The 144,179-nt window shown below is 40.6% G+C and overlaps 1 protein-coding gene across 1 annotated transcript; it reads left to right on the top strand.

The window, feature by feature from the left end:
• The first annotated feature begins 25,869 nt into the window (after window positions 1–25,869).
• Window positions 25,870–143,814, top strand: MYOM1 (myomesin 1). The gene is made up of 37 exons (XM_052660544.1): window positions 25,870–26,029; window positions 30,002–30,326; window positions 47,202–47,339; window positions 50,415–50,646; window positions 51,445–51,602; window positions 60,227–60,319; window positions 62,791–62,879; window positions 62,995–63,057; window positions 64,740–64,904; window positions 66,954–67,115; window positions 74,303–74,444; window positions 77,618–77,817; window positions 80,008–80,064; window positions 82,220–82,344; window positions 87,089–87,272; window positions 87,954–88,128; window positions 91,537–91,658; window positions 95,377–95,573; window positions 96,292–96,418; window positions 99,762–99,946; window positions 104,075–104,189; window positions 113,500–113,656; window positions 115,814–115,920; window positions 116,043–116,087; window positions 124,757–124,893; window positions 125,370–125,514; window positions 126,262–126,321; window positions 126,642–126,709; window positions 128,286–128,399; window positions 129,066–129,153; window positions 130,155–130,193; window positions 130,478–130,583; window positions 135,245–135,408; window positions 137,254–137,290; window positions 137,532–137,554; window positions 139,499–139,554; window positions 142,365–143,814. The coding sequence occupies exons 2-37, from the start codon at window positions 30,025–30,027 to the stop codon at window positions 142,656–142,658; spliced, it is 4,671 nt and encodes a 1,556-aa protein (XP_052516504.1). The 5' UTR covers window positions 25,870–26,029; window positions 30,002–30,024; the 3' UTR covers window positions 142,659–143,814.
• Window positions 143,815–144,179: the final 365 nt, after the last annotated feature.

The following is a 144,179-nucleotide window of genomic DNA, read 5'->3' as shown; positions in this document are numbered from 1 at the left end:
TGCTCTCAGGTGACAATCTCCTTTTCTGTCATTAAAACTTTAAAGACTTGGGTTGTGTTTCATATCTTTCCTTCAGCCTACTGAGTAACCTCTGGAATGGGTGAATTTAACTCAGATGACCGTTATATCTACTACTGTGGGCAGGAATCCCTTAGAAGAAATGGAGTAGCCATCATGGTCAACAAAAGAGTCCGAAATGCAGTACTTGGATGCAATCTCAAAAACGACAGAATGATCTCTGTTCGTTTCCAAGGCAAACCATTCAATATCATGGTAATACAAGTCTATGCTCCTAGCAGTAATGCTGAAGAAGCTGAAGTTGAATGGTACTATGAAGACCTACAAGACGTTTTAGAACTATCACCCAAAAATGATGTCCTTTTCATTATAGGGGACTGGAATGCAAAAGTAGGAAGTCAAGAAACACCTGGAGTAACAGGCCAATTTGGCTTTGGAGTACAGAATGAAGCAGGGCAAAGGCTAATAGAGTTTTGCCAAGAGAACGCACTGGTCATAATGAACACCCTCTTCCAACAACACAAGAGAAGACTCTACACATGGACATCACCAGATGGCCAACACCAAAATCAGATTGATTATATTCTTTGCAGCCAAAGATGGAGAAGCTCTATACAGTCAGCAAAAATAAGACCAGGAGCTGACTGTGGCTCAGAACATGAACTCCTTATTGCCCAATTCAGACTTAAATTGAAGAAAGTGGGGAAAACCACTAGACCATTCAGGTATGACCTAAATCAGATCCCTTGTGATTATACAGTAGAAGTGAGAAATAGATATAAGGGACTAGATCTGATAGTCAGAGTGCCTGATGAACTATGGATGGAGTTTCGTGACATTGTACAGGAGATGGATCAATACCATTCCCAAGAAAAAGAAATACAAAAAAGCAAAACGGCTGTCTGAGGAGGCCTTATAAATACCTGTCAAAAGAAGAGAAGCAAAAAGCAAAGGAGAAAAGGAAAGATATACCCATTTGAATGCAGAGTTCCAACGAATAGCAAGGAGAGAGAAGAAAGCCTTCGTCAGTGATCAATGCAAAGAAATAGAGGAAAACAATAGAGTGGGAAAGAGTAGAGCTCTCTTCAAGAAAATTAGAGACACCAAGGGAACATTTCATGCAAAGATGGGCTCAATAAAGGATAGAAATGGTATGGAACTAACAAACAATATATTAAGAAGAGGTGGCAAGAATACACAGAAAACTATACAAAAAAGATCTTCATGACTCAGATAATCATGATGGTGTGAACACTCACCTGGAGCCAGGCATCCTGGAATGTGAAGTCAAGTGGGTCTTAGGAAGCATCACTACGAACAAAGCTAGTGGAGGTGATGGAATTCCAGTTGAGCTATTTCAAATCCTAGAAGATGATACTGTGAAAGTGTTGCACTCAATATGCCAGCATATTTGGAAAACTCAGCAGTGGCCACAGGACTGGAAAAGGTCAGTTTTCATTCTAGTCCCAAAGAAAGGCAATGCCAAAGAATCCTCAAACTACCACACAACTGCACTCATCTCACACTCTAATGCTCAAAATTCTCCAAGCCAGGTTTCAGCAATACGTGAACCGTGAACTTCCAGATGTTCAAGCTGGTTTTAGAAAAGGCAGAGGAACCAGAGATCAAATTGCCAACATCCGCTGGATTATTGTAAAAGCAAGAGAGTTCCAGAAAAAGATCTATTTCTGCTTTATTGACTATGCCAAAGCCTTTGACTGTGTGGATCACAATAAACTGGAAAATTCTGAAAGAGATGGGAATACCAGACCACCTGACCTGCCTCTTGAGAAACCTATATGCAGGTCAGGAAGCTACAGTTAGAATTGGACATGGAACAACAGACTGGTTCCAAATAGGAAAAGGAGTACATTAAGGCTGTATATTGTCACCCTGCCTATTTAACTTATATGCAGAGTATATCATGAGACGTGCTGGGCTGGATGAAGCACAAGCTGGAATCAAGATTGCCGGGAGAAATCTCAAAAACCCCAGATATGCAGATGACACCAACCTTATGGCAGGAAGTGAAGAGGAACTAAAAAGCCTCTTGATGAAAGTGAAAGAGGAGAGTGAAAAAGTTGGCTTAAAGCTCAACATTCAGAAAACGAAGATCATGGCATCCAGTCCCATCACTTCATGGGAAATAGATGGGGAAACAGTGGCTGACTTTATTTTTTGGGCTCCAAAATCACTGCAGATGGTGACTGCAGCCATGAAATTAAAAGACGCTTACTCCTTGGAAGGAAAGTTATGACCAACCTAGATACCATACTGAAAAGCAGAGACATTACTTTGCCAACAAAGGTCTGTCTAGTCAAGGCTACGGTTTTTCCAGTGTTCATGTATGGCTGTGAGAGTTGGACTATAAAGAAAGCTGAGTGCTGAAGAATTGATGGTTTTGAACTGTGGTGTTGGAGAAGACTCTTGAGAGTCCCTTGGATCCAGCCAGTCCATCCTAAGGAGATCAGTCCTGGGTGTTCACTGGAAGGATGGATGTTGAAGCTGAAAATCCAATACTTTGGCCACCTGATCCGAAGAGCTAACTCATTTGAAAATACCCTAATGCTGGGAAAGATTGAGGACAGGAGGAGAAGGGGCGACAGAGGAAGAGATGGTTGGATGTTATCACTGACTCAATGGACATGAGTTTGAGTAAACTCAGGGTTATGAACAGGGAAGCCTGGCATGCTGCTGTTCATGGAGTTGCAAAGAGTTGGACACGACTGAGCGACAACTGAACTGGGTAACCCCAAGAGCAAGTCATTCAGCTTATTTCAGGTTGTTTTCTGATTTGTAAAATAGAGGTTAATATCTGTCCTTATTTTGTAGAGTTTTCTGATTAAATTAGTTAGTTTATATGAAAGCTTTTATTAAGTATACAACAGTGGCTTTCAAATTTTTGAGCACAGCTTGCAGTAAGAAATTTGAATCAGTAAGCAATACTGCTTGACTATCTGTGATATTCTCTAAGATTTCTATTTTTTTCAATTTTATGTCATTTAACTTTTTAAAATGTTCCTTAAGGCCCAGTACATGTGAATTTACTATCCACTAATGTGAAGGTTCTCAACTAGGGGTGACTATTCCCCAAGAGAAAACTTGGCAAGGTATGGAGACATTTCATAACCAGGAAGCTGTAACTGGCATCTAGTGGTGAGAGGCCAGGGATGCTGCTAAACACCCCACAATGTACAGGACAGTGCCCACAACAGAACATTATTCTGCCAAAAATGTCAGTAGTGCCAAGGCTGAGGAAACCCATGCACTAATATTTAAGGAACTCAGAGTACATAGTATGCAATTATTTAGGAATACTGTAATTACACCAAAAGGACACTACTGCTCCTGCTTGAAGATGAGGCTCCATTTTCCCCCAAGATAAGATCCAAAGGGAGAAAGAAAAGGATCACTGTTACTATATACCTACTATATATTAGGTATTCTACATAAGCATTTTTATCATTTAATTATTAACAACCCTGTGTGGGAAAATAAAAAAGTTGCTCAGTTGTGTCCGACTATTCACGATCCCATGGACTATGGTGCCTCATGCTTGCCATGGAATTATCCAGGCAAGAATACTGGAGTGGGTTGCCATGCCCTTCTTCAGGGGATCTTCCTGACCCAGTCTCTTGCATTGCAGGCAGATTGTTTACCATCTGAGCCACCAGAGAAGCCCTGTGAGGTATTATCATCTCCATTTCACAGATTAGGAAACCAAGGCTTAAATACTTAAGTGATTTGTACATGTTATCAAAAGGCAATAAAATAACCCAGATTATAACTCATGTCTCTACCAGGGGTATGATAGAAGGAAGGACAGGAGGCCAGTATTTCTTGTTCATGAATCCCTAACTTCTAATAAGGTGCCTAATTATCCATCATGTCATTTCCTGTGTTAGTTGCTCAGTTGTGTCCGACTCTTTGCAACCCCACAAACTAGCCCGCCAGACTCCTCTGTCCATGGGATTCTCCAGCAAGAATACTGGAGTGGGTTGCCATTTCCTTCTCCAGGGGATCTTCCCAATCTAGGGATCAAACCTGGGCCTCCCTCATTGCAGGCAGATTCTTTACTATCTGAACCACAGGGGAAGCCCTAATTATCCATGGGTGCCAATAAATATTTGGTAACTGATTACTTGTTCAATTGCACATAGCTAGTAAGTGTCCCTCAGAGAAGGCATTGGCACCCCACTCCAGTACTCTTGCCTGGAAAATCCCATGGATGGAGGAGCCTGGTAGGCTGCAGTCCTTGGGGTCGCTGAGGGTTGGACATGACTGAGCGACTTCACTTTCACATTTCACTTTCATGCAAGAACCTATACCAGTGTTCTTGCCTGGAGAATCCCAGGAACGGGGGAGCCTGGTGGGCTACCGTCTATGGAGTTGCACAGAGTCGGACACGACTGAAGTGACTTCGCAGCAGCAGTAAGTGTCCCTGCAGGAGGAAATGACAAGCCACTCCAGTAGTCTTGTCTGGGAAATCCCATGGACATAGGAGCCTGGTAAGGCTACAGTCCATGTGGTCACAAGACTCGGACACAACTTAGTGAGTAAACCACAACCGCTAGTAAGTGTCCTGACCCAAAGCCCACATTTTATTTTACAATACTGATCTCTCTTCTTTGGTTCAAGGAGGGAAACTCCATACCCAAGCAACAAAGAAGCATAGCTGAATTGACCCTTGATGTTTACTACCTAAAGCAATTTCCTAATGATCACTTGGCAATTTTTGTTGCATATAAGAAACATTTGAATGTTAAGAGGCATGGCTTATGTTCTGGTTTCACCTACTTAAGTGAAATTCAGATTCTTTGTCCATGAAATAGAATGTAACAATTGCTATTAATTTAGGAAAACAGTAGGAGGAGCTCCTTTCTTTTAAATGAAGTAAAGATGTTTAATCTGTATTAAAGTTCAGTTCAGTTCAGTTGCTCAGTCGTGTCCGACTCTTTGCGACCCCATGAATCCTAGCACGCCAGGCCTCCCTGACCATCACCAACTCCTGGAATTCACCCAAACTCATGTGCATTGTTGGTGATGCCATCCAGCCATCTCATCCTCTGTCGTCCCCTTCTCCTCCTGGCCCCAATCCCTCCCAGCATCAGAGTCTTTTCCAATGAGTCAGCTCTTCGCATGAGGTGGCCGAAGTACTGGAGTTTCAGCCTCAGCATCAGTCCTTCCAAAGAACACCCGGGACTGGTCTCCTTTAGGATGGACTGGTTGGATCTCCTTGCAATCCAAGGGACTCTCAAGAGTCTTCTCCAACACCACAGTTCAAAAGCATCAATTCTTCAGTGCTCAGCCTTCTTCACAGTCCAACTCTCACATCCATACACGACCACTGGAAAAACCATAGCCTTGACTAGGCGGACCTTTGTTGGCAAAGTAATGTCTCTGCTTTTCAATATGCTATCTAGGTCATAACTTTACTTCCAAGGAGTAAGCATCTTTTAATTTCATGGCTGCAATCACCATCTGCAGTGATTTTGGAGCCCTCCAAAATAAAGTCTGACACTGTTTCCACTGTTTCCCCATCTATTTGCCATGAAGTGATGGGACCATATTCCGTGATCTTAGTTTTCTGAATGTTGAGCTATAAGCCAACTTTTTCACTCTCCTCTTTTACTTTCATCAAGAGGCTTTTTAGTTCCTCTTCACTTTCTGCCATAAGGTTGGTGTTATTTACATATCTAAGGTTTTTGAGATTTTTCCCGGCAATCTTGATTCCAGCTTCAAGTGCATGGAAAATTCTACATAAATAATTGCTTTTTAAATTTTAAAGGAAATAAATTATTTCTAAATTCAGGAATGACATGAAATAACGTGAAGTTGAACTAAGAATATTTGAGGAAAGGTCTTACTTCCATACTACTAAATATGAAAAAATAAGATAGATAAATGCTTAGAAAAATTAAAATATTAAACAAGATGTTAAAGAATATGAACAAGCCAAACCAAAGTGAAAAATAAGGATTACCTAGAAAATAAGTTACCTGGCTCTGGTAATTAATTGAAGAAATGTTGCTCCAACTGTTAAAAGACAAAGATTCCTCATACCGTAAACTATTTTGAAATACATAGCCTAACGAAGTTAATTCTAATAATAGTTTGTAAATGAATATAATGACCAGATTATATTTTCTCAATATTATGAGGCAAATTTTTAAAAATACCCCCAAATAAAACTAACACCTAAGACAAAAATTATGGTTTAGGCTTAGTTCAGTTAATTCTTTAGTTTCTTCATCTGGAAAAGAGCATAGTAATGGCATTTTATTCAACCATTGTATGGATGAGGTGAAGTAATGCATGTAAATTTCTTAGTGAGAAATCAACTATGGTTGGTTAGGGCACTGAAATTTGGAGTTCATCCAGCAGTTAATCTAACCTGACTAATTAATGTACCAATGTTTTATTTACCTGGCTGGAGGAAACAAGCTGAATTGCTACACTTTGATGACCACAGACCTCAAGTGGGCCCTTGATGCTATCTAGATGCAAATGACATCTGTCTAACATTTGTCTATTTCTTTCATACTCCTAATCTCTTCGATGTCAGTTTTATAACTTCTGTCTTCTCACACCTTCCCCCCCGCCCCCGCCCTGCATCCTTGCTCTCAGTCTGTGACATTACTTCTGAGTCACTGAGAAAAAAAAATGACTATTACAGGCTCCCACAGCAACCACATTTGCCCACCAGCCAGCATCTGTCCTTATGTTATCTTCTTCCTCCTCTTCTATTAAATAGAGAGATACCCTCATTGCTCCTAGGGCTTTCTAGGTTGCTCAGTGGTAAAGAATCTGCCTGCCAATGCAGGAACCACAGGAGATGAGGGTTTAATCCTTGGGTCAGGAAGATCCTCTGGTGTAGGAAACTGTAGTCCACTTTGGTATTCTTGCCTGGAAAATCACATGAACAGAAGGGCCTGGCAGGCTACAGTCCATGGGGTGGTAAAGAGTTCGACACGACTGAGTGACAGAGCACACAAGCACATTCCTTACTCCAAGGAGCATTTTGGTGCAAGGTAACCTCTCTCACAAGGGCTTCTCTTGTGGCTCAGCTGGGAAAGAATCCACCCGCGATGCGGGAGACCTGGGTTTAATCCCTGGGAAGGTTGGGTTCAATCCCTGGGTTCCCTTCCCTTGGGAAGATCCCCTGAGAAGGGAAATGCTACCCACTCCAGTATTCTGGCCTGGAGAATTCCATGGACTCTATAGTCCATGGGGGTCTCAAAGAGTCGGACACAACTGAGTGACTTTCACTCAACCTCTCTCAAGCCTGGATTTCTGCAATAGACTTTTAACTGGTCTCCTTACTTCCAGTCTGAGCAGATCCATCACCCCCAAGGTTTCCATAGGCCCGTTGGTGATCCATTCTTCATAACCCCTCCCACTTCTCCCTTCTCCCACAGTCAGACAACCACAAATCTGCTTTTTGTGACTTTAGTTTGCACAAATATAAGCTTTTGACCGGTGAAAGTGTTACTAATTGTAAGATTGGTGATTCTACTTTTATGAAAGTCAAAATATAATGAAGTAAAGCAAAGAAAGAATCTAAATGGAAGCATTCTGTGACAAATATGAGAAAAACTTACTATCTAGAATATTTTTAAAATTAATAAAAAGGATTTTATTTTGGCTTATATGATAATAAGGAACAGAGATATGTTCCAGTTAGCTCTAGAAAAACGGGACATTTTTTAGGGATATAATGAACTGGATCTAAGCTGGACAGTTAGTGAAAACAGGTAACCTGAAGGATTGCCTCTTGTTTTTCTCTCATGGGCCAAATGATTGTTCTCTGAGTGACCTGTTGCTTTAAGAGCATCTCCAGTGTTTTCTCTTTACCAATTGCCTTTCTCTGCTGATTTTAGTTTCTGGTCCCTCATAATTTCAGCTTGTCATGGCTTCTCTGACTCCAGGCATACCCATGGCATTTTTTGGTTCAGCCAGTTTTGACTTTTGTTCCTTCTAATAAGTGTGTTGATACTCAGTATCTCCAAAATTAAATTTGTAAGCTAGGAATGTGATTGGCCTGACTCACCTTTGGGCCCAGATCATGTAGTATAGTAAGTTGCTGGCCAGGATATACACCAGTTACCTTTGGGTCTGAAGTGACCCATCACTTGTCATACAGCAGGAATCACATGGTGCAAAATATCAACAGGTGCAGAGAGCAGGGCAGGCATTAGGTGGTTTCCTGTCCAATAAAGAGGGCTTCCTTGGTGGCTCAAGTGGTAAAGAATCCACCTACAATTCAGGAGACCTGGGTTTGATCCCTGGGTCAGGAAGATCCCTTGGAGAAGGGCATTGCAACCCACTCCAGTATTCTTTCCTGGGAAATCCCATGGACAGAAGAACCTGATGGGCTACAGTCCACAGGGTCACAAAGAATCAGACATGACTGAGCGACTAATACTTTGACTTTTTGTTCAATAAAGAGAATGGAGCATTAAAGCCAGATGGAGCTGGGTTCAAATCCCAGTTCTGCTACTTGCTATCTATGTGACCTTGGGTAGCTTTTGTAATGTTATCCTCTGGACCTTAGTTTTCTCATTTATAACTTGGGAATTTTAACCGCTTTGTAGGATTTTTGTAAGAAATAATATGTGTAAAGCACATTACAGTATCTAACACACCATAGATCTTTTGTTAATGGTAGCTATTTTATCTTATTTAAAATTATCATTTATTTTATTATTATTTAACAGATTAATGATTTAACATATCAAGAAAAATAACCAATAATGACCTCAAGAAAAATAACATATCTCTTTGATATGGCAAATATCGAAAGAGAGCTCACACAAGGGGAAAACCAAATAGTTAGCTAACTGCTGTCGACGGAATGAAACACTAACACTGCAGAGTGGTTTAAATCTTTATATTTTTAACACTTGCTTCTTACAGCTACTTTATTTTATATCCCTTGCACAACAACCTACAGGGCAAGCTGCCAAGCACCATGATTCAGAGACTATACAGTGCGCAGGCGCAGGGCGAGATAACCTTTACCTTGACTTATTTACTGCAGCTAAGACTTTGTTTTGGGGAACTTCTTTATCAACTTAGAATCCGTTTTGTCCCAGGGTCTGTTCCTTTTGAGGAATCAGAGAAACATCCTTGTGTGCAAGAAATGTTCTTTTCCCACGGGAACAAACAGGATTCTTAGCTGAACATCTCGTCTGCAAGAATGTTCAGCTCAGGTTGAGAGTCTCGTTTGCAAGCACTTCTCAACCTTCCTTATACCTAGTTCCCTACACTGGGCAGAACATCTCGTTTGCAAGAATGTTCAGCCCTGGTTGGGAGTCTCGTTTGCAAGCACTTCTCAACCTTCCTTATACCTAGTTCCCTACACTGGGCAGAACATCTCGTTTGCAAGAATGTTCAGCCCTGGTTGGGAGTCTCGTTTGCAAGCACTTCTCAACCTTCTTTAAACCTAGTTCTCTACATCTCCCCCTTTCTTTTCTTGTAGATGCTGAATAAGCGCTTGAATACGCAAAGCTTCTTCTTTTAATTGTTTTCCTTTTCGCCAGCGCCGGTAGACTATAAAAGCAATAAAACATAAAGCAACAATTAACAAAGTATTTACAAAGGATGTTGTTAACAATGTAGATACATGCCCTAAAGGATTAAGGTTATCTAATCCTTCTTGAAGACTCTTCAGTATATCAGAACCAAGAATATCAGGCAGCGTCTTACTAACAGTTGACAATATAGTTTGTTCCAATTCCATAATTTCAGCAGTTAAATTCTGGTGTCCCACTAAAGACCTTTTCACCTTTTCCCAACCCTCACTCATATTAAAGGGAACAGGGGTTACACATAGGTGAGATGAGTTCCAATCACATTTTAACACACTCTTTGTAGCTAACACAGTCACTTGATCTCCTAACCAGGAAACAGTATGTTGTAAATTCAATACATCAGTAGCCAATTGAGAGTCCAAATCATGCTGTTGTTGCCACAATAAATGAGCATCTTTATGCCATTCCCTGACAAAATTAGCAGTCTGTATGCCTTGATGCAAAGCAAGACCTGCTACAGTTGCTGTTGCTGTTACTGAAGCCACGGCGAGAACTGATGCGATGACAATGCCAAGCATTCTTCGAGATCGATGGAGAAGAGTTTGTACAGCATTCACAAGATGAGTGACAGCAAAAGAGTCCGACCAAGGTTGAGTAAGATTAACAGGCAACCAAAGTTCAGTCCGTGCTTTCACAATGACCAAAGAATAATTACTGGAATGGACCATCTTGTTTTCAACATTTTCCCACCAGGAACGATTTATACATTGAGTCAAGTTACAATCAGAACATGATATAACTCCCAAAATTTCATTCCAAATCCATTGCCCATACAGTAAAGAATAAGGAAATTTTACACATGCTATAGCAGAGTAAGATTTATTAATATGCAAATGAACTTGAAATGGCCCCTTAGGATCGTTAATATTTAAAGTAAAGTTTCCCGTCCATATAGTAAGGTCACCTGACACTGCCCATAATTTCCATATATCTCCTTGTAATTGAAGGTGCCCATCCATTTGTAATTGAGGTGGAACCAATGCAGAATGTTGCCATTTTACAGTTTCATTTCCTTGAGATAATGGTCCGGGGAGAGAAGAATGAGCTCGAATATGAGTAAAAAAGACAGGGTTAGTTCGCCTAATTAATAATTGTTGAACCTGAAAAAATAATTTATCAATATTAGTTTTTAAAGTTACCGGTAGAGTGGCTTCAGGAAGATAAATACATGAAAAGACTGCATATTTAGAATCAGAAACAATAGGAATATCCAAAAAATCCTGTAATGCCAAACAAATGGCCCAAAGTTCAGCAGGCTGCACAGAAGAAAAGGAATGTGGAACAACTTTAGAAGTAGTATCAGTCCAATAGCCAGCAGTATTTTTATTGGCATCTGTAAAAATAGTTTTTCCTTCAACTGGAATATTAGATATAGGAGATTTATAAACCACTGATGTATGTCGAAGAAAATCTATCATTTTAGATTGAGGATATTGATTAGAAAAAGTCCCTGAATAAGATGCAAGAGCTATCTGCCAATTTTCATTAAACTGTAAGCAATTAGAAATTTGGGTGGAAGTAAGTTGAGTAATAATTGTTTGAGGGTCACTTCCAATTAACTGGGTAATACGGCCTCGACCTTTCAAAATAAGGAAAGCAATTCTATCCATATAAGCAGTAAGCTTTTTTGTATAGTTATTGGGTAAAAATACCCACTCAATCAACCCTGCAGATTGAGCAATAACTCCAGTAGGAGAATAGGGAGTATGGAACACTATGAAATATATAGGTTGATCCTGTTGTAGATAAGTAAGAAACCCTTCATTTAACCGTTGCTCTACAAAGTGTAATTCCTCTTTTGCTTGAGAAGTAAGAGATCGAGGACTGTTAAAAGCAGTATCACCCTCCAAAGTAGAAAATAAATGACGCAATTGAGGTGTAGGAATCCCTAACATGGGACGTAACCAGTTAATATCACCCAAAGTCTTCTGAAAATCATTAAGAGTTTTTAAATTATCTCATCTAATTTGGACTTTTTGAGGTTTTATTCTTTGTCGTTCCAAAATAGCACCTAAATATGAAATAGGAAATTCAGTTTGAATTTTTTCAGGAGCAATATGAAGATTAAAATCACTTAAAGCTTTCTTTACATGAATAAAAAATTTATCTCGTTCCTCTTTACTAGGAGCTGCCAATAGAAGATCATCCATATAATGATAGAGAAGACAATTAGAAAATTGTTGTCTCACAGTAATAAGAGCACGATCAACAAACTCCTGACAAAGTGTAGGGCTATTAATCATTCCTTGAGGCAACACTGTCCATTGATAACGTTTTACGGGCTGCCCATGATTATACACTGGAATAGTAAAAGCAAATTTATTTCTGTCTTTTATTTGCAAAGGAATATTAAAAAAACAATCCTTCAAATCTAAAACCATCAAAGACCAATCCTGTGCAATCAAAGCAGGAGAAGGGAGACCTAACTGCAAAGCTCCCATAGGTTCTATACATTTGTTAACTTCCCTTAAATCAGTCAACATTCTCCATTTACCAGATTTTTTCTTAATGACAAAAACAGGAGAATTCCAAGGAGACGTAGAAGGTTCAATATGGCCAGATTGAAGCTGTTCTTTTACTAATTGTTCTAAAGCCTCGAGCTTCACTTTTGGAAGCGGCCACTGCTCAACCCATTTAGGGACATCAGTTAACCATTTCAATGGGAGAGCTCGAGGAATTTGAGCAGTGGCTACAAGGTTTCTGACGAGATGGTAAGCGTTGTTCCTAAAGAAAATAAAAGATCTCTTCCCCAGATATTAATAGGTATACTAACAATGTAAAAAGAAATAAATACTTTCTTTCCATTAGACAATTGGCATGACAAAGGTTGAGCGCTTCTCCACACATTTGCTATTGATCCTAAGCCTGTTAAAACAAGAGGAATTTTTTCTTTTTTCCAGTCATTAGGCCACTGCTGGAGAGAAATAACCGAAACATCTGCTCCTGTATCCACTAATCCTTCAAACTTCAATAATCGGTGACATTAAAGGACGAGAGTCATTAATGAGCATTTCCTAAAATATACTTTTTCCCATACTTCCAAAACTATTGACTCTCTCTCCCTACCTCAGCCTTGTCGGCAGCTACCAGAAATAGGGATGCGTAAGGTGGTGCAGAAGGGTTAACAGCCTTGGAAGTTTGTTTTTTATTTAATAAAACCTTTTAAAAGGCAGCAGTCATTGCTTCTACAGAATCTGAATCCTCCCCAGAACTCACATCTCTATCTGGCTCAGTGGATGAATCTGTACTATCATCCGGAGGTTTGGGTGGAGGCCGAGGTGAAGCCCCCTCCTCAAGATAACATGAGGCGGCCTCACTATTGGCAGCCATTAATTTTAAAGCCTGTGTTATAGCGTTACATAGAGTCCACAGCCTTAAAGGAATCACATTTCCTTTTTGATTCTGCCTTCTTAACTCTTTCTGCACCACTTTCCATTCCTTCAAATTCAGCTGTACTTCTGTTTGATATTGAAACCAATAACAATGCTGCCCTATAAGACAGAATAACTCACTCAAGCGGCGAGTAGACGTTTTAATTCCTATAGAATGCAGGAGCCCCTTAACCAGCTCCATATATTGTGACTTTAAAGACGGGGAATTCCCCATAGTTTTTTCTTTTTCTTTTCTCTTTTTTCTGTTCTTTTTCTCTTATTTTTCTTATTTTCTCGAAAGTCCCCCTTTCAGCGTTTCACTCCGGGGTGCTCTCCCTTTCGGATTTTTCTTCTTTTCTCTTTTTCTCGAAAGTCCCCCTTTCAGCCTTTTGCTCCGGGGTGTTCACCCTTTTGGATTTTTATTCTTTTCTCTTTTTCTCGAAAGTCCCCCTTTCAGCCTTTTGCTCCGGGGTGTTTACCCTTTCGGATTTTTATTCTTTTCTCTTTTTCTTTCTATTTCCCGAAAGTCCCCCTTTCAGCCTTTTGCCCCGGGGTGCTTACCCTTTCGGTTCCGTCGAGCCCCACGTTGGGCGCCAGATGCTGTCGACGGAATGAAACACTAACACTGCAGAGTGGTTTAAATCTTTATATTTTTAACACTTGCTTCTTACAGCTACTTTATTTTATATCCCTTGCACAACAACCTACAGGGCAAGCTGCCAAGCACTATGATTCAGAGACTATACAGTGCGCAGGCGCAGGGCGAGATAACCTTTACCTTGACTTATTTACTGCAGCTAAGACTTTGTTTTGGGGAACTTCTTTATCAACTTAGAATCCATTTTGTCCCAGGGTCTGTTCCTTTTGAGGAATCAGAGAAACATCCTTGTGTGCAAGAAATGTTCTTTTCCCACGGGAACAAACAGGATTCTTAGCTGAACATCTCGTCTGCAAGAATGTTCAGCTCAGGTTGAGAGTCTCATTTGCAAGCACTTCTCAACCTTCTTTATACCTTGTTCCCTACACTGGGCAGAACATCTCGTTTGCAAGAATGTTCAGCTCTGGTTGGGAGTCTCGTTTGCAAGCACTTCTCAACCTTCTTTAAACCTAGTTCCCTACAGCTAACATTGAAGGAAATGCTCCGCTCACCATGAATTTTAAAAATACATTTAAAAATAGCTATAAGAGGGACTTCCTTGGTGGTCCAATACTTAAAACTCCAAGCTCCCAATGCAGAGGGCCTGAGTTTGATCCTTGGTCAGTGAACTAGATCCCACATGCCACAACTCAGCCTACATGTCGCAACTAAGACCTGGTACAACCAAACAATAAATGTAAAAAATAGCTATGAGATATATTTCACATCTGTTAAACTTGCTAAAATAAAATTATACATTCCAATATTGTTGGAGCAATGAAGAAAGAGTATATTCGTATTTGGTAGGTGGTTGTATTTGGTATGTACATAATGCGTCTGCCTACAATGTGGGAGACCCGGGTTCAATCCCTGAGTTGGGAAGATCTCCTGGAGAAGGAAATGGCAACCCACTCCAGTATCCTTGCCTGGAAAATAAGATGGACAGAGAAGCCTGGTAGGCTACAGTCCATGGGGTCGCAAAGAGTCGGACACAGCTGAGCGACTTCACTTTATGCTCATTCAACATTCAGAAAACTAAGATCATGGCATCTGGTCCCATCATTTCATGGGAAATAGATGGGGAAACTGGAAACAGTGTCAGACTTTATTTTGGGGGGCTCCAAAATCACTGCAGATGGTGACTGCAGCCATGAAATTAAAAGATGCTTACTCCTTGGAAGAAAAGTTATGACCAACCTAGATAGCATATTGAAAAGCAGAGACATTACTTTGCCAACAAAGGTCTGTCTAGTCAAGGCTATGGTTTTTCCAGTGGTCATGTATGGATGTGAGAGTTGGACTGTGAAGAAAGCTGAGTGCGGAAGAATTGATGCTTTTGAACTGTGGTGTTGGAGAAGACTCTTGAGAGTCCCTTGGACTGCAAGGAGATCCAACGAGTCCATTCTAAAGGAGATCGGTCCTGGGTGTTCTTTGGAAGGAAGGATGCTAAAGCTGAAACTCTAGTACTTTGGCCACCTCATGAGAAGAGTTGACTCATTGGAAAAGACTCTGATGCTGGGAGGGATTGGGGGCAGGAGGAGAAGGGGACGACAGAGGATGAGATGGCTGGATGGCATCACTGACTCGATGGACATGAGTCTGAGTGAACTCTGGGAGTTGGTGATGGACAGGGAGGCCTGGCGTGCTGTGATTCATGGGGTCACAAAGAGTCGGACACGATGGAGCGACTGAACTGAAGTGAGTGTTTGACTCTTTGCTACCTTAGACTGTAGCCCACCAGGCTTTTCTGTCCATGGGATTCTCCAGGCAAGAACATTAGAGTGGCTTGCCTTGCCCTCTTCTAGGGGATCTTCCTGACCCAAGGATTGAACCTGAATCTCCTGTGTCTCCGCATTGTGAGTGAATTTGTAGACATCTGTAGACAAAGTAGAATGTAGTGTTTATACTTGATGAGTACTAGGTGTGATAGTGGTGTATCCGTTGCTGCCTCATTGAGAGAGTCCCAACCGGGACTGCTGATTTCCTTCTTTGGAGAGTCACGGGTCTTCCTTCATGTTCTCCCCCGACTAGGTGGTCAAGTCTCCCATCTCTGTTAAGGGGAGAGGGGTTATCAATATCCAGGACTGCTGAAGGTGGGCTGTCCATGCTGAAGAGTAACAAATCAGAAGAATCCATTTTTAAAACTTGTAGTGAAATACACCTAGCATAAAACTTAGCACCTTAACTGTTTTCAAGTGAACAGTTCAGTGGCATTAAGCACATTCACATTGTTGTGCAGCCTTCACCACCATCCAACTCCAGAACTTTTTCATCATGTTCAACTGAAACTTTCTACCCATTAAATAATAACTCCTGATTTCCCCGACTCCATCACCCAAGTCTGTCAACTACTATTTTACCTTGAATTTGATCTCAGCAACTCATATAGATAGAATCATACAACATGTGTCTGTTGTGACTGGCTTCCCTCACTTAAGGGCTTCCCTGATAGCTCAGTTGGTAAAGAATCCGCCTGCAGTGCAGGAGACCCTAGATCGATTACTGGGTCCAGAAGATCCACTGGAGAAGGGATAGGCTACACACTCCAGTGTTCTTGGGCTTCCTTTGTGGCTCAGCTGGTAAAGAATCCTCCTGCAATGTGAGAGACCTGGGTTCAATCCCTGGGTTGGGAAGATCCCTTTGAGAAGGAAAAGGCTACCCACTCCAGTATCCTGGCCTGGAGAATTTCATGGACTGTATAGTCCATGGGGTGACAAAGGGTCAGACACGATTGAGTGACTTTCACTTTCACTCACTCTTTCACTTAATGTCTCAAAGTTAAGAGTTTATTTTTAAAGAAAATTATTCCGTCTTTATGTCCACTTCCTTGCTCTTTCCAGCAAAGGTCCATTTCCTTCTGGGTTGAGGATCACCCCATCCCTTCTATTGGTCCTTGCTTTCCTGTTCTAGTGGCCACCCTGTCTTTCCCCTCTTCTTTTTCCTAGGTTCAGTCTTACCTAGTGAGCAAGACAGAAAAAGCTAGCTCTGTAAGCTTGTATTTGAAACTAAATCTGAGGTGCTGTTTTGTTTTTGCATCTTTGTTTCAGCTTCATTGTAGACTTGGGAAGGCAAGGGATTTCTTAGGATATGAAAGAAAATAAGGGAACACAGAACATAATTAATACTTGGAGACATATGCCTGCCTCAAATATAAAAGTGGTACCTAGCATATTAAAAAATTGAGGAAGTTATAGAATTTGTCAAAATTGGTTTGTTTTGATCATAAGAGACTATTGTGTGCTGGTTAACATATGAACTCTGGATCTAGATTATCTGAATTTGAATACTAGCTTTAACACATTTCAGTTGTGTGCCCAGAGAACTTACTGAACTTCTCTGTACTCCGTTTTTCCTCATCAGTGAAAAGGTATTATGATAATATTACCTGCCCTGTGGACTGTTGTCAGGAAAAAAATTAATACATATAAAGCAATTTTTAGTACCACCTTGCAAAGAAGCAGTAAGTAAGTGTTAGTTAGCAATACTTTTCGGGCAGTGTTTTGATGCTCTGTTATCTATCACAACAAATATGGTTAACTATATAAGGAAAATAGATTTTAAAATTCAAGATAACATTATTCATACTAGCTCCAAACTGGACACAATGCAAAGTTGATTTGTTAATGAACAGATAAGCAAAACATGGTGTATCTTTAAAAAAATTTATTTATTAAAAAAAATTTTTTTTGGCTGGTCTGGGTCTTTGCTGCGTGCAGGCTTTCTCTAGTAGCAAGCAGGGGCTACTGTCTAGTTGTGGTGCTCAGGCTTTCATTGTGGTGATCTCTCTTGTTGCTTAGCACGGGCTCTAGGAGGCACAGGCTTCAGTTGCAGCATGCCGGCTTGGTAGTGTGGCCCAGGCTCTAGAGCACAGGCTCAGTGACTTTGGGGCATGGGCTTAGTTGCTCCATGGTATGTGGAATCTCCCCAGACCACGGATCAAACATGTGTCCCCTGCATAGGCAGGTGGCTTCTTAACCATTGGACCACCAGGGAAGCTCAACGTGGTGTATCTTTTAACAAGGTACTTCTCAGCATAAAAAAATAGTAAGCTGCTGAATCATGCAAAAACATAGCTGAATCTCAAAAACATCTGGCTAGGTTAAAAAAAAACAGACCCAAAAGACTACAGATTATATAATTCCATTTGTATGAAATTTCTGGAAAAGGCTAAACTGTAAGGACATAAAAGGTCACTGGTTCCCTGTGTTGTGGAAGGGACCACACGCTGACTGCAAACTGACATGAAGGAACTTTTCTGATGAAGTATTTTGGTAATGGTTGCACAACTGTATAAGTTTACTAAAACTTATTGAATTTTACTCTCAAAATCAACAAATTTTATGGTATGCAAATTATACTTCCGTAAAAATGTTACAGAGAAATTCAAGATAAATTGAAACCAGAGATTCATATCTGTTGCTCTCTAGTCTGTTTCTCACTTTAAAAAAAACCTTTTTTTTTTGGTAAGAATAACATATGTTAATTGCTGCGAGACGATTCTCATGCATTAGTCATGTTTCAGCATGTTTTGCAAGCAAGCCCCTGGCTTCCCTTGGTTCCAGGCTGTCTTTTCAGGGATGTTTGAAGGTAGAGAAAGTGTCTTCCTCTGTGGCAAAGGCAGGCATAGCCCCTCTCCATGTACAGTAAAGAAAATGTCTGCCTCTGGAGCAAAGAACAGGCATGCTTACTGCTTATAAAATATTTGGGTTCCCTCAGCTCAAAGTTCCACTCTCATAATGCAACCCAGTGTGTGTGCAGGTGTCACCTGGCCCTCTCATGTTGCCCTATGAGAATAGCGGGGTGGTCAAACCAATAAAGAATGTGCTGACTCTGGCTTTTAATTGCTGTGAATGATCAGTTCAGTTCAGTTGCTCAGTTATGTCTGACTCTTTGCAACGCCATGGACTGCAGCACGCCAGGCTTCCCTGTCCATCACCAACTCCGGGAGTTCACTCAGACTCATGTCCATCGAGTTGGTGATACCATCCAACCATCTCCCCCTGTCGTCCCCTTCTCCTCCTGCCTTCAATCTTTCCCAGCATCAGGGTCTTTTCAAATGAGTCAGTTTTTCACATCAGGTGGCCAAAGTATTGGAGCCTCAGCTTCAGCATCAGTCCTTCCAGTGAACACTCAGGACTGATCTTTAGGATGGACTGGTTGGATCTCCGTGCTGTCCAAGAGACTCTCAAGAGTTTTCAACACCATAGTTCAAAAGCATCAATTCTAATAAAGTTCTCTAACTCTCACCAGGAGTCCTTTGTCTTGTTGCATCAGTGAAACTGTAGCAGGTTAGTTTGTTAGCTTACAAGCAGGGTAAAATTGCTGACCTTTCGGTTTTGTGTGTGTATGGGAAAATATACATAGCATAAAGTTTACCATTTTAACCATTTTTAAGTGTCCAGTTCAGTGACATTAAGCACATTTACATTGTTGTGCAACCATCAGCACCATCCATCTTCACAACTTTTTCATCATCCCATATTGAAACTCTGCCCATTAAACATTAACTTCTCATTCCCCTTACCCCAAGCCAGTGGTAACCACCATTCTATTTTCTGTCTCTATTTAACTACCCAGTGAACCTCACATAAATGGAGTCATACAATATTTGTCCTTTAGTGTCTGACTTATTTCACTTAGCGTGATGTCTTCAAGGTTCCTCCATGTTGTGAGCTTGAATCAGGATCTCATTCCTTTTTAGGCTGAATAATATTTATTGTATGCCTTCACAATTCTTGACACTAATTATTTAAAAAATACAGAGGAAGTGGATTTGGATAAGCAAGATGAAGGTTTTGTGATGGGGGAGGGAATTAAGGAGAGGTAACTAGGGCAACTAGTAAAGAATAGAAATTCATTTCATTTCTACAGCCACAAGTGCAGCATTCCACAGAAAACCAAGACCACTGTGGAGTTATGCGTCTGCTTCCCGTTGGCCTGGAGTCTAGTCTGGGGGACAGGAGAGTAGAGAGGGGTCTGAGCAGGAGGTGGGGATTTATCCCAGCAGCTCCTCTGCCAGTGCTTCACATCACAGGATTAATCCCTTTCAGGATCAGCTGTCAGCGCCAGCAATTCTTCCCCATCCTTAGCCTGGGTGGGAGTTCACATGGGCCCCTTACAGCCTGTGGGTCCTGAGATAAGACATTGACAGCATTGGCTTAATTTGGCTATTGCCCAGATACAAGCAAAATTAGAATTAGATCTAATTTTTAGATCTAGATCTAGTTCATCTCCTTTAGATCGAGCTCATTTCATAACTAGATGACATCTAGCTTCTGATAAGAACCCTCGGTCCCCTCCTCTAGTCCTTTTTAACCATCTCCTTTCCCCTCTATTCTCACCACTCTATTCACAAGAAAATTGAGACTCTGTCCAGTCACACAAAGACTTGATCATGTGCTGAAATGTCTTTCTGGGTCATTTTCAATATAATTGGGGTTTAAATTCATAAAATGACACTCTCAGGAGAGAGCATTTCAGATGTGAATGAACAAGTAGAAGCAGAATTCTTGGAGGCAGGAGGGTTTATTTTTATTCCCTTCAAAACTGCTTCACATAGAATGTTACTAGTCAGCTACAAAGCGGGCAAAAAAAAAAAGAACAACTACTTTTTGGATGGATAGAAACACCTTAGAGTTTATTTGGTTTGGTCTAGGAAATACCTTAGAGATATTCTGGTTCAACTCTTTATTTTATAGGCAAGAAAATAGAGCTTCAGAGAGGGGAAATGTCTTTTCAAAGTCACTCAGTGAACAAAGGACTAGATGCCAAATGTCTATATATCAGTTCAGTCAGTTCAGTCACTCAGCCGTGTCCGACTCTTTGCGACCCCATGAATTGCAGCACGCCAGGCCTCCCTGTCCATCACCAACTCCCAGAGTTCACTCAGACTCATGTCCATCGAGTCCGTGATGCCATCCAGCCATCTCATCTTCTGTCGTCCCCTTCTCCTCCTGCCCCCAATCCCTCCCAGCATCAGAGTCTTTTCCAATGAGTCAACTCTTCGCATGAGGTGGCCAAAGTACTGGAGTTTCAGCTTTAGCATCATTCCTTCCAAAGAAATCCCAGAGCTGATCTCCTTCAGAATGGACTGGTTGGATCTCCTTGCAGTCCAAGGGACTCTCAAGAGTCTTGTCCAACACCACAGTTCAAAAGCATCAATTCTTCGGCGCTCTGCCTTCTTCACAGTCCAACTCTCACATCCATACATGACCACTGGAAAAACCATAGCCTTGACTAGACGGATCTTAGTTGGCAAAGTAATGTCTCTGCTTTTGAATATACTATCTAGGTTGGTCATAACTTTTCTTCCAAGGAGTAAGCGTCTTTTAATTTCATGGCTGCAATCACGATCTGCAGTGATTTTGGAGCCCCCAAAAATAAAGTCTGACACCGTTTCCACTGTTTCCCCATCTATTTCCCATGAAGTGATGGAGCCAGATGCCATGATCTTCGTTTTCTGAATGTTGAGCTTTAAGCCAACTTTTTCGCTCTCCTCTTTCACTTTCATCAAGAGGCTTTTTAGTTCCTCTTCACTTTCTGCCATAAGGGTGGTGTCATCTGCATATCTGAGGTTATTGATATTTCTATATGATTTTTAATTAGGCAACTCTGAAATAGGAAGGATACAATTAGTTTATAGCTTAAAAGAGCTCACTGAATAATCTAGCTAAGCTTTGCCTTCTGTTAAAAGCATTTGTATTGAAGAAATTGCTTAGTATTTAGAAATTCTCGACCACAGGGCCCATGTCAGTCATTTTGCTTCCCTGTACCTCATATGTGCTTTGCATAATAGGTGAGCAATGAGTGATACGTTATATTTTCTCCTTTAATTCCTATCTTTTATTTTTTAAAAGATATTTATTTATTTGGCTGTGCCAGGTTTTAGTTGCAGCATGAGGTATCTTTAGTTGAGGAACGAGGGATCTATTAATAGTTTCCTGACCAGGGATCAAACCTGGGCTCCCTGCATTGGCAGCATGGAGCCTTAGCCACGGGACTACCAGGGAAGTCCCTGATTCCTATCTTTTAAAGGAGAAGAATTCTTTTGGTTTGGTTTTGTACAGATATAACAACCATTCACATTTTCCTTATATGCTGTGTTCATCATTTCATCTATCACATGGTACTATAGTTATTTGTAAGTAATCTTTATCCACCCACCTACACAGTGGCTACTTTGGAAACGTGAGTTAGTCACCTCTGAACCATAGCACAGTGTGTGATACATTATTGGGTTTTCAATAAATGCTTTATGAATCACACTGAATAAATATGTCTTTCCTTTCCCATACTATTGAATCATGGGTTTTATTTGTTAACTAAGATCCCCAGCAACTTAAATAAACTTTCTTGATTTCAGCTGGAATTTAGTTTTTGTTTGTTTTGGTTTACATTATTTCCAAAGAATATTTTTCGTATTCCCTCATGTATAGAATAATAATTTGCTGCTGTTTCCTCTTCTACTGTAAAACAAAATTTCTAGGTGCCTAAATATAATGTGTACATTTATTTTGGCTTTCAGGGTACACTGCAGTTGGTTAAACTCATCGCTTCACACATAAAAATATTAACACCCTGGTAGCTCAGTGGTAAAGAATCTGCCTACTAATGCAGGAGATGTAGGTTTGATCTGTGACTTGGGAAGATCCCCTGTAGGAGGAAATGGCAACCCACTCCAGTATTCTTGCCTGGAAAATCCCATAGACAGAGAAGCCTGGTGGGCTACAGTCCATAGTGCTACAAAAGAGTTGGACACGACTGAGTGACTAAACCACAAAATAACCCTTACAGTTAGCTTGAAGAGAGGATGTATCTACTTTAAAACTGCTTTCTTAAAAAACGAATTGTAATTCTGGAAACAAATATTTTTTAAATCTTCAGACTTGTATAGTAATATGCTTTTTTAAAAGTCTTTTGCATTAGATGTTTTTCTGGGAAATTTGAAATTAACAATAGATTAACATTCCATTAAGTTTTCAAAATAATCACACATCTGAAAGGGCATCATGATTAAGTCAGATTAATGCAGGATACCACCTGCAGTACAGGAGAGTCTGGTTCTATCCCTAAATTGGGATGATCCCCTGGAGAAGAAAATGGCAACCCACTCCAGTATTCTTGCCTGGAAAAATCCCATGTCAGAGAAGCCTGGTGGGCTACAAAATCCATGGGGTCGCAAGAGTCAGACACGACTTAGCAACTCAACCGCCACTACCATCTTTAAGGAAATTTGATTAAATCACAATTATTGATTTGTCAAAGCACCACTAATTTTTTGTCTTTAGTTTTATTATGCAGTACACCACAGTAGGTATTTCATTATCTGGATATTTATATTTGGATAAATATGTTGTTATGCTTCCAATGCATATGCATGCGTGCATGTTCAGTCATGTCTGACTCTGTGACTCCATGGACTGTAGTCTGCCAGGCTCCTCTGGAATTCTTCAGGCAAAAATACTAGAGTAGGTTGGCATTCCCTTCTCCAGGGGATCTTCCCAACCCAGGGATTGAACCCAGGTCTCCTGCATTGCAGGCAGATTCTTTACTGTCTGAGCCACAAGGGAAACCCAAAATATGTTGTTAGAAAAGGCTGAATCCATATGGTGCTACAGCAGAAACTCCACTACTCCAGAGACTTGCTTGGCTCTAGCTTATACTTCTTTTGCCAAATCTTGTTGTACATTTGTTTAAAATTGACTATTTGATTTTCACTTGGATCCTTAGTATCAATGAATAAATGACATTTTAGTTTTTCCACAAGCATGTGTGAACTTCTGTCATTTTGCCTTCTTAACAGGGATTAAAGTTCAGTAAATGTTTTAATGTGTTGATATATGTAGCCAGCAAATCTTGACCTCATAGTTGTGTGTCATATGGGAACTATAAGACTCTGGTAAAAGTTCTTACTTCTAATGGACATTATTGGCATACTCTATCTACATATCTATACACACACACACACACACAGAGTTAAATGGTTGAAAGACAGTATGGTATGACATATATAGGAGACTGGAGTCTATGTAGAACAGACCTGGGTTTGAATTTCTGTCACATTCTAGTTGTGTTACTTCAAGAATGTTAATCTCTCTAAATCATAATCCATGAAGTGTTTTTATGTGTTATGATTACATGAAACATTATAAAGCAGTTAATGTTAATACTTGGCATAGAGCAAATGCTTATTAAATAAATATTAGCTGGTATTTTGGATATTCATCTCTTATTTTTGCTTGCTTTTTCTATTTCAAGGAGATTTGAAGTAACTTACCATGTTCCCTAGAGAAATGACTCACTAGGAACCATTACAATGGCTGGTGGGTAAAACTTGGAAGAATCAATGTGATTGTGTATTGGATGTTTAGAGAACAAGTGGATACTTGGAAAACATAAAGCTTGGAAAATTTTCCTATGGATTCCAGACAGCAAAAATGTTCTTATGCATAATAGCTAGAGGTGTATTTAGTTAAACAAATGCTGGATTTAATTTGATCAGGACTAAGTGAAACATTTTCTTTCATATACATTGATTGGGTAGCCTACAAGCTGACCCTCAGTTATGAATGGAGACCTGTATTGCTCTTGAAAGACCATTCGAAAATACCTAGTTTCTTATAGACAGAATGTCATTGGAAAGAGGCTAAAGCAATCCTTGACAAAATGTGCATGACCTTTGGAATCCAAATATCTCTGAATGCAGGGCATTTATGTCATTTACTAACTGTGTGCTCATTGGTAAATGACTTTACCTCTCAAAGCCTCAATTTCCTTAGCTATGGGAGATATGATACCTACCTCACAGGATAATATGAGAATTAAATGAGATCATGTATGTACAGTGCCTATCAGAGTGTCTGGCACTTGGTAGGTTCTCAACAGTGTTAACTGTAGTTATCATCAAGAAAGGAATTATAAAGCAGGCTACAATAGTGGGTCTGTTCAATATTTTGATAGATACAAGCTATCTGTGTTAAGTTGATATAATATCACATGAATCACATCTAATATCACACAGAATATATGCTCAGTACATATATTCCGAACAATGAGCTTTCAAATTATTACTACCAGTAACGGTAGTTGACATTTACTAAGTCTTCATTTGACGCAATAACTAGGTTAAGCATTTTCTCTGCATTATTGATCTCCATAGGAGTCCCATAATTTGGATGCTATTATTCCCATTTTATGACTTCGCTGGTGGCTCAAATGGTAAAGTATCTGCCTACAATGCGGGAGACTCAGGTTCAATCCCTGGGTCAGGAAGATCCCCTGGAGAAGGAAACGGCAACCCACTCCAGTATTCTTGCCTGGAGAATCCCATGGACAAAGGAGCCTGGTGGGCTACAGTCCATGGGGTCGCAAAGAGTTGGACACGACCAAGCGACTTCACACACATTCCCATTTTATAGAGAAAGAAAATGAAGCTTAAGGAGAAATAAACTGCTTAAAGTTGCATGGCTATTAAGTGCCATCGACGGCCTAGAACCAAGATCTGGTCTGATACCAAAGTGCAGGTTCTCGACACCAGGTAACATCACCTCTGAATTTGTGAAATCGTCTAAAATCAAAGAAAGAGAATCTCTTGTTAGATAGAGTGACCATACTCTGACTTTAGGTAAGATAAAACATGCAGCTTCTTAAAGGCTTCAGTTAATGAATAGGGAATCAAAGATTCCAACTTGAAGCTGTAATATGACCTACTTGGTAAATTTTCCTGAAATGAGAGAAATGGTGACTGGGTATCATCAAGGCAAAGTTTCCACCACATGTAACCCATGTCTTCCCTGCTTGCCTCTAGTCAGCCCCCTGTTCTTTCTTCACGTTGTGTCTCCTAAATGTATTGCTCATGGATTATGAACAGCACATTCAGAACCATATCTTGGTATTAAAATTCCATGAAGTTCATTTTGGGAATCAGATTACTAACCTATTTTTAGCTCTCAACACAAACCACTCTTTCTATTACACTTTTATTGTTATTATTATTTCTATTACACTTTTAAATATTCTATGGTAAAATAATGTTGAAAATAGCTCATATAGCCAAATAAAAGCCCTACATTTAGCTTAATCAGACCAGACCTACCGACTGGCATGCATGTCAATATATTACTCTGGCAGCTACCTGCCAGGGCCTTCCTCTTCCTTTCCGTTCAGGACTGCAATCCCCATTTGCTGCTATATTTATCTACTCTGTTAGCCATAAAAGGCTGGCTGGGTGGCTCTGACATTCTACTGCCTGACCACATGCATTATTTTTGAACTGGCCCCCAGGGTCCTGTCTTTTTAGCCCTGACTCTTAACTTTTTCTTGGATTAGACCTACGTGGGCTTTTCACTGTCTCATCCAGCACTCACAGTCACATCGGAACATTTCTACCACCATCAATCCTTTGCAAACTGGTAAGTGTGACCTTGAGGCAGAAGAGTGCACTTGATATTTTATGTGCTCAACAGCACTGCGGTGTGTGTGGTTTCTGTCTTCTGAGCTCAGCAGTTTTCTCCAAGAGATGTCAGAATAGTAGAGAAATAGGAAAGTGGAGCTCCAGGGAAGGAATGCGAGCAGCAGGGTGCCAGTTTGTGCTGGCACAGCCCTTCTCTCAGATCAGTGGATTCTTTTAAAATTAAGCTACTGTTCCTGGAGCTATAAAAAACAGTAGCTGTCTCAGATAGAACTGTAAGCGTGAGTCAAGTACTCTTTCCAAGTTACAGTTCGGCAGTTTGGTTGAAATCTGGAGTGGGTGTGGAAATAGGAAATCATGTGTTTTCCATCCTCCATAAGCCTACAGTACTGCCTGATTACAAATTTGATCAAAAAGAGTAGGTTAACTCTGAAGTCTCAAGTTTCTAATTCAGTGATTTTTGCCCCAACAATGCCATGTGGATAAATGTTAGGGTGCATTGGGGGTATTTCTAATCGGAAAATGGCTAAGCAGTATTTCAGAGGCAACGCAGATCCCTGCATCATGACCCTAAAGTTCACACTTTCTGTGAAGAATTTTTATAGCTTTCAGCCTCTAACTCCTGTACAAAAGTATTGTGTCACAATACAACTATGGAGTTAGTGTTTCTTCCTAAATTCCCCAATTATTTTCAGGGGAAACAAACAAACAAACACAGGTCTTAAAGGAATGGAAGACAACCAAACCATCTTTCCTCCCAAAGCGCTCTAGCTGTCATGTGTTGGGGGATAATCCTTACTTTCTTAATAAAGAGAAGGTAGCTGTACCTTCGTTCCAGAGGTCAGAGCTGTGACAACCAGCTCTGTTGACATAATGTCAAAACCTGTTTACTTGCATATATTATCTTTGTGCTTGGAATATTCAGTACTATTAAGAATATATTGGGGGGAAAATAGAAATAAAGAGAATGGAAAATAGAATTGAGGCAAGACATTTAAAGATTTTATTTTGTGAAAATTAACAGCATTTCAAGTTATTTGGGTTCTGAATTAAGCTTATAATACACAAGAAGGTCATTCATTGTTTATTTGGACATCATTCAAATAACATTTTCTGTGTTGCAGTATACTATGTATCATTATGCAAATTTACCAAATAGCTTTATAAATGCCTACTATCATATACTTCTATATTAATATAGTCTACCCTTTTTTCTATAAAAATTTATCTAATAATTATTCCTTATACCTGATCATTATTGTGTATATTTTAAAATAGAAAATAGCAGTCTATTTAAGGGTTGAAGCAAAAGTTGTTTGCTAGTAGCTATTTTTTTCCTCCTGGGAAATGCCATGTAGACTGATATCTTCCATGAGCCTTAACATAAATATTTCTGGAGTGAAGTTTGCTGGATTTTCTTCTCTAGGGAATACATGCCTACTTTTCACTTCAAATAAAAAGATTTTAAGCTTGACCAAAAAAAAATGTAGCAAGTTTAGAAGGATTTAGTCCTTATTTAGAATTTTTTTAAAAGATTTGAAAAATTGATTACAACTGATTTTACATGTAAAAAATTTAGGATGTGCACAAAAGCATTAATGATGGAAGGGGTGGCTTTCAAAAAACTATTACTTCATCCAGGGTTATTAGTATGGCTGATAGACTCCAGTCAGTGGACAGATTTCTAAAGAAAGATAATGCAATCTGAAGTCTCCCCTCTCTATGCTAAGCAAACCCATCTTTGATTTTCAGTAGGACTGTTAGCTCAAAAAACAATGTAAACTGCTACACTGCTGACCGACTTTCTTCTTTAACACAGGAAGACTAGGAGGCTTTATATTCTTAATGGAATTTTTCTGGTTTGACACCGTATCTTTTTGAACCATTTGAAGATTTGAGAGGGCTTGTTATATGGCAATATAAGCATCCTCCAGATCAGTCCTAGGACTTTCATTCTCATCTCTCTCTCTCTCTCTTTTTCTTTTTTTGGCATTGTATACCATCTATATGCTGGTGAGTCCCAAATGTAGGTCTCCATCCTGGACCTTTACCCTGTATTCCTGAGTCACATGTCCAACATCCCACCTTATCTCTCCACTTGGGTGTCTAGCAGGTATCTCAAATGTAGAATGTCTCAAACCAGGTTCCTGCTTCCATCCCAAACTGCTGTTTTCTTACAATCCTGCTCATCTCAGTTCACAGCAGCTTTAATCTTCCAGTTACTCAGGCAAAGTCCTTGGAGCTGTCACTCACTTCTCTCTCTCTTTCATACCCTATTCCAGAACTTTCAGCAAATACTTTTGATTCTACCTACAAAATATGCAGAGTTGGATCCCTTCTCACACTTCACTGCTACCACTATAATCTTTAGCCTGGACTATCGCAGTGGCCTTTGTATTAATTTGCTAGGGCTGCCGTAACAAAGCACTAGAGACCAGGTGGTTTAAACAACAGAAACTTATCTTCTCACAGTTCCAGAGGTTAGAAATCTGAGATCAAAGAGTCAGCTAGGTTGGTCTTTTCTGAGGCCTCTCTCCCTGGCTTGCAGATAGTCCATCTTCTCGCATCTTCCCTCTGCATATGTACATATCTGTGTCCTGATTTCCTCTTCTTATAACGATGGCAATCATGTCTTATTGGATTAGAACCTATCCTAAGAACCTCAATTTAACTTCATTTTTTCTGTAAAGATCCTATCTCTAAATCCAGTCACGAGGTTAGGACTTCAAATACAGATTTGGGGAGATACAACTCAGTCCATGGCAGCCTTCTCACTGGCCTCCTGGCTTTCACTCTTGTCCCTCAACAATTTATTCTCAGACTCAGTAAGAGTGTTTCACAGCTCAGAACCTTCCAGTGATTCCTTACTCCTTTCAGAATAAAAGCTGAAGTCCTTACACTACCGGTGGGACACTACCCTCCTGCCGCCCCACTCCCTGACATCATCTTCTGTACCTCTTCCTGCACCCGTTCACTCCTCACAGCCTCCCTGACCTACTTGCCTTTCCCGGAGTACAGTGCAACAGGCAGGCTCACAGCCCCCCGGTGCCTGTGCAGTGGTCTTCCATCCAGAATGCTTCTCCCATCCCAGATAGTCTCAGGCTCAGGTGTCACCTTCATGCTCAGTCATCACCATTATCCCTGATGACACTTTTTAAATGGCATCCCATTCCACGTTCCTGTTTTATTTTTCTCTATAGCATTAAGCAGGTTCTAATATACTTTACACTTTATTTTCTCTATTTGCCTATCACTTGCAATAGAATATAAGATTCTATATAGGGTTATCGGAGCAGGAATTTTGTTGTTTTGTTCATCTATCTCCTGGGCAGGAATAGTACCAGGCTCAATGTAGGTGTTCAGTAATTATTTGCTGAATAAAAACCACATTGGCTAGACACAGACTCTCCGCTATTACACAATCTCTCAGGTAAAGTCCCCATCAGAAGGAAATGCCAGAAAATTTGAAATATATATTATTAAAGCGGGCTTCCAGGTGGTACAGTGATAAAGAATCTGCCTGCCAGTGTAGGAGAAGCAGGAAACTCGGGTTTGATCCCTGGGTCGGGAAGATCCCCTGGAGAAGAAAATGACAACCCACTCCAGTGTTCTTGCCTGGGAAATCTTATGGACAGAGGAGCTTGGTGGGCTACAGTTCAAGGGGTTGCAGAGAGTTGGACATGACAGCACATTTACGTGTATCCACATATATCTATTGAAATAGCACAAGAGGGAAAGTTTGTAAAGATCTCCAGGTATTTAAAAAGAAGGCAGCACAGTGATAGAAGGGGGTGCATCAGGGCTGTGAAGCAGGGAGTTAACTGAGTAAACGGCTAAACTAACCTTCACATCATTTTCCACTTACTTTTTGGAAGAAATAAAAGGGTAGTAATTTTCACCTACTGATTTAGATGCCTTGTTCTGGAGAATTAGTTCCTTCAGAGTTCACCTCAAACCTGTTGCTTTCTCACAGCTTGCCTGGATCCCTGGGGGCACATGATGTCTCTGCCGTTTTATCAGAAACTTCACCAGCACTATGACCGCAGCTACCGCAACAGGGACCTCAGCACCACCATGAGCCAGTACCAGCAAGAGAAGAAAAGCTCAGCCATCTACACCCATGGCTCCACCGCCTACAGCAGCCGCTCATCCGCGGCCCACCGTCAGGAGTCAGCGGCCGTCAGCCAGGCGTCCGCCGCATCCTACCAGCATCAGGCCTCCCGGGCCTCCGAGTTTGCCCTCTCGTCTGCAGTCAGTCACAAGGCGGCGTCAGCCTATGACTATGGCTACTCCCACGGGTATGTGAAAGCAGCCTTACAAACATGGGGCAAAGCCGTGCTCTCTGAATACCCCGCCCGCACCTTACGCCCCAGGTTACATTTTCATTTCTTCGTGGGTCTGGCAGCCCTACCTTTAAACCAGGTGTGGAGCAAGGTCAAACCATGTGTTTGGAAGGCCTGGGATTTATGTCTTGGATTCCCCTTTCCCTTGCTTGTCTGAGTTTCACAAAGAGCTTCGCAGTTGCCCTGGGGTGTCTTGCTTGAACTGCCAACTGCGATATTGCTAGAAGCAGAGAAGTTTTGCCACAGGTTGTGCTCAACATTCAGCAGCAGCAAAGTTGAGAAATCACATTTCCGACCCTCACAGCAGGTTTCCTGGCCCTCACAGCTTTCAGTTTAGATGAGAACAGGATTTAAAATTCACAGACCACAGGAACCCAAACTGCAGCAGAGATGTGTTCTATTCTTTCTGTATCTGAAAGCCAGCATCAAAATTCCAAGTTGTTATTCAAGCAGCAAATATTTTCTTTAGCCAGAGCATTTTATAAAAACATTGCCCTATCTCAGTCAGCTTAACAATACCAGGAACAAACCTATATTCTGACAGAATTAGATTTATCAACCCGTTGCCATGAGGGAGACCCCACACCAGAGGAAATGAGAGACTTTCACAGACTCACAGGCTTCGAAAATAAGCTTATGGTTCCCCAGGGGGAGAATAGGGGGAAGAGACAGGGAATTTGGGATGGACATGTACACATTGCTATATTTAAAACAGAAAACCAACAAGCTTCTACTGTATAACACATGGAACTCGACTCAATGTTATGCGGCAGCCTGGGTGGGAAGGAGGTTAGGGGGAGAATAAATACATGTATATGTATGGCTGAGTCCCTTCGCTGTTCACACAAAACTCTCACAACAATGTTAATCAGCTATACCCCAAAACAAATTTAAAAGTTTAAAAAAAGAAAAGAAAAAGAGGATTTCAGTAGTATTCTAGGACGAGTGGAATTTAGATGCAGGTCTGGTCTAAAAAGTGAATCAGTGTCCTGTTGCTTTGGAAACAGTCGAGTTGAGATAAATGAGGACTGTTGTATCTAGAAATCTCTTAGGAGCCCAGCACATGGGCTGAGAACTGAATCTGCTTCTGAGGTCTTCCATGCAAAGAAGCAATAGCTCATTCTTCCTAAAAAAATTTCAAACGACAAATCTGCTTATAATCTTTGACATTGGAGAAGAAAGTTGCTTGGTGAGTCTGTGGTCATGCAGAGGAGGGGCAGAACCCTCTACTGCAGCAGTGTCACCAGGAGAAGTGTTTCCTATGAACCCCGAGGTTGGCTTCTCTGTGTCTTGTTCCAGCCTGATGAATGCTGGCTGGATCCGTACTTTCTCAGTCCAAGCCAGTTTTTATTTCCTTAGTATCCCGAGCAAAATGTGTCATGGAGATTAAAAAACACTTGCAAGATTCATGTGATTTTATTAAATGTCTATAGTCCACAGAAAGGATTGTTGAACTTCCAAACGAACGAATTCCTAGGCTGTGTGGTCAGTTACCAGCTGCTGCCTCAGATCTCGTCTGTCTGGCATATATTGCATTATTTGTTATAAACAGATATTATTTTAAGTCTTATATAATTTATGTCCACAAAATATCTGTCAGGGTAGCTGGGAGAGGTGTTTACTTCTAGGAGTTAGAAAAGTGATTGAAGAAATAATACAGTGGTTTGTATGAACAGCAGTAAGGACTGGTTCTGAAGGCAGAAACTCCTGTATCCCTGTGGGTTAATCAGCACCTGATGTACAGCTGTGCTTTTGTGGGTGCGGTGCCGACCTCCTGGGAGCTTCTGCAAGTCTGGTACCAAGGTCTCTAGAGTTTACCTGGAATGTGTGACAGCAATATTCTGAAATTCCACTTAAAATGGAGTAGGATCATTTTCCAATCCCACTTTCATGGGTTATGTGCGCCATGGGATATTCATAAGGACCTCGAATTGGCTGCAAATATGGAAATATTGTCAGGGAGGAGGTGAATTCATTTCTTTTGGCCATTGTTTCAAATGACCTGCTTTCCAAATGAAACAGGAATGGGCACCGTGCTATGTGATAGTACCACATGCTCTTCTGAAGAATGTTACATACATATGTTTAAGGATCTCACTTAGGAAAGCAGCTGTCTTGTAATAGAGAGGATTATGTTTTAAATATCCATTTTCCTGGTCCATCTGTGCTGAATCTATAGAAAATGTAGAAAATGGGTGTTTTCATTACTGTACAATTGTGAACTAACTCATGTATACTTATTTCATTCCCCCAATGCTGTAGAGTCTATAGAGTTTTATGAATTTGTTAAAGAGAGTTTTATTTCTTAAATTCTATGCCTAAATTCTTCTTTTAACCATATATGCACCATTCATATTTATTTACAATCTGATAAATTGTATCAAACATTAGTAATTGAACCTTTGAGCATCTTTGTATTTTATCCAGAAAACATTTGCTCTATTTTGTCTTTGGAACACTTAGCCATTTTAGTTATAAACAACCTCAGATAATAAACTTTCTGTAGGAAGTGGAACTGTAATTATTTCTATGGTCAACCTCACATCTTGTTCCTTCTTGCTATTTAAGTATTTATGTAGGTAGATAGGTATTTATTAATGGCTTGGTATGTTTGAACAACTCCACTTATTAGTAGAAATGTGGACCTAAAAAGAAGAAAGGGAAGATGCCAATATTTTTTCCTTTGTGTAATGCAATGTAAAAGAAAAGAAAGAGAACCTAATCCTGGGGGTATTTTAGTTTTTCTTTTTTTAGACCTAGAGCTAACAGGTGCAGATAATATTCTTTGAGCATTTCAAAATCTTTATAATTCTTTCAGGTTGTATTTTTTATTTTTCAAAATGGAGCAACTTTTCCATGCTAAATGAAATCTTTCTCTTGGGGCTGTGAAGAATGTTGTTGATTAAAGCTGGTGTGGAGTTGGAAATGCAGCTCTGTGGAATGTATTTGAACACTGGGCCTGATCCATTTTTAGCCTCTGCTTTGTAGTTAGATGTCCTGGTAGTAAAGTGGAAACTATGGAGATTTATATGTGCCCACAGCTTGGCTGACCTCAGTTAAATCTTAAGAACAATGGCTTGTTCAGTGTCACTGTGGTTTTAGCTCAGATCGGTTACCAACTGCATTCTGAGCCAAGAGTTGTAAAATAAATTCTGGAAGGCTTATTCTGAATGCCTTTGTTCTTAGTCACAGTGAGGAAAAAACTAAATTAAAGAAAGTGATTCAGGAAAACAAAAATAATACAAGACTATTGTTTTATGTTAATAATTCACAAATACTATTAGAGATTAAAGGAGAAATGGTACTCATGACCACTTTGCAACCATTATGCAAGGGTTCTTAGCCTCTGTCTGTGAATAGGTTTCAACAGAGTTTTGGATGATCTGAAATTATATGTAAAATTAGGTCCAGATGAGATTTTTTTTTTTTGCCGAGAGTGACCCTAGCTTTCATCATATTGTCAGAGAACTCTGTGTCTCAACAAAGGTCACCACCACTGCACTAGAAAATCTACATATAAATATCAGCCCAGTGTGTGAGCTGACGATCCCTTCGTAGGGCCAATATTATAGGGAATTAGGATGAAATAAGGCAGGTGTTTACAGGGAATGTGGTATATGGAAACCAGGGTTTTCAAAATCCTCTCTTTTGAATAAGATGGGAAGAAAAAAGAACTATTTTGTTATGCTTGATAAGTAAGAATGAATAACTTTCAGAGGACAACACAGCATATTTCTTGGATGATGAGTCTCTCAACCCTCTGAGGTTATGGTAGACACTATTGTCTGATTCTAAGCAGATTAAAATCCAGCCCTTACAGTGCTTCCCTGTTGGCTCAGTCAGAAAAGAATCTGCCTGCAATGCAGGAGACCAGGGTTCAATCCCTGGGTTGGGAAGATCCCCTGGAGAAGGAAATGGTAACCCGCTTCAGTATTCTTGACTGAGAAATTTCATGGACAGAGAAACCTGGTAGGCTACAGCCCATGGGATCGCAAAGAGTCAGACACAACTTAGCAACTAAATCAAGAGATATTAAAATATAGCCTCTTCTCTAAAGAAAGATCTAACTATCATATATAAGAAAAAGGCACCATAGTTCCTGGGTAGAAAATGTAGCATTCTGGGATTTGTCTTCCAGAATTTAAGTACCAAGAAAATGATGAACCATATTACTTCCTATATGGTAGGAGAAGGTCTGGGGAAAATCCAAGGAAAACAGAAAGCCAGTTATTCTTTTATCCGCCTAGAAATGGGCCGGTTTGTTGTCAGTCTTACTTCTTTAAAAGGCAACTGGTTTGTCTTCTGAATCCCTCAAACAAACCCTGAGTCCAAAGAGGGTAGCATTCAGTGTGCACCAATTTTCTGCTCCCACTGCTGTAAATCTGTGGCTTGTTTGCGAATAGAGAACTAGACGTAGCGCTCCTGGCAATGCCAGTTTTTCATACAATTGGCAGGTTGTCGTAGCTCCACAGAACTGTGGGGTGCTAAAGCAGGAAGAGACCGAAAGCTCACCAATTCAGGCCCTTCCTTCCACAGATAACGAGGCCCAGAAAGACAGGCTTCGACTCTCTGCCTCTTTTGTTTTGTTCTAAATTGAAAACACTACCCATCAGTCTCTTTTGCAGGCTAAAAACGAGTTTAGAGGATATAGATACCCCAAAATGGCATTAATCTTTTGTAGGCAGGTGAATCAGGCTGTGAGAAGGAAGACATGTCCCCTTAAGGAGTAGGAATAGAGTGAGTAGCCAAAGGTGGAGGAAGGGCCGTGCAGTCACCTCCCAGCGCCCAGAGGTGAAACAGTACCTCTGTTCACTGCTGGCTGAGCAGTGGGTGTAACTGAGCCTCCCCGAGGAGATCCCCCAGCTCTGAGAGCCCAAGGGAACCAGTGGTGCAGACTTGACCTTTTCCACACCAGCCTTTCTGGGTGAAACAGGAGCAAGCAAGAGCACCTCAGATGAGGACCCAGTTAATAGTTGATAAGTGCTCAGTGCTCAGTTCCTCAGTCATATCTGAGTCTTTGCGACTCCATGGACTGTCCAGGCTCCTCGGTCCATGGGATTTTCCAGGCAGGAATACTGGGTTGTCTTGCCCTCCAGGGAATCTTCCCAACCCAAGGATCTAACCCAGATCTCTCTCATTGCAGGTGAGTTCTTTACCGTCTGAGCCATCAGGGAAGCCCATATACCACAGTGCCAAGTTGTAAATATATAGAGAGACGCAGTTTTACAGGAAAAATGGTAGAATAATAAAAAATGAGTTCAGCCCTATTGTGGCCACTCAGTAAAGTCTAGTGGCAATGTATAGATAAGTCAGAAATGAAAATGGAGCTTCTGTTTTCAAGCTTTTACAAACACCTCTGTGTCATGCTGGGATGACCTACCCATCTTTCAATGTCCAGCTCTTCCACAAAGGCTTCCCTGATAGACCCAGACAGAAATTGTCTCCAAGCTTGTAAATTCAAGTTTTGTTTGCTCTGCTCTTTCTGCTTATCTGCCTGCCTGCCTTCTGTCCTTCCATCCTTTTTCCTTTGATTGACGTAATACAATGCATCAGGCTGGTAGCATTTGCAGCCCTACTAGACAGTAAAGGTCTCAGAAAACAAGTCTTTAATTTAATATGTAATCTTCATATCCCCCTCCCACACCAGCATCAACCATAGAATTGTGCACCCAGAGGATAAAAAGTAAGTTTTCTGTTGAATAAATGAAATTATTATGGAAAGTTAAGGCTTTCTGTTTGAAATCTACCTTCTTTTGCACCTTTTAAAATGTCAGCTTGTCTGTGTACTAAGTTTATGTTTAACGTTACGAGAAAAAACTTAACTCTTTTCCAAAGCAATTATATCATTTTACATTCCCATACCAAGGTACAGGGATTCCAGCTTATCCACATTAGTTATTTTCTATTTCTTGGAAGGAAAGTTATGACCAACCTAGATAGCATATTCAAAAGCAGAGACATTACTTTGCCAACAAAGGTCCGTCTAGTCAAGGCTATGGTTTTTCCAGTAGTCATGTATGGATGTGAGAGTTGGACTGTGAAGAAAGCTGGGCACCAAAGAACTGATGCTTTTGAACTGTGGTGTTGGAGAAGACTCTTGAGAGTCCCTTGGACTGCAAGGAGATCCAATCAGTCCATTCTAAAGGAGATCGGTCCTGGGTATTCTTTGGAAGGACTGATGCTAAAGCTGAAACTCCAATACTTTGGCCACCTCATGCGAAGAGTTGACTCATTGGAAAAGACCCTGATGCTGGGAGGGATTGGGGGCAGGAGGAGAAGGGGACGACAGAGGATGAGATGGCTGGATGGCATCACCGACTCGATGGACGTGAGTTTGAGTGAACTCCAGGAGATGGTGATGGACAGGGAGGCCTGGTGTGCTGCAGTTCATGGGGTCACAAAGAGTTGGACATGACTGAGTGACTGAACTGATCATTTTTTACAGACTGTCTTTTAGGTATGTGGTGGAGTATCACTGTGGTTTTAGCTTGCACTTACTTAATAGCTAATGAAGTTGACCATCTTTTTAATGTGTTTGGTAGCCATTTGTGTACTTCTTTGGTGAAATGCTTGTTCAAATCTTTTGCCCGTTTTTAAATTGGATTTTTTTCTGCTTATTATTGAGTTGTCAGAGTTATTTAAATATTTTGTATATAATTCCTTTCTTAGATGTATGTTTGGAAATATTTTCTCTCATTCTGTGCCTTGTCTTTTCATTCTTTTAACAGTGTCCTTCAGATACCAGAACGTTTTGATGAAGTTTGATTTGTCACTTTTTTCCTTTTTTAGTCATGCTATTGGTAGTATATCTAAGCATAATTTGGCTTATTCAACATCATTTTTGTTGTTGTTGAGTCGCTAAGTCATATTTGACTCTTCGTGACCCCTGGACTACAGGACATCAGACTTCCCTGTCCTTCACGATCTCCTGGAGTTTGCTCAAACTCAAGTCCTTTGAGTCGATGATGCCATCCAACTGTCTCATCCTCTGTCGCCCCCTTCACCTCCCGCCCTCAATCTTTCCCAGCATCAAAGTCTTTTCCAATCAGTCAGCTCTTTGCATCAGGTAGCCAGAGTATTGGAGCTTCATAGAGTTTCTCATATCTTTTTTTCTAAGAGTTTTATAATTTTAGCTTTACATTTAGAAATATCCATTTTGAATTATTTTTTTTGTATGTGATGTGAAGTTCTAAATTCATCCCTTCACATATACATAGACTGTTGTCACAGCACCATTTGTGGAAAAAACTATCCTTTCCCCCTTAAATCATTTAGCTCCTTTATCAAAAATATATTGACCATGTATGGCTGAGTCCCCTCACTGTTCACCTGAAACTATCACATTGTTAATCGACTATATCTCAATACAAAATAAAAAGTTTTAAAATAATAATAAAGAAAAAGAGCTTTGGAAAGAAAAAAACTCAATTGACTGTAAATAAAAAGGTTTATTTACAGATCCTCAATTCTGTTGCATTGATCTGCGTGCCTGTCCTTAGGCCAGTACCACACTTTCTTAACTACTGTCGCTTTATAAAAAGTTTTGAAATTGGTGGATGTAAGTTCTCAAACTGAGTTCATCTTTCACAAAAAAATTTTTGCCTGTGTAGTTCCTTCATATTCCCATATAAATTTTAAGATCACCTTGTCAATTTCTACAAAGAGAAAAGTCTTCTGGCAATTTAATAAAAATTATGTAGAAAGCATAAATCAATTTAGAAAAATATGCCATTTTAACAGTGCTGACTCTTTCAATCCATGAACATGGATATTTATTTATTTAGATCTTTGTTTTACTTATCATATAATGTTTTGTAATCTGCAGTGTAAAGTCTTGTACTTCTATGTTAAAATTTTTCCTAAATATTTTATTCTTTTTGATAGAATTGTGAGTGGAGTTGTCTTAATTTTATTTTTTTCATTGTTCACTGCTAGTAAACAGAGGTGTAATTGATTTTTGTGCTTTGATTCTGTATCATGTGACCTTGCTGAACTCATTTATTAGCATTAGCATGTGTGTGTGTGTGTGTGTATTCCTTAGCATTTTCTATATACACAGTTATAACATCTGTAACTAAAGTTAGACTTGCTTTCCAATTTTTCAGTTTAACTAATTGCCTCGACTATTCTTCACTGTGCTGTAAACGTCAGTACAATATTGAATAGAAGTGGCAACGGCAAGTATCATAACCTTGTTCCCCATCTTAGGAAGAAAGCATTTAGTTTTTTTTACTATTAGATATGCTACTAGTTATAGATTTTTCATAGATGGCCTTTATCAGATTGAGGAAGTTCCCTTCTATTCTTATTTAGTTGAGAATTTTTTAACATGCAAGAAAGCTGAATTTTGTCAAAATTTTTTTGCACCTCTTGAGATAATAATGTGGTTTTTGTTCTTTATTCTCTTAATATGGTATATTATACTAATTGGTGTTCAGATATTAAATCAACCTTGCATCCCTAGACTAAATTCTGCTTGGTTTTATATATTGCTGGATTCAGTTTACTGATATTTTGTGAAGGATTTTTGTGCCTATGTGTATGAGGGATATTGGTTTGTAGTTTTTTTTAAAAATTATAATGTCTTTGGCTTTGATATCAGGTAATCCTGGCCTTATAGAAAAAGTTGGGAAGTATTTCCTTCTCTTCTGTATTTTTAAAAATATGGAAATGATTGGTTTGTTTCTTCCTTAAATAGGTCATGTAATTCGTCAATGAAAGCATTTAGGCCTGGGCTATCCATTGTGCATGGATTTTTTAAAATATTTATTTATTTATTTATTTGGCTGTGTTGGGTCTTAGTTGTGGTACATGGGCTCTCTAGTATATGGGATTAGCTGCTCCACAGCATGTGGGATCTTAGTTCCCTGACCAGGGATGGAATCTGGGCCCCTTGCATTGCAAGGCAGATTCTTAACCTGTGGACCATCAGGGAAGTCCTTGTGCATAGATAAATTACTAATTCAATTTCCTTATTTGTTATTGATCTGTTATGATTTTTAATTTCTTCTTGAGTTAGTTTTGGTTATTTAAATCTTTATGGGAATTTTTCCGTTTCATTTAAGTCATCTAATTTTTTGGCATAAATGCATTTATCATGTTTCCTTGTGATATATGAAAGATTTGCTTTAACATTTCTTGTAAGGCAGGTCTGCTAGCAATGAATTGTCTCTTTGTCAATGTCTTTACTTTGTTTTCAGTTTTGAGCAGTAGTTTTGCTGGATATAAAACTTGATTTAGTTTTTCCCCCAGCACTTAAATATGTCATATGAATGTCTTCTGGGATGTATAGTTTCTGATGTGAAATCAGTCATTAATATCTTGTTCCCTTGTATGTGATGAATCATTTTACTCTTGCTATTTTCTAGTTTTCTCTCTGGATTTGGCTTTCAACAGTTTGACTATGATATGTCTACATGTGTATCTCTTTGGGAGTATCATACTTGGGTTTGTTGAGCATCTTGGATTCACAGAGTACTATTTTTACACAAATTTGGGGAATTTTAAGGAAGCAACAGTTAGAACTGGACATGGAACAACAGACTGGTTCCAAATAGGAAAAGGAGTACGTCAAGGCTGTATATTGTCACCCTGCTTATTTAACTTATATGCAGAGTACATCATGAGAAACACTGGGCTGGAAGAAACACAAGCTGGAATCAAGATTGCCGGGAGAAATATCAATAACCTCAGATATGCAGATGACACCACCCTTATGGCAGAAAGTGAAGAGGAACTAAAAAGCCTCTTGATGAAAGTGAAAGAGGGGAGTGAAAAAATTGGCTGAAAGCTCAACATTCAGAAAACGAAGATCATGGCATCTGGTCCCATCACTTCATGGGAAATAGATGGGGAAACAGTAGAAACAGTGTCAGACTTTATTTTTTGGGGTTCCAAAATCACTGCAGATGGTGATTGCTGCCATGAAATTAAAAGATGCTTACTCCTTGGAAGAAAAGTTATGACCAACCTAGATAGTATATTGAAAAGCAGAGACATTACTTTGCCAACAAAGGTCCGTCTAGTCAAGGCTATGGTTTTTCCAGTAGTCATGTATGGATGTGAGAGTTCGACTGTGAAGAAAGCTGAGTGCGGAAGAATTGATGCTTTTGAACTGTGGTGTTGGAGAAGACTCTTGAGAGTCCCTTGGACTGCAAGGAGATCCAACCAGTCCATTCTAAAGGAGATCGGTCCTGGGTGTTCTTTGGAAGGAATGATGCTAAAGCTGAAACTCCAATACTTTGGCCACCTCATGCGAAGAGTTGACTCATTGGAAAAGACTCTGATGCTGGGAGGGATTGGGGGCAGGAGGAGAAGGGGATGACAGAGGATGAGATGGCTGGATGGCATCACCGAGTCGATGGACAGGAGTTTGGGTGAACTCCGGGAGTTGGTGATGGACAGGGAGGCCCGGCGTGCTGCAATTCATGGAGTCGCAAAGAGTCGGACACAACTGAGCGACTGAACTGAACTGAAGCCATTATTTCTTCAAATATCTTTTCCTGCCCTTTCTCTCTTCCTCCTCTTTCTGGTACTAACAGTACTCACATAGTGGTATATTTGATGTTGTCTGACAACCTATTTTTTCTTCATTCTTTTTCTGTTTGTTTTTTTTCTTTAGATTATATAGCTTCTATCTTCAGCTTACCTGATTATTTTATTCCTTTATATAAAATCTTTTGGGTCCCTTTAATAACTTTTTCATATAAGTTATTGTACTTTTAAACTCCAGAATATCCATTTGACCTTATTTTACAATTCCTATCTTTTTGTTGACATTCTTTCTTTTTGAGTCATTATTATACTTCCCTTTAATTATTTAAACATGGTTTCCTTAATTAGCCTTTGAATATAGTTCCTTATTTTTGAACGTATTTCTAATTACTGTTTTGAAGTCTTTGCTAAATCCAATATCAGGGTGCACTTAGAGACAATTTTTATTTACTGCTTTTTTTCTTCTAGCGTGCATCACCTTCTCCTATTTCTTCTCATGTCTCAATTATTTTGTTGTTGAAAATAGCACATAATAGATAACATACTGTAATAATTCTGGATTCTGAATTTTCCCCAAATGTGTTGCTGCTGTGTTTTGTTTAATTACTTGCCTAAACACATTTATAGACTCTGTTTACCCAGCACTGTTACTGCTGATGTCTTTGTTTAGTGTTTTAAAAAATTATTGTTCTTATTTTTAAGCCTGAATCCATAGGGATCACTTGGTATTTGCATAGATTAATGACCAGTCAATGAATGGTCAGACATCTGTTCTCAAACATCTCAAGACAGTAAAGCTTCCATCCTCTGGCAATAGATCTGTGTGTCTGGGTGTGTGTATTGGGGAGCATATTTGAAGTCCAGGTCATTTAAAAATGTGTATGCCCTGGATTTGTTTGCCTCTAGACTCCCTTGTCTCTTCTCTGCACACACAGGCTTACAGTCAGCCAATCTTATGTGGATAACCTGAGTCCTTTCCAGTTTTTTCTAGTCAAGCACATGGAGAGAGCTTATGAAGGCCCCCATGGTGGTCTTATTTTTCAGATCTTCCCGTTATATCTCTGAGTGATCTGCCCATCTGCTGCTTGTTCCAACCATGACTGTATCCTAAGACTGACTGAGCTGCTGGTCTTCGCTTGTTTGTTTGATACTTAGATGGCTAGTGTTACTCACAGTGTTGCTGGTTGTGGAGTTTTATCATGCTCTGCTCCAAATCAGCCCCTCTGACAGTGAATATTAAGAGTTTCTCACCTTTTCCCACCTTAGTAGAACTACTTTATAGATTGAGCTGGGGCTGGGTGGGAAAGAACTAGACAAGCATGTCACACAGACTCCCACTATTCAGACTTGAAGCTCAGTATCTTTTCATGAATAGTCACGTGTCAGTGTAGTGTGTCCTGTACTTGATTTTCAGAGGCCTGAGTGGGTTGGTTTTGACAATTGTATCCAGTTTTATCACTGCTTTTTTGGAGAGAGGAACTGCTGAACTATTCACTCCACCATACTGGAAGTCCCACCTCTGCATTGGTCATTCTTACTAGCTCCTCAGCTGACTCTGATGTGAAGTCAAGGTTGAGAATCACAGAGATAGGGTATGGTTACAGGAGGTTGAATCTTGATTTCACCTCATTCAATAAACACTTACTGAACACTATCAGGCACTGGACACAGTGCTGAGGATATAAATCTAACTTTTAGGCCATCCCTCTCCTTGAATAGTCACAGGAATGGAACAGAGAAGGAAATCAATAATGTACTGTAATCATGAGCATATGTGAGTGGGTGGTGCTGGGTCTGGGAGTAGTGTCAGCAAAAGACAAAGCCTATAGCTCATCATTTTTTTCTAGAACATGCTGATAAGTTGTCATACTTTTTTCAGAAAGTAATATAGCCATTAAGTAGATCCATACTTAACATAAGCAGGCATAGTTACTCATCCTAAGGAACTAGGACAATTTTTCACAATTACGTGAAATTACAATGATTATAAATATGACTTTGAAGAACTAGCATTTGACTTCATGTAAAGTTTCTTAATGCTTTCTTTCTTTATTTTTAAAGTTTCTTAATGCTTTCATGAGTTTCTAAACGCTTTATTTCTAATTGGACTGTGATGATTTCATAACCTGTATGTTTTGTGCTGTGCTTACTCACTCAGTTGCATTCGACTTTTTGTGAGATGTGAATAAATTCAGAAATAGCTTATCAACATCAGAGTCATTATGGGCAGTGTGACATGTTGTTGTGGTTTCTGAAGTGGGGAGTCCATGAAGGCAAGCCAAGGAAGTGTAGGAAGATATATCAGCACTTCTGTATTTAAAAAGATTAAATTTGGCCCTGAACATTTTTCTGTTATTTCATAAAGTGAGGGTATTTATTCAGCAGTATATGTATAAAATTTATAAATAGACAGATATGTAGGTGACAAGATCAAACATGTTTGGATCGAGAAGACTCAGACACGAAGTTGAAGGCCACTGGTATAGAGGAAAGAACATTAACACACATGGGTGCTGGTCCTAGCTCACCTACCAACTTGCTGGGTGAAACTGGGCAAGTTACAAAGACACTCGAGGTCTTCTACATCTATAAAGCAAGGAGGGTTGTGTAAATGTCACTGAGAGCTCTTCCAGTCCAGTGATTCTATAGTAGTTTTGTTCTTGCTTTTCCTGTCGAGAATAATTACGAAGTTGTATGAGCAGAAGGGTATGTTGTTGTTGTTCAGTATTTGAACTGGATGCAGTGCAAGTTTATTTCTGAGTCCCTGGAACATTTTTAGAGAGAGCTTTCTCCTGGGCTACATCCCTTCTCTATGGTGCTGCTGGTCATAGATGTGATGATGTCAAACAAACCATGATATATCCTTAAATTCTACTAACTTTAGGCATATTAACACATATAACACATATAACACAGTAGTAGAGTACAGGTAGATGTACCTAGACAGTTATGTGTGGGTGCACCTGCACACACAAATCAATCCTTACCTATAGTTTCAAAACTTACCTGAGTTTCAGGGGCTTCCCAGGTGGCTCAGTGGTAAAGAATCCACCTGCCAATGCAGGAGACATGGGTTTGATCCCTGGGTCAGGAAGATCCCCTGGAGAAGGCAATGACAACCCACTGGAGTATTCTTGCCTGGGAAGTCCCATGGACAGAGGAGCCTGGAGGGCTACAGTTCATAGGGTCGCAGAGTCAGACACGACTTGGCAACTAAACACAATAGCTTATTTTCACTGCCTTCATAAATTGAAATTCAGAAAGAATCGAGATTTAAGACACAAAGAACATGAAATATAGTTTTAATAGTTAAAAGACCACATTGATTCATGCATACCAAACTTCAAGTGTCTACTCAGAAACTAGCTTTTGAGACAGGATTATTTTCAAAATTTAGATGCAACTAAAAGCCCAAGAGGTTAGCAAGCCTTTATTTAGCTCTTTGATGTAACTTCAAAGAAATTCAAATTTAAAAAAGAAATTTAAATTTTACATTTTCTACTGAACTCCTTTAAAGACATTATTTGACTTTAAAATTTGATAGAGTAAGATGTTAGGTTTCCGTGTTCTTGGGAAAGAACAATTGATGGCTTTTCTTCACATAATTAGTTACACAATTATTGCATAGTCAGTTTCTTAAAACTTCATTGAGTTTTAAACTCAATCAGATGAAGATGTCTTCTCAGACATCTTTGATAAATGAGTTAACATTACCAAATACTCTGTTAGCACAGTATTTTAACATTTAATCCTAAACACACTCTTCTTGTTAGCTTGAAGAAACTTTAGAGAGCATAGTAAATGTTTGATATCTTCCAAGTACTTTGGATTTTCTAAATAATACTATATAATATATAAAATCACAGTCCTTTTATGAAGTCTTTTGTTCCAAATGAAATATGACATAAAAACTAATGATAGTCCCATAAATCTTTACTATAAAGTTCAACTATTAAAAATTGTCTGCTATGATTTACCTGTGAGAATAGAATAATCACATTCTGGCACATTGTATGTAACAAATGCTTTGTTTGAAAGATTTATCTTAAAGGAAAAAATGACTGAAAAAAAGGAACAACAATACAACAAAAAGAATGACAAATCATGACTTTCTTAAAGGATAATTGATTTACAGAATTTTGTTGTTTTCTGTCAAACATCAGCGTGAATCAACTGTAGTTATACATATGGCCTCTTTTAATATAAGCAAACATTGAAAATATGCTCATGAGGATATGAGTGTAGACAGTAGAATGAAAATAAATAGTAAAAAGAGCAAAACTAGAGAAATGAGAAAAATTAGAAAATGCAAATGTTCTATAAATAGAAAAAAAGAAGCTCAAACTCCATAATTAATTTTATTTTGTATAGTAATGGAATTAAAAGAGTGATGGAAAATACCACTTTAAACTTAGACCTGTATTAGCACAGCCTGTACTTTGTAACTCACTAAGGGTTTAGAATGCAATCATTTTGCTGTTGCTTGGAACAGCCACCCAGGAACAAATTTCACTAACCCTTCCAACTGGTAACCAATCCACAAGCTTGAATTCAAGGTTCTAACCTTTAGTGTTAATGCTGATCATAGAACAAGAGCTACATATTCACCCTGGGGGAGGGGCGGTTAGTGGGGGAGGAAGAGGTCTGTCATTTCCATGCTACCCCTCCACTCCGGGAATTAAAGCCAGTAGCCCACTATATACTCCCAGGTCCAGAATCACTGTACTCCCAGGGCATTCTAGAAGCCCAAGAGTTCTGTGTTGCTTGCTTAGCAGAGGATAAGTTTATTTGAATTATTGTGTATCCATTTTGTACTATGTACATGCACTGTCTTCTTTTGATCTAAGTAATTCCTGCTTTTCCTAATGTTTTTTAAAGATTGAGAAACAATCAAGGTTTGGACTTTGGAAGGTTTTTTCTGTTTTAACCAAGCAGCTTGGTTTTTCCATGCCACACCATTCACATGCTTCATTTTCTTTTCAAATTTTCTCGACACTAGGGACCTTTTTTAAAATATGTATTTCTTATTTTTAATTGGAGGGTAATTGCTTTTCAATATTGTGATGGTTTCTGCCATACATCAACATGAGTCAGCCATAGGTATATATCCCCTCCCTCTTGAACCTCCCTCCTACCTCCTTCCCCACCCCAACCCTCTAGGTTGTCACAGAGCACTAGCCTTGGGTTCCCTGCATCATACAGCAAACTCCCCTGGCTATCTGTTTTACATATGGTAACGTGTATGCTTCAATGCTATTCTCTCAAATCATCCCACCCTCTCCTTTCCCCTCTGTGTCCAAAATTCTGTCCTTTATGTGCGTGTCCTTTGCTGTTGTGTGCATAGGATCATCCCTACCATCTTTCTAAATTCCATATATTAGAGATCTTTTTAATATTAATTTTCAATTTCAGAATCAATTCAAGTCTATAGAAAGATTGCAAAGGTCATACAGAGAGTTTCTGTACAATTTCTTATTGTGACTTTCTGTCATTGCAATGGAGATGAGAGACCTTTAACCTGAGTCCATGGATTGACTTCAGACAGTCCACAAACTCCTGGAATTTATGCCAAATTCTGCATTTGAATGAAAATGCACTTCATTTCATCCAAGAACTATATAGATTAAGATTGTACTTTTAATGTCATCAATCCTTTTCTCTAGGTGCAATCTCAGTTGTCTTGTTTCCCACTCTAACACATTTTTTGCTTTATTAGAATAGCTGACTCCAAGCATCACAGGCACCAGTGTACATGGGTGGATTTTTCTGTGCCCTACAGCATTATCAAAAGGTTCTTTATCAAATCTGTAATTTTCCGAGTAACTTGATGCTGTGTATTCATCTAAAATATATTAATTCTGTTGTTTAATGAGCTCAATGTTCTTTCAAATGGAGTTTGCTACATTATACAAAAACCTGAAGTTCAACCTCAAGGTCCTGCTTCAGAATTGCCTGGGCTCTCAATACAGAAAATTTGCTTTATTTTTGTTTATCAATCCTCTGAAAGCGTTTGGATGCACAATGTATCCAAACTATTCATGTCGGCTGCCTACATTTCCAACATAAACTTAACAGCAAAGATTATTCAGAAACATTACCAAAGCACAGCTGCTTTCCCCTGAAACTTTAATGAGAAAAGCCATGAAATTACCACAGACCTATTTTTCTTATGTCTGGATAGAGTGCATTATGTGAGGTCATTTTCACTCTATTTTAGTTCTAAAGAATGAAGATAATTATAACATTAGCCATCTAGGAGTCTATGCAACACTCCTAAATTTAAAACTTCTAAACATTTTTTAAATTATTGACTAACATTAGGGTGTTTTTTGTCAGACTTACAGATTCCAGTCTGATGTTGGATTATTCATCGAAGTTGAGCCCCCAAACAAAGAGAGCCAAGAAGAGCCTTCTCTCTGGAGAGGAGAAAGAAAATCTGCCAAGTGACTACATGGTGCCTATTTTCTCAGGACGGTACGTATGGATTCTCTCCCTGGATCTGATTTTTAGAAAGTGGAGAGAGAAGTCCCTGGTGGAACTATTTAAAATTAAGACCCCATGCTCCCAATGCAGAGGACATGGGTTTGATCCCTGGTCAAGGGACTAAATCTCACATGCTAAAATTAAGAGTTTGCATGCCACAGTGAAGATCAGGGATCCTGCATACCGCAAGTAAGACCCAGTGCAGACAAGTTAATTAATTAATTAATTAATTTTAAAAAGAAGTGGGGAATAAATGTTTTCAGGTAGTAATAATAGTATCAGCTATCATTTACTGAGCATTTACTTTGTACTGGTTGAGAAAGGTCTGAGAACCTCGGAACTGCGCATAGTGGGAGATGTGATCATTGTAAAAATGTTTGCCATTACATAGGATGGCTGTATGACAACAGAGATTATGATTAGAGACTTATTTCTAATTATGTAACTAGTTGAAACTAGAAGCAGAGTATTGGATGCTAGTGATTGGACACTGTATACAGTTGCTATAGTTAGGGCACAAAGAAAGGTTAAAACTATAAAATATTGGGTGAACTAAAAGAAAAAAATCAAATGATACATTTAGGTAAATTGGTTGCCAGTGTGGTTTTAATTGTTATTCATTAAGAAGAAAAAAATCCTTAGATAACGTAGACTAACTAAAAGCATTGCAGGCATAGCTTGAATGCCTGGCTTATATTTGTTAAATATAAAATAGATTACTATTTATTTTGAGATAAAATTCAAACAAAATAATCACTAAGTCACAAGTCTGTGTAATGCCAAATTTCTGTTTATACTATAAAGTTTTGAATGATAATATATACGAAGAAATCTTGAACAGAGACTTGTCTAAGACACCAAATTAAAGTTTAACAGAGACTTTCTGAGCCTTCCCTGTTTATTTTCCTTTGAATGGACATTATTCACAAAGCTAATGTGATGTTCAAAACAAGGTTGCCCTCTCCGGGCAAAAGCTATCAGGAAAATCAGTAGGCAATAACTCGTGATTTTTGGTGACCTACTTCTGTTTCCCTGCATTTTCTCTTCCCATCGATTTTGATGATTCCTTTCCCAATTGTTTCAGAGGCTGATGTCATAATTGCTGCAAACCTCCTTAGGAAAGGGATAAACAATATTCTATTTTTAGCCTTTTATTTTCTATCTTTGATTTTTTCTATCTGATTTTTCAAATGGAACTTTATAGACAAACAGGCTTATATTGTGAAGTATGCTTGCCCAGACTCAGCTTCTAGGTTGGAGGAGAAAAATATTTAATTTTGTGCTTTTAAAAAAATCATTTAAAAGTCATGTCAGCTTAGCATTAACCTATATGGCATGACTCTCCACATGTGTGGGCACAAAATGAAGCTTCTCACTCTCTCCAGCTTCTTCCTACCCTTTTCTCACCAAACCATTTTGTTCCTTCCAGACCAGTGTCAAGAATTATTTACAGAATAAGCTGTGATAGATGAAAGTTTGAATAAAAAATTTATATTCTAGGTTTTATTTCCAGTTCTTCATTTTTTATATGGAGCCATCTCCTATATTCTATTACTATGAAGATAACACTTCATAATGATGTTCATTAACATCTAAGAGAATGGGAAAGTAATGAACATTTGTTGAATACCTGTTGTTTGCTGGAAATCATTGTAAGTGTATTATATATAAACAATCCTTCTAAGTCCTCCATTCAGCCCTGGAGTGGTGTTAGTATGTCAGTTTTTTGCACAAGGAAATCAAGGCACTTGTAATGGTTGAGTTGAGAGTCCCCCTAGGACTGGAAAATGCAAATATAGTACATTTTTGGAGAATACGATTTCTTCTGGATAGCACTTGAAAATTCCACTTCTTACAGCCTAGGTAGGGCTTCCCAGGTGACACTAGTGGTAAAGATCCCAGCTGTCAATGCAGGAGACATAAAAGACATGGGTTTGATCTCTGGTTGGGAAGATCCCTAGCAACCCACTCGGGTGTTCTTGCCTGGACAGAGGAGCCTGGTGGGCTATAGTCCATAGGGTTGCAGAGAGTCAAAGAAGACTGAAGCGACTTGGCACACATGCATGGTCTAAGTAGAGCTAACTTTATGTCAGCAACAGGTTTTAAATTGAGATAGAGGATTGGAAAGGTTTTAAATTTATTTAAAATTTTCAGTAGTGTGCTTTTGATGTTAGCATCATTTTCTTGCTCTTATACCCAGATTATAGCAGGGTTATCGCTGACATGCACATATGCAATTACTTAAAGGCAAATGTCCCTGCTGTTCTGGGTCAAAAATATATTTTTAAGGGTACTTGAGTTTTCCTAATTGCAGATGCCTCCCTCTCCCCCACCTCCAACCTCCATGTCCTGTGGCATGTGGGATGTTCCTGGACCAGGGGTCAAACCCATGTCCCCTGCATTGGCAGACTGATTCTTATCCACTGTACCACCAGGGAAGTCCTGCATAACCTTTATTATTTTGGAAAGGAAACTGCTAGGCATAAGGATCACACATACATTTATAGCTTATTTATGTGTGCAGCAGCTCTGGGTAATGCATTCTGTCATCTGAGTTACAGAATCCAGATAAAGCACACTAGTCATAAATCAGGATCCCAGTCACACAACTGTCTGTCATTTTACAATGCTGTCTTCTCTAGAAGGAAGTCATAAATTAATATTTTATTACAGACTAAACTGTGTTTATACACACTAAGAAAACCAAAGAAATGATATTGGGCAAGTTATCTTACTTCTCTGTGCCTTGTTACCATATGTCTAAAGTAGAAAGGATACAGTTTACTTCAAAGGGTTGTTGTAGGGGAAAATAAGATAATTTATGCAAACAGCACTTGGTAGAGCACCCTGGCCACAACAGGTATTACTATCGTCATCATCATTTGTTAAGGTGAAGGTCACGTCCATGTGTGAAGAGTTAGCTCCTATGGGCCAGTGTTTTGTATGTCAGGTTTTCCTTGGGCACAGTGTACAACATCTGAAGTCTGGTGCTTTGAACTTGGCAAAATTGGGCAATCTTATCACTGACATCCACAATAACCATATTTTGCTCTTATTTTATTTTAGCCAAGTGCATGTCAGTGGAATTACAGACACGGAAGAGCAAAGAATTAAAGAAGCTGCTGCTTACATAGCCCAGAGGAATCTCCTTGCTAGTGAGGAAGGCATAACAGCCAGCAAGCAGTCCTCAGTATCTAAGCAGTCCGTGTCCACGCTTCACCAGGAAGAGGCCTTTGAGAAGAAGTCAAGGAAAGTTGCCATTCGAGAAAAGGCGGAACAGCTGTCACTGAAAAAAACGGTAAGAAAAGACAATTTAACATAACTTACAAAAGTATAAGTGCCACCACTACATATAAAATGGGCTTCCCTGGTGGATCAGATGGTAAAGAACCTGCCTGCAATGCAGGAGACCTGGGTTCAATCCCTCAGTTGGGAAGATCCCCTGGAGGAGGGCATGGCAACCCACACCAGTATTCTTGCCTGGAGAATCCTGTGGACAGAGAAGCTAATAAGGACCTACTGTAGAGCACAGGGAACCCTACTTAATACTCAGTAATGATCTATATGGGAATAGAATATAAGAGTGTTTACATGTATGTGTAAAACTGATTCACTTTGCTGTGCAGCAGCAACTAATACAGCATTGTAAATCAACTAGACTGCAATAAAAATTAATCTTAAAAAAGTAGAAATACGTGTAACATTGTGCATGTGTGTAATAAAGATTAATTAGTTTCAAATGAAGAACTCTGTGGTCTTGGTGGAGAAATAAGAAAAAAGGGGAAAAGACATCAAAATATATAGTTCAAAGAAAGACAGACTTTATAGTTTTAAGTTCTGTGAAATTGTAGGTTCTACAGAAGTTAAAGTTCTTGAGAACCTTAAGAAATCTACCTTTGGAAAGTACAATATGTTGCTCAGGCTTAGAATGTTAAAAATTAAGTGATATGTCTATTTTTTAAAAGGGATAAGGGGAGTTCGTTTGCTCCAAATACCAAAGTAAGACTCCAAACGAAAAAATGATCATTTTGATTTCTACATTTCATTTTTGTAGCACATGTTACTTTGGTTTCATGTCTTGATAATTTTTTTCCAGTTAGAAGAAACTGAGGCATTTCATAAAAAGTTGAATGAAGATAATCTTCTCCATGCTCCTGAATTTGTCATTAAACCTCGTTCCCATACTGTTTGGGAGAAAGAAAATGTAAAATTACACTGCTCTGTAGCCGGCTGGCCAGCACCTCGTCTCACATGGTACGCTATCTTTTTGAAAGCTTCTCATAGAATTGATTACTCAAAGTTAATTTTAAATCCTGTGAAAACATGTGGATTTATGAACATGCAAGAGTCAGTGAAAGCATCTGTAAGTTCGAGTAAATTTTTTTAAATAGTGAAGAAAGAATACATGCATGGAAGGAAGAATGATTTTGCAGCCATTATAATTTATTATGATACTTTATAGTCTTCTTATACAAATGGGTCTTTATCTTATATAAAGTGTTAAAATTTAGTCAGCGTATTTATTTGGTAACATTTTGTGATGAAAAGCAATGCCACCTTTTAGAGAAATAAAGCCCAGAGGGCTTCATCTCTAGTCCTTATGTGAGCTGAGGTCCTAGTTTCTAAAGCCAAATAAAGAAGGGGATGGGATGGGGATCTGTTTCTAATAGGAGGTCTGAAGAAACTTTTATTCCATAAAGAAGAAGCTCCACTTTTTTTCTGTCCATTATATATCCTATTGCAATTGTCAGTGACTTGGTAACCCCTAAAATCAGAACTCGTATGGCATGAATGTCTGCCATGGAGAGCGGGAATCTGAAGAGGATTGTAAGCCAGTTTTAAAAGGTGTTTTCCGTCTTATTCTACAGTGTGGGTATTTTGCATGCTGCTTTCTTACTCTCAGGAGGGTGTCGCAGTATAAACACTGCAGAGAGTGGCACTGTTGCCCACAGAGAACCAGCTCCTGCTCCCTTTTCTGTCATTTCTAATGTTGTTTGGACACCTCGTTTATATAACGGAGGCTGACAAGATAAACCCTTACCTAAGGTTATTCTTAAGGAGCAAGTGGTGAGTTTTTTTTTTTTTTAATTCACCTATAATATCAACCTGCCTGTGACCAAACTGGATTTACATACAGTTTTTCTTGTACATAAACTTTTCCCAGAGTTCTTGAGTTTGAAAGTGAGAGAATGAAAAACAAAGCCAGTTATTACCAAGATAAATAATTTATAGTAAACAAAGAGGAGACATGTAAGAACATATTTCAATGAAAATGAAGTTTAAAAAAACCAATTTCCAAGCTTTAAAAATATGAGTATACTATCATAACCTGGGCTTCCCTGGTGGTTCAGTTGGTAAAGAATCCACCTGCAATGCGGGAGACCTGGGTTCGATCCCTGCGTTGGGATCGCTTGGAGAAAGAAATGGCAACCCACTCCAGTGTTCCGGACTATACAGTCCATGGGGTTGGAAAGAGTTGGACACAACTGACAAACATAGTAAGCTAGGAATCTGTTCATCTTTATCCCCTGCCTTTGTCTCTGCCTATTGGGTTGCATAGATTGGCCTATAAAAGGGACATTTCCTCTTAAAAACTGATTACTTTTTACTTCAGAAAAAATTCAAACTTTCTTGTAGAAATTCATAAAGAGGGACTTCCCCAGCAGCCCAGTGATTAAGACTCTGCCTTCCAAAACAGGGGATGGGGATTCGATCCCTGGTTGAGGAGCTAAGATCCCAGAAGTTGTGTGGTGTGGCAAAAAAAAAAAAGAAAAGAAATACATAAAGAATAACAAAGTTTTAGCTCCAAGAAATATTACTTGATGAGTAAAAAAATTCCTCATGTTTCATGAATTAAAATGTACTACTGGTAAATGAATACTTGGAGTCTTTAAGTAGATATATTTATTATACAGTGTCCTATCTCTGTTTTCCTGATTTTTAAACATCAGAGTTAAAGATGACTTTCAAAAGAATACAAAGTGATCTCTATAAGATAAATATTAATTTCTTAAGCATTTACTTATTCTGTGAGATACACAGTCACTAGAATACAAACATACCATATACCACTGATGTCACTAAGCCAGAGTGATGAGGTTGCACAAAGGCAGAGCTCAAATTCCATTGGAGATTGAACTCCTCACATGGTGTTCTTGGGCTGAAAAAGGAGTAATTTAAAAACAAACAAAAAGATATAAACTCCACTGAAAAAATATGAGATGACTAAACTTGGCAACTCTTAAAATTCCAGTCAAATTTAAAAATAGAAATACTGTCAGTTTTTAGTTATCCTCACTAATGGGGCTGGGAGTATGATTAATCCCTCAAATCTTTCATGTTTGGCTTTGAAATATTTATTTCCTTAACATGTGAATTTTATGGCATCAGGGCTCATTTTAATCAAAGACAAAAGCACAGAGACAAGATTTGTCTCTGGAAGGCTGTTCGTTGACTGGGACAAGACTTCGGAGAACCCAAATCAATTCTGTTCAGAAACTTCCAGGAGGGACGAATCAGAGCACTTCACACAAAGCCCTGTTGCCTTACAAGTCAAGTGTGAAGTAAATATGAAAACAAAAGAATCAGTGGACCACTAAGAAAATAGTTCACCTTCCTTTAGCGAGCAAGGTTTGCCCCTGGATAAAGCTGAAATTTAGACAATCAGCTAGTAGATAGCTAAGAACTGGCTCTGGCAATAGCTAAGGTCAGGTTTTGTGGGGCAGGAGGGTTATACAATTTGAGGAGCATCCTTTATAAAAAAAAGGTTATAAAGTTAGTCACATGCATTAGTCCATAAGGGGACCTGTGCTGATGAGAGATCCTGCAACTTCAACTTCTCTAGTTTTAAGGTAAATCCACCTCTGAGAGTAAATTTCATGGGGGATTAATATATTAATACCTTCCTGGGTATGTTGCCTTTTAAAAAATAACCATTGAATGAAGCTCTAATTTACTTTGCAAGCTGCTAGTCCAGATTACACAATCTTCATTGAGCATCCTCCCCCTCAATGAACAGAGAACCCACAACTCAAGCGAGAACCAAGATGTTGGTAATTAATTTGCTGGCCTTGATGTCTCTTTGGTACCGAGCTGCCACCTCCTGGGCCTGACTCTGAGTACAAGTATGAGAGAAACCATTGAGAATGACCTTCCTGAATAGAAGAAGGTCAAGTACAGAAACAAGTTTCCAATGCTGCTGAGGGCAGTTGTGCTGTCTCCACTTGAGCCTTTAGGTCCTAAGCCACATCTTTCCAAGTCATGTGTGCCCTGGGTCTGACTCCCTAAGACTCCTTTCCAAGGAACGTTCAGTTCCAGGTTTCCACTGGCACCCTCAGGCTATGGAAATCCCTGAGGCTGAACAAATGATATCAACATGCTGCAGCTGCCCTTCAGCCAGCCCCTGCATACTGACTAAATCTGGATGGAGTCTAGAGCGTACCTGGAGAGCGCTTACTGACAGGCGGGCCCATCACTCATCACCATCACTCATCACAGCCAGGTGCAGAGATGCTGAGCAGCACTGCCCTATTCCCAGTTCACCTTCAGAGCAGAAGGAAGCCTGTGGGCCCTGGGTGCAGGAGAAAAGTTAGTTGCAAAAGACACAGCAGTGAAGCTGGCCATCCAGAAGGAGGGCTAGCCAACAGAGAAGGAGAAATATATATGTGGTGAAAAACCAGTTGTTTAATTTAATAGGTTACATTTATATAATAACTTGTTTATAGGCAGTATACTGTTGTAAAGGGGGGAGGAAAAGCATTTATGCTTGTATCTTTATTATTGCATAAAGAAGCTCTGAATGGACATATAAAACCTAAGGAGAACAGTTAGCTGTGGGGAGAAGCTGGGCAGAAGGCAGACAGGTGTGAGAAAAGAGAATGTTCCCTGGGCACCCCTATATTTTCTGATTCTTGGATCATATGCTCGCATTGCCTGGTCAGATTGTAAGAAGCTATATGAAATAGGGGAGAAAAGTTCTCTTTAAAAGAAAGAGAATTAAATTAGTTGTACCGCCTCTTTTTTTAGAGAGCCAGATTTAATTGCATTTTGATCCCAAAGCCTAGATTGATTTTTGTCAGTGGAAATTGGGATTATATAATCTGCAGGGAGCCTCACGCCAACTCCTGGAACAATATATTGTTATTATCACGTAACGCTCATGTGTTCACACACTCAGTGTCCTTGTTTTCGGATTTATATGTGGATCCTGGGCTACAGTCCATAGGGTTGCAGAGTCGAATGTGACTGGAGCAACTTAGCACCTGGGTTAGATCCTCAGGCAAGACACTTAAAAGACATATTTGAAATTCCTCACATTATCCCTGAAGTCATTGCCACTTCAGGGATAGTGTGAAGACAGACACTTAAAGAAACTTGTCATTGAACATGATCATAGTTCAAAACCTAGGGATAAGATAGTATGAGAAATGTATTTTAAGAAGAGTCTGGAGATTTGGAAAAGTCTTATTTTATTTTTGCAAATTATGAGAATTCATAAATTCCATAGTAGAATTAACACATGAATTTTTTATAAGATTAGAGTTATTTGCAATGTATTTAAATTTAGCAATTACTGCCATATTATTGTAGGAAAACAACCTGCATTTAAAATATTAAAAATTATTTATAATTACTTTTGAAGTATAAAGGTTTGGGATTTTATTTTAGATTTTTCTTATTTACAATCCAAATTCTATGCTAATAGAAGAGTTAGCTCTCAGCTAATTGGTTTTTAAAGTGAGTAATGGCTGTTTGTTCAAAACAATAGGGTTGCATTCTAACCACGCTTTTGCGGGAAGGGGATTCAACGTGATAGAGATCATCTTGGCAGCATTATTTGCTGACAAAGAAAAGTTAGAGTGAAGTCCTTTTGTTTGACCACATTTTACACTGCCAAAGAGCTTTCACTGTAACCCCTTGTTATCAAATTCAGCCTAGTATCCAGACAGACATTTGTTTGGGGAAATTAAGTGTATGTTTTACATACATATATGAAGAATATTATTCTAGAAGTAATGTGTAACAGAAGTTCATTAACTAGTCGTTCATACACTTCACATGAAAATGATGTGGAAAAGGGTGTACATCTAAATACTCACAAGAATTTCAGAAACCTGATAAATAGTCCCAGGGTATAGATTACTCTCTAAAATTAGCCGATGAGTGGCCAGTTTGGAATTTCACTTTCCAGAAATAACAAGCTGTGAAGTGTACACAGAGCAGGCCTCAAATTCTCCTTCTCTGCTCTGATTTGATACTGAAGACAGTCAATCACAAGTGGCTCTGAACCTGAGTGCCTCGCAAGGTGAATTCCTTGGAGAACAGACTTGAATAGCTTCCTCATTTAATCCTTGTGTGCTGCTTTAAAACAGGCACTTCTTACACTGACATATAGAGTCCCAGTGGAGAGAAAATGTGTGTGTGTGTGTGTGTGAGAGAGAGAGAGAGCACGAGAGAAATCTATTTCAAGCGGTCACATTAGAAAACTGAGGGAAAGGCATTGAGATACTAAGTCACACAGGACTGGAATAGTGGTCCCCAGACTCTGGGATCTAGAGTCTGATGATCTGAGGTGGTGCTGATGTAATAATAACAGAAATAAAGTGAACAATAAATGTACTGTGCTTGAATCATCCTGAAACCATCCCCCACCCCCTGGTTTGTGGAAAAATTTTCTTCCATGAAACCGTTCCCAGGTGCTGAAAAGGTTGGGGACTGCTGGACTGAAGGACAAGGAAGGTAAAGCAAGCCTAAGAGCTGCAAATGCTATTTTAATTTAAACTTTACGGAAATATGAACATCATTTTTGGTCAGAAGCCAGATCAAGTGTCACTCAGTTGTTTGGTCAAGTAGCACCAGCCACATACCTTTGGTGTGTTTTTTATATCTTCTTATGTTGGGAAGAAATACTGAAAATACCCCAGCACAAAGAAAACTGAGCAAAACGAAGCTTCTGAGTCGACTGTGAAATGACCTAAACCGATTCAGTCAGGAGAACATGTTCATGATTAATGTGTTGGACCCTGTCATTCATCCAAACTAGGAATGTTCCAAATTAAGAGCAGCCAGCAGATTGCTTTTTACAGCCCATCTCTGATCAAACAGTCCTGTCCGCCTGGAGCCCTGTGGAGGGCCAGCTGCCTGAGGCCGTTTGTGGACTGTCAGAAACAGCTAGGAATGATTCCCAAGGGAGGGGCAGAAGGCTGTGCCCGTACACCTGCTACACAGCTGCGATTCCAAATCCACCCTCCTGTTTCACATCCAAGGAAACCAAGACAAACAGCCTCAGCATACCTTCTTCATCTGCACTAATTTTAAATTATCCATATCATGAAGGATGGATTTGTCAGAACTCTGTTCTTTTGCCAAAATTCAAGAAGCACAATTGAATTTATGATGTTACCCAATGACTCTGTTCAGTCCAATTTAATAAACACTGCCTAATATTTTCCTGGGATGGCTGCTTCCTTGAGAGTGGGAATAGAAATCAATACGGATCAGACAGAATCCCCATCTTCAAGGCACTCATGGTTTAGCAGAAGTGACACTTACCCAACCATAATTTGATTAATGTTATACCTTCCCATTTGAACCAAGTAACACTGATGTGAAGAGGAGGGAATGATGTGTGGAATTCCAGGGCGGAGATTATTGAAGTGGCATTTGATCAGAGCCTTGAAGGATGAGTTGTAATTTTGCTAGGTGGAGAATGGTGTATTTTTTAAAGTGTAGAAAGGGTGCGTTTTAGGGACATAGGGCGTGAGTGTGAGTGTGTGTGTGTGTGTGTGTGTGTGTGTTTACACAAGCTGGGGAGAGGAAAGAACTGGCTGAAGATTATTTCCTTTCTCTTTCCCTTTCTATAGCTTTCCTTGCTCCCAAATCTGCTTATAACCATGTCCAAAAATCTGAAGAAATAAAATGCAGCTAAATAGAGAATGGGGCTTCCCCGTTGGCTCAGTGGTAAAGAATCCACCTGCTAAGCAGGAGACGTGAGTTTGATCCCTGGGTTGGGACAATCCCCTGGAGAAGTTAATGGCAACACACTCCAGTATTCTTACCTGGAAAATCCCATGGACAGAGGAACCTGGTGGGCTACAGTCCCTGCGGTGGCAAAGAGTTGGACATGACTTAGCGACTAAACAGTAACAACAAATAGAAAACAGTTGGAAAATGGAAGCATCCCATGTTGTCAGGAGCCAGACCTCCTTGGTTCAGATCTCAGCTCTGCTGTTTTAGCTGTTAAAGCTGGGGCAGGCTACTTAACCATTCTGTGCCTGAGTTTTTTCATCTGGAGAATGATGTTAAAAGTAGTAGCACTGGGAATTCCCTGGTGGTCCAATGGCTGGGACTCTGAGCTCCCAGTGCACGGGGCCCAGGTTCAATCCCTGGTTGGGGAGCTAGACCTAGACCTCGTGAGCCATAGCTAAAGATACTGTATGCTGCAACTAAGAGCCAGCACAGCCAAATAAAAAATATATTTATATTCTTTAAAAAGTAGTGCAACCTTATGTGGTTGTTGTGAGGACTGAATTTACTAATCTAGACAGAAAGTACTTAGAGCCTTTCCCGACTCTCAGTAAATACTCTGTTATGGTTATTAGCATTATTTGTGATAACTACGCACAGGAAGTGGAATGTCTGAAAAGGAAACACATGAAATTTAGCTCCCCTTTTGGGCAGAAAATGGCTTACGCAGAAAAGCTAGGTCCAGCACCATCGCTACTGGCTACTGAGAACATGAGGCTTCTCTGGTGGCTCAGACAGTAAAGAATCCTCCTGCCAGTGCAGGAGCTGCAGGAGACTTGGGTCCGATCTCTGGGTGGGGAAGCTCCCCTGGAGTAGGAAATGGCAACCTACTCCAGTATTCTTGCCTGGAGAATCCCATGGACAGAGGAATCTGGCTGGCTACAGTCAATGGGGTTGCAAAGAGCTGGACACAACTGAATGACTGAGCACGCACTGAGAACATGAGGATGTGGTGATGAGTCAAGGTGCAGACTCAGGGGCCAGTGTCTCAGGAGCGGCCCCTCCAGGGAGCCCCTGCCTCTCAACACTGAGCGGCTTCGCCAGGAATCGGCAGTCAGCAAAAGGGACTCTTTTAAGGTTCTATTTATCAGTAGTTTTCTTTCATGACTGATATTCTAAGTTCTTCCAAGCTGAGAGCTATGTTTGCTCATGACAGAATAAAACAAATATAATGAGCTTTCCATGCAATGACAAGGTTTTGAACAATGTGCAGGAATGTCAGTGGGAAGGATGTTTTGCTTTCATCCTACACAGACAGCCAACAAAAAACCCACTCAAAGCCTTCCTCTCTGTTGTGTCAACAATGGTTGTCTTTCTTTTTATTTTCAAGTTCATCTATTGAAGTATAATATGTACACAAAATAGTGTGGTATGGCATATAAATGTAGACCTTTGATTAATTTTTGTAGACCACCTACACCCAGGTAACAAGCACCAAAATCAAGAAACCAAACATTATCAACACCCAAGGGACCGCCTTCATCCCTGCCCCTTGCCCTGACTTCTAGCAGCATTAATTGATCTTTTCTTGTTTTGTACTTTACGTAAAAACAATCATTATGCTCTTTTGTATCTGGCTCTTTCCACTCAAAATTATGTATGCAAGATTCAAACACAAGGTTGGGAATGGCCAACTTCTTGAGTGTAGTTTTTGTAATGGAGGAGGGAAGCACATTCATCAAGAAAGTTTATGATACTTGTAATGAATTTTATTTGCATTTATTGAGCAGACTCTGCTATTGACCTCTGTGCTATGTCTACAGATGTTTTTTCAAGAAGAACAATTGTGTGTGTGTTAATCATGAAGCTGTTTATACCTCAACTTACTTCACCTCGTTTCCATTGTCTCATAGGTATAAAAACCAGGTGCCAATAAATGTCCAGGCACATCCTGGAAAGTATGTCATCGAAAGCCGATATGGAGTGCACACTCTGGAGATAAACGCGTAAGAAACATCACGGTCTGTGTGTGTTGCCGACAATTGCTTGGCGGGGGGTTCTCCCCTCTTCCTCCCTACGCGGTGGAATCAGGATGGGGACAGTCCCAAGTATTGCTTCTCTTGGTGCACACCTATGAGTGATAATCATGACATTCTTACCAAGCCCATGTTACTGCCCAAAGTGATCTTTTGAATTTAGTCAAAGATGATGAGGAAAAATTCATTTATATCTATTTAAACTTTTGTATGGGCTTCCCAGGGGCTCAGTGTTAAAGACTCCGCCTGCCAGTGCAGATGACTCAAGTACGATCCCTACGTTAGGAGGAAATGGCAATCCTCTCCAGTATTCTTGCTGAGAAAATCCCATAGACAGAAGGGTCTGAGGGGCTACATAGATCTATGGGGCTGCAAAGAATCAGACACGACTGAGCAACTAAACAATCCTTTTATGTACTTTAGAGTTCTTCTCAGGTATTAGCAAGAAAAATCAGTTACAAAATAGGCATTTATATTCAGCTGCCTTCTCAGAGTCCCAAATCGCACCAGCATTATACACATTTACCTTTAATCAGTATAGACCAATGAAGTTTGAGGTGGGTGACACTGAATGTAAGCTGGACCTAGAAAAGTTGTTTTTTCCTTCAGCTCACCAGAAACTGTGTGGAAACTATGTGCCCATTCTGTCAACCTATAGATGGATGCAGGGTCTGACATTGAGATATTTTTTAAAGCAAATCAACAGCAAAAATTTTAAAGCAGAATCCACATCAAAGTTTCTAGGTCTTCAAAGGTGCATCATGTCTCCTAACATGGTTTTGAAATCCAAGCCTACTAATGTGGATGAAGAAGTTACACAAGCTCCCAGCATTTCCAGTTCAAATAAAACGATGACATGCTGCAAAGTCAAAGTAGAATTTAAGTCATTCTAATCTCAGGAGATACATAGCTTTCTCAGATCAGAGAGGTTGGCACAGGTCATACTTGGCTTCAAGCAGAACCCTGAGACCCTGGGATTATCACCAAGCAGGGACCTCTTCATAAAGACCCATCCATTCTGTCAGTTGGTGATTCATCCAAGTCGGCAGCGAGCTGTGTAGTTGCTTTATAATTAAATATCTATGGAAGAAGCAATCATATTGACCCACCTGGGATTCTATTTATGTCTGTAAAATTTCAACAAGAACTAAAATGTCATCAATGAAACTAAAGAAGAACAGTGAAGAACACGAACCCTGGCAATGATAAAACAGCTTGCATTGAAATTTTAGCCTGTTCATCTTTGCATGAGAGCCTTTTCTCTCTAAAGTGAAAGTGAAAGTCACTCAGTTGAGTTGACTCTTTGCTACCCCATGGACTGTAGCCCTCCAGGCCTCTCTGTCCATGGAATTCTCCAGGCCAGAATACTGGAGTGGGTAGCCGTTCCCTTCTCCAAGGGGATCTTCCCAACCCAGGGATCGAACCCAGGTCTCCCAAGACATCCCTGTGTCTGCATCATAACTTAGAGGAACTTCTGAATGGCGCTTCTTGTATTGTGTTGTGGGCCTGAACATTAAGAATTGAGGGACAGATAACTTGTTTGTACTTTGAGGCTAAAACAGAACCACACATTAGACAAACCTGAATCCGTTTGGGGATCTATAAGGAGAGGCTGTTTCTTTGTCTCTCCATCACACTATTACAGCCAGACTGAAACTCATCCTGAGGGAGGCCCCTCCAGGTCTTACCTGCTACAGAGGTACATGACCAGACATTTTCTGACCAGATACAACTTTAAACCAATTTTTCATCACACTGTTCATGCTCTATATACCCAACACTTTGTTGGCTTTTATTTTTGGACATTTTAAATTAACTCAAGCTAGGGTCATAGTAGACTATAGCTGTTGGTACGTAGATCCCCTGTGTAAAATCCCGCAGGGAACTTGATTAGAAAGTGTAGCTTTGTCAAGAGTCCCAAAGAGCGGTGTGTTAACCGATGACGTGCTATGTGTTGTGTTAGCAAAGAGATTCTTGACAAAACAGTCAGGAGTTACATCAGCCAGCCTTATCTGTTGAGACGGAACCCGTGGGTACCAAGGCCTCAGCATACTACTCCATTTTACCTAAAACAGGGGTCCCCAATCCCCCAGCTGAGGACCAGTACCTGTCCCGTTCCACGGTTGTTAGAATCGGGGTGGCACAGCAGGAGGTGAGCAGTGGGCAAGTGAACTAAGCTTCATCTGCCGCTCCCCATCGCTTCCATTGCTGCCTGGACCAATAGCCCCCTGCCTCTGCCTGTGCTCCGTCCCTGGAAGAATTGTCTTCCATGAAACTGGTCCCTGGTGCCAAAAAGGTTGAGGACCACTAACTTAAGGGACTTGAGCCTCCTTGGATTTTGTTATCCACGGGGGTCCTGGAACCAGTCCCCTGCAGACACTGAGAGATAACTGTACCAGGAGTGTCACTGCACCAGGCACTCATCCCATCCCTTCTTTCAGGTGTGATTTTGAAGACACGGCTCAGTACCGGGCCTCGGCGATGAATGCCAAAGGAGAAGTTTCAGCGTATGCTTCCGTTGTGGTAAAGAGTAGGTTTGCTGGACTTGTTTCATTCATAGTGTATTTTAAAAAAAACTTATTCTCACTGCTAACATATAAACAGGTCAAGAAGCAGTTGTCAAGAATTGCTGCTTTCTTTTCTAGGATACAAGGGAGAGTTTGATGACACTCGCTTCCATTCGGGAGCATCCACCTACCCCCTCAGCTGTAAGTCTGAAAATATTTTTGCTGTGTCATCTCTGTACAATACTGTATAATAAGCTATTCCATAACACTGAAATAAATGCAGGTATACTAAGTCGTTTCAGTTCTGTCCGACTCTTTGTGACCCATGGACTATAGCCCACCAGGCTCCTCTGTCCATGGGATTCTCTGGGCAAGAATACTGGAGTCGGTTGCCATGCCTTCCTCTAGGGGATCTTCCTGACCTGGGGATGGAACTCATGTCTCTTCCATCTCCTGCACTGGCAGATGGATTCTTTATCACTAGCGCCACCTGGGAAGCCCAAAATAAATGCGTAGTCTATACTATAATATGTGATAGTATGTATGTAATGGGTTTCCCAAGTGGCACTAGTGGTAAAGAACCTGCCTGTCAGTGCAGGAGACATAAGAGATGTGGGTTCAATCCCTGGGTGGGGGAAGATCCCTTGGAGGAGGGCATGGCAACGCACTACAGTATTTTTGCCCAGAGAATCCAATGGACAGAGGAGCCTGGCAAGCTATAGTCCATAGGGTTGCGAAGAATCGGACATGACTGAAGTGATTTAGCACATGTACATAATACCGGTAGTTAGTTTTATTTTTTTAGATTCTTTGGCTACTGTATTCTCCTTCTGCTTATAATTGCTTTATTCTGGTTTTATAAAAGCCTGGATGTGATGGGCTAAAAATGACAAATGCTTTTAAGTCTTTCTTCCTTAAGCTGAGAAAAATCATTATACAAACCTGCAGTGTGACTTAACCACACACACATAAATAGAATCTGGACTGTATCAGGGCAGTCTTATTCATCTTTCTATATCCAGTGTAGCATCATCTCCTTCAGAAGTCTCTGTCGGCCCCCCACTGTACCCCAGCCCCCACCTACTTAGGTTATGTGTCCGGGTGAGGCTGTGACACCTCTGTAAGGGCATCTACTCACTGGACACTAATTGTTCACTGTTTGCTCCCACTGACCCATTAACCACTTGAAGGCTAGGCTGGGCCTTTTATCTTTGGACACTAGAACTTGATGCAGAGTAGTATTTGATGATGAATGAATAAATGCATACATTAATTTACAAAATGCAATGTAAAATGAGCTCTAAGTGTGGTTTAATAACAAATTGTTAGTATTCTGATCCATAATAATTTATAAATTTGTGAACTTCAATCATGTCATCTGCATCAGAACTTTTCATGGGAAGCAATAAAAGTAAAACCCTTATGGTTCTTCAGTAATTAGACGCTGACACTGTTCAGACTGGAAATGGTAGTCAAGCCCCAAATTTTTATTTTCCAAACATTAAAAAATAAGTGGTCATTTTGAAAATGGTTTTGGAAATATTGACTCATCGGTCAGTTTTTCACCTAACTAATTGCCTTGATGTCTCTCCATACTTCATGGAATGGCTCCTAATATTAATATGCTCAGTTGTAATCATTGGTATCAATCCCATGCACGAGAAGGGGTGCTGGGTGGGAATGAGGAGGATCACATCCAAAATCAAGTCCTTCTCTTGTCATTTGATTTATATTGAGATAAAATAGCTGGAAAATTTGAAACTGTGATTTATAAATCATCTGATAGATTTGTTGTGATTGCTTTCGGCCTGTGCTCATTAAAATGCTTATGTCTCTTTGATGAGAAAAAATAAATTACTGATGTTTGTTTCTGTTGTACGCAGTTGCTGTGACCCCTTACGGTTATGCATCCAGGTTTGAGATCCACTTTGATGACAAATTTGAAGTGTCTTTCGGGAGAGAAGGCGAGACAATGAGTCTGGGCTGCCGTGTAGTTATCACCCCCGAAATTAAACATTTCCAGCCAGAGATCCAGTGGTACCGAAATGGTGAGCCTTAATGATGAATTCTCACTGAGGCTCATATTCACAGAAGGTCACAGACTGGACTTGGTCCCAAAGCATGAATGTCTGTAGATTGCAGTTCTGTTTACCAGAACTGGCAGAAACTAGATAGTAGAGGACATAACATACTGGGTGTTACAAAAGTTTTTACACATATTTTAGAGTAGCAGAACTTTTATAACATGTTTGTGGAGATCATAATTTCTTATCACCGTGTAATACAGGGAAAGGATTACAAAAAATGTATTTTCATTTTACAAGTTGGATATATATTCATTTTGTAAGTTAATTTTATTTGGTAAGATAAAGTGAAATACAGTGAAGTCCTGTTGGTTCCCAGGCACTGTGGGTGGTAGTCAGCATGCTCACCACGCAGCTGGCCTAAACTTCAGTGTCCGTGTGGGCACCGGGCAGGCTGGGCCATCGTGAAGCGATGGCTAGGACCAGGACCTGAGCCCGAGTGAAGCCAGTAGTAGCTGCAGTGGTAGCTGCAGCCGTGCTGCTGAACGTGGCCCTAGAGGAGAGGAGAGACCCCACCAGATGCAGCCTGGAAGCCCCCAGTGGGAGCCCAGATCCCCTGTCCATCTCCAGGACCCGTCTGTGTGGTGTCTGCACAAACATGAACTTCCTGGCCTAAGCACCATGACAGGAACAATCACACAGTAAACTCTGTCTATGAAACATTACAAAATAGAAGCATGTATACAGACATTGCAGTAAGGCACATAAGGCAGTTGTTAGAATTCTTCTGAGTTTGGACTCTGTTTATGAAAACTGCTACAACATTGCAAAGCAAATATCCACAGGCTTGGAAATAAAAATTAAATTTAAAGATTGCCACATTCAGTGAAAACGAACACTATTTCCATACAAAACTTTGGATGAAGCAGTTATTAACAAGAAAGATTTTTCTAAGTAATTTTTCTCATAATTGAAGGTACAGTAAGAAAATGTATAAATAGGCATTTAAATTATACACAAATCATAAAATCATCACATGTTACAGGACATATATTTAAAATTAAATTTAGACTTACATGAAACTATTTGTATAAGGAGATAGATCTTTTTAGAAAAAATTGTTCCTCGAGAATTGCCAGCTCTAAGAGATGTTATGGGGAGGGAGGTGGGAGGGGGGTTCATGTTTGGGAACGCATGTACACCCGTGGTGGATTCATGTCAATGTATGGCAAAACCAATACAGTATTGTAAAGTAAAATAAAGTAAAAATAAAAATTAAAAAAAAAAAAGAATTGCCAGCTCTAGAGTACAAAAATTTATATTTTAAAATAGTTTATCAGAGGATTAACCTAATGTTAATTTTATAACCATAACTATGTAATTGTATATAGTATAAAACTGTATAATACTGTAACTATATAGCACTCTTAACAGCAGCATTAATAGTTGCATCAGCAGAAAGATCTTTCTCAAAATAAAATAAATCAAAACTTATTTGTGACTTTGCATTTGCAAAGATTGAATGATGTTACTTTCAATTTTATTAATTTAAAATAAAGTTGCTAAAAGTATAAATTTGATGGCCTAGTAACTGAGGTTGCAAAAAAACAAGTCAAAAATTCTGTATTATCAATCAACATATTACAAAATAAAGTATTGTTTTGTATGTAAGAATTATGGCATGAAAATAATTATTTTCTTGCAATTTGTATTACCCTATTATGTTTTATAGATAATAAACTAGCTTTAGAGGAAAAAGTTTTATATTTTAGTTCCTTAACTGTATTTTTTTCTTCTGCTTTTTGAGCCAGGAGCCTTGCAGTTTCATTTTGCACTGGGTTTTCCAGATGATATATCTGGCCGTGGTTCCTTCACTTCTGGTCTAGCATTTTAGCCAATATAAATATGACACAATGACTCAAAGCCCTACAGACTTCCTCTAATAGATAGCTTTCAATATAGAAGAAGAGGAAAGAGAGAGAGAGATGGGGAGAGGGGCGAGTTGCGGGGAGGGAGGAAGAAGATAGTAATGGAGAATGAAGTCAGTAAATTTGCTTACATTTTTCCCCCCAGGGGCACCTGTTTCTCCATCAAAATGGGTGCAAACACATTGGAGTGGAGATCGGGCAACATTAACATTTTCTCATCTCAACAAGGAAGACGAAGGTCTCTACACAATTCGTGCGCGAATGGGAGAATATTATGAACAGTACAGTGCTTACGTCTTTGTTCGAGGTAAGGCCTGCCAAAAAGCAGAACATCTGAGAATATTTAAAACACTGAGTCCGTATCAATCTATCCAAACATATTTTGGGTAACGATGAAAGAGCTGTTTGAAAATTCCTCCCGGGACCTCCCTGGTGGTCCAGTGTTCAGGACTCGGCGCTTCCACTGCTGGGGTGCCAGGGTTCAATCCTTGGTCCGAGAGCTATGATCCCGCAAGCCACATGGTGTGGCCAAAAAAATTTAAAAATTCTCCCAGATAATGTAGCACAGGGATGTTAGCATCTGGTAACATTAGAATGGATGTGAAAAGGTTAACCGTAAAAGCACCAGCCTGAAGGTGACCGGTTTCCAGACTGCGCTGCCATGCCTAGTGTCAGTACCTTCCTCTTCTTCAGCGAGCCACCAGCGTAGTCTTCTGCAGGTGCTTGAGAGGCTACGTCCTCATGATGTGAACGAAGAGTCTTCTCAGTTTAAAGAAGGAACAATAAAATAGCAATGGGGATTCACTCTTGACCTGTTTTGGAGAGCTAACTTACTATTTCATTCCAGGCCTTCTCTTATAGCTTTAATGAACTAGGAAGCAAAATGCTACAACCGAATCTTTAAGACAAGTTATCATTGTTGATTTTAAGAGTCTTTCTTTTCTCAGCAGTGTCTTGAACGGGTAGGGTATGTACAAGTGGAAATGTTCTTGCTACGTGAGATCTGAGCACACTTGGAAGACCATGAACATGTCCTGGCCACAAGGGAAGTGCTCTGTTTTCTTTTATGTGGCTATCAGTCAGGTGTGGCCACACGAGTAGACAGAGGAGGGACTCAGGAAAATAGAGTGTATTACACTCACAGGTCCTGGAGCACCACACCGGGCCACACGGGGAGGCAGCCACGTTGCTTGCTCAGGAGGCAGAAGGGTCAGACAGGAGAGCTCGAACCGCAGTCTTCACTGGATTTCCTGTGGAAAAGGCAAGGCGGGGTGGGATAAACAATTCAGGATCAGCTAGGGTGAACAGTTTCAGTGGACCCTAAGCCATAGGGATCGTGCCTAGTTGTCTGGTGCCTGGTGCTGAGATGTTAAGTCAGAGGAATATTTCCTCCTGGGGTACATGGCTGGATGAAGGAGGTCAGCCCTGGACAAGTTAGAGTTGGCTAGCTCCAGAAGATGAGGCAGGTAATCTCTCCCCAACCAGAAAGGTTTGTTTTTAAGATGTCAAAACATCACAATTTACAGAGAATAACTATATAAACAATATGGGTAGACTTGCTAATTTTTTTTTAATCCCTGACACTAAATAGAATCATGAATATCTAGGCATTTTGATGATGGTGGACTTTAGAGACCATCCAGGTGTCCTTAACTGGGATCCACAGACTCCAGAGGGGTCTGTGATTAAAACTGTACTTCAGTATAATTGGTTTCTTTGGTAAGCTCATGTATTTTATTTATGTATTTAAAAGCATTATTCTGAAGACGGGACCTTTATTCTTTCCACTTTACCAGTTTTCCAAAGAAGTCTAAGGCTCACAAAATGTTAGGATTCCCCTTTATTTTAAGATGCAGAGACTAAAGCTCAGCAAAGTAAATTGATTTCCCAAAAGCCTCACGGGCTTCGTGGGTGGCACTAGTGGTAAAGAACCTGCCTGCCAATGCAGGAGAAGTAAGTGATGCAGGTTCGATCCCTGGGTTCAATCACAGGTTCGATTGAAGGTCGAGAAGGGAATGGCAACCCACTCCAGTACTCTTGCTTGGAGAATCCCATGGACGGAGGAGCCTGGTGGGCTACAGTCCATGGGGTTGCAAAGAGTCAGACACGACTGAAGCGACTTAGCATGCATGCGGAAATCTCAGTTATTTAGAAACAGAAGTGGTACTAAGATGCAGGTCTTCTGGTGGCTAACCCAGGATTTTAGTCAGGGAACTTGGCTGAATGGAACTTGAAAACAAGAAGTTTATTTCTGTCCTTTGTCCATCAGTGTAGAAGAATGGTCCAGATGGTCCTGCTCAAAGCACTAGTTCAGAGCCCATGGTCCCATCTGTGTTGCTGCTCGGCTACCCCTGTGTGCTGCCCCATGCTCCCAGGCCAGCCTGTGAGAGGGGAGATGCAGAGATGCACACAGCACTTCTTCTTGGTGAACACATCTCCATGTGTGTTGGGAGCTGGGGTGATGAATTTCCAGCTGGACAGCATGTTACCCGTGGAAGCTCAAGGGTTCCAGTACCAAAAGGCAACAGGAGGAGTGGACACTAGGGACGGTCAGCAGTCTACACCACAGCAGTACTCAGCAGTAATAAATGATCACTGGATTCTGCCTCAGATCAGCAACTGATAAAGATACATGAATATCTCTACCAACTGAAAACCGCGTATTTTGGGAAAAGTCAGATCTTGTGAGGGGAGAAAGGGGGTAGCCTTCTGGGTCATTTGCAGTGAAAATGGACACACTGGAAGTTATCAGCAAGTATATTTATTTAACCACCTTGATAGTCCTGGCCAGATGAGAACTGAATAAGCAAACAGAGTCTTTGCCTCCACTCTCAAGTGTCTTACCTGAACTAGAGTCTCTCTGGTGACTCAGAAAGCACTGAGTTATGCCTTGAGGAGTCCCTCTGTGCTCTTTTCCTAGGAGCTCAGACACAGGGTCTCCTCAACAACATTTCTCAGTGGCCATGCCAGGGTCATGGTCCTTTGCAGGTTGAGGCCAAATTTCACATTGCTAACTGCAGACAGGTGGAAGGATTGAAGTTTATCATTAAGCTGGCCTTCATTCCACAAAATGAGGGAAGATTCTAAAATGTATCAGATGTTGAGAGAATTGAGAAGATTCGTGGAAAGATGAAATTGCAAAGACGAGCCTCAGAAATCGAGTTGTGAAGGCAACTTTTAGAAGATGATTTTCCTCGTAAATTTATTTTAAATGCTATATTTTGGATTCTTTTAAAAAATCTTTGTTGAGATGTAATTACACACCATAAGAGTCAACCATGCTAAGTGGACAGTGCTTTTTGGAATATTTATAGAGCTGCGCACCACCAGCCCCCCATCTACGATCCAGCTTTAGAACATTCCCATCACACCCCGCCCCACCCAAGATATTTCTTGTGTCCCTTCCCCACATTCATTCCCAGACTAGCCTCCAAGCAGCCACTAATCTACTCCCTGTCACTGTAGACTTTCTTTCTAAACATTTCTGAATATGTGATCTTTCACTTTCGTCTTTCTTCATCAAGCATATGTTTTCAGGTTCTTTAGGGTGGTAGTTTGCTTCTTTTTATTGCTGACTAGATATGCTGCGTTTTGTGTGTCTATTCACCAGTTGATAGACAATTGGATTGTTTCTGCTCTCTGACTACTCTGAATAATGCTGCTATGAAGATTTCTATTTTTATTCATTGACCTGGGCTTTCATTTCTCTTGGTTAGATAGCTACCACTGGAATTGCTGGGTCATATGTGAAATTTGTGTTTAATTTTTGAGAAACTGCCAGTGTTTTACGTGACATTTTATGGTTTGTTTTTTTTTTAAACTTTGAGCTACATGAAGCCATTTCCATGCTTTTTTTTTTTAGAGCTCTGGTGTTTTGTTGCTTAGGAAATAGCTTCTGAACCAAAATGATCAGTGCAGAAAGCACCATATGTCAGCAGAAATACATTTCAGAGATGTACACTTTTGGTCAGGGTTTTATTACATAGATACTATATATTCTTTCTGAAAAAATATATAATGTAAATAAGCAAAAAAGGACAAAAGAAAAGCTATCATAAGTCTATGATCCAGAGATATCCAAAATTATCATTTTAATACGTATTCTTCAAGACTTCTATATATTCTCCCCACCCTTCCACACATACATGGTGGGGGGAGCAGAGAAAGATGATAAAGTGGTGAAGGATGGGATATAAATATAATGAAAAAAGAATTACAATTGACAGATAAATGGATGAAAAAGTTTTTGCTAATAAAGCAATAAAATTGATTTATCACATTCAAAAAATTTACAAGGTTTTTAGAATCCATTAGGATGAAGGAATGGATGGATAAACATGTTGTTGGTGAGTGTAAATTGGTTCAGCTTTTCTCAGGGCGTTTTGTCACTATATATCAACAGTGTGCACTTTCAACAGTTCTAGTTCTAAGAATTTTAGTGGACAAAACTAAGAAAGGAATATTTGTTTTGGGGAAAGTCTGGAAGGAATCTAGGTATCCACCAATCAGAGTTGAAAATAATGTGTAATAAATAGTCCATAAAAACAATGGATGTACTGCACAACAATGAAAGCTAATGGTGTGTGTGTGAGTGCTAAGTCACTTCAGTCGTGTCCCACTCTTTGCAACCCTATGGACTGGAGCCCTACCCGGCTCTTCTATTCATGGGATTCTCCAGGAGAGAAGACTGGAGTGGGTTGCCGTACCCTTCTCCAGGGGATCTTTCCAACTCAGGGATTAAACCCATGGTTCTTATGTCTCCTGCATGGGCAGATAAGTTCTTTACCACTAGTGCCACCTGGGAAGCCCCTAAGGGTGTATACTTATACTAATTAATATGAAAATATATTTAAAAAAACAGTTTACATGAAACTATATAGTCCAATCCCACTTTTATTTAAAAAATAATCACTTGAAAAAATTGAAATGTAGTTGATTTAGATTATGAAAAACAAGCACTTTTGAGTTTTTAAATATAGAAAAAAATCCAGAAAAGTTTAGGCCAATGTATTAATAGTAGTAATCTCTGAGTTATGGAATTAAGAGGGATTTTAACATATATTTTTATTATCATATTTTTTTAAGCATGCACTACTTTTATAATAAAGATAAACAATAGAATTACTTACATTTTGAAAAAAGTTATTAAAAAGCCTGTGCTACTGCTAAGTCACTTCAGTCATGTCCGAGATCAAAACATAAAAGAGGAACGGGCTAATCTTTGGCCTAATCAATCAAAGCTACAAAAAGTTTGACTATTTGGAGCACTGGGAGAAGAAAGGGCAGAGGCTAAGAAGAGAATTGACGTTGACCAGATGAGTGCCGTGGGCCAGGCGCCCTGCAGCAGCTGACGAAGGCAAGAGCACAAGTGTGAAGCAACATAATAGTTTCAGATTTGACTTCCAGCAGCTGCTATACAAAATATGTGTTTTGAAAGATTTTCAAATCCATACTACAAATGGCATATTCCAAGCAATTTTATAGAAATACTGAGAAATGGCTTCCTAAATGCTTACTGTCTGCCAGGCTCTGTTACACACAATGAATTTACCTATCAGCACCAAGTTTACCAGTTGTTACACTACGGGCCTTTTGCTTTAGAATAAAAAAAAAAGGGAGGGCATGACTAGAGGTTGCCAGTTGCCTTCATTGCAGCTGAGCAAATCTTAGGCCTGTTAAGGTCAGCCTTTCTACCTCCTGCTAGCTCCACTCTGGGGCTTCCCAGGTGGCTTAGTGGTAAAGAATCCACCTGCCAAGGCAGGAGACTCAAGAGACACAGTTTTGATCCCTGGGTCGGGAAGATCCCTTGGAGGAGGAAATGAAAACCCACTCCAGTATTCTTGTCTGAAAAATGCCATGGACAGAGGAGCCTGGAGGGTTCCATATAGTCCATGGGGTCGCAAAGAGTCAGACATGACTGAGCAACTGAGCATGCACACAGCTCAGCTCCACCTTCACCATCAGCTGACCTTCTCCCCAGCATCCAGTGCTCTGAAAGCCTGGAAGGAAAGATGTTTCTCCCCTGCACTCCCCAAATGCCCATTTGCCATCATGTGGCATGCATGGATTCTGCATTGTTTCAGGCACGATGATTTAGTTAAATTCTCCTATAGCACTTACACAGGACATATTACCCTGCAGGTTCATGAGCTCACACAAGTTCATGGGGCAAGAAACAGAATGTTCAAAACCAAAATCATGTGAGCCCTTCACAGATAACACACACCTATTCGATTCAGAAGCATACAAACAAACATCTCAGCCCTGTTAGCAAATATTTTGGTGACTTACAAGAGTTACATAAGTGTAGCTCATTGGAAAAGAAAGTGTTTCTTATTAGGTCAGTAAGAGTGCTTTCCCTGGGTGAGTGGCTCCTGCAAGTCTCAGCCTCCTCTCCTACTAATTCCAGCTATTAAAGTGCTGACCGGATGTCAGCAGGAATTGGCAACTGTGGATCTCCTCCCCCAGGGATTCTGCCTATTATCTTAATCGTTCTCACTTAAAAGACTATTAAATGGCTATTCCCCTTCCTTTCCACCTAAAAACACCCCCAAGTCACTAGTTTATCTGTGCACACACTGCTGAGGGGACCCACAGTCAGCAGATCCTGTTTCATGGGCAGTCACTGAACTCTGTTTCTTGTATAGTCCTGGACTTTTGCTAAACTCAGATAAACTAAGCTCAGTTGTGGGTATTGCATCAGAGTTCCTTTCGCAAGTATCTTCAGTTTGGGAACAAACATTTAATTAAAATGAATGTTTTTGTTTCTCTTCCAAAATGGTAGTCCTACCATAGGGATGGGCAAAACTTCCTGGTTCTTCTTCTCTTGTGGATCCAGAAGGTGACAGAAGCGGCCGTTTGCTCCCCCTTGGAGCCATTTATAGTTTCTGAGTAACGCTGCACAATAATTATGTTAAGAACAGACATCCTAACATAATTTACATTAGACTTTTCTGAGAGCAGTCTCTGATGTCTCCATAGTTATTTTTTATTAGAATATTTTGGGCAGGCAAGGGCCATGAGGCTGAGGTCATGGGTCGTTTTCAGAGCCCTTTCTGACATAATGTTCCTTGTACTGATGGCGAAAAGCACACATTGTTATTTTGGTAAGCAAATTACAAAATTGATGATTGCTCTACTGAGGCCAAATGGAGATCCCTGGTGGCTCAGTAGTAGAGAATCTGCCTGCCAAGCAGGAGACATGGGTTCCATTCCTGGATCAGGAAGGAGGAAATGGCAACCTACTCCAGTATTCTTGCCTGAGGAATCCCATGGACAGAAAATCCAGGTGGGCTATAGTCTGTGGTGTGTGGGGTTGCAAAAGATTTGGACACAACTTAGCACCTGAACAGCAACGACAGTAATAAACAACTACTTGGCCAACGTAGTAGCCACTGCAGTGATGTGTAAGAAAGGTCTGCACTATGACCTTGGCTTTTGGGGCTAACAGAATGCATCTGAGAGGGCTCACGGGGTCCTTCTGTATCCCCCCAGATGCCGATGCAGAGATTGAAGGAGCCCCGGCCTCTCCCCTGGACGTGGTGTGCTTGGATGCTAACAAGGATTACATCATCATCACCTGGAAGCAGCCGGCTGTGGATGGAGGGAGTCCAATTCTGGGATATTTTATTGATAAGTTAGTATCTAGTATGACTTTGGTTAGAGTGATTGGTTATAGACATGCCTGCTTGGTTTCTCCCACCATTTCTTTCGCTCTTTTTTTTTTTAATATACTGATTTTAATTTTTATTTTATTTACTTATTTTTTGATCGTGCCGGGTCTTCGTTGCTCTGTGGGCTTTTCTCTAGTTGTGGCAAGCAGGGGCTACTCTCTAGTTGAGGTGTGTAGGCTTCTCATTGCTGCGGCTTCTCTTGTGGAGCACAGGCTCTAGGGCATGCACGCTTCAGTGGTTCCAGTTCCCAGGCTCTAGGGCACAGGCTTAATAGTTGGGGCGCATGGGCTTAGTTGCTCCAGAGCACGTGGAATCTTCCCAGATCAGGGATCGAATCCACGTCCCCTGCAACGGCAGGCGGATTCTTTACCGTTGCACAACCTGGAAAACCCTCTCCCACCGTTTCTTGGTGAAGTGTTTTCTTTACCAGGCTTGTCTCCTTCTTTTTCTCTCTGTCTCCAAAGAGATTGGTATGAGTATATACTTAACTATCTGCTTACCTCAATTTCAAAGATAATTCTTCAATTCTGCTACCAGCCCAAGTTGCTAATTTGACAAGAATATTATGAATCTGTACACCTGATAGAGGCTACTTTGGAAATGAAATAGCTGGTGTTTTACACACATAATGTCCATGTTCCTAGTATGTCAGTAATTTAAGAATATTAAATGATAATACTCTAGGGACACTAACAAAATTTTATTTACATCACAAGAATCAAGCTTGACAAAGAAATAAATATCTATAGTACTAAACTATGTTTTATCTACAAATTGTTGCTGTTTACATTCTCCAAAATTTAGAGGCTTTATATTTATAGTAAATGGGCCTTACACATGAATTTGAAGAAGGAAATGGCAATCCACTCCAGTATTCTTGCCTGGAGAATCCCATAGACAGAGGAGCTTGGCAGGTTACAGTCCATGGGGGTCACAAAGAGGCGGACACTACTTAGCAACTAAACCACCACATGTGAATTAGCCAGGGAGCTTGGCCAATGTACACAGCAAATTTAGATTATTGACCTAAAACCATTATTGTCTTAGTTTCTTTTCAAATAGTTGCTCCAGTTCTCTCCCATTTTTGAGTAATAAAGTCTGACTGTAAAAACCACTAGGAACACATAACCTGTGCCACTGTAGTATAACAGGTTTGTACCAAGCTGGATTAAACTTAATATTTCTAGAAATAAGTAAGTATATGCCTACTGGGCTCAGAACCAACCAGAGAAATATTTATAATAAGTTATACACTATTTAGGGCTTTCCTAGTAGCTCAGTTGGTAAAGAATCCGCCTGCAATGCAGGAGACCCTGGTTCGATTCCTGGGTGGGGAAGATCCCCTGGAGAAGGGATAGGCTACCCACTCCAGTATTCTGGCCTGGAGAATTCCATGGACTGTATAGTCCATGGGGTTGCAAAGAGTTGGGCACAACTGAGCAACTGTCACATACACTATTTAACCTATACTAAATGCTTCCACATTATTTCATCATTAAGTAATGATGACTTGTGAAATTTTAGGTAGGTTCTTTTTCATCCTTACAGTTTCTGCATTATTGTCTTTGGTAGATTTACAAAGAATTTTCAGACTTTGATCATTGAAAGACCAGAGACAATCAGTACATCTTGTTTTCTTCTTGCTTTAGCCATAATGAAAATAACCATAATGTGGTGAATATTTATGAAGCATTTGCTGTGTGCATGGCACTGTCCTAAACACTTCACGTGCCTGCCCCATTAACCCATAGCCTCTCTTTGAGAGGTATGTGCCATTATTACAGATAGGAAGCAAGTAGCTGACCCATCACTGTGTCCTAGCGGCGAAATGGTAAGTTTGGGTTCTTGCTGTGAACGTCTCCAGAGCAGCTGCTCCCCACCTTCCTTTCTGCCCACATGAGAGTTTGGAAGTGAGTTCCAGGACCACTGGTCACCGAGACAGTATCTGCTCAGGGGAAGAGGGAGCTTCCTGGCGGAATTCCTGGAGGCAGGGGGGTCTGTTGCTTGTCCAGGCCTTCTAGCTCCCCCCGCTGGCCAGTTCACAGCAGCTCCAGAATTCCTACAAAGGAAAATTCAGGGGGAGGGAGTGGAAGGCACAGACTGAAGCCTTATTTGATACCATTTCACATAAGATTGAAGAAAATGTCCATTTCTCTCAAAGAATGGAAGGGTGATGGCAAGGAAGTGAAAATAATGTACCCCCGCCCCCACTCCAACTGCCTTTGCACTGCCATTGGCACCCTCCTCCCCCTTGAGAATCCTTCGGGCAATTATACCCTTTGGACAGAGAGCCGAGTTGGGGAAGTGATAAAAATTCAAAGTGCAGTGCTCTGCTCATAAAAAATAGTGAGTTACTTACTGCTGCATTCTGAGGTCACACATTGGGCCCCTCAGACTCTCTTGATCAGGCCGAAAGCATGATATGGACTGTCATCTTTTTCTCCTGGGATGTGACCCCTCTCTCCCCAGCCGTCGGCTGCTGTAAAGGCCCCCAGTAAGAAATCAGAAGTTCCAGGGACTTAGCCTTCCCTTGCCAGGCCCAAGGATTTCCCTACATCTCATCAGTCTCATCTGATAAGAAAAAAAATACAGTGCCCATCTCGCTGTTCCACCCACACCGCGTGTAGTGACCACCGGTGAGCTCTTTCCAGACTATAGTACAGAGAGGTGTCTTGTAAGGTGTTAACTTTCTTAACCACAGTTCCATTTTTAAAAGAAAATGCATAAGAACGATAAAGAAAGAAGTCACTAGTGGTAGAACTGGAGACCTTGTCTGAGGGGGATGTTTGGGGGGTCCTCCCCCTTCTGCTATGTAAAAACTGTGCATACCTGCCTGCTTCTTTTTTCCCCCTGAAAAGCTCCTCTGCTTAGCACAGGAGACCCCTCAGCTGCCCGCTTTTAGAGAGGTGGAAGGATGTACATGTCTCCATGAAAGCTCTGAGGCTTCTTTCCTGTTAGAGTAGATCCGTTGCAATTGAGTGGAGCTGAGTGCCTGCAGCTATGTATCTGCTGCAGGCTGCTCCAGGTGGAGGTTTTATACAGCGAAGCCCTGAAGCACTGGGGTGGCTTTGCAGCCCTGACGCCATCTACTTAGCCATCCTTCCTCTCATATTCTTGTCCTCTCTCTCTCCCTTAGATGTGAGGTGGGCACAGACACTTGGTCTCAGTGCAATGACATTCCTGTGAAATTTGCTCGTTTCCCTGTCACTGGGTTGATCGAAGGCCGTTCTTACATATTCCGAGTTCGAGCTGTGAACAAAGTTGGGATAGGCCTGCCCTCTCGAGTCTCCGAGCCCGTGGCAGCTCTGGACCCAGCTGAGAAAGCTAGACTGAAGAGTAAGTGTTTCTCATTTTTCAGAATGACCTTTTAAAAATGATTGCAGTAGATCCCATTGCAAGGTTATTCTTCCCTCGTCCACCAGAGGGAGAGAGAATAAGAAATCCTTTACTGATCAGAAAAATGCCAGGGGGAAGAAAACAAAAACAAAAACTTTTTCTGTTTTTTAATTTATCTATTCACTAAGGGGTTTATTTTATTAAGAGTCTTTGCCTTATTTAGCTGAGTTCCAGGCATTGTGTTTGAAATGAAAATATGAAAACCTGGAGCTTGAAGAGCATTTTTATTCATTTTATTAGAACACTTCAAATATACTTTTTTTTGTCAAATATACTTTTCTTTCTGGTTTAGTTTCTTAAAATTGTAATTTTCCTAACGCTGAATTTATCCCTTATAGCATGAATATCGCAATACTGTGAGCTTTTGATATCAAAGGAAAATCACATTTACAACATTATATCTGATCTATCAGTACTCGAGTTTCCATATTAGGCAGTCAAAAACAATCTTTTCATATAGTTAGCCTCCAAGTCTCGATGTCAAAATAGTGGTATGTAAATTATGATCTGCTTTTGTTTCATGGGAACCAATATAGCATCCTTAACCATAGGGACCATAAAATGACAGTGAAGAATTTTTGGACCTTCATACTTCAGTCTATGCCAGATTTCTCAACCTTGGCTCTACTGACATTTTAGGCCAGGTATCTCTTTGTTGTGGGGGCTGTTCTCTGCATTGTGAGATGCTTAGCAGCATCGTTGGCCTCTACCCACTAGATGTCTGTAGAATCTGCACTCTTACCACCTCACCCCCATCGTGACGATCAAAATTATCTCCAGATGTTACCTAATGTCCCTGGGGGCACAAAATCACCCCAGCTGAGGACTACTGGTCTGTGCCATTTACCACATTTACAGCTTTTCTTGACCTTAAGTACAAGCAGTGGCATCAATAAAAAATCTAATAAAATGATGCCACCTTCTCTCTGGAGACTTTCCCTGATCAGGCTCCTCAATTGCTCTCCAGTCACTTTTCACCTGCGTTTTCACTTTTCACTTTTCATCCAGCTTCCCTCCATCTTTCTAAATTCCATCTCATATTTTCATTTACTCCTCCTTTATAAATTTCAATGAAAATAAGATTTGCCGGAATTGAAAATAAGTTATCTTGCATTTCACCCTCCTGTTTTTGTACACACTCTGGTGGAAAGTACCTCGTTTAAAGCAAGAGTTGAACCATTCTCTCTGATGTCTTTCTATAATCACAGAAATGAATTTCCTCTGTGACTCTGTACTGCCTGAGTCACTCATTTTATTTACTCGGGATTAAAAATGCTTCCCTTTGTAAGTAAGTTTTAAAAGTAATGGAAAGAGATCCCTTTGGTTGAGCTTCACTGCATGATCAACAAAGCCCACCATCACTTTCATCTTCATATGACAGATACAGAACAGCCAGGCTTACATTGTTCTCAAAAGGTTTCTCCCAGGTATATGCTATCTCTTAAGTAGGGTGAGAGAGCCTACGTGGTTCAGGAGATACACATTGAAGAGTATATGGACACAGGCTGTTCCCCTTGCTTGTGTGAGTACAATTCCAGAAACATGGACTCCGTCCCGGCAAGTTCTGGGCTCTTGCAGATTGTGAGTTGCTTGATTCCCAGGGCTGTGCCCTTCGCCCCCAAATACTATGCACACGCTTGGTAAGACTCATTTCAGTTCAGTTCAGTTCAGTCGTTCAGTCGTGTCCAACTCTTTTCGACCCCATGAATCACAGCAGGCCAGGCCTCCCTGTCCATCACCATCTCCCGGAGTTCACTCAGACTCATGTCCATCGAGTCCGTGATGCCATCCAGCCATCTCATCCTTGGTCATCCCCGTCTCCTCCTGCCCCCAATCCCTCCCAGCATCAGAGTCTTTTCCAATGAGTCAACTCTTCGCATGAGGTGTCCAAAGTACTGGAGTTTCAGCTTTAGCATTACTCCTCCCAAAGAAATCCCAGGGCTGATCTCCTTCAGAATGGACTGGTTGGATCTCCTTGCAGTCCAAGGGACCCTCAAGACTCATTAGGAAGGTACATATGTAAGCTAGTAACAAACCCGTTTGTGATGAATCTGGACCGTTTATCAGTTTCTCAATGGAGCTGAACTGTGTTTGTGAATGTTTCTGATTTTTTACACTTATCTCTGTTAGGCCGCCCCTCAGCACCCTGGACTGGACAGATCATTGTCACTGAGGAAGAACCAACAGGTAAAAGCTATGTTTTCCCCTGATAGTATTGCCAATGTTCGGCCATGCGATTTAGCTATTGTGGAAGGTATGATGTATATTATTTAAGATGTTTTGGAAAAAACATACTGAAGTATTTGGAGATCATGAAGTAACATAATGTTAGAGAATCACTTTTTTTTTTTTAAGATTTATTAAGGTACAATGACATGGACCAAACTGCATGTCTGTAAAACGTACAATGTGATAAAGTTTACATGTGTGAATACCTGTGAAATCACCAATGTGATCAAAATAATGAACATATCTACGACCCCTTAAATTTCCTCATGCCCCTTCCTCATCTCCCCACTATCACTTATCTGCTTCCTGTCACTGTTGTTTATGTTGTTCACAATTTTACGTAAATGGAATCCTACTAATTTTTGCCTGATTGCCTTCACTGAGCATAATGATATTTATCCATGTTGATGTATATATCAGTTCATTCCAATTTATTTATACCTTCTCATTTGAAAGCCTCTGTGAACCTCTCTGGTAAGTGTTTTTGTGGATATACCCTTTCATTTCTCTTGGATAAATACCTAGAGGCTGAATACACAGGTCATCTGATAAATATCTGTTTAATTTTTAAAGAAATTGCCAACACTTTTCCAAAATGATTGTACGTTTTACATTCCCATCAGCAGTAGTTGAGAGTTCCAGCTGCTCCTCACTGTCCCAGTACTTGGTATGGTCAGTCTTTTTAATTATAGCCATTCTAGTCAGCGTATATTGGTGTTTTATGTCACACTGGCATTTCATAGTAGGTGCATAGTGGTCTTAATTTGCACTTCCCGAGTAATGTTGAGCATCTTTTCATGTGTGTATTTGCCGTTTTTGCATCCTATTTGCCATCTTTGCCAGATCCAAGTTCACTCAGATATTCTTTCTTTTTTTCTGGAAATGTCACAACATCAGCTCTTACACTGTTATCATTCAATTTATGATACATTTCAAATTAATTATTTCTATATTGTGTGAATTAAGGGTCTAAGTGTTATTATTTTGCATATGTTGATCCAATTATTTCAGCAGCATCTGTTGAAAAGATTATTCTTTTCCCATTGAATTGCCTTAGCACTATTGTCCAAGTCAATTGATTGCATATTTGTGGATCTGTTTTTGAATCTTTATTTGTTAATTTTGCTTTCTTTATACCAGTACCACACTGTCTTGAACTGTAGCTTTTATAAGCTTCTTATTTTTCTTTCTTTTGTTTTAGCTTCATAGTTTTGCAATCAGGTGATATAAGACCTCTAATCATTTTTTCCCTAAGTTGCTTTGAGTACTCTAAGTCTTTGCATTTCCATGTAGAATTTAAAATTAGATTATCAATTTCTAAGAAAAGTCTGCTAGGATTTCTATTGAATCTTTTATTTTTCATTTGTTTCTATCTACTTACTCTCTCCAACTAAATGATAGACTTATTGCTTGTAGTTTTGTAGACATTTTGCTTGTAGTTTTGTCAGGTTTTGTTTCATATATTTTGAGACTCTGCTACTAGGTTCATAAGCATTTTTATTATTATATCCTCTTATGCACTGACCACTTTATTATCAGAAAATCACTCCTTTTATCCATGGTAACGCATTTTTGCTTGAAAATATGCTTTATCTGATATAAACATGACCATTTCAGCTTTCTTTTGATGTGTTTAGCATGACATATGATATCTGTCCTTTTCCTTTGTGTTTTTGTATTTAAATCACATTTCTTGTAGGCATCATATCCTTGGGTCTGGTTCTTTAAGGCAAACTAGTAATCTTCACCTTTTAATTGGGATATTTGAACAATTTACATATCATTGTGATTATTGATATGACTGGATTTAAATCTAACATCTTGCTATTTGTTTTTTATCCATTCTATCTATTTGTTCCTTTTTCCTCTTTTCTTTTGGATTTGAATATTTTTATTTCATTTTATCTATATTATCTTATTAGCTATAATTATTTATTTTGATGTTATTTTGATGATTATGTATTTAATATCTTGGAATTTTTTCAGTATAATTAACATCTGATCACACCCTATTTTCAAGTAATATTACACTACTTCACATGCAATATAGGTCCTACAATACAATTCCATTTTCCCGAGTGCGGGTCCCTCAAGCTTCCCTGTTGTTTTTCAGAGGGTGTTGTTCCCGGGCCCCCCACCGACCTCTCCGTCATCGAGGCCACGCAGAGCTATGTGGTGCTGAGCTGGAAGCCCCCTCGCCAGCGTGGCCATGAAGGCATCCTGTATTTTATAGAAAAGGTGAGACTCTGGGAGCAGCATCATTATCTCTGGCACTTCTTCAACATTTCTTTAAAGAAGTAGAGATTAAGTTTCTGTTGTGTCCTGAACTTTAAAAACTCTTATAAACTGTTACCTGTTTCCACAGAAAAATGTGTTTCCCAGAATTTTGCCTGAAAGTTCAGGGGATTTATGGATCCCTAGAGAAGGCAATGGCACCCCACTTCAGTACTCTTGCCTGGAAAATCCATGGACGGAGGACCCTGGTAGGCTGCAGTCCATGGGGTTGCTAAGAGTCAGACACCACTGAGCGACCTCACTTTCACTTTTCTCTTTCATGAATTGGAGAAGGAAATGGCAACCCACTCCAGTATTTTTGCCTGGAGAATCCCAGGGATGAAGGAGCCTGGTGGGCTGCCGTCTATGGGGGTCGCACAGAATCGGACACGACTGAAGCGACTTAGCAGCAAGGGTCACCCATGGACTCCTAAGAGGTCCACAGACCCCAACTCTTAGCCCCTCCAAGAAGAGAAACATTCCTGGAACTGTAGATGGCCTCTGCAACACTGTGTTGCAGTGCTTTCTCACCACTTTTGCCATCTCCCCTGCTCTGCTGTTGTGGTTTAGTTGTTCACTCGTGTCTGACTCTTTTAGGCCCCATGGATTGTAGCCTTCCAGACTCCTCTGTCCATGAGATTTCTCAGGCAAAAATATTGGAGTGGGTTGCCATTTCCTCCCCCAGGGGATCTTCTTGACCCAGGAATCAAACTCACATATGCTGCATATGTGAGCCGCCAGAAAGTTCATCAAAGAACTATAGGTCTAGGCAAATACCTGTAAGTTAGGTAACAATATAAAATCTATATTCAACTGTCTTTCTGGCCCTTTAATTATTTCTAACCAGCAGCTCTTGAGAAAATTATATTGGAGGCAAAAACACAGGGTCTGTGATTTTCCTTTATTAACAATTTTTTTCATGAGGACATTTGGCTCATGGGGGGCATGCCTCACTTCCTTCCTATCCCTAGAGGTGAATAAAAATAAGAGGTTCATTTCTTCAACATGCCAATATGGACATCTTCAAAGAAAGTCTGATTTTACCAAAATAATGCTTAATTTTTATGTTTTATCAATTTTTACATTTTCTACACATTAGCCTCAAATGAAATATAACTTGAGTATCATTCTTGATTAAAAATTTTTTTCTTTCTCTCTCTCTTTATTTTAATAGAGGGCAAGTCAAGAGTGATAAACATTCACTTCTTAGTGTATTTAATATGCATTCCTCCAGTGAATCATTTTGAAATGCTCCACACAAAGATAGTTCTGAATAAGCTCTGTGGCTGTAATTACCGTCTTTCTTATAATAATGACACAGGAACAGCCTACTCCTGAGGCCTTTCTTTGAGATGAGTCAACTTTGGCTTCTGTTGAGCATCTCCTCTGGTCACATAAATTCAAATTTCTGCATGAAAGTCTGTAGCTTCTCTAGACCTAAATACCTGAATCTGATTAAAAATTTGAGTGTTCTTCTACCAGTGAGCCAGAAGGGACATTTGTGAGTACAGCATGGATAAAGAGGTCTACACAGGCCCTGCCAACATACAAGGTCTAGGATGTGCCAGAGGAGCAGCACACTTTCAGAAACCTGGGGCACGTTTACAGAAAAGCCATCCAGATGAGTGCCAGACTGTGGTCCAGAGCCAAGTCTCAAATTCTCATTTAAAAAAAAAAATTTTATTTATTTGGGTCTTTTTTGCTGGGCCCAGGCTTTTGCTAGTTGCAGAGAGTAGGGGCTACTCTCCAGCTGTGGTGTGTGGACTTCTCCTTGCAGTGGCTTTTCTTGTTGTAGAGCACGGACTCTAGGGCACACAGGCTTCAGTAGATGTGGCACACCAGCTTAGCTGCCCCATGGCATGTGGGATCTTCCAGGACCAGCGATCAACCCATGTCTCCTGCATTGGCAGGCGGATTTTTAACCACTGGACTACCCGTGCTTAGTCTCTCAGTTGTGTCTGACTCTTTGTGACCCTTTAGACTGTAGCCCACCGGGCTTCTCTGTCCATGGGATTTTTCAGGCAAGAATAAGGACCACCAGGGAAGTCCTCAAATTATTTCTGATGAACCACTTCTAAACCGCTGACTTTTCACAAGGGAAATGTTCCCATGCTCTCTTCCCATGACAAGTTTCCATCCGCAGGATGTTCAAGCCCGCAGCAATGCTGCCTCTCTGGTCATCCCTGTGCTTGCTCTTCTTCAAGGAACCTTTTACCTGGGATTTGCACGCACATTAAGCATGAGCTTGCCTGTCATGGTGATGGGCTTACAAGCAGTTATGCCATGTCTGTGAGCCCTGAGACGGTTGATATTGAGGGGAATTAGATAAATCAAGTTCCATTGCTCTCAACCCCTCTGTCCTACTGTGTTCTTTTCAGTCCCCAAAGTTTTCCTCAGATGTCTTATGTTTTCAGCGCTTTCCAATTTCCCCTTTCAGAAGTCCGGTCAAGTCAGAGACAAGAATTGTATGACTTGGTAGCTCTGTTTCTACCAAAGGAACGAAAACAACTGATGTTTACCAAGGACCAGGCACTGTTTTCCAAATGACTCAGTGGTAAAAGAATCTGCCTGCCAGTGCAGGAGACACAGGAGACACTGGTTCAATCCTTGGGTCCGGAAGATCCCCTGGAGGAGGAAATGGCAACCCACTCCAGTATTCATGCCTGGGAAATCCCATGGACAGAGGAGCCCTGGTGGGCTATAGTCCATAGGGTCACAAAGAGTCAGATACGACTGATCAGCTGAGCACACACATGCAGGCACTGTTTTAAGCTCTACATATGTTAACTCCCTTCATTCTTCCAGGAACCCTATGAAGGAAATACTTTTATTTTTATTACATCTGCTTTGTAGATGAGGAAACGGGCATAGATGGGGTATATAATTTGCCCCGGATCACACAACTAGTAAGAGACAGAGCTAGGATTTGAACCTAAGTGGTCTGGCTCAGGTCCATATATCCAAGTTTTACACACTGCTGCCTTCCAACCTTCCCACGCCTGAGTCTCCTCTCAAAAGCTTGGATAATAGGGACTTCCCTGGTGGTCCAGCGGTTGAGATTTCACCTTCCATTGCAGGGTGTGTGGGTTTGATCCCTGGTTGGGGCGCTAAGATCTCACGTCCCTCGCAGCCAGAAAACCAAAACATAAAACAGAAGCAATGTTGTAACAAATTCAATAAAGGCTTTAAAAATGGTCCACATCAAAAAAAAAAAAATTCTTAAACTTCAATAATCACATAATATATGCCAAAAATGAATCAAAGTCATAAACTAAACAATGAAAGTCTGGGAGGATTCTATTCCTCAGTGGTAGCAGAGCGACTTAAAGGGGAATTTACTCTCTCTGCCTCCCACATACAGCAGACACATTATCATAAAAGGTACTGCAAGGGATGTCAGTGGTTACCTCATCAAATTTGCCTATTTTACAGACGTTGACACTCATGTGACTGTCCCAGGACCACATAGCTCGCTGTTACCAAAGCAAGGACCTGAAGCAATGCCTCTGGGTCCTTTTCATCATACCATATTGCCTCTCATTTCAACTAAATGAAGGTTATGCTAAGTGATGTACTGAGAAACTTATTGTCCCCTAAAGTTATCATCCTTGACAGCTGGTCAGTCTATCACAGGTTTGGATTTCTGGAAAAATCTCTTGAAACCATTCAGACGTTCTGTAGCAAAGTCACTTCTGCTTTGTCCATATTCTAAAAAAGAAAAAAAATTATTTATCTTTCACTAACTTCATACATCTAGAATTCAGAAAAATTAATTCATTCAGGAAAAAAAAATCATTGATTATCTACTATGTGCCAGATGACAGTTCCAGGCTCTGGGGTATAGCAGTGAACAAGATAACTTCCTGAACTCATTTCATTGGAATTTACATTCCAACAATGGAGACGACAAACAAATAGTTTAATTTCAAGTGTTGATAAGTTTCTTGGTGAAAAAAAGCAGGGGAAGTAAGGAATAGAGAGAGATGGGGAAGGAGCAAATAACCTTTGCAGGTCAGTGATGGGATGGCAATGATCAAGAAGGTGATATGTGACCACAGACCTGCATGTTGTTATGAGTCATTATATAAAACACAATTAAAATAACTCAGGTCATAACAATATAATGGAAATGTAAGTATCTAAGATAGCATATTAAACTTAATTACATACCCTAAAAAATGCATCTTACACCAATTTTTGTGTCCTGTTGTGCTTAATTGTGTCTGACTCTGCAACCCCATGGACTATAGCCCGCCAAGCTCCTCTGTCCATGGAATTTTCCAGCAACAATACTGGAATGGGTTGCCATTTCCTATTCCAGGGCATCTTCCCAACCCAGGGATCAAACCCGCATCTACTGCATTGGCAGGCAGATTCTTTACCACTGTACCAACTGGAAAGCCCATCTGACGCCAGACTATCATCTAAATGAATTAAGGACTTTTGTAAGTAGACCAATGGCCTTATTTAGCTAAGAAAAGAAGTGAAATATCAAGGCATCATATTTGTCCAACAATACAGCTGTATTTGATTGAGGTAATCCTGTGGACTTGAGATGTTTCATCCCCCACTTCCTTCAAATCTCTTTTCCAGACCAACTTGCATGACAGGTAGTAGTTTGTTGGCAGATAAATGAACTTCGAGGTGCCTTAGAGTTCTTCAGTTTATTCTTTCTGTGCCTTCAATGACCTCACTGTTCTGGCTGCAGTGTGAAGCGGGAACTGAAAACTGGCAGCGGGTGAACACAGAGCTCCCTGTGAAATCTCCCCGCTTCGCTCTGTTCGACTTGGCTGAGGGGAAATCCTACCGTTTCCGAGTCCGCTGTTCCAATTCGGCTGGAGTTGGTGAGCCATCAGAGGCAACGGAAGTGACCGTGGTTGGTGACAAGCTTGGTAAGTGTAGAGTTTGCTTGAGCTGCTGTAAACTTATTTGACTTCAATTCGAGAGAAAATTCAAAAGCAAGAATCGTACTGAAATACATATATGTTCAAAAGTAAAAATGGTGACAGCTTTTTTCATATTATAAATTTAACTGATGACTGTGCTTGACTGATATGTTAAAAAGAACTTCGTGTGTGTGTGTTAGTTGCTCAGTCATGTCCGACTCTTGGCGATCCTGTGGACTTCCTCTGTCCATGGAATTCTCCAGGCAAGAATACTGGAGTGGGTTACCACTTTCTTCTCCAGGGGATCTTCCTGACCGAGGGATCGAACCCAGGTCTCCTACATTGAGGCAGATTCTTTACCATCTGAGCTACCAGGGAAGCACCCCCTCCTCCAAAAAAAACTTTATGAATGATTATGAAAGTACATTTCTTCAGGAGTTTCAACAGTATTGCTAGTGTACTTTTTTCCTGGAGGGGATTGGTATGTTCATCGGTGTTTAGTTTTTCATTATGCTCCCAAACTAGCATATTTAAAACATTTTCTGCTCTAACGAATATAAAGAACTGTGTGTCTGACGTGGTTACTAGCATAATATTTATATATGCATGTTCATGTTTCTGCATATGTGATAGGAATGAAGTTTTAAAGCCACCTTGAACGTGACCATCATTTTCTTCTTTTCTCAGACATCCCCAAGCCTCCGAGCAATATCATCCCAAGCAGAAACACAGACACATCAGTGGTCGTTACATGGGAGGAACCCAAAGATGCTAAAGAGCTGGTCGGGTACTACATAGAGTCAAGCATTGTTGGCTCTGGCAAGTGGGAACCTTGCAACAACAACCCTGTGAAGGGCACGAGGTAACCACACTATGTCAGGAAGTGGGACTGGGGTTCTGGCGCTGGAGTCACAGGGGCTGCAGAGAAGAAATGCAGCCATGGACCCGAACAGCAGCACAAACATCCAGCGCAGGGAGATTATTGGAAACATTATGCTCTGAGTATCCAAATGAATTCAAAATTGAATGTGTCTGTGGCCATACATTTGAAGAAAGGATTACTAATGACATTAAACACTTGGAAACCCACAATGGCAGCTATGATAAGAGGTCATTTCATAGCTCTTTTCTGATTCTTGCACTTTATACTGTATATCCTTTGAAACCTTTTGTTCACTTTTAATATCCAATGTGATACTAGATTCCAAGGAATCTAGGCTCTAGTAAACAAAAATTATCCAGACATTTTTTTTTAATTCAAGTATAAGTAATCTACAACACTATGTTAGTTCCAGGTGCACAACATAGTGATTCAGTATTTCTATACATTACCAAATGATCTCTACAATAAGTCTAAGTACCCACTGCCACCATTGCAAAGCTATTGGCTGTATTCCCCAGGCTATACATATCATTCCCATGACTTATTTTTTAACTGCAAGTTTGTACCTCTTAATCCTCTTCACCTATTTCATCAACCCCCAACCCTGTTCCCCTCTGGCAACCACCTGCTTGTCCTCTGTATCTAAGAGTCTGTTTCTGTTTTGTTCTGTTTGTTCATTTGTTTTGTTTTTCAGATTCCACATATAAGTGAAATGAAGTCATACAGTATTTGTCTTCCTCTATTTGACTTATTTCGCTTAACATAATCCCTTTTAGGTTCATCCATGCTGTAAATGACAAGCCTCCATTCCTTTTTATGGTTGAGTAATACTCCATTGTATGTATATGCCACATGTTCTTTATCTATTCATTATCAGTGAAAACTTAGGTTGCTTTTATATCTTGGCTACTGTCAATAATGCTGCAGTTGAACATAGGGACACGTGTATCTTTTCAAATTAGTGTTTCTGTTTTCTTCAGAAAAATACCCAGAAGTGGAACTGCTAGATGGTATGGTAGTTCTGTTTTTAATATTTTGAGGAACCTCCATGCTCTTTTCCATATACCAGTTTACATCCCACCAACAATGAGCATTCCCTCTCCTCCACATCCTTGCCAAAACTTTTTGTTTCTTGTCTTTTTGAGGATATTCATCCTGACAGGTGTGAGGTGATAGCTCTTTGTGGTTCTGATTTGCATTTCCCTTACGGTTACTGATGTTAAGCATCTTTTCATGTGCCTGTTGACCCTCTGTATGTCTTCTTTGGGAAAATGTCTATTCAGATCCTCTGCCCATTTTTTAATTGGGTTGTTTGGGAAGGGTTTGGTATTAAGTTTTATGAGTTCTTTGTATATTTTGGGTATTAACCCCATATCAGATGTATCATTTGCTCATATCTCCTTCCATTCAGTAAGTGGCCTTTTCGCTTTGTTGATAGTTTACTTTGCTGTGCAAAAACTTTTTCATTTGCTGTAGTCCCGTTTGTTTACTTTTCCTTTTGCTTTCCTTGCCTGAGGAGACAGATCCAAAAAAATGTTATAAGACCAGAGTCTAAAGGTATATGACCTATGCTCTCTTATAGGACTGTCATGGTCTCAGGTCCTGCATTTAAGTTTAATCCATTTTGAGATTATTTTTGTGTATGATGTCAGAAAATAGTCCAGTTTGCTTTTTGTTCATGTAGCTGTCCTGTGTCATTAATGATGCCAGCATTTTAAATGAGTAGAAAAAAGTATTGGTATTGTATGAGTTTTGAACATCAGTATGGTAAATCCAGTGCTGAGGAGATATACACACACCAAAATAAAGACATTCAGAATACTTAGTGATCTTGTATCTAGTTCTAATGTAAGGAGGGTTTTTTTTTTTTCCTTGCTTTTGAATATTTTGCCAACCAGCTTTGTAAACTGATGACGAATTCTGGCCTACACCCAAATTCTGAGCCTCCTTTGCTTTAGGAGATTTCAGGGGAGAATTCCCCCACCCCATTGTCAAGCAGGTTTGTTAGGCAGCTTCTGGCGTGGCCAATTCTATTCCAAGAACCCCCATAGGTCGAGTCATTCCTTTGCAGAACACGAGAGAATGAAGACAAACCAGTTAATGGGAGAAGGCAGTATGTTTTGCAAGAGATTCATTTAACCTGTTTGTGTTTACTCTGAGTTTCCTGCATTTTCCAAGGACTGTTTAGAAACTTTCATGGCAAGTAGGCATTGACTGCCTTTCCACAAATGGAAGGGAGCTGCTCAAGGACTGACAGCATTTGTTACCTATTCTCAAAACCTAGCTCAGTGTCTGGAACACTGAAGTGCTTGGTAAATGTTTACTGAACTGAGCTGGCCTACACTATTGCTGCCTGTATTAAATATTTCAACTTGCTGATAGTGGCAGAGTCATCAGCAGGCAGTAATTTCCTCTACTTACAGTCCTTAGGATGGATTAGAATGTTACTGTGATTCATGAAACAGGTTTTTTTTATAGCCCTGGTAACTATTAAGAAAGTGAGGTTGTTTTATGTGTGAAACTGCCCATGGATTCACACCTCATTACTGAACCTTAAAATGTACATGACAATTCTCAAGTCAATTTTTCACCGAATTTTCAGATTCTAGCATAATTTTTCAAGTAATTTTACCTTCCATGGCATTCAGGGAGGCAGCGAGTAGGCCTCTGTGACAAGGGGCAGCCAGTGCTTTAGAACTATAAATATAACCCTGAAATAATCATTAATAATGTTATTAATACCACCTATTATTTAGTCAGTGCCTCTTATATCCAGGGCCTGTAATGGGTACTATTATACTTTTTAAATTTATTTTTAATTTTTTATTGAAGTATAGTTGATTTATAATATTTCAGGTATATAGCAAAGTCATTCAGTTTATATATAGATATAGATATTCTTTTCAAATTCTTTTCCATTATAGGTTGTTATAAGATATTCAATATAGTTCCTTTTGCTGTTCAGTAGGACCTTGATATTGATCTATTTTATATATGGTAGTGTGTCTATTAATCCCTAATTTATTCCTGCCCCTGTACTATATATAATTTATGGTCAATCTTCACACAAGAATTACTATGTAGGCATTATTATCTCCATTTTACTGATTAGTACACACAGGTTCAAAAAGGATAGGGTGTTTATTCGGGGGAAAACCAGGACTCCTCACTATTTGACAGAGTGAGTTTAGAAAATTGCCTGAGATGCCTTCTTGTTTAATGTATGTATGTTACCTGGATCTCTCTACATCCTTTTCTTCCTTTCGAAAAAATGAATGGTTTTCATAAAGCCAGATCATTCGGTTAAACGAACAGAATTTACAGAATTTAGTTTAGTCCCCTAATTTTCCTCCTGGGAAACTTTTTAAAAATTTTCTTCCCTTTCAGATTTACTTGTCACGGATTGAAGACCGGCCAGAGTTATATTTTCCGGGTCAGAGCAGTTAACGCAGCTGGACTTAGTGAATATTCACAGGATTCAGAAGCAATCGAAGTAAAAGCTGCTATTGGTAAGTTCTTCATGCACAGCTTTACGGGTGTGGGGGGTGGGAATGATTTTTCCTAAGTTACAACGAAGGATGCCATCCTCTCCAGAGACTGTGTCAAGTTTCTAAGATGGCTCAATGATCCCATCCTCAGATGGTCATTGTCTCTGACTCCAGGTGACCTCTAATCTTCCACAGCTGTTCTTTTACAGATCTCCATCACTTATCCAGATTCTGTGCTTCTGTAGCCTTTCCATCTTTATCAGCCCAAGTTTCCTCAGATATTCATTCCCATTGTGTGAAACTCCACTTTAACTTGGTGCTCATCCTGGGAATACAGAGGGCCATCCAATCCCATGAGGTGGTGTATCACCCATAACCAGATCATCTCATACCTAAAAGCCATTCCATCTGCAGCAGAGCCTGGCTTGTTTTCAGTAACAGCAGCACATTAACCTGCCTTTTATAAACTCTGCTAAAATTCGTGTAAAACATGCATGGTTGCTTAATCATATGTTTCATCTCTGCTGGCAAAGTAACCAACAGAATAAAACCAGTAATAAAGTAATTATATGTATGTATAATGATGTGCCTCCCAATCTTAAGGTGGGGAAGGGACCCAGGTAGTTCAAGCAATAAAAATGAAATCTGTGATATAGTAGCACATATGTAAATAGGAAGATTATTTAATACCAGTTGTCTTCAGTTAGCATCTCGTATTACTTTTTTTTTTTTTTTTTTTGTCACAAGACATGTGGGATCTTAATTCCCCAACCAGGGTTGGAACCAGTGTCCTCTGCAGTGGAAGCACAGAGTTTTAACCATTGAATCTCCAGGGAATTCCCCTGTATTACTTTTTAACATTCCTTATAATATGTTCGTATTATAAGGACATAGTGAACATGTTTCTTTGAGATTGGGAGGTACAGACCATTACTATATCAATAAGGTACATAACTCTAATTGTTACATAATCAAGATCTTTGTTTGTCTCTTGTGCACTCCCCCTACCCCCCATTCTGTTGAATAATGGAACTTATATCTTAAGAAATGTCTGAGAAGTGCTTCTTGTTATATTTACTTGGGTCCTGCAAATCCAAATGGTTCTTGTTCTGTCTCTGGTTTTTTGTTCTCATTTCTTCTTTTCCCAAAATATGGAGAAGTTGAAATGTTTCCTTGGTGTTAGTTATGTGAAATGTATGCTTTCCATATTTCTTGCAAATTCAGGTGATTTCCTTTAAACCAAGATTGTTTTTGTTCTGTGTGTGGTGCTAATGTTTTTCTCTTTTATTCTAAGCGTGATCTGTACTGCGTCCTGGCTCAAAGTGTTTTTGTTGTTATCTGGCAATTGTAGGGGGAGGAGTGTCTCCAGCTGTGTGGCCTGAACTGAATGAGACACCTGGTGGACTAACAGACTCCAGGGGAGGCATGCATGACACCTCCCGGCCAACCTTTAAGAAAGATGCTTTGCTTGGTAGCAAACTTAACAAACCTTCACTACCCAGTAGCGCTCACAACCTGGGCCAAACAGAAGTGAGTAAAGTAAGTGAAACAGTTCAGGAAGCGCTTTCCCTGCCATCAAAGAAAGCAGCCCTTGAGGGGAAAAGTAAGTCTGAGCCTCTGAGAAAGAAGAAGGACCTAGGTGAGCGCTGAAACAGTAAGAGCGTCTCATCTGTTCACATCAGTGTCCTCACGGCTCATTGTCCATATCACCTTCTTCCATCTGTGTTCACTTTCATCAGTGTTCATTCTTAATTTTATGTGTTTTCAGTTACCCATTTGTAATACCTTTGTTTAATGAGTCATAGAAGTAGTTTTCTGTGAACTTGGCTTTGACACATAATTCATTGTGCTTAATGACAATGGAAATATTTAAAGTAATTTGGTTATTGAGTCCCTTCTAGCTTGTCAAATAGACACACCTTTGGCCTCATTTTGCTGAGAGTTAGAGATGAGAGCAGGAAGAATTTGATAATCGTAGCTTGTAAGAGGTCTTTCGAAATATCATTTTGGTAAATGGATAGGAAAAATATTTCACAAAGAACTGACATTTTATTAGGGTCATAGTTATTAACTTATGTTATTTATCCTTAGGTTTTCAAATTACCTTCACATTTAATTCAAATAAACATAAGTAACAATATGTCTTTGAGTTGTCATGAAAAGTTGAACATGGTATTATAATCACATATCACTATATTCGATTATATATTATTCACATTCCCAGAACGAAGACTGTTTATCAGTAAGGCTAATTATCTAACCAGAATTAAAATAGAAAGACTAATTATCAGTAATCAGATTTTTTAATCAAGATACTTGGTGCTTGTGGTTTATACATTCTAAGAGACAATGTTTCTCTTATTGAATAAAAAGGAATTAATTAGTATATACTGACAAATTGTAACATGCCTCTCACCCATCCCCTATATCTACCTCACCTCTAACTTCTGTAACCTCTGCTTTTTTGACACCTTTATTTACCCCTTTAACTCAAGATGAGATGGGGTGAACTCATTTGAGAATTCATATTCAACACTGCTCTGAAACAGAGAAAGAGTTTTTAAATTTAGTGAATGCCGGAGGTTGATGATGGGAGGGAGAGAGGGAAATTTTTTTTTTTTAATCTTTATTGTTCTGAGAATCTTTTTGAATAAGAATGAGATGGTTCCTATCTCTGGTAACCCACATAAATCCTCAGAAAATTCTTTCTAATGTTACTGCATATCGAGTGGATTTCTTTTCACCAACCACCCTCTCTTTTTTTATCATAAAAACTGTATTTTCAGTCGTTGAGAGAAAGTTCGATCAGCAAAGCCACATAAATGAAGGGAAACTTTTAAAATAGTATCCAAATATTTTCCTGACCAAGCGCTAATAAACATAGTGATAGCTATGTAGTATTTCATGCCATATGAATAGTAATCCAATATCAGGGTTAAAATAATGGAGTAAAAGGTGTTATACTAAGAGAAGAATTACATGGAAGAATGTTTCTGGTTTAAGAAAAAAAATTAATGCTGCATTTAGCTGAGCTCCAGAATATGATTTTTCCTGTGTATAGACAGAACTTATATAGTTGTAAGGTCTCACATGGATGTATGTGTCTGAGTGGTGAAATGCTAGCTGTTTAGAAATATATGGAAATTCTTAATAAATGAATCAAGGCAGAAATTGATATACATATGCTATTTTTCTCAGGGAGCAAATAAAAGCAAAGCCACATAAAAAAACTAAAATATCTTACATTTTCATTCTATTGTTTTAGGAATGAAGACATAGTATGTACCTCTGTCCTAAAATTTAGAGTTGAGATACATAAAGCAAGATGAAAACTAAGCAGTAAAAATATGTAAAGTATTATTTTTAAAAAAACGAAAATACATATCTTGGGAAAATATTTCTTCATATGGGGAATGCATCATTATTCAGAATATTGTTAGTTTTTTCAGGATTTTGTTAGAAACACATTTTGCTGTTAATATTTCAAAGCTTCTTTCTTCTTGGGAATGAAGGGGGCAGGTTCTTTTTATCTTTGAACTAATAACTGTGGTGCAGTTTTTACTGTGTGTCAGTTTTCTTCCTTGAATATCAAATGGACACCAAGTTGCTTACTGGTATTACATTTTAGTTTTACATTCAAGACCTAGTGCCCTCCCGCATGGCATCAATGAGACAGTTTGATGGATGTAGAATCACAGAAGCAGTTCTGTCCACTCACAAGCTCTTCATGTTACAACAGCACCACCATCTCCACCCTGTGACATCACTTGTCTCGAAAGTTTCCGTGACTCAATGGTTCTTGGATGGAAGCAGCCAGATAAGACTGGAGGGGCTGAAATTACGGGTTATTATGTGAACTATCGTGAAGTGATCGATGGGGTACCAGGAAGATGGAGAGAAGCCAACATCAAAGCCGTCAGTGATGAGGCATATAAGGTAAGCGTGTGGCCTTCTGTGGGCTTCCCAAGTGGTACAAGTGGTAAAGAGCTGCCAATGCAGGATATGTATAAGAGACGCAGCTTTTATGGAGGCTTCACTACATAGACTCGATTGATTAAATCATTGGCCATTGGTGTATGAACTTAATCTCCAGCCCATCTCCCCTCTCCAGAGGTCCAGAGGTCTGGGATGAGGCTGAAAGTTCCTGCCCTCTAAGCACACGATTAGCTGCCCTGGCAGTCAGGCCCCATCTTTAGATGCTTTCCAAAAGTCACCTCATTAACACAGTAAAATATGTTTGTCACTCTCATCACTTGGGAAATTCCAAGTGTTTTACAGCTCTGTGCCAGGAATGGAAGCAAAAAAGATAAAACATGTATTTCTTATTATAAATTGCAGTATCATAGTCAGGATAATCTATCTCCCTTTTGATTAACTCGAAACCAACTGATTAGTAATCTTAATTACATATGAAACGTATCTCCTCCTTTGCCATTTGATGCAACACAATCACAGGACTGATATTCCAATACCCCTGCCCTGTTCTGTTGCCCAGAAGCAAGTCTCAGGTTTCACCTACATTCACAAGGAGATTACCAGAAGGGTGTGACTCACTGGGGATCACCGTAGAGTATGTCCAACGCATACTCTAAATAAATGCAATGTTGAAACAAACCTGAAACCGTCAGTCTCTGTGATGCTGTCCATGTTGCAGATTAGCAACCTGAAGGAGAACATGGTGTATCAGTTCCAAGTGGCAGCCATGAACATCGCCGGGTTGGGGGCGCCCTCAGCAGTAAGCGCCAGCTTCAAGTGTGAAGAATGGACCATTGCTGTTCCAGGTAACTCGGGGAGACTGTGTCTCAGCACTGAGGCTCAGAGCTTCTTCCAGTGGATCCTACAATCTGGAACTAAATTTAAGTGCTACATAGCTTCTAAGGAAGACAAATTCTCTCAGCCCCTCATGTTTATGTAAAATATTTTTACAAATTTATTAATAGGAACCAGTATAAAACTGAGTATAAATTTCTTATATTCCAGATAAATCCTAGAGTCCCCATAGCTCAGCCTCTGTATGGAGTAAGATGGACAGAAGCACATGGGTTGAATGCTACTTGATTATTCAACAGAAATACGCATCTTTGCTTATGCTTCTTAAAGACCATTGAAAGACATTCAATTCACACATCCCAGCTACATTTCTCTAAGGCGTCTCCCTGCACTCCTGAATTGTTGCGCATTCTCTTAATGTTCTGGAGCCTCTCATTTATCAGTCTCCCCCGATCCCCTTCCCCAGACCCAGCCCCGATGGCCTCCTTCCTGTTGTCTCCTCCTCCCTGGCTCCCAACTCTTCACTGTACACACGGAGGACCCAATGTGCCTGCCTAGGACTTAAGTCCTGCCTTGATCCTCTTAAATCTTTTACTTACCTCCCCAGCCCTGTCTCTCTATGTCAGCTTTTCCCCATCTCTGCATCACAACAAAGATCCTGGAACCGAACTGGAAATACTCTACTTTGGAGGTTGTCATAGAGGATGGTTGGCTGAAAAAAAATAGGTGAAAGCCAGAAACATTCGCCACCTGTGCCTTTAACTCTTACACAGCTACAACAGTGAACAAATCCAAAGACTGGATACTAACTAATTCGCCAAGTCACTTAGAGTCAGACTGTGCTTAGTCGCTCAGTCATGCCCGACTCTTTGCAACCCCAAGGACTGCAGCCCATCAGGATCCTCTGTCCATGGGGGTTCTCCAGGCAAGAATACTGGAGTGGGTGGCCATGCCTTCCTCCAGGGGATCTTCCCAGCCCAGGGATCCAAACCAGATTTCCCGCATTGCAGGTGGATTCTTTACCGACTGAGCCACTAGCGAAGCCCAGAGTCAGACTAGCATAGACTAATACATTAAAGTTGCTAATGTATTTGGTGGATGGTTTTATTCTGCTTCCAATGTCACAAACTTCAAAGACCCAAATACTTTAATGCCACAGAATGACTAAGCTCTCCCACTTGGGTTCAATGTTCAGCTTGTTTAATACCTGCTGTGGCCCCAACATCAACCTCGTTGGAACCCCAGGCCACCCTGGGCACACTGAATGAACCCAGTCTGCTCCCAGGGCCACCCTCTTCCTCTGGTGAAACCTTAGCATCCTTGGAGAACCATCGTTTTACCTTAACTTAGCCAGTATCCATCTGCATCACATCTCTATCATGTGTGAATACAAAGATTACAAGAGAAACTCAAGAGAAGTGTTCACTCAGGTTCAGTAAGTACAAGAGGTAAACACACTGCCTTTCCTAGCATTTTCTTGAAGCTGGTGCTATTTCTTAAGTTCTTTCTGCCTCCTACACAAAAGTGGATCTGTTTTTAAATTCTTGCAATTCCTGAATAAAGTTAAAATGTGAGTGACTGCTGCTGCTGCTAAGTCGCTTCAGTCGTGTTCGACTCTGTGCGGCCCCATAGATGGCAGCCCACCAGACTAGAGACCAACAAATTCTGAGCAGGCCTATGGAAAATGATCTGATAGAAAGCGATGTAGTTAGTAGAAGAGGTTGCAGGGTGAGTGCTCACAAATCAGAGGAGAAATGAATGGGGCAGTTCTCCATCCCCAAGACCTGTCTATTCCCAGATCCACCCTTGACTTACTGAGAAGTGTTGGGTAAATCATGAATCAAGAAAGCCTGATGACAGATGAGAGCGTTTAGGACGTTTTGTCATCCCTTTGTTTTACAGATAAAGAAACAGATTCAGGTTAAATGATAATCAAAGGGTCACAAAGGCACTAAGTGGCAGGTTGGTTTGAGAGCTAGGTCTGCTTATTCTTAGACGTGGGGGTTAGGAAGCAGCAGCTCAGTGACCCTCGCCTGGAAAACAGGGCTTGGGCTACGGTTAGGATGGCTCCCTGGCTCCTGAGGATGACACAGGACAACAGTCACGGAAGCTATCTGCATAACAGAACGTGCCATGCCAGGGTAAGGTACTGGTGTTATTGTTCAAACCTGTTTCCACACCAGGCATCATCAAGAGACAAGGATGACTCATTGTGACTGTTAAGCTGAGGTCAGGGGCCCAGGCAACATTGAGCTATCCATAACAAAACCCCAAGGGATAGCACGATTGCGTTCGCACTTGTTGTTGGCTCTCAAGCCACCATGAGTCAGTTCAGGTGATTTTGATTGGTTGGTTAGAGATCACTTGTTATTTAAAAAAAAAGGAAAACAAATAACTATCACCTGATAGCAGCTGATAGTCATGCAAAGAGGCAGGTAATCACTGAGTAGCTGGGACTCTTCCAAGAGTGCAAAGAACACACACAGGGAATGTTTGATTTCCTTCCAGAACAGGTTGATCAAGTTCCTTGGCTTCCCCAAGCTTTCTGCTAGTTGTCTTAGGAATGGATGAGATGAAAGAATGTGAAGTGCCTAGTAAGGTTTAACACAGATTCAGGACCCATGGGATTGAATGTCTTTGTTTTGGTGAAAGTTCTTTGTAACCACAAGTGTAGTTTGTTTTTACCCCTGTATGAAATATAAGCTTTATGGGTATCCTTCCAGTGGGGAGCTATTTGCAATATATTTTTCTTTTTGAAAAAACAATGTATTTATTATTTTTGGCTATGTTGGGTCTTCACTGCTGTGTGTAAGGACTGTCTCTAGTTGTGGTGTGTGGGCTTCTCATTGTGGTGGCTTCTCTTGTGGAGTACAGGCTAGGGTGTGCAGGCTTCAGTAGTTGCAGCTCCCCGGCCCTCAAGCACAGACTCAGTAGTTGTGGTGCATAGGCTTAGCTGTCCTGAGGCACGTGGGATCTTCCGGGACCAAGAATCAAACCTGTGTCTCCCGCATTAGCAGGTTGATTCTTAACCACTGGACCACGAGGGATGTCCCATGTATTTCTTTTTCTATATTCACAAGCCATTAGATAGAGTTTCTTGCTTCATTGTAATTGAGATTGGGGTGCATTTTCAGATTGTCAGCCAAAAATAATCAGAAGCTGAATCTGCAACCAAATTAAACTGTCCTGGTAAAAGGTGAGGAACTCAGGCCTGAGGACAGCCTGAGGGCAACGCTTCATCCAGCCGCTGGAGGGCACCTCGAACTGGCCTTAACCACTTGCTGCCCATAAAGGGTCTTAGGCTGATGCAGAGCCATTAAGAAAACTCACACAGGTCTCTCTTTCACTCTTCAGGACCACCGCACAGTCTCAAGTACAGTGAAGTCAGGAAAACCTCCCTGGTTCTGCAGTGGAAGCCTCCCATCCACTCAGGACGGACTCCAGTCACTGGCTACTTTGTGGACGTAAAGGAGGCCAGTGCCAGAGAGGACCGGTGGCGAGGACTCAATGAGGCGGCTCTGAAACACACATACCTGAAGGTCAGAGGATGCTCACAGTTTGAGGAAGTTTCCCTCGCTCTCTCTCTCTCTCTTTTTTTTTTTTTAAAGAAAAAGGGGTCTTCTAACAGGGTAATTTTAAAGTCATGTGTTGGGTTCCTGGTAGGCTTCCATTTGGCAGTGGGTGGGGTTTGGGGAAGTTTCTGATGCTTAAAAGAATTTGGTTATAATTTGACCCAAATCTCTTTGCCTGGCTTTAGAAATTACCTCTCCTGTCTCTTGTTTTCCTCTTCACCTCCACTTACCCACCTCATATTTTCACTACTTCCAGTCTTAAGATGTGATTACTTACCATCCCCAAAAGGTGACATTCTCATTCCTACTTCACATATTTTTGAGGGTGTTTTTGATTTGAGGATGTTATTTTCATAGAGTTCACACCTGTGACAGAGAAGGCAATGGCACCCTACTCCAGTACTCTTGCCTGGAAAATCCCATGGACAGAGGAGCCTGGAAGGCTGCAGTCCATGGGGTTGCTGAGGGTTGGACACGACTGAGTGGCTTCACTTTCACTTTTCACTTTCATGCATTGGAGAAGGAAATGGTAACCCACTCCAGTGTTCTTGCCTGGAGAATCCTAGGGACGGGGGAGCCTGGTGGGCTGCCATCTATGGGGTCGCACAGAGTCGGACACGACTGAAGTGACTTAGCAGCAGCAGCAGCACACCTGTGAGCTTTAAACTCCAATCCCTTGAGTCATGCGTGGCCTCACCTCACCTGCCCTCTCACACCTGTGCTCACATGAGCTCTCAGGGGCCAGAAGAATGACTCAACTCTTGACCTCGGCTTCACCCTTATCCACGTCACTGCCTTCCAGTTTCCTCTAGAGTGTTCTAACCAAACCAGTTTCTAACTCCCATCTACTGAGATGGTTCTGCTATAGCTAGTAGTACCAAATGGAAACCTCAAAAGCATGTTTTCCCCTGATGTCAGTCATGGCATATGGACACCCCAAGTCCACAGTGGAGCCTTGGAAACTGTAGGGAATGTGACTCCAATCCCCGTTACTCAGAGTGAAGTGTGACTGTACCATCACAGAACGCTGCCTGGGCATTCAGTGTGGAGCCTTATCTGCTGGTGGAATAGGCCCCTGCCCAGAGGGTAGGCCTTGGAGGATTCTCAGAGTATACCTACTTTAAGAGACTTCTCTTGTCAACCTGCCAGTAGAGTCAACACCATCTGTCACAGAGAGTGCTCTGGGGTTAAGGCATTTATAGTCCTCATAAAAATATAAATATATTCTCCAATAGAGATGACCCTTAAACTGTTACATCCAACATGCCATTGACTCAGCTTAGCACATGCAGTAACTCACCAGCCCCTTACAAAACCATGAGGCAATAAGGGAGGTCACGTTTCCTGGGGCAGAGAAATGGTAAAGGAAGTTTTGGAGCTAGGATGTGGTTTGGCTCCAGAGAACCAGGAGGCCTCTGGATGCAAACGTACCCCAAAAGCCAGTGAAAAACAGGTCAGACACATCCTAGATGGTGGTGGTGTGTGCTTATAGTTCCCGTGACCTCCAAATCCTCCATCAGCCACAGCACAGGGGTCCCAAGAGTTCCACAGACTGAATCTAAACAAGGGTGAGAAGTCAAGCAAAGGGGGCCAGGAGCCTAGAAAAAAATGGACAGGAAGAGAAAATAAGAGAGTTTAAGCAGATCAAAAACTGGTTAATGTTACTCATTTTTAAAAAAAGACAAGAAACATGGAGAAGGAAATGGCAACACACTCCAGTATTCTTGCCTGGAGAATCCCATGGACAGAGGACCCTGGCAGGCTATAGTTCATGGGGTCGCAAAGAGTTGGAAATCATGGAATCTGGATTGCAAACCCTTCCCAGTGCTCAGAAAAGCTAGACCATGTTCAGAACCAGAAAGCAGAAAGTCAAGGTCCTGAAGCAGCTGAAATAAAAACCTTTGATGAAAAAAAAAATTAAATTAAAAAAAATAAAAAATGAAAAAAGACAAGAAACAGAAGAAAGGCAAATTTAGGGGGAAGAGAGAGACTGAGGTTGAGTGCCCCTCACAAAGCAGGAGATGGACTCTCTGTAAGGAAATGACCCTAGAGTTTGGCCACAGTTTTTAAAGGGAAAATAAAATATTGACTTTTATGGTTATAAAATGGATGGATGCTAATGATGATAAATTCAAATGGTAAAGACATAAGAAAAGTTGAGGTTCCCATAATGCCCCTACCCATGATGATGTGGAGTCCCCCTTCCAGGTGGTTCATATTCAGAAAAGTTTCAAGCCTGAAATGGGGGGAAAATGTACACGTTAAAAAACATTATCAGTTTAAGTGAGGAAAGGAGATATGTTAATAACTCCAGGAATAGGAGATTTTAGCACCATTGCACAGAACCTAGTGGGTTAGCTGGTGTCTGCCAGAAGCATCCCTGTTCATGTGAGCATGGAGTGTCTGGGGGTTCCTAGAAGGAGTTAAAGGTGCATTGCTTTACATCAAAAAATTTAACCAGCTGAGCTCACACTTCCTTTTTTTATTGGTAATTACAATCTGCTGATACAGTGTGGTGAGAAGGAAATGAATAATTAGAAGGGGACAAAGATGAAGAAGACAAGAGAATGCGGTTCTTTTGGAAATTTTAAGGAGGAAAACAAATCCAAGAAAAGGAAGAAATAGATGTGATGTGTGCACGTGTGGTGCATCTCTAGTGCTTTAAGCTCAGCAGTCATTGCCCTGCAGTCGTGGAAGGGTGTAGGGGTGTGCCTGTCACCCCAGTGACTAGACACAGGATGCCGAAATCTAACTCACCATCACATACTACCTGAGCGGCAGGTGCAGATGTGGCCGGCACCTGGCAACTGGTCTATTTTTATCACAACAAGGAAGTGTTTCTGTTCCTTTTTGTAGATCCACAGTTGCCTGGCACTATCTCTAAATACGGACTTTAAATACATCAAACTTTATGCATTTAGCTTGTGCCTAAATTCAAGTTCATTTACAGATTAAAATCATCTCAGAAATCCATTAGCTCCAGTAAAAGCTATCGTAACGGTAACATTCTGTTATCATAACTGTAGCATTCTGTTATCATAAACACAATTAAATCATTAGATTAAAACCCCAACAATTTAATACATAGCTCACCTAATGCATGGTCACAAACCTTTTGCTTAGCTGAGTAAATATATTCTAGCTTTGTGTGATTTAAATCCCATTTTGGATGTTAATCTCCAACACAACGCTATGGGAAAAACTATGTCCTCTGTGTGTAATAAATTCCTTCTTAAAGTGTGATATAGGTTTTAAAAGTCAAATGTTTTTAAAAAGATAATTTTTGTAAAATATTGATAATATTTATACTGTTTCTGTATTTATGAGACTGAGCTGAACCCAAAGGAAGTCACAAAAAATTATGAAGTAGGACTGTCATATAAAAGCATATTATAAATATATATTTTTTACTTTCCTCACGCTCTTGTAACTCTAGCTCAGTGGTACACTTATAATATAGGTCCTCAGCAAACATCTTGATGCATGACAATGTGAGGACCTGAAATTCGAATACATTGGCTATTCACAAATCACCAAAATTTGCAGCCATGTTAGTTGCTTGTCTATTTAGTGAGAAATAGCTATATTATATTTACAAGGACAGTTTCTATTTGTTTTTGTTCTAATGCTTTAACATGCTTTTAAACAAATGGAAAGTGATGCATGATCTAAGATCCATGCTTGTAATTCCCCTCTTCTGCCAGAACTTTTATCTGAAATTTCCCTGGAATGTTCCAAAAGGACCAGGAAAAGAGGGCAGCCCATATGCTCTTGTGAACACTTTGTCATTTGACAGAAGAATAAGGTGGTTTACTCCTGTAAACCATAAGGGTATCAGTCTCCTATTTCTGATGTTTGTGGCTATTAAATTATCTAAAAAAGAAAGAACATCTGAGTTTCAAGGGATCTTGGAAATGTCTACTTATATGTGGTCAGGAAGGAAGAAAGTCTTAGCTGAGGACACACACTGAGTCTCTGACAGGATGAAGTTTAGAACCCAAATCCTGTGCTGTATAGCTGAATCACCTCCACAGGGGAAGAGCACTTCGGTTCAAACGACACAGTGACTATCACTTCTATATCTGCTTCTTGCAGGTGCAAGGCCTCAAGGAGGGTGAGAGCTACGTGTTCCGAGTTCGAGCTGTAAACCAGGCGGGTGTCGGGAAGCCGTCTGACCTTGCTGGGCCTGTTGTAGCCGAAACCCGTCCAGGTGGGCTTTTACCTTTTCGTTAAAGTTTATCTCATCTGTGTAAGATACCAAAGTAATGTTCAACCTTACTTCTACGTTTCTCCTCATTTTCAAAATCATCACTGTATGCTATCCAAACGACTGATAAGTATGACAGTGAAAAGTGAAAGTCACTCAGTCGTGTCTGACTTTGCAACCCCATGGATTATACAGCCCATGGAATTCTCTGGGCCAGAATACTGGAGTGGGTAGCCTTTCTCTTCTCCAGGGGATCTTCCCAACCCAGGGATGAAACCCACCCCTCCCAAATTGCAGTGGATTCTTTACCAGCTGAGCCACAAGGGAATCCCAAGTATGACCATTGGACGTGACAATCATTTACCCCATCACAGGACCTCAGGGCAGGGGTGAGCCAGGTTTGAAGTGGTTGCAATGTGGGAGACTCAGGTTCGATCCCTGGGTCTGGAAGATTCCCTGGAGAAGGGAATGGCTACTCACTCCAGTATTCTTGCCTGGATAATTCCATGGGCAGAAAACCCTGGCAGGCTACAGTCCATGGGGTTGCAAAGAGTTGGACATGACTGAGCGACTAACACTTTCACTTCACTTTTAGGGCTACTTTGGTTCATACTTAAAAACATGGAAATTCTTGATCAAATTATGCTTCCTGGACCAACTGTTTAAAGTATACCTTCCTGGGACACTATTTCTGTTATACAGTGGCCATTAACTCCCACAAGAATATTTTTCTACCACAGAAGAAGCTGGAACCTCTCAGGGAGCAAACATGATCCTTAAAGAAAAGTAGGGTTTTTATCATTGTAGCTACTAAGTTAAACTAGGAATCAGCAGATTTTCTCTGTGAAGGGCCAGATAGTAAATATTTTCAGCTCTCTGCTTATATGGTGCCTGTCACTATCCTCAGCTCTGCTGTGGCACAAAAGTAGCCACAGATAATACATAAATGAGTGAGTGTGGCTCTGTATCAGTAAAACTTTATTGTGCATGATAGATATATACTATATAATATGATAAATTACATCCATTATGAAATTTGAATTGTAACTAATTTTCACATCTTGAACTATTAATCTTCTTTGGATTTTCAAAAACTATTTAAAAATGTAAAAAACCATTCTTAGCTTTCAGGCCATACAGAAAGAGGCAATGGTCCAGATAGAGCCCACGAGTCATAGTTTGTTGACCCCTGGGTTAAACTAACAGCAATCCTGAATAAATGATCTATAGAGCTGAGGCAGCCCTCACGGCCCAGTTTCCAGATGCCGTGATTGGACTAGGAAAGACAGTCTTTCCCTTTGTTACGAAAACAAAGTTTATCAGTGTTCACTGGGCAAATAGCTCCAGATCATTATATAATACTTATTTTGTCATTTAGTCTCTATCACTTTTCAAAGTTATATATGTCAGTTCATTAAAGTTGCATGAAAGAAAGCACTGGAAATGAGAGAGGATTTTAAAAAGTATTAACCACCTATTTTAAGTTTATATTCATTCTAGTCAAGCACCCTCACTTCAGCTCTTTCCTATTTCTAGATTGAAATAAAGAGCAGATATATAATGTGATATTTGTTTTATGATAAGAAAAGAATATAAATATAGAAAATTCTGCTCTCACTTCATGATGCTTAAAGAGAATGTCAAATGCATCCTTTGAGAAAGTACCTTGCCCCTTTCAACCTATTACTTCATAAACTACTTTCAGCCACTCTTGTAACTACCCTCTAGAGCTGGGTGTGACAGAAGTGACCTTCTTGTACCAAAGTGTAGTAGGTGTGTGGGGAGAGAGTGCCATACCTCATATAGGTACTCTTTGCAAAATGTCATGAGAAAGCAGAAAAATGCTGGGAACACATGTGCCAGATAAAAGGTAACACACAAAGACATGAGGACACAGATCTCTATGGAAATCACACCCTGCAGGTACCAACTGTGTAGAAATACAAGATGCTGAGTGGACATGCCAAAGGGCCCAACTGCAAGGTTACTCGTGTAAGAACATTTAGATTACTAGTCATTGATGAGTTAAAAGCACCTGTTAAGCAGTGGATTGACTGAAAAAGAGCTTAAATTGATTTCTTGTTTTCTCATCAATAACCCTCAGGATGGCAGGTAGCCAGGCAGGACATTAGCAAAGCCACCATGATGGAAACTTTGTCTTCAAAATGGGGTCTGCTGGTGGGCTCCTAGGGGAGAGTGTTGTTTCACTGGTGTGGAATAAGGCCCCCAAAGTTGTTTTGTGGCCATTTAATTCCCAGAGTATAATTACAAACAACGGTTGCAGACTAAACGGCACCAGATTAACCTGCTCAGGAACCGCTGGCTCCAACCTAGGAAAGATTCCTGGGAGACACCAAGTCAAGATGCTGACCTGAAGCATCTCCACTGTGGTGGTTTAGTTGCTAAGTCGTGTCCAACTCTTGCAACTCCATGGACCATAGCCCACCAGGCAGCTCTGTCCATGAGATTTCCCAGGCAAGAATACTGGAATGGATGGCCATTTCCTTCTCCAGGGGATCTTCCCGACCCAGGGATCAAACCTGGGTCTCCTGCATTGCAGGCAGATTCTTTAGCAACTGAGCCACCAGGGAAGTCTGAAGCATCGCCATGAAGGAGCCCAAAACCCAGGAGACACTGGTCCTTGTTTCATAGGCAGCAGGCACATTCATTCCTGCATGAATGTTCAGGCACATTCATATGCGTTCTGCACACCTGCTTCATGCCAGGTGCTGTGTGGGCACCATGTGAGTAGAATAAAATGACTTGTCACTGCCTACTGAGCTTGCAATCTAAGGGAAAACAGTTTATAGCACAGCATGATGGAAGCTCAGATAGAGGGTCACAAAATATTGTCCATAGTTAAACAGGCTACAAACAAGGTGTTAAAGGTTTCATAAATCCCCATAAAAACATAAATGCATTTTTTATTAGAGTATAATTGTTTTACAGTGATGTGTTAGTTTCTGCTATACACAGAAGTAAATCAGCTACGTGTATACATATATACCCCCTTGATCTTGGACCTCCCTCCCATACCACCCCACCCCACCCATCCAGGTCATCACAGAGCACCGAGAGCTCCCTGTGCTATATAGTGGCTTCCCACTAACACAACACTGTAAAGCAACTAGACTCCAACAAAACCCCGAATAAATCAAAGCACACAAGATCGACAAAAAAAAGTTTTATGTAGCCTATGGTTGTCTGTGGTTACTAACTTTATAAAATACCAAATTTTACTTTTAACCAGGTATTTATTTTATGCTAAAATATTTGGGGCCTGGGATGGGGGATGAGGTTATCAGTTTCAGGGTTTGGAATGTGAGACTTGGATTGCTATTTCAGAAGAACAACTCTTTTTGGAACACGTTATTAATATTTTAGACAGAAAATAAAGCTTATCCTGTAACAGCAAACCTCAAATGCATCTAACAAGATACCTCGAATGTAATTTGAATTCCAGGTAAAAGTTAACCTAATCCACTGGCATTGGTAGGGTCACTGGTCTCCTTTCGAAGCTGATGAAAGTGCCAGCGGATGTAACTCAGCCACTGCCCCGCTGTCTGGTCATGCTGGTAATGAGGATCAAAAGGGTGCCACGCTTCCAGGAGAAATCTGGTAGCTGAACGAGCCTATAAAGGGAATGAACTGGAAAATATTTAGAGTAGATGTGTTGGTACATACAACGCACTTCTAGTCTTGATATTTGATCTTTTTTAAAACAGTATCTGTGTGGATTGTGTCAGGTCTGGGCTGCAGGTGGAGGCAAGGTGAGCTGGATCAGACAGAAGACAAGAGAGAGAACTGCCAAGGTGTGGCAGGTGATCCGGAGGGTGGAACTGGCTGCCTGTGTTCTTATCAGAAATCCTGCAGGGAACTGAGGTGAGAGGCACAAGAACCCAGACACAGGCCGAGTCCCCAGCAGGAACTGAGTTACTGGAAGTCAGGACTTCTCACCAGGAGCAAGGCAGGCTAGAAGACTGGAGCTCCAGAAGGAATAATGAGCAGGGATTGGGTTGACAACCTACTGACCAATCCCAGTTTCTGAAAATTGACTGGTCGTAGAACCTGGTAGGGCTTCCCTGGTGGCTCAGATGGTAAAGCGTCTGCCTGCAATGCAGGAGACCCGGGTTCAATCCCTGGGTTGGAAAGATCCCCTGGAGAAGGAAATGGCCACCCACTCCAGTACTCTTGCCTGGAAAATTCCACAGACTGAGGAGCCTGGTAGGCTACAGTCCATGAGGTCAAGAACCTGGTAGGGCTGAGGATGCTCAGTGTCCTTGAGGTGGAGTTTTGAAGGATTTTAAAGCAGGAAGTCAGGCTGACTATTCAAGATTAGCTCAACTGGGTAATTTAGAGAACTTCACTTATATTTGCTCACTGTCTGTTCTCTTTCATCCATTAGGAAGGTAATTTTCAACCTTGACAGTACATTACATTAGAATCAGGCTAGGAACTTTTTGAAAATACTGACTCTATTTTAGACTATTGTCCAGACCAGTTAAATCAGAGTCTGCAGGACTGAGCCTCGGCATAGGTTTGTTTTTATTTGTTTGTTTAGCTCCTTGGGTAATTCAAGTATGAAACCAGGCTTGTGAATTGTAGATTAGACTGTTCAGTTCAGTCACTCAGTTGTGTCCAGCTCTTTGCAAACCCATGGACTGCAGCATGCCAGGCTTCCCTGTCCATCACCAACTCCTAAAGCTTGCTCAAATTCATGTCCATCGAGTCAGTGATGCCATCCTACCATCTCTTACTCTGTCATCCCCTTCTCCTCCTGCCTTCAATCTTTCCCAGCATCAGGGTCTTTTCCAATGAGTCAGTTCTTCGCATCAGGTGGCCAAAGTATTGGAGCATCAGCATCAGTCCTTCCAATGAACATTCAGGACTAATTTACTTTAAGATGGACTGGTTGGATCTCCTTGCTGTCCAAGGGACTCTCAAGAGTCTCCTCCAACACCACAGTTCAAAAGCATCAATTCTTTGGTGCTCAGCTTTCTTTATAGTCCAACTCTCACATCCATACATGACTACTGGGGAAACCATAGCTTTGACTGGACAGACCTTTGTTAGCAGAGTAATATCCCTGCTTTTTAATGTGCTGTCTAGGTTGGCCATAGCCTTTCTTCCAAGGAGCAAATGTATTTTAATTTCATGGCTGCAGTCCCCATCTGCAGTGATTTTGGAGCCCCCCAAAATAAAGTCTGTCGTTGTTTCTGTTGTTTCCCCATCTGTTTGCCATGAAGTGATGGGACTGGATGCCATGATCTTCATTTTTTGAATATTGAGTTTTAAGCCAACTTCTTCACTCTCCTCTTTCACTTTCATCAAGAGGCTCTTTCGTTCTTCTTTGCTTTTTGCCATAAGGGTGGTGTCATCTGTGTATTTGAGGTAATTGATATTTCTCCTAGCAGTCTTGATTCCAGCTTGTGCTTCCTCCAGCCCAGCATTTTGCATGACGTACTCTGCATAGAAGTTAAATAGACTTATAAGCATTAGCCTGTGGGCTCCTTAAAAATAGGAACTGTGTTTTCTCTGTGTATGTCGAGAGCCTAGTACTTGGTGTATAGATGAAAAAAATAATGGATGGCTACCATGCTTTGGCAAATGAGTGTGACTCTGTTTTGTAGCCACAGCTTGTAAACCTAACCCTAGTATCTCATAATGAATGCCCAGTTATGAAGAGTGAACTGGGAGAGGTTCAGTGGAGGCCCTGATGTGGCACTAAGGTGGTGGGTCAGCGAGCGGTCCACATAGGGGAGCTCAGTATTATTAATACATGCAGCTGATTGAGTTCATTCACTTTTAATGCTTCCATTCTGTCCCACTCTCCAGTTTTTTAAACACCACCCATGCACACACACAGGCACACACATACAAAGGCACACACACACACACACACATATGCACTTATGCACACCAATGGAGAAGGCAAAGAATAAAAGCTTATAAAAGTGACCCATAGTGCAGATGTAAAAGACTAAATTACATGAGAAAATTCTCATAGCAAATTATTAAATATTTGGGAAGATGAATTCCCACTTTTAAATGTTATCTTAAAAAAAAAAAAGATTACTATTTGGAGAGGAGAGAAAAGTGGGACAGAGTTCATTTCCAAAAAGTTCACTTTAGCCCTGGACCTCCCTTAACCTATTCACTTACTGAGGAGAGTGGCAAGCCTGGAGGGACCATTAAAATGCCACTCCAGTGGCTTCTCTGGTCCAGTGGTTAAGACTCTGAACTTCTGCTGCATGGGGCTAGGGTTTGATCCCTGATCAGGGAAGTTCTGCATATTGCGAGATACAGCCAAGAAATAAAATGCCATCCCATGCAAGCCAGTCTTCCCTTGTGTCCATGTTAAGAATATGTTTAGGGTTGGGGCAGCTGACTAGAGACGATTCTTCTTAAATCCTTTTCAGACCAGAATCATCTCTTTCATTTTCTATAGCCAAATCTTCTCTGCTGTTAACTGAATTCTTCATGTTTATTATTAGATTTGCAGGTTGTTTTTGAGAAAAATCTAAGGCCTGACAAATTCTGGTCTACTTTTCTGGTTCAGCTCTGTGGACAAGTGAGATGGCCTTTCATTCAGATGAGAACATCCAAGAAATTCCTTTACTTTGACACCAGAACATCTGATTTGTTGCCTGCCTGTTAAATATCAGGACCATTTTGATCATGTTTTAGTCAGCTTTAGTGAATGTGGCCCTTTAGTCATGTATGAGTTCAACCGTGGATTGACAGCAGCTCAGGGCTTGCAAAAACTCAGGCCGTGGGACATTCTAAAAAGAAAATTTGAGGATGTTGTAGCTGCATCTCTTTCATTCTGACTCTGAGCCAGGTTCACCTCCGTAGGTGTAGCTGTGGACCAGCTTGGGGCCTCTCAGAAATGCTGTCATTACACTGCTCTTGGTTTTCCTAGAGTATTTATAGAAAGAATCATCCATTTCAATATCATGTATCTTTTGTAAAATCTCATTAGAATTTTTTGTCCAGGATGTATCCAGGATCCCTTCATTTAAAGAAAGCCATTGTTAATTCCTCTAAGATATTAATGTGTTGGAAAAAATGGCCTTTCCAGATTAATGTGATTACTTTCTTTACCACACAAAGATAATCTACAATCTGATATGTCCTGCCTGTTCAGATACAAGAAACTCTGAGCTCATTTTTGTTTTGTCTTCTTTTAAATTTTCCAAAGGATGTCTTTTTGTTTTCAACTCTCCACCTTTATTCTTTGTGGTCACAAGTAATTTCTTTCTTTTCCAAAATCCTTTTTTTTCCCCTCTTTTTTTAAACCCAGAATGCAGGAAGAGGCCACTTTTTTTTCCAAATGCCAACTTCACTTTCATTTTCCATTATAGGTATTATTGTAAAACACTTGGTCTACTAAGTTAGTATTTAACAACACTTATGCAAAGAACTATGTTAACAAATTAATTAAAGCTGAACAGTAAAAGAAGCCTTTGAATTTGAAAAGTTATATTGAAAGAGTATGAGAGCATTAACATTGTAATTCATGTGACAAATAGGGAAAAAGCTATAATTTGTTGCTTTAATCATTTTAAGATAAAGTTGTTTATATTTACACAGTGATACTGTTGAAATTGTGTTCTTTCTTTGTAAGTTATTTCAGTTAAACATTTTCTAATGAGAACTGTTGTGGAGCAAAGAAATATGCCTAGAAAACTAGTACTTGAATTATTTTCAGTTAATCTGACTTTTCAAAAGTTTGAGATTATGATCACATTCAGAACAATACTTTCAGCCAGTTGACAGCATTATTGTTTGTCAGGGAGGAGATCAAGCTTTGAATTCTAAGCATAAGTAAGAAACCCATTGTGATTAGAATATTTTCTTTGTTGGTATTTTTATTTCATCTTGTCTGTTTATCAAAATATTGGTGTTATGCTTAAGCTTTATTAAAACTAGTTCCAATAAAATTGAACACTGCAATTCTAAACTGACATTTCTCTTTTAAATCCCTTAAGAGTCCAGCCCCTGGCACATGTAAAGATGTACAAGAAGTATGGAAGGCAAAACCCCTGCCCTTGTAGCATTTAACCCTTGATAAACATGCAACTTTTTGAAAGGTGAAAATTAACCAAACACTCATCTTAATGAGCATTTGATTTTTAAAGTAGAAATATGGAAGAGAGTTTTATTTTTTATTTTCCCCTCTATTTTAATAAATCAACCAATAGCACCCATTATAGCCACAGTTGCTGCTGCTGCTGCTAAGTCACTTCAGTCATGTCTAACTTTGTGTGACCCCATAGATGGCAGCCCACCAGGCTCCCCCGTCCCTGGGATTCTCCAGGCAAGAACACTGGAGTGGGTTGCCATTTCCTTCTCCAATGCATGAAAGTGAAAAGTGAAAGGGAAGTTGCTCAGTCGTGTCTGACTCTTTGCGACCCCATGGACCGCAGCCTACCAGGCTCCTCTGTCCATGGGATTTTCCAGGCAAGAGTACTAGAGTGGGGTGCCATTGCCTTTTCCACAGTTACAAGAACATAAATTGAGGAAATGTTCATGCCTCTCTTTTGTCCCCTACAGACAGTCTGCCATGTCCTGACTTTTTTTGGCCCTGTCGTAATTTATTATAACCCTCAGAAATATTAAAATATTAACTTGTTTTCTTTTAAAATACAAAACCTAATCTTGAAACATCTGAATTTCTTGAAATTCATTTCCATTTAAATTCCTATACTGTTCAATACCAATCATTTCTAGATATCTATTGTTCTAACCTAGAATAGCATCTTTAGATTAATTTATGGTTATCTAATCAGCAGAACTTGTTTTCATGGATTTTTTTTTTCATTCTTAAATGATTTACAAACTTTGAACATGTGAGTAAAGGCAATTCTTCTTATCTCTACCTTTTCTCCTTCAGTTTCCCTTTGGTTTCTTTATCTCTTATCTATCCTTTCTTGACGATTAGTTAGATAGGGGTATTATTGAAGCAAAAGTCATGCATTAGGCATTTCCCAGGGCTGCCTTGCCCTTCCTATTATGGTCAACACACTCCCCTAACTGTTCCATTGGTCATATCAACCAGTTGTTGTTCAGCTCTGACCAAACAGTACTGTCCATGGTGTTAACACTACCTAAGAAACATGGTACATTCGCTTAATTCCGTGTTGCAACACAAAGTTGAATTGTAGCAGGACTGTCAGTCACAGTGAGCAGTTGGGACTTTTCACTTGCACAGACTCAAGGCCCTGCTTTAAGGCTAAAGTAAGGAGGTGAGGAATTCTTACTTGATTAACTTCTACCAGGAAATATCAGCACCTTGTTTTTCATCTTCTAGGAACCAAAGAAGTTGTTGTAAGTGTGGATGACAATGGAATCATTTCCTTGAACTTTGAATGTGATCAGATGGCCCCAAGTTCTGAGTTCACCTGGTCCAAAGATTACGTGCCCACAGAAGACTCTCCGAGATTAGAGGTTGAAAGCAAAGGCAACAAGTACGTACCGTTTCAATTGTAACTATGGGTTTCCTTTTCATGAAAGGAGAGTGAAGCAAGCTATTCTCCATTTCAGTTAAGAGAATGAAATCACACATATTTTTATCTGGTAGTGTAAAAAGTGATCACCAGTATAAACCTTAAGAAATAACAATCCTTATAAAATACTTTTCACATTACTCCATTTAAAATGCTTTCTCATATGTTATCTTATTGTTGACTGAAAAAAAAGGTGAGAATGACATTTTATTTGGGGCAAAACTGAGGACTATAGCCCAAGAGACAGCCTTTCAGATAGTTCTGAGTAACTCCTCCACCAAAGTAGGTGGAGAGGTCAGAATAGATGTGATTTTGGTGAAGGGGGAAGTCAAGCACATGTTTTGGCAGAAGCTTGCTGCTAGTCACGAGGAGCAGATGTTAATGACTTTAGTGCTTCTCGAGATATGAGAAGGTGCAAGAAACTGTTGTTTAGTCACTAAGTTGTGTCTGACTCTCTGCAACCACATCAACTGCAGCACACCAGGCTCCTCTGTCCTCCAGTATCTCTATGAGTTTTCCCAAACTTGTGTCGATAGAGTCAGTGATGCCATACAACTATCTCATCCTTTCTTTCACTTGGCAAGAAGTTGAGCTCATAAAATCTTCTGAAAAACACCCAACTATCTGAAGTCCTGTACTGCCAGTTTTTCCCAGAGCATAGAGTGCCTCATTTCTGATCTCTGCCCTGAACTCCTTTTGGGGTGTGTTGAAGGTCAGCAACTGCAGTGGCCAGTGGCTTCATCCTTGTAGAGGCAGATGGCAAGCAACAGTTTTTAACTGGCATCATTTATGATGCAAGAAAAGCTTTGATTGGCATTAAAGTGAACTTTAAAGATGATTCTCATTATTCTACGAGATTTTGAAATCTTAAAGTAATGGTGAGGATCCTTCTGGGGAGATGGGTAAGGAAGAACTTGCTGATTCAAGTTCTGGTAAATTAAATGGATTAGGTATAATCTGTTTTGGTTTTTCACCACCCCTCGTGAGAGACACAGTACTGCCCTGGAACAAACTCTATAGGAGAGAGAAGCATGGGAGAGGTGATCTCAAGTCACCAGGAGGCCAGCTTTACCAGGAACCACTGTGTGACCTGGGGCAGCTTTTAATTCCATGGATCTCCAGTTTCTTTCTCTATAACACAGAGAAGTGAAGGGGATTAATTTTATGATCTGCTACTTCCTTCAACCCCAAGATTTTGAGTTTTTTTAATTTCATCTTACTTATCAAACTTTGTATCTTTACAGTGCCAACCAGATTAGATTACATTTGGTAAAGCATAATATTCCTAAGTATTATTTCTATTACAAAAAAATCCAATATATCCCAAAATAAAAGAAAGAGTAGTAATTTTGTTGGAGAACAGCAAGGAAATACTCTATATAATTAAGACATTCTGCTATCACTATGCTGTAAGATCCTTGAAGTAAAACATAATTTTGGTCAAAGGAAAGACAATCAAACTGAAACTATTTCTTCCTTAACTAACTTGACAAACGTATAAATGTTTGGATGATCTTAGACACTGACTAGCTATGTGACTCACAAAAGTTAGAAAACAAACTGAACTAGACCATTGACCCATACATTCATTCCATAAGTATTTATTAAGCACATATTATGTGCCAGATAAGGTATGGATGCTGGAGGTCACAACAGTGAGCAAAACACATCTCATCCCTAAAGACACAAAGTGCAGGCATATAGTCAATGAAGTAGGCAATACTGATGCCAATTAATAACCTCCAAAATGGGAAGTGCAAGGGGTGACGTAACAGGGGCATTGGGTGGTTCTGCCCTGTGAAGAAAAGGATTTTCAGGCTGCCCAGCAAGGGGTGATCAGCTGAAAATCTCTTTACTTGGGGTATGCATTGATATGCTTCGTAGCTTGGGGATGGGAGATCGGTACCATCTCCCTGTCCCATCACCATCACCCTGTGGGAGGAGGTCAGGAAAGCCTTCCCAGAAGCAGCAAGAGTGGGTGAGCATTAGGTCAGCAAGGCAGATGGAGCACATGCTCCCCATGATGGGAGCAGCATGTGCAGATGGCTGGAGACAGGGCAGGGCACAGCCCCCAGGCCCTACACAGCCTCGCTTCTTATAAAGCATTCTGTTCTGAAGGACGAAAATGACCTTCAAAGACCTCGGGACGGAAGACTTGGGCATTTACTCCTGCGATGTCACAGACACTGATGGAATAGCGTCAAGCTACTTGATAGATGAGGAAGGTAGGTCAAAATCAGTTCATTCATGAGTCGACTCCTGCTTTGACTTCTCAGTGGTTCTCCAGGATTAAGTGACTTCTGTTTTAGCAGTTCAAGCTGTAATTGTTCTCATTTTCTCCCTACAGAATTGAAACGTTTGCTTGCTCTCAGTCAAGAACACAAGTTCCCAAGTAAGTGTCCACAATACACTCAGAGTTCAGCCATGGCACTAGACAACTCTGACAGGATCAAGAGAGGACACTCTCTTGACAACGTATAATGGAACATCCATTGGTAGCTGCAGACGCCCTTTCCAAAGGAGCTGGTTTAGCTTTCACTTCGTTCTCCAGAAATACAAAGAACAGTGACAGGAAACACATCCCATGCTCTGCTACGTAGAGCTCTGTCAGGTTACGTAGGTGTAACAGCTGAGTAATTACATTCTTCATCTTTTGCTACATATTTTGGAATATTCAGTTCAGTTCAGTTCAGTCGCTCAGTCGTGTCTGACTCTTTGTGACCCCATGAATCTCAGCACACTAGGCCTCCCTGTCCATCACCAACTCCTGGAGTTCACTCAGACTCATGTCCATCGAGTCAGTGATGCCATCCAGCCATCTCATCCTCTGTCTTCCCCTTCTCCTCCTGCCCCCAGTCCCTCCCAGCATCAGAGTCTTTTCCAATGAGTCAGCTCTTCCAAAGTACTGGAATTGCAGCTTTAGCATCATTCCTTCCAAAAAAATCCTAGGGCTGATCTCCTTCAGAATATTACATATATGTATATACACATATATATATATCTTCTAGACACAGTAATTTGTATATCTTTTAGGCAAACAGCTCTTTCTAAACAATTTAATGTTAGTGTTTAATAGAAGAACCATACCTCTAAATAAAGACAATCTAAAAACAGCACCCTATGGGTGTCCCTGATGGCTTGTCTGCCAATGCAGGAAACCCGGGTCTGATCCCTGGGTTGCAAAGATCCCCAGGAGAAGGAAATGGCAACCCACTCCAGTATTCTTGCCTGGGAAGTCCTTTGGATAGAGGAGCCTGGTGGGCTGCAGCCCATGGGGTTGCAAGAGAGTCGGATATGACTTAGCGACTAAACAACAACAAAGACAGTACCTTCCATTTTAAAACTACTGGAAAGTAAGGTAAATATGCCTTGATCAGAGTAAGAATCTCTCTGAACTATCATCAAACCCTTCAATGAAGCACCCTCTACATAAAAGATTAATTTCCATAGTTGACACCTAAGAGAAGAGAAAGAAGTCTGAGACAATACTTGGAAAGTTCCACTGACCTGATTGGATCGCTTAACATTGGTACCCACTGGCCAGAGAAGTGAAGCATCTGAAAAGTTACACTCTGAAAAAAGAGAGTGATAGTATCACTCATTCTTTTAATTCAGAAATTTTGTCTTCCTTCCTTAATGCCTAAAATAAGACTTCTGCACTAATACAAGAGTTTCAGGGACCCAGGAAACCATATCCTGACCCCAAACTAGAGGCAAAACGTTGTATGTTGTATGTATGCACTCTAGGGAGAGGGCCTCCAGCTTTCCTGAAATTCTCAGCAGAGCTGTGATTAAAAAACAAAGCTCTAAAACCAGTTGTCTGACCTCTTCACATTCCCAAAGAATACATGACATGCTTCATGGTGCGGCTGGGTGCTGGTGACTACTGGCCTCAGCTGGAACGTTTGCAAAACCAGCTTTACTCAGCAGAGCACAGTGGGGTGAGGGTGCCGGATGCAGGCTGTCTGAATTCCAGGGGAGAACCACTTCCCTTCTGTAAGCTTATTCACCATAAAACTGGAAAAGTAATACCATGAATGGTGTCTTAAAAGCTATTTCTTTTTAAATTGTAAGAGTAGAGGTTGGCTTGGACTCTCTTTGTTCTGTGCTCTTTGAACCTGAGCAACTTACCCCAACTTTCCCAAGGTCTTAGTTTCTTTTCCAGGAATGGCTATTATAATCATTAATAGCCCCCATCATATAGAGGCGCTGTGAGAGACAATCACCAGGGCATTGATCCTTGAACTCTTCAGGGAAAATATAAATACTTATTGAAACAGAGCAGTGATCTAGACAAATCCACTTGCAGAAGAGTTGTCTGCCTACCGTACAGATGTCCTCCCTTTCTGTTCCCTGTGTTGTGAGGCGGGGGAATGGAAGAGAGAGTCACAGTGCCCAGCACAGCCGGAGCCTGTGAACACTCCCACTGTCTATCATGCAAAACAGAAAGAGCAGCACCCACTAATCTAGTTAGTCAGACAGCAAACATTGACCAAGTGTCTAGGCAACAGCTGCTCCTAACAATGTTTACATTTAGCATGAAGGATGGAGAGGAGGGAAGTTAGGGTGTTACCATAGAACTGGAGGCGCCCAGGCTCCCTGCGGTCCAGTGATCATATGGACTTGCAGGTAGTAACTGCCTGCTGTCCCTGTCATTTATGCTGAGACATTTTATTCTACATGAGTGTCAACACTGGTTGCTGGCTGTAGGAGAGAGGAGAGCAGCACACTCAGGGACCCTTCTATTAGAGACCAAGAGTGGTGTTTTGGGTCAGCTCAGAGAAAACCTAAGGATGCATTAAAAACTCTGACGTGAAAGCATAACTCTCCCAACCAAAGGGAGCTTCTGTGAGCCCCTTGAAGCAGCGTTTAAATATCACAGCTTCAGTTCCTTTCATTGCTGTTGGCTCAGGCAGGTCACTATGTGAATGTCTTCAGAGACGTGATGACAGGGTCAAAGCAGCATATCCAATTTCTCAATTTATATCCACTTCTTCTTAGTATATGTTGATGCATAATTAAGTCATCTTCTTGAGATTTTCTAAGGTCTTAAATGATCTCATTCCTTACAGAGTGTAATAAAGAGTGTGGTGTTCCTTTATTCCAGGACACAGTAAATTCTATTTTAAGCTGTTTTCAAAAATATTTTGAAAACCACTAAACATATGCCTTAAGCCTACAAATAACAGATATTTTGCTGGAGCAAATTAACTGCCAGAGAAAAGAGCCTAAGGAAATTTAGGGCTGAGCAGAAGGAAAAATATATATATATAAAGCTAAAAATAGAAAATAACCTAGCCTGTCTTGCCAGTTGTGATACTAAATTGCAGTGTAGAAAGTCAGTTTATTGAATATATGTGTGTGTATGTATATATATATATATAATATACACACATATATATTCATGGTATGTGGGGGAGGGAAGATATATTTCAGTATCAGCAACGTCCTGCAGGCCTCTTGCCTTTTGATGAACTGCATTCTGTGTCTATGGAATATGTGTCTTTCTAAATAAATCCACTTTCATGTAAAAAAACAAAAACATTCTGCATGATATATATTTTATTTGTAGACACTGGTTATTGTCCTACTTGTATATGTACATTTATATATATACTCCACGTGTACAGATATGCACAAGCACATATACACAAATTATATCTATTTGGTATGTCCTCTTAGGTGTAAATATATTTTACAATTGGTGGTTATACGGTGTTGTTTAAACAACTGGAGGAAGAGTCACCAAAATATTAATAGCCACTCTTATAGAGTACCTATTACATGCTATTTATAGGGTGCTTAAATGGAATGTGTTATTTAAACTCCTCAGTGACCTTAAAAGGGTCAGTAAGTACTATGGTGATCTAATCTTAGAGATGAAGAAAGTGAGGCTCAGAGAGGTTAAGTAACTAGACCAGAAGGACACAGCAGGTACCCAGGGTGAAGAAACCCAGGTGGTCTGACACTAACCAGGACATGGACTGTTTCTGTGCGTGCACCTGCCCGGTGAACCTTGGCGGCCTGGGCTCCCCGGATGATGTCTGTATTCCTCAGGGCAGTGAGAACTAAGGGCTCTGGAGGCTTCCGGGAGAGTGTGTCCCTGCCAACCACCCCCACACACTGGGCTTCTTCGTAACTGCATCACTCATGTATGAGATTCCCTGGAACGAAATCACACTTCTCTGGAAGAGACTCTACTCTCTACTCCCCTTGAGACTTACTTGCAGCAGGAGCATCCTGTAGGGAGAAGGTTTAGCCCCTGCTCTCACCACCCTGAGGTCTGTTCTTGATCTGTTCTTACTGGAAAACCACGAGTGTTCTTCAGAATGGATGGCCGGGACCAAGAGATCACTAAGTAGAGGGAATAACCCTGATCTCAGCTCTGCCACCTGGTTATGTTACTAAGCTTTCCTGAGTTTTGTCATCAGTAAAATCAGGGGATAAAGAGAGCTCGCCTTTCTTGAGCACCAGTGGTTATTTACAGTGGCTCACTGCATTCTGGTACCATAGTCACTCATGGTGGCCTGTGAGGCAAGTAATAGCCATGTCAGCAGGTGAAGAACATGGGGTTTCAGGAGGAGGTAACTGTGCTCAATCGAGATGTGACATCAGAGCCCATCTCTGGCCACAGGGGAAACCCACAGTAGATGGTGTCTGAGCCTCCTTTCAGCTCTGCATGGAATGACTCTATAACTGACGTTCACATGAATATGGAATAGTGCGAAGGAAAGGCATCCCTGAAGCTTAAAAAGGGTAGTTTTAGAGAAATGATGCAATAAGCTTGTTTACAAAATAGAAACAGACTCACAGACTTAGAGAACAAACGTGGTTGGGGGAGAGGGTGGAGGGATAGTTAGCTTGGGATTGATGTGTACACACTGCTATGTTTAAATGAATAACCAACAGGTCCTACTGTATAGCACAGGGAACTCTTCTCAATGTTATGTAGCAACCTAAATAAGAGAAGTATTTGAAAAAGAATAGATTCATGTGTATGTATAACTGAACCACTTTACTATACACCTGAAATTATCACAGCATTGTTAATCAACTAAAACATAAAATTAGAAAAGAAAAGGATAGCTTTGCTATAAATATAAGGAAATATTAATGTACATCTGGTACAATCTTATACCAAGCTTATAATTACTTATAATTTAAAACATAGCATATGCTAAAATTTTAAGATATGTTTAAGAATTTAAACATATTTTTAAATTTTGAGATGTGTTTAAGAATAGTTGAGTGAAAGCAAAGGGTGGTTTTCCCTGATAAAAGTGAAGGACTACAAAACTTTGAGAAACAATCATCCTTTTCCAGAGAGCATGTCCAGGAATCACCTCTGATATAGATCTTTTGGCTGGAGAAGTCTTTGTAGAGAACATTTTCAAGTTACAAGAAATTCAGAAGCTGATATTGGGAGATGTCAGCCAACTTTTTAAAAATTTCATTCATGTTCAAATGGCTTAAGATATACAGGTATAAATTGGAGATATTTTATCAGTTTAGTTCAGTTCAGTCACTCAGTCGTGACCGACTCTTTGTGACCCCAGGAATCACAGCACGCCAGGCCTCCCTGTCCATCACCAACTCCCGGAGTTCACTCACACTCATGTCCATCAAGTCGGTGATGCCATCCAGCCATCTCATCCTCTGTCGTCCCCTTCTCCTCCTGCCCCCAATCCCTCCCAGCATCAGAGTCTTTTCCAATGAGTCAACTCTTCGCATAGGTGGCCAAAGTATTGGAGTTTCAGCTTCAGCATCAGTCCTTCTAATGAACACCCAGGACTCATCTCCTTTAGAATGGACTGGTTGGATCTCCTTGTCATCCACGAGACTCTCAAGAGTCTTCTCCAACACCACAGTTCAAAAGCATCAAATCTTCGGCTCTCAGCTTTCTTTTTTATAGTCCAACTCGCACATTCATATATGACTACTGGAAAAACCATAGCTTTGACTAGACAGACCTTTGTTGGCAAAGTAATGTCTCTGCTTTTTAATATACTATTTAGGTTGGTCATAACTTTCCTTCCAAGGAGTAAGCGTCTTTTAATTTCATGGCTGCAGTCACCATCTGCAGTGATTTTGGAGCCCCCCAAAATAAAGTCTGACACTGTTTCCATTGTTTCCCCATCTATTTCCCATGAAGTGATGGGACCAGATGCCATGATCTTAGTTTTCTGAATGTTGAGTTTTAAGCCAATTTTTTCACTCTCCTCTTTCACTTTCATCAAGAGGCTGTATAGCTCTTCTTCACTTTCTGCCATAAGGGTGGTGTCATCTGCATATCTGAGGTTATTGATATTTCTCCCAGCAATCTTGATTCCAGCTTGTGCTTCATCCAGCCCAGTGTTTCTCATGATGTTCTCTGCATACAAGTCAAATAAGCAGGGTGATGTACTCCTTTTCCTATTTGGAACCAGTGTGTTGTTCCATGTCCAATTCTAACTGTTGCTTCCTGAATCTGCATATAGGTTTCTCAAGAGGCAGGTCAGGTGGTCTGGTATTCCCATCTCTTTCAGAATTTTCCACAGTTTATTGAGATATTTTATAGTTCCTTACTTTCTATGTGCAGTAAACCATACTTTATTTTAATATAGCTTCTTGATCATGACTTGCTTATTTGCATCTGAAAAATTTTGCTTAATCTAAGAACTTAAATGAACTGGTATACCATTGGGATAGATAGACTTTAAATGACAAGCTAGTTCATCTTACATATGTAGCAAAATAAATTCTTTCTTAAGATTCATTTCTTAAACAGCTTAAAGAACCTCCAAATTGAGTTACATTGTTAAAAAAATAAAACTTAACTCTTTTCCAAATATTTTGAGGAAAGTATATATAATTATAATTATATACTGTAATTAAATCATTGCATGTTCGAGCAGGAAAGTATCTTGGCCAATGAGGACATTTGGTTCAATTCCATCCATTTACAGAGAAGGCAGGTAAGGCCCAGAGATGGAAAATGAACTGCCTGTCATCACAATTCATTAGCAGCTGACCTTGCCCTACAGGGAACAGTTCTGGACTCTTCATCACACTGTTATTGTCCCTAAATAATCCTAACCATACCAGATAATCACGATGGTGTGATCACTCACCTAGAGCCAGACATCCTGGAATTTGTAGTCAAGTGGGCCTTAGGAAGCATCACTACGAACAAAGCTAGTGGAGGTGATGGAATTCCAGTTGAACTATTTCAAATCTTAAAAGATGATGCTGTGAAAGTGCTGCACTCAATATGTTAGCAAATTTGGAAAACTCAGCAGTGGCCACAGGACTGGAAAAGAACAGTTTTCATTCCAATCCCAAAGAAAGGCAATGCCAAAAATGCTCAGACTACCACACAATTGCACTCATCTCACATGCTAGTAAAGTAATGCTCAAAATTCTCCAAGCCAGGCTTCAGCAATATGTGAACCGTGAACTTCCTGATGTTCAAGCTGGATTTAGAAAAGGCAGAGGAACCAGAGATCAAATTGCCAACATCCGTTGGATCATGGAAAAAGCAAGAGAGTTCCAGAAAAACATCTACTTCTAATTTATTGACTACGCCAAACCCTTTGACTGTGTGGATCACAACAAGCTGGGGAAAATTCTGAAAGAGATGGGAATACCAGACCACTTGACCTGCATCTTGAGAAACCTACATGCAGGTCAGGAAGTAACAGTCAGAACTGGGTATGGAACAACAGACTGGCTCCAAATCAGGAAAGGAGTACGTCAAGGCTGTGTATTGTCACTCTGCTTATTTAACTTGTATGCAGAGAACATCATGAGAAACGCTGGGCTGGAAGAAGCACAAGCTGGAATCAAGATTGCCGGGAGAAATATCAATAACCTCAGATATGCAGATGACACCATCTTTATGGCAAAAAGTGAAGAAGAACTAAAGAGCCTCTTGATGAAAGTGAAAGAGGAGAGTGAAAAAATTGGCTTAAAACTCAACATTCAGAAAACGAAGATCATGACATCTGGTCCCATCACTTCATGGGAAATAGATGAGAAAACAATGGAAACAGTGTCAGACTTTATTTTTGGGGGCTCCAAAATCACTGCAGATGGTGACTGCAGCCATGAAATTAAAAGACACTTGCTCCTTGGAAGAAAAGTTATGACCAACCTAAATAGTATATTAAAAAGCAGAGACATTACTTTGCCAACAAAGGTCTGCCTAGTCAAAGCTATGGTTTTTCCAGTAGTCATATATGAATGTGCGAGTTGGACTATAAAGAAAGCTGAGCACTGAAGAATTGATGCTTTTGAACTGTGGTGTTGGAGAAGACTCTTGAGAGTCCCGTGGATGACAAGGAGATCCAACCAGTCCATCCTAAAGGATATCAGTCCTGAATATTCATTGAAAGGACTGATGCTGAAGCTGAAACTTCAATACTTCAGCCACCTGATGTGAAGAACTGACTCTTTGGAAAAGACCCTGATGCTGGGAAAGATTGAAGAGGGGAGGAGAAGGGGATGACAGAGGATGAGATGCTTGGACGGCATCACCAATTCAATGGACATGAGTTTGAGTAAACTCCTGGAGTTGGTGATGGATGGGGGGCCTGGCGTGCTGCAGTCCATGGGGTCGCAAAGAGTTGGACCCAACTGAGCGACTAAACTAAACTGAACTGAATCCTAACCAAAGCTAACCGTAGAAAGTCAGAAAAGTTAGCTGAATGACCCTAGGAGGTAAGATCATCCCCCTCATTTTTAGTACCTCTATGATAGTCAGGATGAGAACCCAGTTCTAGTGTCCCTCCATAGCAAGTTTTCCTACAGTGTTCTCACTGCCTCCACTTCACAAGAACAAGGTACTATGTCACTACTTCTATTGCTTTCCACTTGTTGAAAAAATCCATACAATACAATTGGTCATCAATACAATTACTGCTGCTACTGCTAAGTCGCTTCAGTCGTGTCCGACTCTGTGCGACCCCATAGACAGCAGCCCACCAGGCTCCCTCGTCCCTGGGATTCTCCAGGCAAGAACACTGGAGTGGGTTGCCATTTCCTCCTCCAAATTAATTACTACTCTTATTTTATTTTTCATAGCGGTCCCAGTTAAATCAGAATTGGCAGTGGAAATTTTGGAGAAAGGCCAGGTCCGGTTCTGGATGCAGGCTGAGAAGCTGTCTCCCAATGCCAAAGTCAACTACATATTTAATGAAAAGGAGATTTTTGAAGGGCCGGTAGGTTTAATTTTTAGATTTTTAAACATATTGTTATACGATGTCTAATAGGGCTGGGAAAGCCCCATTAGAATGCAGATAAGTTGTAATAAAAACCACTGAACGTGGGGTGGGGGGTCTAAATCATTTCAAAAGTGGGAAATGTGAAAGGAAATATAGATTGATTGTATCATATTACCCAAATAAAATGGGGATCTAAAAACAACTTTTTGATAACATTTTATGATTTGGGGTAATGAAACTTTAATTATATTTTAAAAAGTAAATGTCAGACTTTTAATAATCAGTTCTGGTCAAGGTCAGAGATTCCACATATTTTGATTTTTCTGGATACAGGATTTTGAAACTGCTCATTAAAAAAGTGTTAACAAGTAATTTTATTATATTATGATACTTTGGAGTTTGCGTGTTTATTTTACATGGCTTATTATCATCCTATCTCACATATTTCCTCTCTTTTCCTTTTCACACTGAAGAAATATAAGATGCATATTGATCGAAACACTGGTATAATTGAAATGTTTATGGAAAAACTACAGGATGAGGATGAAGGCACCTATACCTTCCAGGTTCAAGATGGAAGAGCAACTGGCCATTCTACCCTTGTTCTCATTGGAGATGGTGAGAGTTCTGTGGAACATTATCTGAAAGCCTTTGCTACTTCCTTTAATGTAAATACCCCACCACAGGAAAGTAGTCACGTGGGAGAAGCAGGAATTATTTCTCAATTGGATTCCAATGTTCAAAGTGCAATTTACAGCTAATACTTTCCATAGTACTTTATTTCCTAGAAATGAAAGTTAATTTAAAAGGACACCAAAGTGATCACTGACCCACAGGCAAGACTGCACTTAAATTATCTCACATATAAACAAGTAGTTATTACTAAAATTCTCCAGTGAAGGATACTACAATACAACCCAGACTGTATTATGTCTCAGAAACTATGAAACTCTCTTGTAATGTGTACCTGCTTTAAATTACTTAAATGAAGAAGAAAAATATGCATGAGCAGAGCATGTCAAATCAGTTAATCATCCATTACAACTTGGTTGTATGGCAGCTGTTATTAAGCCAGTGTGGAAATCACCAAGATTTAAAATGTAGTATTTAATAAAGCAATGGAAACGCTGGCCAGGTCTCTACATTGGCAGTAGCCAAAGCTATTTGACTGTTTCCTGACTTCATGACCTTGAACAAGTTTCTTAGCCTTCCTAAGCCTTTTTCTTTATCTATGAATAATTAAAACAAATAAGGTGGTCTGATGTGAGTGTTATAATAATGAATGTAAATAACTTAGCACAGTGACTGGCATGTACGCTTATACCGCCCAACTCTATTTCGTATTTCTTTGTTTTTCGATTTCAGTTTATAAAAAGCTCCAGAAAGAAGCCGAATTCCAGCGTCAAGAATGGATCAGGAAACAAGGTAAAAGTAGGCAGTGAATAAAGAGAAAATCTTCAGTTTCTTGAACAAAATATTCTAAGGTTATTTCCATAACAAACTAAAATGAATATTATTGCTTTGTTAATAATGTCCTGATAAATAAAAGTAATTGAAAACATTTATCATTACAAATGATTAAAGTATTACACATTTTATTACACATTTTAAAATATTTTAAAACTAAATCTTTAATTTCAAAAATTTTACTTTAAACATAAATCAACTTAGAATTTAAGAATGAGTTTGGATTTTTGCATTCATGATTAACATTGCTGCTTGCTGATGTCATTAAAATTTTATAGGTCCACATTTCGCTGAGTATTTGAGCTGGGAAGTGACTGGTGAATGTAATGTACTATTAAAATGCAAGGTAAGAAGTAAATAAAATTTTAATAATTCGGTACAAAGAGAATAAAGATAAAATAGAATGTGAGACGAAAAGGAAGATCAATTTCTTATCTCCTCCATTCTTATCTCCTCTTATCTCTTATCATTTGCACCAAAATGATGAGTGATATGCCTTTACTGTTTGTTGAATGTTACTGTAATCGTTGGTTGGTAAGAAATATTTAAAATAAAACAATATAAAAATATGGAAAGTCAAGATGATTGTTTTAATTCATCACACATGTCCTAGTTAATAAAAACAGACTTTTTTAAAATTAAGACTTTTTTTTTAAAAAAAGCAGTTTTAGGTTCAGTGCAAAATTTAAGAGAAAGGTACATAGATTTCCCACTTACCATTGTCCCTATATGTGCATAGCCTCCTTCATTATCAGCATGCCCACCAAAATGGTGCAAGTGTTACAACTAATGAACCCACATGGACACATCATCACCCAAAGTCCGTAGTTGACATTCTGTTTCACTCTGTGAGTTTGCACAAAGGTATAAAAACCTGTACCATCATTATTGTATCATACAGAGTATTTTCACTGCCCCCCAAACCTTGTGCCCTGCCTGCTCATCCCCGCTAACCCTCCCCCTACACCTGCTGCCCCGCACTTTGCAGCACAAGGGATCTTATTTCCTCAACCAGGGATCAAACCTGCATCCCCTGCACTGGAAGATGGGTTCTTAATCACTGGACCACCCTGGAAGTCCCTGAAATTGTTTTCTTGATTTGTATGACATCTTTACTTTTTCATACAGGCTTAATTATACAAGAAATACATTAATATACTCTCCCTCATAAAAAATTCTAACATCATAGATAAAGCTTAAGCTCCCTTTAAGCATATGAACTCATTTAGCCCATTTGAAATTTGTGAGATGATTTATGGATATAGGATTTAAATGAATTTCCTAAAAATTGCTAAGCAACTAATTTATTAAACCATACTTGATGGATGCTAACTAAACTCACTGCAGTAATCATTTTGCAAAAATGCATATATCAAATCATTATGTTGTATACACTAGACATATCCAATATTACATCAATTATATCTCAATAAAATTGGAAAAATATTTAATTTAAAAGATTTCTTTACTGTATTTCCCCTTCGCATTTATTTGCAAAGCTTCATTTATCTTACAAAAGTAGTTAGCTATAGATAGGGGCTTCTACATTCTGATACCTTAATAAGGTCATTTGTTTTTGTGACACAGACTATTATTTTAATCTAATGGGATTTGTCTTTCTTTGGATTTCAAATTTTTATATTTTACTTAAGTCTGTATGTTAGTTTGTATGCTTCTATGCTTTCTTGTTTACAAGATGATTTTAAAGTCTATTTTTTTCTGCTGGAAATAAAGATGCTATTAATTTACGTTTATTCTTTTGTATCTGTTTTATTCTAAACTCTAACAGTTAAAACAGCTTTCAGTTGATTTCTCTTGAAATCTCTACTTTTTCTTATATCCAATGCTACATTAAGAATTATTTAATTTCATAAGATAACATTCCTTTATCTTGAGAAGTATAACTACTATTTCTCTCCTAGGTGGCGAATATTAAGAAAGAAACTAGTATTATATGGTACAAAGATGATAGGGAGATTTCAGTGGATGAAAAGCATGACTTTAAGGATGGCATATGTACCCTCCTTATAACAGAGGTAAGTGACTATAAATATAAAATGTAGCATATTACTTCTGTACCCCACATTCTTCCAAAATACAGAGACTAGATTATGTGTTCCTTTGCCCTGGGCATAGATCCTTGCCCTGACGTCACCAAAAAAACAAGCGGTAAAGACACAAAGCTTCTCTCACTTTGTGATAAGTGAGGGTTTGTCAGACATCCAAACAGTGTTGGCAGGACACCACAACTCTTGCCTCTCTGAGCTAGTTTTTCTCATAGATGGGTGAGTGGCAGGGCAGTTAAGCGAACTGTTCTTTGTTTGCTTTTCAGCTTCTACTCATTCCCTAAAGGTGCAATCAGCCATAGTATTTATTTCAGTATAGATTTTTATTTACTTTTTGTCTAAAAGAAGCTACCTTTCAAATACATGTGCTCATTAGTTCTTAAAATGAAGGCAGAGCAAAGGATGAGGACTTTAAGCCTCAAGTCAATTGTCACCTTAGAGGGTGAAAACTCGGGGCTGCTGGCTAGCCTAGCTTTGATGGATAGTCCCTCTGGGAACTGGTCATTGCTCACATGGCTGAATGCTTGTTCAGTGTGTTTTGATGGCAGTTCTATAAATCATGGGTCCTGAAAAATGCAAATGCCATATCCTGAGGCTACAATAAGCTGCAACGTGGTGTATCTCTTCTCCCCTTAGTTTTCCAAGAAAGATGCTGGGATTTATGAAGTTGTCCTGAAAGACGATAGAGGAAAAGATAAAAGCAGATTGAAGCTTGTGGATGAAGGTCAGTCCACCGGGGTCCGTTCTGTGTGTTCCATACACCAGTGACCAGAATTCTAAGTGAGACTGAGCTGGGTGATTCAAGTCATGCTCATCTTTTGTCCATAGGTTTTGTTTTAATTGTCATTACAGCACAGCGAATTTTATTAAAAAACAAAAACTTCACTTTTAGTCTTCCTTTCAAGTCAGAAATGTAGTTTTGATCCTCAGAGAATGTATAGTTGACAATCCACTAGAGGTCTGTTTTCAAATTTTTGTTTCAAACCTATGAAGACTGTTTCAGGATCAAATACTACCATGAAAAGCATGTCTCAAAATAGTCCACTATTTTAAAGGTGACAGGAAAGGTTATATATGGAACGCGAAGCCTCTCAGTAACAGAGCAAGAAAACAATTTCCATTTTCCCAAGACCTCTGATGACAATTATATCATGATAAAGAAAACCTACATGGGACGCCCACATTTCCAGTTTTGTTCCCGAGCAAGATCTTTAACAACATTGCTGACGAACAGCAGAAGTCTGACTTTGATTTTACCTTCCTACTTTTGGTGGAGGCAGGACTAAATGTGCTTCTTGTTTATTGGCAAAAAGCATTAATTGGGCTGAGAAATATCAGGGAACTTAGATGGTTAATTCACCGTGAATTGATACCACAGATGAGAAAACTTCCTCTAATGTAAACGAAGCCTTCCTGGGATTTAGGAAGAAGGGAATTCTAAAGCAAAAAACACTCCTGGGATTCTCACTGTGGCTCTTTCTCTAGAATGTAAATATGGTGACAGTTTACAAAGAATTCGAGAGAACAAAAATATCAAAATAGGAGCAGAGATCTTTTAAAACTTGATAACAATTGAGTTCTTTCATCAAAGAGCTTGTATTACCAATTGGTCAATAAGTCCATCTTGTGACAGGATGCTTTTGAGAGCGTATGTGACTAATAGTGTGAGATTGAACTTGACATTGAGCATTTTTATGCTAAAGCTTTATGAATCTCTTTCCACAGCCTTTAAAGAGCTAATGACTGAAATATGTAGAATAATAGGTAAGTTCTCACAAGGCAATACTTCCTATTCTCTGGGGTGGGTTTGGTTTTGTTCAGTCATGTCTGATTCTTTGTGACCCCATGGACCTCAAGCTCCTCTGTCCATGGACTTCTCCAGGCAAGAATACTGGAGTGGGTTGCCATTTCCTTCTTGAGGGGATCTTCCCTTCTCAGGGATCGAACCTGTGTCTCCTGCATTGGCAGGGGAATTCTTTACCACTGAGCCACCTGGGAAGACTGGGATGGGCTTACAGGTGTGTTAAATACGTGTTTTCTTCTTGCAGCTTTGTCTGCAACAGATTTGAAGATCCAGAGCACAGCTGAGGGCATCCGGCTCTACTCTTTTGTTACTTACTACGTGGATGATCTGAAAGTTAACTGGTCCCACAAGTAAGTGAATAAAAACCTAACTGCTGTGTAGAAGTCCTTTCTCCAGTCAGAGGAAGGACTGGGCAAACAACAGCCCTCTGCTAAGGAGGTACTCAGGTAAGGAGCCTTCTTACTTCTCAGGTCTGATGTTGAGGAGCGTAGGACAGAAACATCCAGGCCATCCCTTCAGTGTGAGGTTAGCACTCTCCCTTAGCATGGATGTGGTGAGGCCAGTCATGGCTTGGAGCATCTGTCTCCTTGACCTGTTGTTGTTCAGTTGCTCAGTTGTGTCTGACTCTTTGCGACCCTGTGGAGTGCAGCACGCCAGGTTCCTCTGTCCTCCACTATCTCCCAGAGTTTGCTCTAACTCATGTCATTGAGTCAGTGATGCCATCCAACCATCTCATCCTCTGTCATCCCCCTTCTCAAATCACAATTTGTAGATGCCTCTGTAACATTACCTCCACCTCCACACAATCACGCTTTGCCAGGTTCTTATCTGGTCTTTCTAAGAACACCTAACCTATGCTGCGCTCTGGACAAAACTGCAGCAGCCTGCACCAAGCTTCCTGTTGTGTGGCTTAAAGCTCATTGACTCCAGAAGCCTGAGCCAAAGCGGTGCCCGATTTTATCATCACTGCCATTGTAGCAGTTGGCATAGTGGGGCATTAGCATGTTTCCTCAGAAGGCTTTGGAGATCTCAAGATGACTTTGGGAATGTGTATTTCAACTAGACTGAGCCTGAAGATCCATTCTAACCCCAGGCTTCCTTTGTGCAGTTGTGGACGGATTTCATTCAAGTTCTCCTTGAACTGGGATTCCAAGGCCTGAAGTAGGTTTCTTAGTCAAACCAGGTCTCCCATTTACACCATTGAGAGGGTCCTTGACCTCTGTGGTTCACTGAAATTTCCTGGCTGAGAGAGGCCAGCAGGCTGCCACAGAAACCAGTGAGGCACATCCACCTTCATCCACTCTTGGGTTGCAGTGGACACTCATTCCCAAAGTCCTTGTGCGCCCTGCCGAGCAGAAGGTCCCTGTGGGTCCCTGGGAGGAGTCAAACAACAGTGTTTACTTAGAGCTTCCCTTCAGTGGTGTTGACTTAAAAAATAGTCACAACCTAAAAGTTGAGAGTTATATTTTATTTGGTGCAAATTTTTAGGACTTAAGCCCAGGAGGCAGCTTCTCAAGTAGCCCTGAAAGAACTGTTCTGAGGAGGTGGGGGGAGGAGTCAGGTTACATAGATGTCTGCAACAAAGGGAAAGTAGTCTGAACATCAAAAGTATTTTTGTAAATTTAAGAAAACCAGATATCTCAAGTTAAGGAATTTAGTGCTTTTCTCTATATGGGAAGGTGCAAGTCTGGGCTTACTGAAATCATTCCTTTCATATGTATCTCAGCTATCTGGGGGCAGTATCTTGCATTTTTCACATCCTGAGCCTTCAGTGCTCACCTGTAGGGAGGGTTGCAACCTCATGGTATTGATCCCAGTTATTGTTCTCCTTCCTGGGTGCCCTCTGGGCTCAGAAATTCACATTTCAAGGGCTGTGATCACTCATGGCATGACTTCCTTGTTTACTAATATAGCAAGAATAGTCCATTTCTCAGTGAACATTTACAATATGCTGGGCACTGCTCCAAGCCCTTTAGAGGTATGAAATCATTTAATATTCAAACTCTGTGAGATGGGTACTTCTCACTTTAGTGACTAGGAAGCTCAGGCTCTGGAAGGTGACTTGCCTGAGGTCATCAACTCTGTGATAGGTGAAGGGTTGAACCCAGGAAGCCTGGCTCCAGAGCTCCTCCATCACAGCACTATGCTGGATTCAAGTTTCATTAAAGGTCTGCTGCTGCTGCTGCTGCTAAGTCGCTTCAGTCGTGTCCGACTCTGTGTGACCCCATAGATGGCAGCCCACCAGGCTCCGCCATCCCTGGGGTTCTCCAGGCAAGAACACTGGAGTGGGTTGCCATTTCCTTCTCCAATGCATGAAAGTGAAAAGTGAAAGTGAAGTCGCTCAGTTGTGTTCGACTCTTCTCGACCCCATGGCAGCCTACCAGGCTCCTCCGTCCATGGGATTTTCCAGGCAAGAGTACTGGAGTGGGCTGCCATTGCCTTCTCCGCCTTAAAGGTCTAGATTGAATGTTTCACCAGACCGGGGTCCCATGAAGCATTCATTTGAAATGAAAATTCATTCATTTTCTTGAAAATGACTCTACTGTTATGCAGAACAGCATTTTGTTAGGTTTATTGTTATTACTATTGATTTCCTGAATTCTTTTAAAAAAAATGAAAACAAGTGAAATTCCACTTTGAATGCCTGGAGTTTCATTCCTTTGTTCTATTTCTCACAGGTACATTTTAGGAAAGTGATTATAAGGTAAAATAGATCAGATTCTAGGAAATTCCTCTGTGAGATCTAGAGCATTCTAATATATCCGTCTGAAGAATAAGAGAAGACAGATTAATTGAATCATCAATCAAAAGGCTTTACATCATCTCTAATAGAATTACATTTTCCCAAAAATTAGAACATTGGGTTTATAGAAACTGCTGTCAGACTAGTAAGGCATAAGCTTCGTACATCGTTTGGTATGTCAGCTACATGAGTTTTTTGTGTGCGCACAGATGTGTGACTGTAAAAGGTTCAGGAACCAAGGACCAATTGCTCTCCCTGGGTTTATGTAAGTAGGTGGTGTGATGCAAAAAAAACCTGAAAATGGGTTTGGATCTTGAGTTTGCTCCTCTCTTCCCTTGGATCTTAGGCAAGTCATCTAATTTTCTGAAACTCAGGTTTCCCTCATATAAAATAGGAGCAGTAATACCTGTTCTAACTCATAACACTGATGGACTCAATGAGAGAATTAATCACACTTTGAAAACCATGACATGCTTTACAAATGTAAGGTACTATTATGCGACCCTGTGGACTGTATTCCTCCAGGTTCCTCTGTCCATGGAACTTTCCAGGCAGGAATACTGGAACGGGTTGCCATTCTATTCTCCAGGCGATCTTACAGACCCAGGGATCAAGCATATCTCTCACATCTCCTGCACTGACAGGCAGATTCTTTACCATTGTGCCATGGGAAAGCCCATTATGCATGTTAGCCCGAGGTTAAAGAACTCAAGACTTACCACAGCACAGTAGAGAACTGTCTGCCTTTCTAACTCTCTAGGACATATACATATATACTGCTCAGGCTAAAGTCTATAGGTACAGATGGGTTCCTTTACCCTATGTTTTATGACATTTTAATTTTAATATCTTTTAAAGAATGTGGTATATAAGAAAAATGCTGAATATTTATTTGAAATCTGAAATTTCTGGCGGAGATTTTTGGGTTTTTATTTTTTTAAGTTCATTTTATTTATTACAACCCCAAACATAGTACATGCTTGTTTTAGAAAATATACTTACTATCATACTAAACTTAGAAAGAGTTTATAATATGATACCACCCATGGCTTTCCTAGCCACAGTATGAACATTTTGAGGAAACTTCCAGTCTTTTCTCCATGTGTAATTGTTGCTGTAAAAAAGTAGTTTTGTATACTACCTTCTATTTTTCTGGTCTTCCCTGGTGGCTCAGATGGTAAAGAATCTGCCTGCAATGCAGGAGGGAGACCCAGGTTGGATCCCTGGGTCAGGAAGACCTACAGCTACTACTTATTTTTTTCTATTTCTTCACATGTTTATGAACTTTTCATAGAGTTTAACATCACTGAGAGTACATTGTGTGTGTGTGTGAATTGCTCAGGTGTGTCCGACTTTTTACAACTCCAAGGACTGTAGCCCATCAGGCTTCTCTGTCCATGGAATTCTCTAGGCAAGAATACTGGAGTGGGCTGCCATTTTCTTCCCCAGGGTTATCTTCCTGACTCAGGGATTGAACCTGGATCTCCTGCAATGCAGGCAGATTCTTTACCATCTGAGCCACCAGGGAAGCCCCTGAGAGTACACTACTTCCACCTTTCTTCTCATTTTTCATCTTTAACAGTTGTGTTTCTAGACTGTCAGATCCAAGGGCTCTATTTGCTTTTATTATCTTGTAAAGAAGATGATGTGCGGGTCTGCATATGACCAGCTGCAGAATAGGAGGAGACACACATCCAGGGTCGGAGTAGGTGCCTCATTCATTTTGACAGCCACTCTGCTTCTCATTTATTCTTGGCCTGACTACTGAGCACATATTTACGTTTGTCTTAAATAGCTTTGTAACCACATGTGTCAATAGACATCAGCCACAGATGAACTTCCTTAGATCTGTTTTTAACTAGTCTGTAAAAACCCCGTTTATAGCCATAGACTATCTGCGTGAGACGTGCAGTAATAATAAGTAGAGTCTGGCCTTTTGTATTTAAAGATTCCCTTAGTCCTACAAATAAACCCAAGCAGAAACAAAGATAATTAATACCCCTGAGAAGTACTGGTGCTGCAATCTGAGTCCCAGACCACTATTGGGAGGTCAATGTGCAGACTGCCAGACCCCACCACCCCAAGCCTTGGAATCCTTATTCTGTGATTCAGGGCCCATAATTTCTCTGAAGCAAAAGAGCATGTAAGGATCTCCTGTTATTTTGAAAGTCTGTAAAACTTGATGATAAGACCTTCAATATAAGACAAAGTAAAGGTAAGCTCTGGATGAAAGCCACCGATAACAAGGTTTTCTTTTGATCAAAACAGTGGGACTCCTATTAAGTACTCAGACAGAATCAAGAGTGGGGTCACTGGGGAACAGATCTGGCTTCAGATCAACGAGCCCACCCCTAACGACAAGGGCAAGTACGTGATGGAGCTCTTTGATGGTAAAACCGGACACCAGAAGATGGTGGACCTTTCTGGACAAGGTAAATGGGTGCTCTGCAGGTTAGAACCTAAAGTGGAGATTGCTGTCACTGTTGTTCAGTTGCTAAGTCGTGTCCAACTCTTTGTGACCTCATGGACTGCAGTATGCTGGCTTCCCTGTCCTTCACCACCTCCCAGAGTTTGCTCAAACTCACGTCCATTGAGTTGGTGATGCCATCCAATCATGTCATCCTTTGTCACCCTCTTCTCCTACTGCCCTCAGTCTTTCCCAGCATCAGGGTCTTTTCCAATGAGTCAGCTCTTTGCATCAAGTGGCCAAAGCATTGGAGCTGCTTCAGCTTCAGCATCAGTACTTCCAGTGAATATTCAGGGTTGCTTTCCTTTAAGATTGACTGGTTTGATCTTGCTGTCCAAGGGTCTCTCAAGAGTCTTCTCCAGCATCATGATTCAAAAGCATCAGCTATGGAAGATGTGGGCTTTTTTTAAAAGGATGGAGGCTTCCTGTACTTTATAGCAGGTTCCCACTAGCTATTTTACACTGGGTAGTGTATGTATGTCAATGCTACTCTCCCAGTTCATCCCACTCAAAACTTATTTAAATTTGTTTTCACTCTCTGCCCACTGAAGCTCGTTTAACTACCCAACTCTCAAATCCCTATCAAACAAGAAGCCTTAGGTTGTCTGACCAGCATGGTCCCCTGCAGGAAACAAACATACTAGCTCAGCCAGGCTGTCTTCTTGTGTGATGTGAGCAAGAAGAGCAGCCCTAAGTAGTCTGTTTAGCCCAGCTGTCCACCTCCACAGCCTGTAAGCCTGGCTTTGTGCTGATTTTTCCCATCTATAAAAGGGGGCAGACTGGTTTTATGTACATATTTTCTAGATGTAAAATGTTACAATTCCCAGACCACAGGGGAGCTTAAAGACAAGGTGAGAAAGATTCAAAAATGAAGCTGTATTTTTGCCTGACGTCTTCAAAGTCCCTTACTCTGTAGGCTCAGAAAAAAATTATCTTAGAACTCTCATTTTTTTGTTTCTGTGTCTTTTATTCATCTCCTGCATAGCATAGAAGCAGTGCTTCGGGCTAGCACTGGCACACACTGTGATCTACTGCAAACGGACGGCCGGACCACAGAACAGAGTTTAGCTGTCTGTGACGTGCAGAATGATTTAATGAGAGGAAAGCTTTTCTGTTGCTCAGGAGTTTTAACAGAACCAACCCATATTTGAAACAGACTTTTCTTCCCATTCCATCTTTTTTTTAAAAACACTTCTTATTTTGTATTGGGGGCTTCCCTGGTGGCTCAGATGGTAAAGAATTTGACTGCAATGCAGGAGACCCAGCTTCGATCACTGGGTCAGGAAGATCCCCAGGAGAAGGGAATGGCAATCCACTCCAGAATTCCTGCCTGGAGAATTCCATGAACAGAGGAGGCTGGTGGGCTACAGTCCACAAGGTCACAAAGAGCTGGACGCAACTGAGTGACTAGCACATAGCTGATTAACAAACAATGTGATGGTTTCAGGTGAACAGCGAAGCGATTCAGCCGTACATATGCATGCATCCATTCCACACAACGTTGAGCACAGTTTCATCCCATTCCATCTTTGGCTGAGCGAAACTTTGCTTTTCTGTTTCGAGGGTTGAAGTCTTCTCACTGAATCGAGAGCTTCTAAAATCCACTATTTCATGCTTTCTGCCTAGAAAGTATTTGCTTCTCTTGTTAAGCCTTTGAGTCATAGGGACTGCTCGGGTGCAGCCTCCTTCAAAGCCCACCACATCAGGTCTGGACTGATTACACTGTGCTCACATTGTGAGCTCTCATAGGCCCCTGTGTGTGGCCAGTTCTGGGTGAGAAAATTCTAACTTCTCTTTTTTTCTCTTCAAGCCTACGATGAAGCCTTTGCGGAATTCCAGAGATTGAAGTAAGTCCCCCCCTTTCCCAACGACGCCCCCACAGGCACCCTTGTCTCTGAGCTGTGCCCCTCCCCATCTGTATCAGCGGGGCCGAGGGTCCCGTATTGGGGAAAATGCAGGCGGAGCAGCAGTTCCCGCTGCTTTGCTGAGCAGCAGAAACAGAAATGCAGTTGGGGTTGGCTACTTGGCAGTAACACTAAAACAAAACCCTTCTTTGTTTGTGTGTTTGTTCGTTTCTCTCAACCACAGACAAGCTGCCATCGCCGAGAAAAGTAAGTAAACCCCTTTGAGTTTATTCCTAGTGTGGCTTCAAAATACAACTTTTATTTTTCTGTTATTACTGCAGATGGAGGAAAGTGAAAGCATTTTTTTTTTCCTTTTCTTTCATTTCTATATATATATTTAAAACCTTAGGTGTTCCGCATGTGTTGTCCTTGAGTCTCTTGAGTAAGACTGTCTGGAAAAGAAGGTCCCAGGTTACACTGTAAGAATGGCTCCCAGCCTCAACATGAAAAATCTCTGGGCTGCAAATCACACAGTAGGTTGTTCATCACTTGCAACAGGTGCCCTATGTCAGAAAAGTGTATATATTGAGTTGGCCAAAAAATTCCTTTGGGATTTTTCTATAAGATGTAATGGAAAAATCTGAACAAGCTTTTTGGCCATGCCAATATGTTAAGGAAAAGAAAAAATATTAATGAAACTTGTAGATTGGTATGTAAATCACTATAGCTGGTCCTCCAACAAGTGGTCCCATTTTTCTGAAAGACCAAATAAGGCTGAGTGACCCTAACCCAGCGGTCAAGCCTGTGTCCACAGAAATGTGCTCTCTCCTGACCCCTCTCAACCGTGCTTCACACACAAAGGATTCTATAGAATCCCAGAATCTACAGGATCCCAGGAGTAACGGATGAACCATTGTGATGATTCAGGCTCTTTCTCAGGGTGGGAGCAGAATTTGAAAACCACTGAAGGTTGTGGTTGTAGAGTCAGTCCTGAACTCAGGGACGGGAACCAGGAGGAGGAGGAGTGAGACTATCTGCTGACCGTCTCTCCCCTCTCTTGAACTCTCCTGTGGACAAGAAGCCTGACCCTCCCTCTGCTCCATGAGCTCCTTCCTGAGGTCTCTGGACCACAGTATCTTAGAGCTGCAAGTGACCTGAGAGCCTGTCTAAATTCCTGTTCTTAAACAATTGCACAGAACACTTAATTCAAACAAAATCTTCCACGTGGACCCAATAACACAGGTGAGGGCCAAGCTATCTTCACGGAAGTCAGGATGAATCCCACGTACACCAGGGAGCAGAGTAGATAAGCTTCATAACCATGGGTTTAATGCAAGCCCCCCCACCCCTGCCCAATGAGGAGACTGAGGTCCTCATACTGACATGACTCACCTAGCACCATCCAGTAAGTGGTACAGGGGGCCAGGCAGTGAGTCGGGCCCACAGGTGGTTTTATGTGCAATGGAATCAGCAGCAGAAGGCAGTCGAGACTCATTCAAAGCTTTAGCCTGACTTGGTGGAGAAGGGAATGTATAATAGAAATAAGGATGTAGAGTCACACATTCACTAGAGCAGGCTGAAAAGGAGAGGGCGGTGCCACAGCATTAGTGCTGAATGAATGACAGAAAGGCGTCCTTCCCTGGGACCGAGGGAAAGCTTGGCGGGGGCGGGGGCGGGGGAGGGGGTGTCAGCCCTGGGTTTCAGCACCCCTCCTACCCCTGTCCCCTAGTCATAGAAAGGGGCCCTGCAGAACATCTGAAGAACTCCCCGGAAACGAGAAAGGGACGCTTTTTAGGGAAGGCCCCAAGGAAAGCCCATGTCTTCTCCAGCCTCCAGATCTCCTGGCATACAGCCTCCACTTATGCAGCCTTTCTGAATCAGAGGGGAGCCCACGGAAGGGGCCACGCTCTGCCCTGCCCACTCTGGCCGAGCTCACTGAGCTGCAGGAGGCTCAGGCTGAGAACAGCCACCCGGGTTATAGAGCGGATCGTGATGTGATCTCAGGTCCAGATAGAGGCACCTGTGTGTGAAGGAGATGAATGTTCAGAAATTGCAGGATCATTTGCTTATTTTGCATAGTGAAAGCAGGTATACAATGACTATAAGGAGAGGGAAACTAAATAGAACAATGAGTTCCGCTGGGTGGCTCTGTGCATGTGATGGCTGGTGCTTATAGTTTCAGTGATTAACCAGAAATGCCTGTGCTTACAGATCGCGCCCGGGTGGTGGGTGGCCTCCCCGATGTGGTCACCATCCAAGAGGGCAAGGTAAGTTTGGGGCACTCCTGTCCCCACTTCTTCCACACTGGAAAGGGGTTCCAGTGCCCCAGACTTGGTTCCCACCATCTTCATCATATGCCATGGCTGCTCATGCCTGACTTCAGTATAGCCACATACAAGGTTCAAAGTGTAGTCAGTTTTCCACTCATCTGAAGATGTTTTGTAGGCCAAGCATCAGGATGTACATTTGTTTAATGTGGCATGTGCAGACCTCTTAGTCTCTTTCCAGAAGTGATGTCCCTTTAAAATCAGGAGAAGCAGAAAATCTTCAATCATAACTATACGACAAACATAATTGAAGAAAGAAACGACCTCTAATGCTAGTAGAAAGTGGGCTGACCTATGGGATTCCTCATCTTTGAAGGGAAATATGCTGCTCTGTGAATCTCTATAGGCTCCATCATAGCAGAAAACTGATTTATTTCCATTTGATTTTAAACTGATATTTGTTTGCTCCATAATAATCTCTCTGAAGAACAGTGAATGTCATGTGTAACCTGGATTCACTTTCTTCATCCCTAAAAAAAGTGAAAGTGAAAGTGTTAGTCACTCAGTCATATCTGACTCATTTCGACCCCACGAACTGTAGCCCGCCAGGCTCCTCTGTCCATGGAATTCTCCAGGAAAGAATACTGGAATGGGTTACTGTTCTCTTCTCCAATGGCAATAGTTTCTCTTAATGGCAATAATTTGACTCATATTTTTCTTCCTGAAATGTGTTTGCAGAATAATTCAATAAGAAGTGCTAATTAATCATGGAAAGAAAATAAATTTCTTGTTATCTACCCAATTCTAAATGATACTCTTATAGGAGAGGCAACAAGTGATCATCAAAGTCCCTTCCAGATAGAAGTATACACTTTTCTATGTATATGGTGAGCCCTACTCTTTTTCTTATAACTTCTGGACTTCATTAAGAAAAAAATACAAGAATGGAATTTAGGACTTCCCTGGTGGTCCAGTGGTTAAGAATCCATCTGCCATTACAGAGGACACAGGTTCAATCTCTGGTCCAGGGAGATCCCACATGCTGCAGGGCAGCTGAATCCACACACCACAACTACTGAAGCCCACACACTCTAGAGCCCACGCCCTGCAACAGGAGAAGCCAGCACAGTGAGAAGCCCATGCACCACAAGTAGAGAGAAGCCCCTTCTTGCTGCAACTAGAGAAAGCCTACTCGCAGCAACAGAGACCCAGCACAGCCAAAATAATTTAAAGAATTATGTATACCCATGGCTGATTCCTGTTGGGGTTTGACAGAAAACAGCAAAATTCTGTAAAGCAATTATCCTTTAATAAAAAATAAATTAATTAAAAAGAATTAATTCCTTCAGATGGAAAATTCTAAAGAAAAAAAAATGGAACTTAAAATGTGAAGTAAATTCATCATCTTTGGTCAGCAGGGAAATACAAATTAAAACCATAGTGAAAAATGACACCTATCAGAATTACTAAAATATAAAACAGTGACAACAAAAAATGCTGGTGAAGCTGCAGAGAGACTGAATCACTCCTACATGACTGTTGGATATAGAGACCAAAATATACAGCTACTCAGGAAAACAGTTTGGCAATCTCTTAAAGTAATGAAATATACATTTACCATACCATCCAGCAATTGTACTCCTGGGAATTTATCTCAGAGTGATTAAAATGTATGCTCACATAAAGACATGCACACATATGTTCATAGCAGCTTTATTCATAATAGCCCCAAACTGGAAACAGCCCAGGTGACCCTCACAGGTATATGCATACCCTGGCACCCTTCTGAGCAACAAAAAGGGACAAACTGTTGACACCTGCAATAACTTGGATGAATCTGCAAGGAATTATGCTCAGTGGAAAAGGTACTCTGGAAATGTTACCTCCTGTATGACGCTATTTATATAATGCTTTGGAATTTATATAATAATTGAGAAAAGAAAAACAGATTAGTGGTTGCTAGGAGTTAGGAACCAGCTTGGAAGTGGGGAGATGTGTGTGGTTATAAATGGACCACAGGAAGGATCGTGGTGGGAATGGAAATGTTCTATATCCTGACTGATGTGGTGGATACACAAACCTGGACAGGTGATAGAACCAAATAGATCTAAAGGCACACAAGCACAAGAAAACAGGGGAAATCTATCATATCAGCATCAGTCTCCTGGTTGTGCTTTTATGCGGTAGTTTTGTAAGATGTTACTACTGGGGAAAATTTGGTAAAGGAAATCTATTATTTGACAGATCTAAACATTGATCCTTTAAAGTAAGAGGCTTTCAGCACAGATGGCAATATAATAAAATATTAGGAAAGAGGAATACGTTTTGGCAGAGCACCTTTGCAACTGCAGCAGCTTGAGTGGGTTTGGGGGGAGAGATAAAGTGAGGAAGACGGGACATGAAAATGAGTCACATTATTGAAGCAGCTGTGGGGCTTCTGCTGCTGGGCTCGGTGACACAAACAAAATGCTAAAGGGGGCAGGTGGAGATGATGACAATGAGGAGATGTCTCTACTGAGACAGGATCCAAAATGCCACCTTAGAGCAAAAGGCCTCAGTGTGTTTATGGGAACTGGAAGCAAATGCCTTCTTGGGGCTTTGATCGTAAGTGTTCCCAAAGCCAGAAAACCAAGGCCCCAGAGAAACCCCCTCAAGTGTGATTTTGAAATGTAACTTGCACAGGTGCACACAGCCTGGCCTGGCAAATTTAGGCTTGTCCTCCATCCAGTCAGGTGACCCCCAGAAGGATGCCTCAAGGTGGATGTTACATCTGACACATCTCCTGCCCTCTCCTAACACCTGTGTTGCAGGCGCTTAACCTCACGTGCATCGTGTGGGGCGACCCGACTCCGGAGGTCTCCTGGCTGAAGAATGAGAAGCTCCTGGCTTCGGACGAGCACTGCAACCTGAGGTTCGAGGCTGGCAAGACGGCCTACTTCACCATCAGCGGGGTCAGGACGTCCGACTCGGGCAAGTACGGGCTGGTTGTGAAGAACAAGTATGGCTCAGAGATCAGCGACTTCACCGTCAGCGTGTTCATCCCAGAAGAGGAAGCCAGGAGTGTGGCAGAGGAGCCCCAGAAGGGCAACAAGAAGGCCAAGTGACCGGAGGGCAAGGGGGCCGAGGGGCCGAGGAGGGGAGAGTCACGCCCAGCTGCCTTGGGTCACGTGTATGCAGGTGGTTTGAGCTGAGCACCAGGAAGCCTCCAATTCCCTATTTTTGTGCCGGCTTTGGGGGGTGGTAGGGGGATTGTCAAACCTTTGTTCATGTAAGAAAGCACCAAATAGCGACATTTTACTCATTTTTCTTTATCCACAAATTATATTAAGAAAATAACATTGGTAGCATAAATGTTAGGAAACAGTTTTAAGGCAGAGACCAGAATCAAGTCAGAAGGATGTAGACCGATGGTCAGAGGAAGTGCTGTGGAGCTGTGTGGACGTGGCTGGCCTTTGAGCAGTCAGCTCTCCAGGTTCTCAGTGATGTGTCAGCATCTCGTCCACATGAGACCAGCTGTGAGGCCAGCCAGTCCGTGTCACGTGTTATGACGGTAGCAGTGTGTGTTTATGGGCGGCTGGTGATCTGGAACCTCTCGGTCCTAATAAATAGTTCACACCCCTCTCCCCCGTCAGTGCTTCTCTTGTTTCACCATTTTGGCTGCCTAGCTGGGTGGTCTCCACTGCACCTTTCTTGCCGCTTCTTGTAACATGTCTTCTGATTTAAATTCCTTTGGCTAAAACAGTGAGCTATTGGTATCTAGAGGATCCGTAGAAGAGACTATTCAAAGTTTAGCTTTAGGAAGTTAATATTCAACAATATTGAAGTAATAAATTTAAAAATCTAGGCCTTAAACCCTTGAAGTTTGACTTTAAAACCTTATTTTTCTAATTTAAAATATTAGCCACTGAAATATTAATTTTAAGAGTGTTTTAATAACATAAGTTCCCTTTAACTTGTTAAATTGTGTGTGTGTTCAGTTGCTCAGTCATGTCCAACTCTTTGTGATCCCATGGACCATAGCCCACCAGGTTCCTCTGCCCATGGGATTTCCCAGGCAAGAATACTAGAGTGTTGCCATTTCCTCCGCCAGGGATCTTCCCAACCTAGGGATTGAACCTGTGTCTCCTGCATTGCCGGCGGATTCTAATTAATATATTTGCTTTTCATTTTAAGTAACACTATTGTCTGAATTAACCGATGAAAACTTTCCAAGAACTTAAGTAACTTTACCCATTAAACTAAGCATATTAATATGGAAAATGTTGATTTCTCTCATATGTTCTCAAATTGTACATAAACTTAGTAAGACTTCAACACAAAATCACAATCAATTAAACAGTTTAGTTAGAATCGTAAGATAAGTTGTTACTAAGATAAATGATCAGAAACATTACCAGTAAGTAAAAATCAAATATGAACAGACTTCATAATGCAAAAATACTAATTTTACCTACATGTAGCCCCTAGGGCCTGGGACTGGAGTTTTAACACCTACGCCAGAACAAAAAGCATGAACTCGGATTGTTTGCCATGGGGAGCTGGACGCCAAGACCTCATCACAGCTCTGGGATGCACAAAAGGTAGCTTAGTCAAAAAAACAGGGATAGCCAAACAAACAAAGAAAC

This window comes from Budorcas taxicolor, chromosome 22, assembly GCF_023091745.1.
Source record: "Budorcas taxicolor isolate Tak-1 chromosome 22, Takin1.1, whole genome shotgun sequence".
NCBI classification, from domain to species: Eukaryota; Metazoa; Chordata; class Mammalia; order Artiodactyla; family Bovidae; genus Budorcas; species Budorcas taxicolor.
Note: the sequence above shows the minus strand (reverse complement) of the source record. Positions and strands in the feature narration are given on the sequence as shown.

What these genes read in the sequence shown, in the direction of transcription:
- MYOM1 (XM_052660544.1), top strand. Translation starts at nt 30,025, where the DNA reads ATGATGTCTCTGCCGTTTTATCAGAAACTTCACCAGCACTATGACCGC. An exon ending in GATCCAGTGGTACCGAAATG is followed by an intron (nt 64,905 to 66,953) that starts GTGAGCCTTAAT and finishes TTTTCCCCCCAG; the next exon opens with GGGCACCTGTTTCTCCATCA. An exon ending in ATTGAAGCTTGTGGATGAAG is followed by an intron (nt 129,154 to 130,154) that starts GTCAGTCCACCG and finishes CTCTTTCCACAG; the next exon opens with CCTTTAAAGAGCTAATGACT.